Genomic DNA, 141109 nt, shown 5'->3' on the forward strand with positions numbered 1-141109 from the left:
AAAGACAGGCTTCAGTCAGAGACAGCAAGTACAGGCAGCACTAGAGTTAACCAGATGGCAAAAGGCAAGAGCAAGAACTTGAGCAACAGAAACCAAAGTTACATGGCATCATCAGAACCCAGCTCCCCCATCAGAGCAAGCCCTGAACACCCCATCACACCAGAAAAGCAGGAATCAGAATTAAAATCACTTCTCATGATGATGATAGAGGGCTTTTAAAAAGACATAAATAACACTCTCAAAGAACTTAAGGAGAGCACTGGTAGACAGATAGAAACCCTTAAAGAGGAAACACAAAAATCCCTTAAGGAATTTCAAGAAAATGCAACCAAACGGGAAAAGGAATTAAACAGAACCATGCAGGATCTAAAAATGGAAGTAGAAACAATAAAGAAATCACAAAGGGACAATACCCTGGAGATAGAAAACCTAAAAAAAAGATCAGGAGTCATAGACACAAGTATCACCAACAGAATACAAGAGATGGAAGAGAGAATCTCATGTGCAGAAGATACCATGGAAAACATTGACACAACTGTCAAAGAAAATGCAAAATACAAAAAGCTACTAACCCAAAATATACAAGAAATCCAAGACACAATGAGAAGGCCAAACCTAAGGATAATAGGTATAGATGAGGGGGAAGACTCCCAACTAAAAGGACCAGTAAATATCCTCAACAAAATTATAGAGGAAAACTTCCCTAACCTAAAGAAAGAGATGTCCATAAATATACAAGAAGCTTACAGAACTCCAAATAGTTTAGACCAGAAAAGAAATACTTCCCGCCATATAATAGTCAAAACATCAAATGTACAAAACAAAGAAAAAATACTAAAAGCAGTAAGGGAAAAAGGCAAAGTAACATATAAAGGCAGACCTATAAGAATTACACCAGACTTCTCACCAGAGACCATAAAAGCCAGAAGATCCTGGACTGATATCATACAGACCCTAAGAGAACACAAATGCCAGCCCAGACTACTATACCCAGCAAAACTGTCAATCATTATTGATGGAGAAACCAAAATATTCCATGACAAATCCAAATTTACACAGTATCTCAACACAAATCCAGCACTTCAAATAATGTGTGGAAAACTCCAACACAAGGAGGGAAACTACAACCTAGAAAAAGCAAGAAAGTAATCTCCCAAAAACCCCAAAAGAAGATAGTTACACAAACATATCTCCACGGATGTTAGCCCAAAAGCTTGGATTAGCAAAGACTCAACCCACAGACCACATGAAGCTCATGAAGAAGGAAGACCAAGAGGGGATGCCTCAGTTCTACTTAGAACGAGAAATAAAAATGCTCAAGGGAGCAAATAGGGAAACAAAACATGGAACAGAAACTGAAGGAGGGGCCATCAGGAGACCTTTTCACCTGGGTATTCACCCCATGTACAGCCACCTAATCTAAACACTGTTGTGGATGGCTGGAAGTGCATAATGTGAGGAACATGATATAGCTGTCTCCTTAGAGGTCAGCCAAAGACTAAAACACTCTGAGGACAATGTTCACAATTAACAACTGATATGATCAGGGGTTTCCCAATGGAGAACTTAGTGAGAGGACTGAAGGAGCAGAAAGGGTTATTGACCCCAGGTGGAAAGCAACAATACCAAACAACCAGAGCCCCCCAGGGTCTAAACCACCAGCCTGGGAACACATAGGGAGGGACCCAAGACTCCAGAGGTATATGTAGGGGAGGATGGCCCTGTCAGACATAGGTGGGAGAGGAGTTTCTTGGTCCCATAAAAAAAATGAATGAAAAATGAATGAATGAACACACAGTGGGGGGGGATGTGAGGGCGGGGAGGGGATAGTGAGGGGGGTAGGTGTGGTCACTGCCTCATAGAAGCATGAGGAGGGGGATGGGATAGGTTTCTGGGTGGTTGGAGGAAGTAGGCTAAGGGGATAAAATCTGAAACGTAAATACTACAACCAATTTTAAGAAGCGGGGAAGGGGGGGAAGTCTTCAGAACCAACATCTTTAAAAAAAAATGTCAGCCCCATGGGGGTGGGAATTTTTTTTTTCTCTTGATACTAAAACTTGTTCTGAGAATTGTATATTGCAGAATACACAGCCTTGGTGTATCTACTCATCAAGCATACTGAGCAGACCTGCTCAAACCTCTGATGTCCTGGAATTCCATCTGGATTCAGTGAAGACACAGCATCAGAGGCTTATCAACTTACTCTTCCCCCCACCCCCACCCCTCTTCTAAAATCTCAACGCCCTTAATCAGCTTGAAGAAGTTAAAGAAGAGTCAGTGCCCCTATTCCCTGAGCTTGGGGACTAATGTGGTTAATAATGGTCTGTCTTTCTAGGGACAAGTAGTGGTTTTGTTGGAACAGGGGGGATTAGCTAGGACTTACTGCATAGCCATAACCTACTGGTAGAAATCTGTATAATTATTTTCAAGATGAAGTTATAAATTCTTAAATGGTACAAAATTTACTTTGATCTCAAATTTAAGGTTTTCATTGGTACGAGCCTCTTATTAATATAAAAATGAGATGAATATTGATACACTCATGGGCATTGTGCCTGCATAACACATTTAGGAATACAATGCCTAGACCCAGCCCTTTTTTAACTTTTTTAACTGATTTGGGACGGTTAACCTATGAGTTAAGGGACTATAGCAAATTCATATTTTTGAGTTTATTGTTAGGGTGCTTTCCATATTTTACTTAGAAATAGCTGAGAGGAGTTAACAGAAAACAGTCCAGGTTACCTTACATGGATAGTTGGTTTTCAAAACATCAGAAGTCCATAGAACTGATGCTACAAATATTTATATATTAATGTTCATATTGATTAGAGACCTGTCTGCTCCTGACAGCTTCCTGTCGTGGATTCTAAGAAGAAATTGAGCATCCTTGGAGTTACTCCAGTTGTGTGGTAACAGCCACTAGGCAAGAATTGCCTCTCTCCATCTACAGACAAATTACTGTCCAGAAAAGGACACACATGCAGAATAGTCGACTGATTATATCTGCCTAGACAGAGTAATCAGTCCTTAATAATCCTGCATCACCAAGGTCTGTCAGATGATTCTGGGCCAGAAGGCTGAAGATTTGATGCTCCAACGTTCGGTAGTATAGGGGCTTTTCAGGTGTTCAGAGGTCTCTATAAATTGGCTAAGTTTTAGAAGCTATGCTTTGTGCTTCCCACAATTATAGTTAACTCAGTCATTCTAGATTTCTGACGGGGTTGAAAACTTATAGCTATTTACCGTAAGAGAAAAGATTTGAGTGGATGGTCGTCAGCTGACATTCATCCTAAAGCCTGGCTCAGAAGTAAATGTTTTAGTTAGGATAGATGACAGAGGTGCTGGTTAGTCAACAAAATGATGGACTGGGTATTAGCACTATCTTGTACCTCACTGGTACAAATTGGCATAATTATGCTCTAATTGTATTTTGAGAGAAAAGTTTCATTTTAACAGGAAGGGTGATGTGTAGGAGGAGTATTGAGAGGAAGAAAAGGAGTAAGAAGAGGAGGAGAAGAAGGATAGGAGAAGCTAGGTGATGAAAGAGAGAAAGAGGGGGGAGACAGGGAGGCAGATATTCATGTATCTCCACCAGTCAAAGATAGTTGTTATATCTAGGTCGGTCAGTGGGTTACACCTCTGATTGAACAATTCCAAACTTATAACGCTTATGATTAACATTATTTAAAAAAAATGTATAAATGCAAAAAGGAAAAGGGGGCATGGGATAGCGGTTTTCTAAGGGAGGGAAATGGGGAAAGGGGATGGCATCTGAAGTGTAAATAAAATATCTAATAAAAAAAGAAAAAAAAAAGTTCCTTAAGGAGCAAATACATTTAAATCTTGGTCTTGAGAAGACCCCTTCTTCTGATGAAGCCTGTTCTTTGACTCTTCTCTTTGCCCCCATCCATTAATCCCAGTAAATATAAACAGTTCATCTCTTCCAGGATTCAACAAACCCAGTTCCAACACTCTTATAACATGTGGACAATATCCTTCTGACACATAAACCCAGTTACCAACCCTGGACCCAGAGGCCAGTACCTGGCTATGGGGGAGCTGACCCAGTGACACCCCAGTTCAACAGGAGCAGACTGGTGTTTATGTCCATCAATGATGGAAGCATGGGCCCCCATCTCACTTCTATTAAAGCCATCCCTCTGTTACTTTTCTTATAATGGGAAGAGCTGGGACTGTTAGGACACAGAGTCCATGGTCAACCCAACAGCTCCAACCACAAACCCCTGTTGTCTGTGTCCATCCCCTGACCCCCCACCCCCACCCCCTGGTATTGCTACAAAAGCTGACAGAGTCTTCTCCACCTCTGCTGCCCAGAACCCAGATGCAGACTGACTGCATGAGCGTACTTAGGTCACTTATTAACTAAGCCTGCTGCCTCATGATATAGGAGCTCCTCTTTCCACTGAAAGCCTTTGAGGTATGTACCCCAACTTTGTCTAACTAAACTTAACCTCTCTCTTGCTTTGGACCTCCATTGTACTGTCTGCGACATTAATAACCCTCTTAATAAAGCTCCCAGTGAAGGGCTATCTTGTCTCCACACCTCTCTCAAACCTCTTTTCCTCTCCCTTCTCTGACATCCAACTAGAGTCAGGGTGGGGAGATGTCACCACTCTGTTAGTCCTTTCTGGAGGTATCCTCACAGACCTGCCTCAAGGAGTCTCTTTCTTAGTTGATTCTAGATCCTATCAAGATGGAATTTAGGCCATGACATTAGCAACCAAAGAAATTCAAGCCAAAACAATACAGAGAGTCCATTTCAGTCAGGTCAGAATGGTTATCACTAAGGAAATGGCAAGTGCTGTTGAGAATGGGGGGGAGATGGGGAGGGGGTGGGGGGCACTTACACAGTGCACAGTGGGTGGGAACATAAACTAGCCCTCCCACAGTGGAAATCAGGAGGTGGAGTTTCCTTAAACTAAAGAGAGGACACTCCTGTGCAGATGGCAGCTAGACTGACCATAGCTGAGTGTTCAGCCTGGGGACTCAGCATCAGTAAATCACAGAGATGGTACACCTCTGTCTGCTACATCACTATAGCCAAAGTTAAGGACAATCAGCCAAGGTGGGGGGGGGGGGAATAAAGAAAATGCAGTGCGTGCACACAATGGAATTATACTTGGTTGCAAAGGATGAAATGATAGTATTTGCAGGATAGGGGGTGTGGCTGGATCACTGTTTAAGTGAATTAAGCCAGCCTCAGAAAAACAAACATCGTGTTTTCATTTTTTTCCCTTTCTTTTTTTCTTTTTCTTTTTTCAGTTTCTCAAGACAGATCTCTGTGTAGTGCTGACTGTCCTGGAACTGGATTTTGAGTTGAGGCTGGCCTTAAATTCAGATTTCCCTCTGCCTCTGTGTCCCAAGTGCTGGCATTGCTGGGAGCCACTACACCCAGCTCTGTTATACTCTTTTTCATTTGTAGAGCCTAGAGTCTATACAGATGCATAAAATCACATGTGTATACATAAAAATGAAAGAGAACAGAAGAGCCCAAGAGAAAATGGAGCAGCAGAATGTGGAGAGGGGAGGAAAGATAGGAGGCAACAGATGGGTGAGTGTGGTCAGAGTACAGTATATAGAATACTTGTGAGAAAATACCTCTGCAAAAGACAGTACTGTGAACGATGATACACACCAATAAACAGTCTGTGACTCAATGGGTCAGGTGGTGCAGACCTGTAGCTGCAGCTACTGGTGAGGCCAAGGTAGGAGGACCATGAGTTCACGGCTGGCATGGGTAATTTAGTAAGGCACTGTCTCAAAATGAAGTTGGGGTGGGAGGTGGGTTCTAAAGGCAGGAAATCTGGGCTACAACTCAGTGGTAGAACATCTATAAGAACCATGCCAAACAAAAAGGAAATGGTCTGAGGCTGTGTCCAGCCTGCTGGACAACACCAGGAATGTACTCAAGAGACAACTGCTCTCTCCCCTCACCAATAAGACTGTTGAGACAATAGACTCCACAAAATTGGAATCTCCCAGCAGCCCAGGCTGGGGAGGAGGGCAAGGCCTGAGGGCAATTGGAAAAAGAGATCGTCTCCCAGGAAAGATTTGTCCGACAACCTTTCAGGAGAGGCTGGACTGAGACAAGAATAGTGGGTGGGCTGTACCAGGATTTCCCCCTAGGATGCTGCCTGGACCTTAGCCTACTGTAGGAGGCTGAAGATGGACTGGTGAGGGCTTGCTAACTAGGTCTCCTTGTTCTTCTCCCTAGTGTAGCCTCACTGAAAAAAGCTATTTTTCTGCCTTTCACTATCAATCTGGTTCGTCTAATTGGCTTACTGAAGGTGGGTGGGCCAGCTTGGCTTCTTAGAGCCCCCAGGCTCGTTACAGCTCCTACTCCAGTAATAAGACCTGACACTCAGCAGACCAAGGAAAATCTTCCCATCAGCAATCACTGAGCTCTTAGATGGTACCAGACACAGAGAAGTACATATTTATTTTTATGTGTGTGGGTGCTTTGCCTGCATGTATGTTTGTGTACCACTTGTAAGTCTGGTGCCTGTGGAGACCAGAAAAGGATACCATATCCCATAGATACAGATGGTTGTGAGCTGCCACATGGGTGCTGGAACTTAAGCCAGGATCCTCTAGCAGAGTGTCATGGGGTCTTTCTGAAGTAAGCATTTGACACCCATGAAGGTAGAAGAAAAGAAAGGTCATGGGTGGGCTGAAGACAGGACAGTTCCTGGAATGCCTGGCTCACAGGTCCATTTGCATTCTCTTGTTTTATAGCTGTAAAACTACAAGGTGAGGTCAGGCAAGCCACGTAAAGTGACTTTACAGACACTTACGTGGCAGTCAGCAGGTTGCTAAGGGCAATGACCCATGATTTCGGCCATTTCTCCAGGTCATTCTGTTCCAGGTAGCGGGTGAAGTCATCTTGGCAATAGAAAGTGCAAACAGTGCTTTAAGTAAGTTACTAAATAAATCAATGAGTCAGCGTCTAATGATTGGTCTTTTCCACCTCATTCCACTTTAAGAGCAGCCATTTGGCTAAGCCATCTCGCCAACTTTAATGATTTTTGTGACAGGATCTCTGTAGCTCTGGCTACCCTAGAACTCACAGGAATCAGTCTGCCTCTGCCTCCCAGACTGGGGAGTAGATTTTTCAAGACATTTACTTCACTGGGTACCAGGTATACTCTGACCCTCCTACCTCAGCCCCAATTGGAGCATCATAAAGCAAGTGAGGGTTCTGAACAGCAACAACAACAACAAAAAATGCACTAGTGTTTTCTTGCTTTCCACTTGACAAGTTGTGCAAAAGGGAGCGTGGGCTCCCAGGGGCGTGGGCTCGAGGGATGGGGCTGTGTAACCATGTCTAATAAGGAACTTAGCATGAAATCCCACCTCAAACTTATGGTTGAGAGAAATGTCATTGGGTATTTTGTTTTGTTTTCTACCAAAGGTACTGAACATAACAAAGGCCCTTATTTCCTGAACTTCCCTTCCCCTTTCTGATGATTAACCAATAACTCAGATTGTAAAATCAAGGTCCCACCAATGAGATGAGAATGAGTCACACAGGGGCCATCTTGGCAAAGTGCCACTACTTGCTGGCTGGGTTTGGGAACATGGCGCACCCTTTTCTTTTGATTTGCTCCTGGGTTTCTTTGTGCAACACTGAGATTCCCCACTTCCAACGTGCTTCCTCTAAGGGCTAGGATTAGAGGTATGTGCCACCACACCTTACTAATTAATTATCATAACCTAACTGTGTCTAGTCGAAAAGTAAAAACAGAATCCCTCTTTCAGTTCTAGACAGAGGGTAAATATACAGTCATTCTGGAAAATGGCTTGACATTGTATGGAGACGGTAAAAATAGATCTCTGACTGCAGAGGGATTTCATGCCCAGCAAAATGGAGCAGTGCTTGTGTGACAAACCCTTGTGTCTTTACAGCCACACTCTTTGTCAGAGCCCTGAAGTGAAGACAAGTATATGTGCTCATTAGTGGTAAAAGAAATAAGTCAGTTTTGTTACATTTGTACAGGAAAATATTACACAGCAGTAAAAATTTAACGTTCAGAAAATATACTGCACAACAAAAACACCTCTTGAAAGACATCCAGTGAAGAACATCTAATTCAAAGTGCAAATGTAATTGTATACGTTTGCCAAAGTAATTCTGTCCTGTAATAATGCAAACACATGTTAGAACTCAGGAAACACGTGACCATGAATACTCCAAAGGTCAGGGGGCTCTTCTGGGGTAAATGAGAGGCAGGGTTAGGATGAAACCTGCAGGAACAGAGTTTTCAAAGCCCATACCTTAAAACTCAAGCAGGTCAAGACAAGTTCAAAAACTAAACTTCTCACATCCCTTCCCAGAGTCAAATCTGTAACCAAGCATGTCGGCTCATGTCATCCCTGCACTGGAGATCCCTGCACCGAGGCAGGCAAATCATCTCAAGTCATCTTCAAGACCAGCATGACTTTGTCTCAATTAAAAGATAAAACCACTTGCCACTGTTTCAAGGACTTTCACAGAAATAGAAAAGGCTTTTTGTTTGGTTAGTCAGTTTTTGTTTTTAAAACAAGGTCTTACTATGTGGCCCTGGCTGGCCTGCAGCTCATAACGTAGACCAGGTTGGTCTTGAACTCACAGTGATCCACCTGACTTGGATTAAAGTCATGCCCAGCCACACCCAGCAGGGCTTCTTTTCATATATGATGCACTTTGGTAGTTTGCAATCTTTCTCATGGTTATTGATTGACTGGATTCGTCCTTTGATGTTTTCTTACCAGTATGTTCTCTTTACTCTCAGTCCACTTATATTTCTCCCACCTTTTTTCCTCCCACCACACTCCCCTGTCCCACATTCATGATCCTTTGTTTGTTTGCTTTGTCACCTGCTAGTTTTAACCAGAACCCTCTGTGTGGCCACAGGCTTGGAATTGTCCACTGTAGCCTGCCAGGTCTACTGTTTGGTTCACTACTGTTCGGTTCACAATAATCTTCTCTCTGCTAGAATCCTAGTTACTGATAAGTCATCAGGGGACGGCATCCTAGCAGCCCCTATGTGACCTGTGACTGGCTGTCAACAAGCCCCAGCTTGTACAGATACAGCGCAGGCCACCATAGCTGCTGTGAAATCCTGTTCACAATGGCTGTGTCATGTCCTAAAGACACCATTTTATATCTCTTCTCCCTATATCCCTGGCTCTTAAATTCCTTGTATTCTCTCTCCTACAATATTCCCTGAGCCTTAGACAGGGTGGTACCCACTTGGGGCAAAGCACTCAGTCATCATAGAACAGCAATGGTCCTCTGCATTCACCACCCTCTACAGGAAAAAAAAGAGAGGGAAAAAAAGGAAAAAAGTCTAATAAAACTGGCATTGTCTATATGTATAAACATGAATCTTTAGTCTGCAGTTTGGTGTTGTATGTCAGTTTAAATAAAAGTACTAATGAGCTCCCAGAAGTGGTTTGAATACACTTAGTCCATAAAAAGTGGCAGTATTAGGAGGTGTGGCCTTGCTGGAGTGGGTGTGGCCATGTTGGAGGAAGTTCATCACTGTGGGGGTAGCTTTGAGGTCCTATGCTCAAGATTTGCCCAGTACAAAAGAGAGTCTCCTTCTGACTGCCTCTGGATCCAGATATAGAACTCTCATCTCCTTTTCCTGAATCATGTCTGCCTGCAGGCTGCCATGCTTCCTGCCATGATGATAATGGACTGAACCTCTGAAACTGTAAGCCAGCTCCAATTAAATGTTGTCCTTTATAAGAGTTGCCTTAGTCATGGTGTCTCTTCACAGCAATAAAACCCTAACTCAGATAATCCCCAAAGGTCTATAGCCTCATTTTGTTTAGGCTTTTTTAGTTGTTTCTTTTTTCTTTTTTTAATTAGGATTGTGTCTCAGTGCCAGGGATATCTCCTTATGTTATTAGTCGGAGAGACCCCAGAGGCTCCCCAAAATACTACAGACTATTGTCAATACTCTCGGTTGTCATTAGGAACTAGATGGTATGACCTTATTGTTGCTTGAGCATGGTGACACACACCTTTAAACCCAGTGCTTGAGAGGCAGAAGCAGGCAGATTTCTGTGAGTCTGAGGCTGGTCTGGTTTACTGAGTAAATTCTATGCCAGCTGGTCAGAGCTTGCCTCCTCATAAGACCCCCGTCTTTAATTTAAAACACCAGTACTGCGGAAGACACTTTCACATCTTCGCTGCAAGATATAAAGAAGTGGAACTGAACTGGAAGTTTCCTCCACACGTGTTGGCTTTCATGGTGTCCAAAGACTATGTAGGCTGCTGGGAGAGATGGGCACCAGTGCTCTTAGCCAGCAGCGAGTCTTAGAAACAACAATGCCAACCTGCTGAGCAAGATGTTCCCACTGGAAAGAGAAGCACATGCTTGTTACAGGAGTAACCAACCACTCTTGGGTTGCGTTTGAAAGCAGCTCCACTGGAGGGAATAGATAAATATCCAGTATTGCAAAGTCAATCAAAACCCCAGGGCTTTGTTTTGAACAACTTTTGCAGTTATAAATAGCCAGTCTGAAAAAGGTTTCCTGAAAGGAACCTAACTAGGAAACAGACCTAACAGGAGGCCCCCAACTCTCCCTCTGGGCCTGAGCCCTGGCAAGGGTCTGAGTCACAAAGAGGTTCAGCACTCCTGGTTCAGGCTCATGCTGAGGAGAAAGTCAAACTTAGGAAGCTGCAGGTAAACAACTTGAAAAATCAAAGGGAAACCAGGACAGATGTCTGAGGAGAGAGATAGTGAAAGGGATTGGGTAGTGTGAGTATCCAGAAAAGTCAAGAAACAGTAAAGACACCTGTGTGTCTAGAGGGCAGAGACAGGGCCTGTGACTTTAAAATCAGGCTGTGAAGCTGTCTGAAGCATGTCCATCACATGGAGCCAGGCCAGGTAATGCAATATAAGGACCCATGGCCCCAGGAGGTCTCTCAAGAGGAAAGAGGTATGCCCCCCACAGATCTGTGCAGATACAGAGGCACAGTGAGGATCTGGCCTTGGAGTCTCAGGCACAATGATTTGGAGTCTCGGTGTCCATGAGTTGAGAAACTATGAGCAGTTTGTCTACAAGATCTTCATCCAAATCCAACTATGCCAGCTCCACATCAGCCCAGTAGTTCCTGTGTCTCTCAGTGAGGGTCCCCTGTGCTTGTATCTACCCCATCTAGGCCTAGCTTCCTGCTGAGACAGGGAGAGAGTGCTAGGGAACAGAATCCTAGAGACAGAAGCCAGGGCCCCTGGGGACTAGCAACCAGAAGAGAAGTTAACTCCAGCAGTGCCAGACCAAGAGACTGAAGGAGCTTGCAGGAGACTGCAATGTGAATGATTCTTGTCAGTTCCAAACCTACTCTGGCCACTCCATCACCCAGGGACTCCTGGTTACTAAGCAACCCCTGCCTTACCTACTATGTCTGCTCTTGTTCCTTAGCAACCCTTGCATAACCCAATTCCCTTGAGTTCAGAGTTAATATCTATAAATTATAAGTAAATGGGTGCTGCTCTGGCAATGGAGAGAAATTTTATATTAAATTCGGGTCTGTACCTCATGCAAGCAGCCTCCATGTTGGCAGGCTAGGCCTTGGCTTCCAAATTATGCTCCGTTTTTGTTTTTTTGTTTTTTTTGTTTTGTTTTGTTTTGTTTTTTTGATATTTTATTTTCAAAACTGGTCTTTATAGGTACTAGACCTACCATGTTCTCCACCCCCCTCCTCAGTTTTCCTCTCTCTCTCTCCTCTGCACTTTCCCTTCCTACTTCCTACGAAATACAATTAAAGTCTTATATTTCCAGGGGCTGAGGGGGTTTCAGATGTTGCTTGATCTACCTTTTCTAAACACAGGGCTTTAAATATTCTAATACCCCTCTGGAGGATTCTTCTCCCCAAGCCACAAACACAGATTAACCCCACACAGTGAGGGTAAGGGAACAGAGGATCCAGTAGTCTTCTCCAAAAGAGGATTCACACTTTATGTGTTAGAGCACCCCCTGCTGGAATGCCTGAGTTATAACACGTCTGAGAAGCCACCCTGTTTCAGCACATTTCTGGCCTGCTGGTCTGAGTTTGCCTGGTGGTATTACAGAGAAGCTAGCTCATAAGTAACTCTTACCTGTTACAAGCAAACAGCTTGCAGAAATGAGGTGAGCCTTGTCTGTTCTCCTTACATGCCGTGTGCCTTTCATCCAGAGAGAGAGAGAGAGAGAGAGAGAGAGAGAGAGAGAGAGAGAGAGAGAGAGAGACCGGCACTCACTCACTGGCCCTCAGAGTTACACTTTATTCCGAAGCAGTCTGGAGAAGCAGAGCTGACAGCAGATCCATACACCTTCCACTGGTCTCTAAGCCCATCCAGATGCATAGATTGGAGAGTGCAGAAGCCAAATAGACATACTTTCAAACCAGCCCCAAGTCAGAGGCGAATGACCTTCAGTGCTAGGTCCAAAGAAAAAAGAGAGGGCAAAGAAAAAGAAAAGAAAGATTAGGGGAGAAAGCCAGTCCTTATGGTGCAGGCCTATAATCTTAGCTACTCAGGAGGCTGAGGCAAGAGGATTGTAAACCCAAGGACAGCCCGAGCAACTTACTGAGACCATGTCACAAAATAAAAATTAAAAAAGAGCTTGGGGTAATAGATTAGTGGTAGAACACTTGCCTAGCATATGTGAGGCCCTGGGCTCAATATTTAGTTCTGAAGAGATGAGGAAGAAGTAAAGAGGGGAAAGTAGGCCGGAAATAAGAAAGGAAGGCAGGAAGGAAGAAAAAGAAAAATATTCAAGGAGAAAATGAGAAGCACACAGTACTTAAAACACTGAAAATCAATAGAGGGCCTACGGATACTGTTGGGCTCCCCTCTCAGCCCATCTCTTCGGAAAGCTGAGGTGACTTGGGTGATCCTGAGGGCTTATGTGACCAACCAACAGAAACAGACAGCTGCAGACAAATCCAGAGAGAAAGCGGTGAGACACAAAACTGGAAAGGCATGAAGACCCAGTTCCAAGAGTCATTTGCCCCGTTGTCGCCATGTGGCCTTGGCCCAGGACACATCATTCCAACCTTGGGCTGTGAAAATGTTGGTTTGGATTCATGAGCTGTCATAAGGCTAATTTTCTGGAACTGCTGATTATACCGGAATAAACTCCAATAATGGTGGAATTTATAGTCCCATCATGCAGGAATGTGGGGAAGGGCAGATCTGTCAACAAGTAGATAGAGCTCCCTCACCTCTTTCCCAGGACTCTCCCCACTGATAAGTTGTCATACCAGAAACAAACTCAGAACTCAGGCAGGCTCCAGACCCCAAACAGGGGAAGCCAAGATGGGCAGGAAAACAACTACAGGCTCAGCTGGCTGGAGAGGCAGAGCTGGCTACAAGGCCACAGTCATTTCTACCAGCACCAGAAAGAGGCCACAGGCCGCAGCTGCAAAGCCACTGAATTGGCTCCTCTTCCCCAGGTCAGACCTCTGGAACTAACTAAATCAATAGCTGGAGTTCCTGGTGCCTATGAATCACTTGAGCTGTCCTGGGGAGAACATACGTCAAGCTCGGAACTATGCTGAGTACCAAAAACACCCAAATAAGGAAGGCAGAACCTGGGTGAGCTTTCCTCACTAAGCTTCAAAATCAGTACAATTAGGTTTGCCATCTAATGGAGGATTCCGATAAATGACATGCAATGGGAAAAGCCATGGCAAAGTCAACGAAGAAGGCACTGTGCCTTGAAGTGTACTCAGAAGGACCACCTAGTGATGAGGACAGCAATTTAGATATCGATGGCTTTCAAGATATGAGACCCCAGGACTGTTAATTGAGTGAAAAAAAGAAACAAGTCAGAGCCGGAACTTAGATGGCTCCATGACTGCAGCTGCCCAGCAGCTCACCCTGTGTGTCCTCCACTGATTTCAGACCAACTGGCAATAGAATGGTCTTGCCCTCCCTGCCCGCCCCTCTCCATATGGGCTCACTCCTAGCTAGCATGTTGAGAGTCACCCACGACAAGGTCTAAGAAGCAAAGAACTGAGTTTTGCAGCCATCTACCCAGTGAGCCAGCTCAGCAGCTAATCTCCCAGCCCCGGTCTAGTGAAGACAACTGCAGCGCAGATGGTAGCTTGAACACAACCTCATGAGAGCGCTGAGCCAGAACCATCAGGTCAGAGCCAATGTGTTCTCTAGCTTGAGGGTTGCAGGCTCTTTTGTTGTGGAGCAATGGACAACTAAAACAGGAGCCTTGAGAATAATAAAGCCATTGAAGAGATAACAGGAAAACCCTACAGTATAAAGTGCTTTGAATAAAGCAGCCATAATTAAAACATTGTTGCACTGATGCGTGAACAACTGAAGTCATAAAAGCAAAATTTCAGAAATAGACCCAAACACCTTTGGAGGTAAACTCAGTCTACATAGTAAGATCGACCCTCCCTCCTCCATCACTTAGTAGGTCTATGTGTCCACTAAGCCATCTTGCCAGCCTCCATTCTGTATTTCACATAGCAACCATCACCTTTTACACTGCTAATGATGGTTTTCTAGTAAACAGTGGAGAAGCTTGACAACTGATCTGAAAAAAAAATCCAGCTTATAAACTGTGTACTCTATTCAGAAGAAAAGTTTTTTAAAAATGAGGTAGGGTTTTATTATGTAGCCCAAGCTGGTCTTGAACTCATAATCGTCCTGTCTCAACCTCCAGAGTGCTAGGATTACAGGCATGGCCCTCATGCCTACCTAGCATGTGTGTGTGTTCCATACACAGCCTCTCTGGGGCCATGGATCTGACTGGGGCAGTGAGACAATAAAGAAAAGACAGACATACAAACTTACAGAAAGACTGGGCTTCAGTGGACTGGGATCTCAGAGAAAATTCAGCACTTTAGGTCAGGCATAATGTATGCCTGCACTCCTAGCTATCTGGGAGGCTGAGTTAGGGTCATTCTAAGTTCAACATCTGCCTGGTCTACGTAGTGAGTTCAAGACCAGCCTGGGAAAAATAGAGAGACTTAGTGTCCCAGTGAAACTTAAAGGAGGAGGGTGGAAGTAGCTCAGCTCTTGCCTAAGCATGCAGGAATCTGTGTTCAACCCTAGTACTGGGGAAAGAAAACACACACTGTATCTTGTGCAATTTTTTAAAAGTTCTTCGTTGGGCGCCAAACTGTTGCGAACCCCCCACGCTTGGGCACCAAACTGTTGCGCTAACTGGAGCCCGATGTTGGACGCCAAACTGTTGCAGCCTGTACTGCCCGTTCCGGTCCGAGGGTCAGGGTCTAGCGAGAGAGAGAGTGGGGATAAAGGGGAAGAGACTCGAAGAATGGAGACAAGACAGAGATTCTGATCAAGTCTCGTTTATTGAAGGGAATTCTGAGCTATTTATAGGCTTTTGCCACGTGCCTTGTAGGCGCGTGGATACCACGTGCCTTGCAGGTGTTGATATGACGTAAGCCTTACAGGCGTCTATAGCGTGGACAGCACGTGCACCGCAATGCCTTGCAGACGTGGATAGCACGTGTGCCTTACAGGCATGTATGGCGTAGATAGCACGTGGACAGCACGTGAACTGCAATACCTTGCAGGCGTGGCCACCACATGCACCTTGCAGCTGGGGGCAGTAAGCAGCAACACAAAATATGTGGGATATCAGAGTGTGCTTCAGCTGTTGTAGGCTATTGAAAACCAAATCTTTCGTCAGGGTATATGGTTCCAGATGGCTGCAAAGTTGATCTAGCCGCTTTCTGCTAAAGTCGGCTCCCAACAGTTCTTTTTCATTATCTGAGAACTTCAGAGATGCATATCCTCTGTTTTAATCCAATCTACCCTCATTTCCTCCCCTCCACCATTTTTCTCTCCCAACTTTTACATGCTCTTTTTTTTTTTTTTTTTTTTTTTTTTTTTTTTTTTTTTTAAATCACTGTGGCTACCTAGGGCTTCCTATACATGTGTGTATCTGAGCATCTACTGGAACACAGCAGCCCCTTAAGGGCCACATGCCCAAAGAAACTGACTCTCCTTCCTGAAAAGTCATCAGTTGCCAATAACTTCTCAGATAAAGGTGGGACTTCATGAGCCCCTTCCCTCCCCATGCTGGGATTTGGACTGACTTGATCCTAACCAAACAGGTCTTGGGCACAAGTCTCGGTTGCTATAATTGGTGCATGCAAACACAATGCATGTCCAGCAAATGTTGTTTCACCATGAATATCCACTCCCTCTGGCTCTTAGAAGATCTTTCCAACCTCTGTTCTGGGATAAGTCTTGGGGGTGAGGGTAATACAGACATTCCATTTAGACTAGGCATGCACAGTCTTGTAGCCTCTGAAAAATAAATCCTTAGAAACTTTATTGTTTCATCCAAGATTGTTTTTAAAATGTGATATTTTACTCTAACCTGTAAAACCATTTTATTATTATTATTAATTCTTCAATGTAAGGACCTACAAGTGGCTTAAGAAAGGTGTTCAGCTGTTGCTTCTAGTCCACAACTGAATCACCTATGTCTGAGCAAACTGAGAAAAGATGAAACTGGCATTCCAGAGTTCTCTGACTAGAAGAATGGGGGATATCCTCCAAAGAAACTGCAAAACTAAATAAATAAAAGCAAAAGTATGAGCTCTGCTTGCCTCAATTATGTGACTATTAGCAGTGCATGCTATCGTGCCTTACGCAGCAGAGCATTACTGAATAGGTCTGGGCAAGCGACAGCATCATATTGAGACAGTCATTGAGATTTTAGAGAAAACTGAATCGGCTATCGCAAATGTAGATATGATATACTCTTTGAGAGCTAAAAAATCGTCAGCTTTTCAAGCTAAGAGTGAAATAGTTACTGGAACAGCTCTCTGGATAAGTTATCTCTCTGCCTCAGCTGGAGAAGCCCACGGCAACTTAAGGATGACAAAGCTTGTTCTCCCTCATCCCTGATGGTGCTGAATGCAGTCAGTGAATGAAATCTGGAGCAGCGTGACGCCACTTTGCAATGATGCAGTCACTTGTCAAATTAAGGGCACAGCTGCAAGCATGAACCCTACATTGCTCTCTCTTCTCTTCTGCTTCTTGCATAGGGACTGCGTGTTTTCTCGTAGCCTCTCAATATCAGCACGGACTACTCATAATGTCTTCTTTCATTTGAATACTTTTTATTTAAGTATTTTGATATTTTCAAAATATTTATATCTTTCCACCCCTCCATATATATATATATATATATGAAAGAGAGTCCATTTAGTGTTCCTTGTGTGTGTGTGTGTGTGTGCGCGCACGCGCTTAGGGCTGACTTCTTGGAATTGGATAACCTATTAGGGTGTCCATCCCTGAACTGATTCTCTCTGTGTAGTGGATCCTTGCCTGTAGCTCTTCACAGGGGTGAAGCCTTGTGAGATTTCCCTTTCCACATATTGGTGGCACCTTGTCATCATGCAGGTCTTGTTTAGGTAGCTTGGTAACAAACACAAGTGGTGGTGAAGTTGTTTTGGGATCTCTCTCTCTCTCTCTCTCTCTCTCTCTCTCTCTCTCTCTTCTCTCTCTCTCTCTCATTTTGACCAGTGTTTTTTGGTTTGCATCCTAGAACAATAGTTTTGATATTCCCAATGGTGACACAAAAGCCATCACAGGTAAAACTGCCAGTACTTAGAACACAAAGCAAGGACAACACACTGTCCCCATAGTTATTCCTTTTTTCCTGTCATGTGCTTGCAATCAAGAGAAAGCCTTGTAGGTTATTTCTGTACCTGCGATTCTTGAGAGCACATCTTAACAATCTTTGTGAAGAACAAGAATTACACATGAGTCCACTGCATACTGAAGAGCAGTGGTTATCCCAAGAAATTATTTGCAATTACTTAATGTGGCCTAAGCTACCATGTTTGTTCACATAATACTAAGTTCACTGGAAAGAGTGGCAAACTGTGATTATTCAGATTTGGGTATTTGGCAGACATTCCCTCAGAAATACAGAAAATGTTACTTCAAGAAAAATAGTTGCAACAGTGCCTGTCAGTGGTAGTATCTGAACTTTTCAGCAAAATTATAAGATGTGAAAAATGTGACAACTTTATGACACTGAGTTTGCTAATGAGATCAGTATGAAGTGAATATGATTTTTTAATTTGGACATTGCACAATGAAATGTATCAACATATAGACTTATATACCTCAGTGAAACAGACTTCCAGATGACCAATGTGTGATGCTACAGAATCATGTGCATATGAAATACAAACACACTCAAAATATATGACAGACCAATAGCTTTTTAAGATAATGAGACTGAAATATATTCATTAATATTTTTTTCAGATTCCACATTGCAACAACCTTTTTAAAACTATCAATGGCCATGTTTTGGCATGACATCAAACAATATTCATTTGCCACCCATCAGACCTAGATGGTGAGATTCTATTACTAAGGACATCATCACATCCTCAGGACATAGGAAAGATAAAGGTAGACATGAATTGAGAAGTCTTTACCTGATGGCTTGCCCTTATGAGGCTGGACAGTTTATTTAGCTATAGACCTTATATTCAACAATACTGACCTACAAGGCAAGATGTGCCCCCTGGTGCTGTCATGGCAAATCTGTTATGGGGGTAACAACCAATCACTTTCTGCTTTAAATTTAGCCTCACTTTACAAGAGAAATTCAGGTCTGATACTCTAACCTTATTAATCCCATGGTTGAGGAGGTCATAGGCCCCATGGGGAAGCTATGGCCATTGTTTTGGATATGATGTGCCCATCAAATTCCCTGTAAATAATTTTGATAGTGAAGCTTCTTTTTTGCAGTGGGCAGAAGTAACTGCAGAGACTCATAACTGCTTCAACTACTAAGAACAAGTACTGCTGAGTTCTCAGCTGTAAGTGGGACATCTATGTCATCTCCTCCAAGGCTCAGGAAATATCACTGGAGAGAGGGTAGAGACTGTAAGAGCCAGAGGGTGAAGCGGTATGCTGTTCAGCTCATAGCAGCTGTGAGCCCATCAACACCTTGTCATGGAAAGGGGAGGGGTTCATCAGGACTTTCCTCTCTCCGAGGATTTATGGGCAGTTAGCAGCAGCTAAGGGGAGGGGCTCACAAGGTCCAAGATCTCTCTGAGGATCTAAAGACAGTTTAACAGTTGCTGGGGTGTAGCAACTCCAGTGGTGTAGCCACTGGTAAGGTGTCCCTGTAAATAACTGTCATAAGCAGCTCAGATAAAACTCACTAGGTCTTCATAACAGAAAATAAGACACACGGTTAGAGGGTGAGTAATGATAAAGAGGAAGGGAATCAGCTGAGAGGGGACAAGGAGTAATGGAAGATGACTATGATCAAAAAGCATTATATACACGCATGAAAACATCATAATGAAACTCACTGCTGTGTATAATTAATATATGCATTTTAAAATGTATAACTGGGGCTGGAGAGATGGCTCGGAGGTTAAGAGCACTGACTGCTCTTCCAGAGGTCCTGAGTTCAATTCCCAGCAACCACATGGTGGCTCGCAACCTTCTGCAATGGGATCCAATGCCCTCTTCTGGTGTGCATGAAGACAGCTACACTGTACTCAGATACATAAAATGAATAAATATTAAATTGTATAACTGAAAAAGTTAACACTCCTCTCTTTGTATGAGACCATACAGTCTCCTATCTGGTTCTCCCATTAGAACAATACACTGTGGGGCTCAGTGGTTAAGGACACTGGCAGCTTTCACAGAAGCCCTTGAGAGTCTAAGAGTGAAAAGTGGAGAGAAGGCTGCAGCCTGAGCTCACGGGCAGAGGGCTGACCTAGCACACTGGGCTGGATCCCACCCAGTACTCTTCTAACTTTTCTATTTAGAATACATAAGTATGTTTCATTTAAAATCTTATTTATGTGAGCATGCAATAAGTGTGTTGTTTTATTGAACAACTTTTTAAATTCCTCAGCTTTTAAGTCCTATGACAGGAAATGCCAATAGATAGAACGGAAATGAACAAAAGCGCCCTGGAAGGGCTGATGATGTTTAAAGACACACACAGGGCTGGACTGAGGTTGAAAGCACTTGCTGTTTGTCCAGAATACCTGTTTGGTTTCCAGCACCCAGGGGAGGTGGCTCACAAGCACTTAGAACTCTAGCTCCAGGGGACTCAATGCCTCTGACCTCCATAGGCACCTGTGCACAAGTGCACATGTACACATTCAAACACACACATCCCTACACATAATTAAAAACAATAAAAATCAACTTTAAAAGAATATATACAGGTCCCTGAGATCAAAAAGGTTAAGAATCCTGCCCTGGCTTATTGGACTATGTCTCCCCTAATGCACGCTTGGATGGTTTCTTTTTTTTTTTTAAGACTTATTTTATTTATGTATACATATGTGTCTCTCTGTTTGTATACCATATGTGAACATTCCTACAGATGACAGGAGATAAACATGTGATCCCCTGGAAGTGTTCTTATCTTCTGAGCCATCTCTTTAGTCTTTAGTCCCTAAATTGTCTCTTTTTAATATTTTAGACAGAGTCAGGTGATGATAGATAGATAGATAGATAGATAGATAGATAGATAGATAGATAGAAAAATGGCTCAGTCAGTTCCTTCTGGTCTGGGCCTGAGCACTGAGCAGATCTCGAGCGGCAGCTCTGCCCCCAACCTCACAGAACCCAGAGAAAGTGGGCCTTGCAGGAACTCTAAACCAGGCAGTATCTCAGGTAAGGAGACAGCAATACCTGCCCCAAACAGGGAGTAACTGGGACCTACCAGGACCCAGGAATTCACTTCTGGCCTGGAGCACTGGTTCCTTCTGTCTCCACCTGAGCACTGAACAGGTCTTGGGCCCCAGCTCTAACCCCAGTAGTAACACGCACCCTACACAGTTTTGATACAACCAAGATAATAGGAAAGACAGGCTCCAGTCAGACACAGGGCAGGTAGCACTAAGGAGATCCACATGGCGAAAGGCAAGCGCAAGAACATAAGCATCAGCAACCCAGGGTACTTGGCATCATTAGAACCTAGTTCTCCCACACAAGAAAGTCCTGAATCCCCCATATCACTAGGAAAGCAAGATTCAGATTTAAAATCACTTCTAATGATGATGATAGAGGACTTTAAGAACGACATAAATAACACTCTCAAAGAATTTGAGGAGAACACAGGTAAACAGGTAGCAACCCTTAAAGAGGAAACACAGAAATCCATTAAAGAATTACAAGAGAACACAACCAAACAGGTGAAGGAATTGAACAAAACCATCTAGGACATAAAAATGGAAGTTGAAACAATCAAGAAATCACAAAGGAAGACTACCCTGGAGATAGAAAACCTAGGAAACAAATCAGGAGTCATAGACACCAGCATCGCTAACATAATACAAGAGATAGAAGAGAGACTCTCAGGTGCAGAAGATACCATAGATGAGAGTGAAGATTCCCAACTTAAAGGGCCAATAAATATCTTCAACAAAATTATAGATGAAAACTTCCCTAATCTAAAGAACAAGATGTCCATAAACATACAAGAAGCCTATAAAATGCCAAATAGACTAGACCAGAAAAAAAAAAATACCTCCCGTCCCATAATAATCAAGACATCAAATGCACAAAACAAAAAAATATATATATATTAAATGCAGTAAGGGAAAAAGGCCAAGTAACATATAAAGGCAGACCTACCAGAATTACACCAGACTTCTCACTAGATACTATAAAAGCTAGAAGATGCTGGGCATATGTCATACATACCCTAAGAGAACACAAATGCCAGCCCAGGCTACTATACCCAGCAAAACTCTCAATTACCATAGATGGAGAAACCAAGATATTCCATGACAAAACCAAATTTTTACATTATCTTTCCACAAACCCAGCATTACAAAGGATAATAGCAGGAAAGATCCAATACAAGGAGAGAAATTATACCCCAGAAAGAGCAAGAAAGTAATCCTCTTCCAACAAATCCAAAAGAAGATAGCCACACAAAGATAATTCCACCTCTAATAACAAAAATAACAGGAAGCAACAATCACTCTTCCTTAATATCTCTTAACATCAATGGACTCAATTCCCCAATTAAAAGACATAGGCTAATGGACTGGATACATAAACAGGACCCAACATTTTGCTGCATACAGGAAACCCACCTCAGTGACAAAGACAGACTCTACCTTAGAGTAAAAGGCTGGAAAACAATTTTTCAAGCAAATGGTCCTAAGAAACAAGCTGGAGTAACCATTCTAATTTGAGAATTATATATTGCAGAATATACAGCCTTGGTGTATCTACTCATCAAGCAAGCTGAGCAGACCTGCTCAAACCTCTGATGTCCTGGAATTTCAGCTGGATGCAGTGAAGACACAGCATCAGAGGCTTATCAATTTACTCTTCCCCCTGCCCCTCTTCTAACATCTCAATGCCCATAATCAGCTTGAAGAAGTTAATGAAGAGTCGGCACCCCTATTCCCTGGGCTTGGGGGTTGAGGTGGTTAATATTGGGCTGTCTTTTTAGGGAAAAGTAGTGGTTTTGTTGGAACAGGGAGTATTAGCTAGGATTTATTGCATAGCCATAACCTATTGGTAGAAATATGTATAATTGTTATTAAGATGAAGTTATAATTTCTTAAATGGTACAAACTTTACTTTGATTTCAAATTTAAGGTTTTCATTGGTATGAACTTCTTATTGATATAAAAGTGAAATTAATATTGTTACTCTCATAGGCATTGTGCCTATATAACACATTTAGGAATACAAGGCTTAGACCCAGTCCTTCTTTAACTTTTCTAACTGATTTGAGATGGTTTACCTGTGAGTTAAGGGCCTATAGCAAATTCATGGCTCTGAGTTTATTGTTAGGGTATTTTCTATATTTTATTTAGAAATAGCTGAGAGGAGTTAACAGACAACAGTCCAGATTGCCTTACATGGATAGCTGGTTTTCAAAACATCAGAAGTCCACAGAATTGATGTTACAAACATTTCTGTATTAATGTTCATTTTGATTAGAGACCTGTCTGCTCCTGACAGCTTCCTGTCTTAGATTCTAAGAAGAAACTGAGCATCTTTGGAGTTATTCCAGTTGTGGTGAGACAGCCACTAGGCAAGAATTGCCTCTTTTCATCTACAGACAAATCACTGTCCAGAAAAGGACACACTTGCAGAATAGTCGACTGATTATATCTGCCAAGACAGAGTAATCAGCCCTTAATAATTCTGCATCACTAGGTCTGTCAGATAATCCTGGGCCAGAAGGCTGAAGATCAGATGCTCCAATGTTTTATAGTATAGGGACTGTCCAAGTGTTCAGCAGTCTCTATAAATTGGCTAAGTTTTAGAAACTATGTTTTGTGCTTCCCATAATTTCAGTTAACTCAGTCATTCTGGATTTCTGACTGGGTTGAAGACTTATAGTCTCATAGCCAATCCAAGCTATTTACTTTGAGAGAAAAGATTTGAGAGGATGGTTTTCAGCTGACATTTATTCTAAAGCCAAGAAAAAAAGCCAGGTTCAGAACTAAGTCTTTTTGTTAGGAGAGATGACAGAGGTTCTGGTTAGTCAACAAAATGATGGACTGGGTATTAGGTCTATCTTGTACCTTACTGACACAAATTGGTATAATTATGCTCTAATTGTACTTTGAGAGAAAAGTTTTATTTTAACAGGAAGGGTGATATGTAGGAGGAGCAAAGGTGGGAGGAGTAATGAGAGGAAGAGGAGGAGTGAGGAGAGGAGAAGGAGAGGAGGAGCTAGGTGATGGGGGGGACATGGAAGCGGATGTTCGAATGTCTCCACCAGTCATAGATAATTGATTTATCTAGGTTGGGTATTGGGTTACACTTCAGATTGTATGGGCATCTTGTTATTGAGCATTACCAAACTTATAAAGCTTTTGATTAACATTTTAAAAATTGTATAAAAGCAAAAAGGAGAAGCGGGGAATGGAATAGGGGTTTTCTAGGGAAGGGAAATGGGGAAATGTAAATAAAATATCCAATAAAAATAAATTTAAAAAAAGAAAAAAGAAAAGATGGCTCAGTAGGTAAAATGCTTGCCACATAAGCATGAGGAGAAGTTTCAGGTCCCCAGCACCTATATAAATGCCAGACTGCTGTAGTGGCCCACCTGTACTCAAGAGAGATCCCTGGAGCAGTCTAGCCACCTGAGCTAACCAAATTGGCAAGCTCTGAGTTCAGGTGAGAGAGACCTTATCTTAGTATATAAGGTGGAGAGCCATTGAGGAATACACTACCAATGATCGACACATGAGTTCCACACCCATGCATACGCAGGAAATGCTCTTATATTATGTATCTTTGACTAAAATATAAGGGGAAAAAACTTGCTCAGTGCAAGAGATCAAACCCAGGACCTCAGCTATGCTAAGCAAGCACTCTGCCTCTGATCCATAGCCCAGCCTCGAAAATAATCTTTTAATTAAGGGAGATCTTTCTACGTGGAGCATGATAAGTAGTTATCATACAGCTGTGATTTGTGGGTATGAAGGGGGAGCAGAGGAATAGCTGACTTTGGCTGGGGGATACATCAGGAAGCAGCTGGGTTAGCTGTCAAAGCCTGGTCAGAAAGGCTGAGCCAGGCCGGGCAGTGGCGCAGGCCTTTAATCCCAGCACTTGGGAGGCAGAGGCAGGCAGATTTCTGAGTTTGAGGCCAGCCTGGTCTACAGAGTGAGTTCCAGGACATCGAAAGCTATACAGAGAAACCCTGTCTCGAAAAAACTAAAACAACAACAACAAAAAAAAAAAAAAAAGAAAAAAAAGAAAAGAAAAGAAAGGCTGAGCCAGACCTACGGTGACAAGGCCCACAGAACTAGACTTCACACTGTTGGCACACAGTGAGAATGCTGGGACTCTCAGGACACGGTGTTTGCTCTGCTGTCAGATGGAGGTGACAATGCCACCCACACTGCAATATGCCTGGAGCATGCCAGACATTGATCCCCCGGGAAATCCATTTCTCCCTTCTCCTCCCTGACGGGACACAGTCCACCCCAACACTTCTTCTCATATGCCAGATCCTGGAGAGACCTAGTTCTACATTCTCTTGTGTGGCCCATCCTGGTCATCATCCTCTAGGCCACAGCGATGATGCTGGGATAGGATGATGCATTCTATCCCCCACAAAAGATCAAAGAAGAAAACATGATCTTGATCACGAGGCCTCTGAAAGTCTTTGTCGCACATCAATAATGCCAATTTCTGTCCCTGGGAAAATCACTGAGATCAGGCTCCCAGGCAGCCACCACTTCCCACAGGCCATGAAGAAACACTTCCAAGGTCCCCCTCTAGGTCTCTTAGCCTTAACTGAGGAGCTGCCAGTCCCTCTCTGCCCTCCCCAGGCCATACCAGGTGAGCACAGCCCAGGATCTAGAAAATGACATGTTAATTAAAGTGAAGATTGATAACACGTGGCTTCCCAGGCCACAACCAAAGACTTTAGGAGTCGGGCCGCTCCCCTGCCTTCCCAGAACATGGTTCTCTATTGATCCTACCTAGTGACTCAATAACTGTTTGCCTAGTCATTAATTATTTTTCTAAGAATCAGCAGCAGGTGTCCGTTTCACAATTCAGTACACAAACTATCCACAGAATTCTCCTCCAGCCCCTGAACCTCTCCCACCCTCCTACTTCCTCCTGCACCCTTCTGTGAGCCCAACCCTAGGAAGGTTGACCAAGTCAACCTCCCCACACAACACACAACGCACAGCACAACGCACAGATACCGACATAAAACAGTGCAAACTAAAAATGTGAGACTCTAGGACATTTAAAAGAAAGCACGGCAGGACTGACGGCTGAGCCCCAGAGAGCCCTTGTCGCACATCAACAGTGCCAGTTCCAGCCCCTGGGAAAATTACTCCTTGAGCAGACTCCCCATTCAGCCGTTCCCCACCACCTACCTTCTACTTGAAAAGAAATTCATTGAGTTGTATAGTTTTTTAGGGTCTGGCAATTTTCAGTGTGTGGTTTCTTTTTATTTGCAATGTTTTATAGTAAGGTTATAATTTCTTAATTAAAATAAAGATTTCAGAATCAAGGGTAAGAGAATGGTAACCTACATGGACAGACATTTGACTACTGAATAAGCGTTGTGTCCTCGGTGGTAATGCCGCCTGATGGCTCTTATAGGATTTGACTACTGAATAAGCGTTGTGTCCTCGGTGGTAATGCCGCCTGATGGCTCTTACAGGTTGCTGAATCGTATTTGTCGACACCTTAAGGGATTTTCTGGTTGTAACCATGTGAAATCTTGGACTGTAGCTGTATTTTTTCCTGGATTATGTTCTGACTCTATGTTTGATTTTAATATCAGAGGAAAACTAGACTTACAAGATTAATTAGGAAAGAGCTGAGCCATGTTCCGTCTTCTTCCATTTCCTGCCAAAGACGCGGTAAAATGAAGCAAACCTACCGAGCATCCCAGAGGGGACAGGATCCCTTCCTTGCTTGCTTGCTTCCTTCTTTCCTCTTTTCCCATCTCTTTCCTCCCCCTTTTTTCCCTTCCTTTCCCTTCTCTCCCCATTTCCTTCCTAGTTCACAATAATCACTGACTGAGGTAAACCACTTTGCTTACATAAGGTTCACTACAATTCTACCTTAATGATGTACAAATGTCTGAAACAATCCTATAGCTCTCTGTGTGCTAGAGATTATTTTAAGCACTTTGTAAACATCAGTTCCTGTGGCCTTCATATACTGGTAAAGACAAGGTACTGTGAGGGCTGGCAAGATGACCCAAGTGGGTAAAAGCAAAAGTCACACAGACAACCTGAGTTCAATCCCTAGTACCACAGAAGAAAGAAAAAAGCTAACTCCAAAAATTGTCTTCCATCCTCTGCAGACAACACACACACACAAAACAACAACAGTAATAAGGAAATGCAAAGTGTTCTTAAAAACAGGTTCTGTGATCATTCTTGTTTTACAAATAAGAACAGTGGGCTGGGTGGTGGTGGCTCAGGCTTTTAATCCCAGCACTTGGGAGGCAGAAAGCAGGTAGATCTCTCTGAGTTTGAGGTCAGCCTGGTCTACAGAGTGAATTCCAGGATAGCCAGGGTTCCACAGAGAAACCCTGTCTCAAAAAACTTCCCCCTGTCTCTTCCCCTCCCAAAAAAGAAAAGAAAGTGAGGCCACAGAGAAAGAAATAAAATAGCTGCCGTGTGGACCACACAGTTAGCGAGTGGCAGAGCTGACGAACCCGGGCATCTGATTTCTTCCCCACAATGTTCTTCTGTTTATGATCACATTATATTCATATGTTAGATGAGGAAACCACATATTGGAGAGTTTATGTGATTTGCTCAAATGAGCAGAAGCAGTGGAGTTCCCAGTTCACACTCACCCCCTAATCCTTCTCTCTGCCCCTATCTCAGGGGACATGAGTTTTCTCTTCCCTTCACCTTCTGCATCCTAATACATCCACAGGCCCACTGAGTTTTACCTCCTGAACACACACTGGATTTTCTGCCTCTTAGGACTGGGAAGTGGCTCAGCTGGTAGAGCACTTGTTTGGCATGCAGGAAGCCTAGGGGTTCAGTCCCCAGAACCACATTAAACTGCATGTGGTGATAGATCCCTTTACTCCAACACTCCCCGGAGGTGAAAGCAGGAGATCCAGAAGCTCAGCATGGGTTCACAACCAACATGTGACTTTGTCTCAAAAAATTAAATGAACAAGAACTGCTGGGAAATCTGCCTCCCCATCTTTACTGCCACGGTTCATCCACTGCTGCAATGGCATTCTAATCCCCCTCAGTCCACCTTCCTCTGCCAATTTCTGTTTAAACATACATCTTTACCCTCCCGTGACTTGCCACTACACTAGAATCAAATGTAAATGTTATATACAAAACCTGGCAAGATCTGGCCCTGGAGCTTCCCAGGCCATCTCCTCAGCTCTCCGTGTGCCACCGCTCACCTCCCACCATCCCTGCCTGCCATCTCAGGCCTGCCTTCTATGCCTCTGTGTGCACCCTTTCCTGAACCACAGGGTCCGTGGCAGCGCTTCAGCTGTACCCTCTCCTGCCTTGCTCTCTGCTTTTCTTCATAGCACATATTATCTGTTTCCCCTCCACTTACTTGCTAGTCCCTCTCCTACAAGAATAAAAACTCTGTAGGTTAATAATAATAACCAACGCTGATTTAGCTCCTATTTTGAGACTGTCACTGTTCTAAGTACTGTGCACGTGTAAATACATTCAGCTGTCACCACGGTCCTGAAAAGCTGCATTCAAGGCCAGAGGAGCAGACTGGAAAGGTAGCTCAGCAGTTAAGCGCACTCTTGCCCTGAAGGAGGACCTAGGCTTGGTTCCAAGCATCCACATGGTAGCTCACAACTAATTGTAACTCTAGTTTGAATGGGTCCGACACCCTCTCTAGCCTCCATGCACACAGCACACAGACATCCATGCAGGCAAAAGCACTCACACACATCGATTCTTTTTAAAGAGTAACTTAATCTGACACTGAGCTACACTCCTAGCTTAGAGTCCATGCTTTCAGTCAGTCAGTCTTACAATCATTATGAAAGTGACCCTGGTTGTATTGTCCTCTGTCATGTTTTCCGGCATTTGTGACAATGCCTGGATAACAGCACACTGATAAGTGTTTGTAAAATGCCATATAACTGGCTTAAAGAGAAAGCCTATCTTTGAGCCAGGCTGATCAGACTCTGACCCAACACTCCCAGATAATGGAGGCTGGCAGAGTTCAAGTTTCAAATCAGAAATTCTTCAGGGCTCACCCTCTATTCTGAAAAGGCTCACAACTCTAGGGAAAATACACATGAAGATGTGTAGCTGGCGTTCGATACTTAATGGTCTCTTCTCTCTTTCCTCCTTCCTCACCTTGTCAAGCCTCTAATGGCAGATAGGAAAGAAAACAATGATAGAAAGAAAAGTGGTCGGTCTTATCATTAGACTACTTCCTGCTGATTAGAGGTGTTCAGTTCCTTGGGGCAAGTTTGACCTTTGCCATCAGGATATCTCATTTCTTCTTGTTTCTTCCTTGTACACAACTATTTAACAACCAACACCAACTAACACCAGCCAACCACTAACCAACAACCCACCCCATCTCTCCAAGCCCTAGCATTTATAAGTCCCCAGAATTACAAATGTCACACAATCGCAGAAACTATCTGCCACTGGCAAAATCATGCCCCTGCTAGGGCATGAGGCAAATCATAGTCAGCTGCTGTGAACAATCTGAAGCAGCTCCATATTTCTGACCTGAGATTAAAATGAAAATATAATTTTATAATATTGCTGTGTTTTTAAAGAAGCTATAATGCCAAAATTGTTACTACAAAGATGATTAAGACAAAACAAAAAGCCTTCATTGTCCTGGATAGCCAGGGGCATCATGGAGTTAGTTAGAAGTTCTCTCCCAGGACCAGGACCTGGTAACTTTTAAGCTTTGAGGTCTAGGAAGGGTCTGAGCAGAAAGTACCATTTGTGCTGAGTTTAAAGATCTGGGCAAAGCTTCAAAGGGGAGGATGTAGCCAAGACTTATAGGTGTCCCCTAATACCTGCTCTATCTTCTTCTCTTGTATTTTTAGCTTTGCAACTCACCAACCAAAATAAAACCCATATTTCCCAGCCTCCCTTGCAACTAGAAATGGCCATATAGCCAATTTCTAGATAAACTATGGAGAAGCAGAGTGTGTAAATTCCTGAGGTGTTCCTAAATGGAAAAGCATGCCCTTTGTTTTTATTTTATTTTATTCTATTTTGTTTTGTTCTGAAACAGGCTTTCAATATATAATTCTGGCTGTCCTAGAACTGGATCTGTAGACCAGGCTGACCTCAAACTCACAGAGATCCACCTGTTTCTCTTCTCCAATGCTGGGATTAAAGGCATGGAGCAGAGACTGAAGGAAAGGCCATCCAGTGACCGGCCCAACCTGGGATCCCATTGGCAAGCACTAAACCCTGACACTATTACAGCTGTTATGTTATGCTTGCAGACAGGAGCCTAGTACAGCTGTCCTCTGAGAGGCTCTACCAGCAGCTAACTGAAACAGATGCAGATACTTACAGCCAACCATTGGACTGAGGTCGGGGACCCCTATGGGAGAGTAAGGGGAAGGACTGAAGGAGCAGAAGGGGATGGCAACCCTATAGGAAGACCAACAGTGTCAACTAATCTGGACCCCTGTGAGCTTCCAGAGACTAAGCCACCAATCAAAGAGCATACAGGAGTTGGTCAAGGCTCCCAGCACACATGTAGCAGAGGACTGCCATGTATAGCCTCAGTAGGAAAGGATGCACCTACTCCTGTAAAGACTTGATGCTCCAGAGAAGGGGGATGCCCGGGGTGGAGTGGAGTAGGGATCACCCTCTCAGAGGCAAAGTGGGGATGGAATGAATAACTCTGAGAGGGTGAGCAGGAGGGGGGGGGACTGGGAGGAGGAAAACATTTGGAATGTAAATAAATAAAACAATTAATTTTTTAAAGGCATGCAAACCATACCAGACTGGCCTTTCCTTCCTTTATCTTCCTTCCGCTGGCTGCAATGTGTGGTGCATCCTCTCTGACCTGAAGAGGAAGGCACATGTTGAGCATGAAGGACTATAATATGACATTTTGTCTTTAGAATAATGAAGACATCACAGGAGGCCTTCCATTGTTTTATTCAAGTTTCTGTTCCATCAGTGTCTTGGGTTGGGTTATCAGAAGCTTAGACAAAATTTCATGTACAAGTGATTGTTTTAGGGTTTCTACTGCTGTGATGAAACTCTGACCAAAGCCAATCTGGAGAGGAAAGGCTCTATTTGGCTTACACTTCCACAGTGTAGTCCATCCTTGAAGGAAGCCAGAACAGGAAATCAAAAAGGGCAGGAATCTGGATGCAGGAGCTGATGCTGAGGCCATGGAGGGGTGCTGCCTACTGACTTGTTCCTCATGGTTTGCTCAGCCTGCTTTCTTATAGAACCCAGGATCACCCACAATGGACTGGGCCTTCCCCCATCAATCTCTAATTAAGAAAGTGCCCTCCCAGCTTTCCTATAGCCCAATCTTATGGAGGCATTTTCTCAATTGAGACTCCTTCCTTTCAGATAACTCTAGCTTGTGTCAAGTTGGCATATAACTAGCTGGCAGAGTGATTAATTGGACAGGTGCCCCCAGGAAAAATCAATAAGGAAACAGGAAGAACCAACCCAAATCTTACCCTGAAAGTACCAGAGGCACTCCTAACAGAGGGAGCACAAATAATATACACAAAACCTGCAAGAACAAGAAAGTGGGAGGAAACAGGAAGATTACAGAAAAGAATGGGGAATGGTTAGAAAGGCAAATTGTAGTTCCTGGGACTACAAGGATATCATTGAATACCTATCTAATCCATGAGCAATAGGAACCCAGAGGAGCACTGAGCAGTGGTTTAGAAGATGAATCTGGCAGCCTCACGTGGAATGAAGTGGAATGAAACATGTATGTGCTAGCACCCATGATCAGGTGGACCTACATTGTAGATAAGTGGTAGTTGCTTTGATATCGAAGAAAGAGATGAAACGAATCAGGCGCTAACCCAGAGCTGATTTCTGGCCTGTGTCATGGGGAGAATGGTGGCTATAATGGTTAATCTTCATTGTGAGCATGCATGGTTCTGGAAGAAATGTGTCTGAGAGGGTCTGGGAGGACATTTCCAAGAAGCATTAGCTGAGGGCAGCCCATCCGTCAGGATAGGCAGCATCTTCTAGCATCTCAGATATAAAGAGGCCCAAGGCAGAGGCAGTGCTGCCTGCTGAGGGATGTGCTAGTTGTCAGGAGGCTGACATCACTGACATCAGAACTCAACTTCTCCAGCCTTCAGGGTGGCTCTTCTGGAATCTCTCGGGCTTTCAGACTGAATCTCTCAGGTGTCATATCGAAACTTCTAAGGCATTCAACCTCATAGACTGGGGTTCTCAGCCTCCCCAGCGTGAAGATGAACATTTTGGGGTTACTTTTCCAAATATATGCATGTCTAACCCATTGATACTATTGTATAAAACCATCATATACAAAATTCACATTCAAAAATGCACTATTGAGGGTTTTTTTTTTTTTTAAATAAATCGCAGAAAAAAAAAAAGCAGGGCAGTGGTGGCACATGCCTTTAACACCAGCACTGGAGAGGCAGAGGCAGGGGGATCTCTGAATTTGAGGCCTGCCTGTACAGAGTGAGTTTCAGGACATCAGGGCAGCCAGGGCTACAGAGTGAAACACTGTCTCTCAAAAAAAAAAAAAAAAACAGAAGGAGGAGGAAAAGGAGAGAAAGAGGAAGGGGAAAGGGAAGTGGGAGAAGAAGACTCTCACGATGTTTTAAGTAAGTTTACAATATTGTCTTGGTCTGCATTCATAGCTGTATAGCTATCCTGGGGCCCATGTCATCTAGGATCACAGGCTAGACATGTCTATAAGCCAAAATTTTAAAAATCATCTTTTACAATATATATTCATTATATTGGCTAATTCCTTCTAGATATCCTTGCCTAATTTAGATAATAGTACCAATTTGATTAAGCTAAAGACTCCTCTAATAGATACTGTGACCTCTTTACCACGCAAAATGGATTGGAGAGATGGTTCAGTGGTTAAGAGTGATTGCTGCTCTTACAGAGGACCCAGGTTCAATTCCCAGCAGCAACATGGCAGTTCATAATTTCCTGTAACTCAAGATCCAAAGAATCTATTGCCCTCTTCTGATCAACTCAGGCACCAGACATATAAGTGGTGCATATACATGCATAAAGACACTCACATATGTACATAAAATAAATTTTATATACATATATTCACATATACATAAATTACACACACACACACACACACACACACACACACACAGGATGAGTAGATCTGATACTCCTGATTCATTTCTCATTAGATTCAAGGAATCTAGTGACTATCTATAGAAAACTTTTCAACATCTCTAGAAAAGTAAGTAGATAATGATACTTGCTAGTTAATTCTAGCATCTTTAAAGTAGCAAAGGAAAAGAAAGGTCTCAAAGATGAGATTCCCCAACTCCAGATATACACAAACTATGCGAAGACTTCTAAGTGTATCCTGAGAGAAACTCTTCTCTCCAGGGGCTGTAGGGCTCAAGTTGCCAAAACAAGCATGAGTTCTCGTTATGTGATTGGTTGGTCTACACCATAAACTTAAATCCCTGCCTCAGAGGGACAGGAAACTAAAAAGAGAAAGATGGCTGGAAAAGAGTTCTGATCTTGTGCCTTGAGATGGCGATGTATGGGAGGCCTTGATAAGGCTGAGGGTTGATTTTGCCTGAGAAGTCCTCTTCCTTCCTAGAGGCAGGAACAGCTCCACTCCCCACAGAATTGTCCTCTCCATCCTTGCCCTGCATTGTCTATGGAATCTGCAATGAACAATCTTCCCTGAAAGAGATACTGAGCAAGCAAAACTGATGGCCCTCAGAGCCCACCCACCATCAACACCCATCCCTATAAGTGAATAGAGTGTGGCCCAGGAGGAGGTACACTCTGCCCCTACTGAACTTTAGTTTCCTGGCTCTTACAACCTGAAGTCTGGAAAACATAGGAAGGGATGGATTTAAGGGTTCCAGGAATAAGAGTGAACAGAACATAAAACTAGAACAGAGTGAAGCTGGGTGTGGTGGTACGTGCCTGTGTTTCTACAATTTGGGAAGCAGAGACAGGTGAATCTCTGAGTTCAAGGTCACCCTGATCTACATAGTGAGTTCAGGCCAACCAGGGTTACTTAGTGAGATCCTATCTCAGAATAAACAAACAAAAACTAGACCAGGCTGGGTGTACTGATATATATAAGCAGGGGTTCCAGGTTTAATATTGAGGCTCTCAAAGTTGAAAAGACTGCTAACCAAGCAGAAGTCAGAAAATCAGAAAGGGCCTTTGTGTGAGGAGGGGCACATTGAGAGAGGATTCATAGTAGAATGTAGAAAAACATTGAAGTAGAGAACTAGAATGCTGGGGATGGAAAGACTTAGATAACACTGGCGGGAGGCGGGGCAGGGAGGGGCTAACTCGAACACAGGAGTGTGGGTGAGTTATGGCAGAGCTAACCTGAACACAGGAGTGTGGGGGAGATGGGGAGGGGCTAACCTGAACACAGGAGTGTGGGGGAGATGGGGAGGGGCTGACCTGAACACAGGAGTGTGGGGGAGATGGGGAGGGGCTGACCTGAACACAGGAGTGTGGGGGAGATGGGGAGGGGCTGACCTGAACACAGGAGTGTGGGGGAGATGGGGAGGGGCTGACCTGAACACAGGAGTGTGGGGGAGATGGGGAGGGACTGACCTGAACACAGGAGTGTGGGGGAGATGGGGAGGGGCTAACCTGAACACAGGAGTGTGGGGGAGATGGGGAGGGGCTAACCCGAACACAGGAGTGTGGGGGAGATGGGGAGGGGTTAACCTGAACACAGGAGTGTGGGAGAGTTGGGGAGGGGCTAACCCGAAGGAGGGATTATGAAAAAGCCATACGGAAGCATACGCTCTCACAACTCAATTAAAAACTATAATTGTAGGGAGAGTAGACTGTTGAGGACTGCGCTGCCCCACGCTTTGGGGCTACTATGTTGTTGTCCACACTGTCCCACGCTTTGGGGCTAAGTGCTCTGGCCAAGAGAGAGAGTGGGGATAAAGGGAGAGAGACGCAAAGAATGGAGACAAGACAGGGTGTGTGGTCAAGTCTCATTTACTGTCTCCCATAGACTATATTCTCCTCCTGTTGACCTCTCATATTGACTTCTCCTCTTGACTCAGAGCAGCCTGCAATTTACTCCTTTCGTCTTTAAAGCCTTTTTCATCTGTTTCTGCTCACTTATTTCTTGCCCCATTTTCATTACTATAACTTACTTTCATTACTATAACTTACTGGTCTCGCTGTTATCACCTTTGCTTCACTTCAAAATTCAGCCAGCTCCATCAGTCGACTAGTTCTCCAGCGCAGGAACAAGGATGGCCACTTCCAATTCCTGCGGTGTCCTTCACTGTATCCCGCTTACTGAAGCCTCACACTGGGCGCCACTAATGTTGTGGCCTGCCCTCTCCACGCTTGGCGGCCCCACACTTTGGGAGCCACTAATGTTGGGGACCGCACTGCCCCACGCTTTAGGGCTACTATGTTGCTGTCCACACTGCCCCACACTTTGGGGCTAAGTGCTCTGGTCAAGAGAGAGAGTGGGGGTGGAGGGGCAAGAGACTCGAAGAATGGAGACAAGACAGGGTGTGTGGTCAAGTCTCCTTTACTGTCTCTTATTCACTCATATTACAAGGAAATCCTGGGTATTTATAAGCACAAGCAGGAGAACACAGGTGAAGACATTTTACCACGTGCACCATGCAGCTGGGGTCACTAAACAGCAAAACAAGCTATGTGGGATAAACAAGATGTCTGTCAGAGTGTGCTCAGCTGTTGTAGGCTGTTGAAAAACAAGTCTCTATCAGGGTATATGGCTCGAGATGGCTGCAAAGTTGATAGCTGCTTTCTAGCCGCTTTCTGCTTAAAGTCGGCTCCCAACAATAGACTACATGATGTATGAAAGAAGAGGGAGGGATGCCGGGAACTAAAGGATTAAGTGGGATGGGAGTACAGAAGGCAGGGAGTAGTGGGAGAGCACTTCTGGGAAGCCCCCTGGAAACCACTACTACTAAGCTCTTTTCCAAAGGCAGCTTAAGGGATAGCGTTCAAACTGAAGTAGCCTGTGTGGACACTGCAACTTCCAGAAGACAGGCGTTATTAAACAAAAATCACAGCGCAGGGCATGGGATGCCTCCTAGGGAGTGCCCATGTTGTCCAAAGCAATGCGAGCTATTGTCATTACTCTCGCTTCCACACGGCAACTACATGCTAAGCACCCATTGATGAAGACACCACATACTGGCTACAGGAAATAGAGAAATCAGTCAGACCAGGAAACTTCTTCCTGCTGGCTAACTTTTATAGTGCTGGAAAATGCTATGTAGGCTGCTGGTTAAAATAAAATAAAATAAAATAATTTTCAATAAAAAGGCCATCAGTGATCTTACCCAGTGCTGGTTCCTGCATGCTATAATATTGACCTTGCACACAAGGTGTCCTCACTGGTTACGGTTGTGGCACAACTGTTATGGGGTGACTACCTGGTTTCTGATTGGATTTGCGGTTTGATTCATAGGTGGGAATTTCGTGATCATATTGTTAAATATGTATATATGTATTGCTTCTACCCATAGACCTGGACTGCTGCTGTCAACCTTGATCGGAGAAGCTTCCCCCCCCTCCCAGTGGACAGCAATGCAGGTCTGAAAACTGTTCAAAGTGCTAAGAATAAGAGTCTGTAAGGACTTTATCCTAAATGGGACATCTTTCTCAATCACCCCCTCCCCGAGACTCAGGAAGCATTAAGGGGGAAGAAACAGAAAGAATACGGAGGAGACAAAAATTATAAGGTCTTGAGGCTGGGTAGGAGAGCCACCAGATGCTGTCTTCTGAACTCAACGTGGTTCTTGCCTGATGAGCACACAGAAGCTCTGGTTACTTGCACCAAGATCAATCCAGCCAAACTTCTGGGCTCCGTTCCTTACTGGGGGATGACTGGCAGTGGGTAACTGCTGGGGGTGGTAAAGAGTAGGAGGGTTGCTATTCCTTGAGCTTTGAGGATTTTCCATGGGTTGGTCTCCTATGCTCCTTGGATGGCCCCACATCTGTGCACATATGTGCAACCCTAATAGAGTTAGTGGGTTTTAGAAGAAGCTGATGAGGAAGAGAAGTGAAGGAGGAGGAAGGGAAAAGGGGGCATCAAGTTTGAAGGGGGATGTGTTGGTGGTTATGATGGTGGTTATGAGGGGATTTGACGGGAGAAAACAGTGGGTGTGATCATATGTCATTGTTTACATGTTTGAAATTCTCAAAGAATAAAAAATAATTAATAGCAGAGTTGCTAACAGTTTATTTGATTGGTTGGCTGAGATGTGAGTCAAAAGATGGCCTCAGCAGTGAAGAGGATCCATTACTCTTCCAGAAGATGTGAGTTCTATTACCAGCACCAGCATCAGGTCAAGAGGCTCACAACCTGTAGCTCCAGCTCCTGGGCGTCCACTGCCTCCAGCTTCCTCGGGCGCTTACATATGTATGCTATATACACACGTATACACATCATTTAAAATAAAGTAAATTAAGGGGCTGGATAAATGGCTCAACATTTAAGAGCACTGGCTGCTCTTGCAGAGGACATAAATTTGATTCTTGGTACCTGCATGGGGCTTGTGGCCACATGTAACTCCAGTTTCAGGGGATCCATAGCCTTCGTCTGGCCTCCACAGGCACTGTGTCTTAGGTTATACAGCTTCCTCAAAGACATGCTACAGTCTGGCTGACGCAAGCCTTCTCCCATGTACTGGGAGGAATGCCCTATAACTTGTGAGGGGACCTAGCGGCCTGTGAGGAACCTGTAGTTAAACTCAGGCCTAATACCAAAGTTGTGTCTATAGAGAAGGACACTAGAACATAAAGGTGATTGCTGACTAACAACCTACAAGGTCTTTCCTGCTTCCTGTGTGTGCTTTAGGTGCCCCAGGTCTCCTGTGTTGGTACCCACTTCCTTACAACCACATGATATTAGTATTTAGTTAGCATGAGTGCTGTCCCAAGAGAGGCTCAATCTGACCCAGATAGGCTTCCAGGGCCTAAGTTTTCTACTGTCAGAGGCATGTCCCTGACATCTGAGCCTCTTTGTCCAGCTCCTGCAAATATTTCTCTCCCTTCACATTCCTTGTATTGGAGCCCAGTTTAAGGAATGATTCTTCAGCTCCCCTCTCCCTACCTATGTAGGCAGCTAGCACCTAGATTCTGGTGGTCCAGAGGGGCCTGGGAAGGAGGCTGCCGCCTGTGGGCTCATGTGACAGCCTTTAAGTTTTTATCCATCACGATAGCATTTGCTTGGGTCATACCTTTCTGTGGTGAAGGACGGGATAGAAGCACATAGCCACAGGCAACATTGTATCCAGGCAACTCCGCAGCAGCAGCAGCAGCAGCAGCAGCAGCGGGACCATAGGCATCCACCAGGGAGAGTGCTAACTCTGCTTGGAAAGTGATCCAGAAACTGAGAAGATGTAACAAAACTGGAGTGCTCAAATGTAAGCTCATAGTGACAAAAGCCCAGGAGTCAAAATGCACTGAGGGCAAGGACCAGAGGGTTCCTGTGTCATCATCAAGGTGAACCCTGCCAGAAGTTCTTCTAAAGTAGTCTGCCAGAAGTTCTTCTAAAGTGGGGTCGGGGGGGGGGGGGAGAAATGGGGGTAGGGACTGGGCATGTGGCTCCATCCTCAGAATACTTAGGTACAACACATAAAACCATAGGTTCAATCACTCGCATCAAATATGATGGTAACAACTGAACTCCCAGCACTTGAGAGGTGAGGGCAGGAAGCTCAAAAGTTCTAAGTCACCCTTAGCTATAGATTGAATGTGAGGCCTGCTTGGGCTTCATGAAACCCTATCTCAAAATTGCTAACAATACGGCTGGAAAGCTGGCTCGATGATGGTTAAGAACACTGGCTGCTTTTCCAGAGGACCAAGTTTTGGTTCCCAGCACCCATAAGACAGCTCACAACTGTGACTCCAGTATCAGGGAATCCAATACCTTCTTCTGGGTACCACAGACAGATGGTGTACAGATATACATGCAGCAAAATACCCATACACATAAAACAGAAATAAAGGAAAATTTTGAATTGTAAAAGTACCAATAATGATAATTAACAAAGTAACCCAGGAGTCTCCCAGGGAGATAAGGTTCGTTTCACTGTTGCCAACTCTCAAACAATCCTGCCTGTCCACAGTCTGAGGTCACCACTGTCATCGATGTCTGAAAGCCAGAAATAGAAATGAAGTCACTTGGCTTCGAATGTGCTTAATCTAATGCAGAATTTATTAAAGATGAAACAGTACCTTTCACAGTGAGAGCCTCACACAGCACCGCACCGCTGCATGTGGAGCAAGGCCATGGCCTTCACACACTCACTGTTTGCTGCCTACTAGAAAGCAAGGCCACACAATCTCCTCTGCCTGGTCCTGAGGTGTTGTCTGAGGGAAATGGAATCACAGAACATTAGTTACCACGTTCTCTTTTTTCTGAAGTTTGCCAGCAAGGGGCAGTTGAAGAGAAACTCTTCCCCAAGATTAGGATGGAGATTTTAGATACCCCAGAGGGATAATAAATGTCCAAGGTCGCTCTGAACATAATCAGAATAGCTCTTGCCCAGCATAGGCAGGATATGGCCCAGAGAGAGAGCTGGCAAAACACCAGAGTGTACAGAAGGTCAGTAAAACAGAAATCTGGCAATGAGATGAAGGACTGAGCATCTGCATCTCAGTCATTACGTGGGCTAGAGCAGTGGCTCTCAACCTGTGGGTCGCAACCCTTTTACAGGGTGGCCTAAAATCAGATTTTTATATTATGATTTATAACCATAGAAAAATTACAGTTATGACATAGCAACAAAAATAATTTTATTTATAGCTGGGGTCACCACAATATGAAGAACTGCATTAAAGGCCCCGCAGCATTAGGAAGGTTGGGAACCACTGGGCTAGAGCACGAAGGTTGGAGCTAGAGACGTATTAGAGTGTCACACACTCTATTAGATTGTATTAGATCACAGCAAGGCCAGCAGTCTCATGATCTGGAAGCCACACCCACAAAGCACCACTGTGGTTTCTTCAGAGCTCCTGCTTAGGACCAGGGTAGCTCCCAGAATCCAGAGCTGAGGAGAAAATACAATGATGTCATTAGGAAGACATCTCTGACTGGGTGAGAGAGCATCTTGCCTGTCCAGCTGCTACAGCAAAGTACCAAGATTGGGTGATTACAAATAACCCACGTCTGTGTTGGTGACAAGAAAGCTCAGGGTAGAATTACAGCCAATAGATGAGCTGCCACCAAAGGCAAGGGTGCTGGGAAATCTCCATAGGGAAGTCCACAATAAGGCTGTGTGTGGTGGTGGTTTAACCACAGGCTTTAGTGACAAAGAAACTCCTCTGTGGACATGACTCAGCCCTTGGTCACTGGTCTAGCAGCCCAGCCTCGTAGGAACTTGTCAGAGATCATGAATCTTTAGCACCCACAGTACTGACATGAAGACACCAGGTACACCTTCTCCTAGCAGTAGGCATCTATGCCCTCTTAGAGACCCCTTCTCCCCCACGGAGCTGCCAGCTGTGTGAAGCAAGAGCTGCCAAATGTGAAGTCTTCTTGGATCTGAAGTGGAACAGTAGGGGATTCTGGCTTCCCAGTCCTTATTGAAGAGTAAAACTGACCTCAGCCTTCTCGCTTCCCACTTGCATCCGGCACCAATGCCTATGGCAAGCAATGGATGATGGGAAATTGGGTGGAAGGTTTATGTGCTTATGCAAAGATTTCCTCTTATAAGTGGGAGGACAGAGCTGACCTCGTTATGTGAATATTCTTACTCTTGTCCAAAGACAAATCCAGGCCAAGGGCAGCCTTGCACAGGACTTGGTGTGTAAACAGTGGGAACAGAGTCTGTGATTGCTGTTTCTGGAAAAAGGAATCACACATGGCAAAGGGAGAATAGGTCTCTATTGTCCCCTGGGACAGAAGGAAAGGTTTCCTTATCTAGAAATAAATTCTCCTGGGTTAGGGTGGTTTGGTTGCTTGCTTGCTTGTTAGTTTCCTTGCTTGCTTGATTTGATACAGGGTCTCCTGTAGCTCCCTGGCCTTCAACTCTTGTGTAGTAGAGGCTGGCCTTGACCTCCTGAGCCTCCTCCTCCACCTCCTAAGTGCTGAGGTCACAGGCATGTATCACCATGCCCCATGCCCCGTATTGCATTTATTCTTGGCATACCACTTCAAACAGTTGTTCTCATTTTTCTTAGAAGATGCCACCCCCCCACACCGGGTTTTCTATTTTCATCTGCAAGTCAACAAGATGGTAATCAGTCTTAACACCTGCTTCTTTTTCATTTAACAAGGAAATTCTGCGAGGAGCAGCAGTTGCTGCTGCAAAAGGTGAAATTCCCCCCTGGGAAAGCAGATAGGTGAACTGCAGGGCCATAGGAAACACCGGAAACCAGAATCCGAAGTTTGAAGTTCACTTCCTATATTTATACCTGCATAATTGAAGTTTCTAGGCTTTTTTTTAAACTTGTATTTTATTATTATTACATGTACGTGATGGGGGTGGGGTGCATATGTGGTAACATATATGTGGAAATCACAGGACATGTTTCTAACAGCAATTCGATTCTTCAATCTTTATATTGGTTCTGGGAACTCAAGCTGGCCTGGCAGGCTTACATGGTAAGCACCTTTCCTGGCTTAGTCATCTCACTGGTCCTGTATAATTGCGTTTTTAATACCAGTCCTCTCTGGCTGCCTCCTCCTTTCCTTCCAGCTGCTAAGCGAACTTGAGTAATGATTAAAATTCACTGAATCTTTCTCTTACCTGTACATGTACAAATACAAACAACTATTATGAAATAAGATTAAACCCTCCTATTGGAGTTTGGAGTGTTTGGAAATTTTGTCTTCATTTCTGATATGTTGAGCCTTAGACTTACCCTTCAGGCTCTCAAGGTCCCCAGAGCCTCTTTCTTCTACAGAGCAAACTTATATTACACTAACTAAGGCCATCTCCCAGCCATACTTGCCCAGGGTGAAAGACTTAGATGGAGTTACAGTGGAGCAAGATTTAAAGCACTATCCTGGCAGTAAGCGGTTTCATTGGTTGCTACCTCTGGCATTTTGCCCAGCACTCAAGACTTGAAGGCACAGGCTCTGAGACTATTAGCCTGGGATCAGCCTTTCCCATCCTCCCCTACCCACACCAGCCACTTAATTTGCCCTGGTACCCATATGGGTAAGTATCCAAATCTATCCCAGCCCCCATTGAATGTCCCTTACTTTCTGCATCACATCCCAGGGAAAATCCAGGCTCTTTCTTAGTTCCGCTGGATGGTTAGAAAAGTCCAGCCCCTTAGCCTGGCCCCCAAGAACACCATGTCCCAAACCCTTCTTCTCTTTGCAATCACCAAAGGAAATGAAGAGGCTTGGGAAGGAAGAAAGATATGAGAAAATCCTGGGCTGCCTGAGGCATGGATCTCATAAAAGCTATTGTTTTTTTTTTTCCCCAAAGAGGAAGGTTCTATGTATGCACCATTCATAGAAATTGAAAAGGTTCACAGTTTGTAGAAACCATCCTTAGCTTCCTCAGCTCAAGACTGTCAAGTTAAAATTTCTGCCTTACAGTGAGCTCAGTCCCACAGAAACATATACAGAGACAAAGCAAATTCAGTTCTCTTGGCAGTGTGGTTTCTGGCGGCCAATTAAACAGAGCCAGGTTTTATTAAAGATATTTTAATACAGATTTTAAGCATGAGGGTTAGAAAAGGAAAGATGAACACCAGAGCATGCATTCGAGCTTCTCAGAGCCCAGGTTATCTACCTCCCTTTTCATCAAGCTGATAAACACTGGTGCAACCAAACGGGGAAGGATACCTTTGCCAAGCATTCTGGAATCGTGATCTGGCAAGTAGAGGTTTAGCTGTGCCACTAGCCAGCAGTGGCCAGACAGAGGAAATGCAGTGTCTGGCTGCCAGCCATTCTTACCCTCTCCCAGCCTCAGGATCTCTAGCCCCATCCTGACCCCTGGTGGCTGCCCTTTAGATGACACAGGAGACTTCCAAGCTCTTCCCTGAGCTAGAAGCCATAGATAGCTACCTGATTCTAGAATAGCTGGAAAAATGGCCCTAACCCCAGCTGGGATTCCTAAGAAGTCCATGTTTCCTGTGGCCTCTTCAGGAGAGTCTGTTCTGCCGTAGCCATCAGATACCTTCTCTGTAGAAGCCTGGCAAAAAAAAAAAAAGGAGTGGAGATTTGCAAGCATGTAAATGAATGTACATGTTCACATAGGTGTTACAAAGAACGGCCAATAAAAGCCAGGGTGCAGTCAGAACAGCCCAGCATTCTCTTGCACAATTGTTAAGAGCACAAATTCACATAACCTTTCTAGAAGTGTTCCTGGCAAAACTAAACCAAAATCTAAAAAAAAAAAAAAAAAAAAAAAAACCTCTTAAAAAGGCATTTCTAATCCGGAATCCAGTAATTATACAGTTAAGAATTTGTCTTCAAGCTGTATCTCAGTGGTAGAGTGCTTGCCGGGCTTGCACATACTTTGGGTTTGGGTCTCCAGTTAGGAAGGACAAAACATTCTATTTCAAAGTGGGGCCTGATGGTTTATATACACGTACCTCATCGTTCAGGAAGCTGAGGCAGGAGGAACACTGTGAAGGCCAGCAGGAGCTGCAAAGATAGAAAGCTTGCTTCAAAATAACAAAACAATAGATTAGTGTGATGTATTGCAAAACTTGAAGTCAGAGAAGAGAAAATGAAATTAGGCAATAGTAATTGCTTGCTAGAGTAACTGTTGGTCCGGTTGGGTAAGGGGATACATGGAAGTTCTTTCATTCATTTTTGTCCCTGGTGTGTGTTTGAAAATTTTTTGTGACAGAGCCTGTAAGAAGACTCAGCAGGTAAACTATTCACCTCGCAAGACTAATGATTTACATATGAGCCCTAAATCTGCTGTGAAAAAACAAAACCAACTTCATAAAGTTGCCCTTTTACCTTTACATGAGCCCATGAAAAATGCATTCACAATAATAAATGCATTTAATTTTTAAAATTTTAATCGAAACATGTTTTAAACATCAGAAATGGAAAGACTTCTCCACAAACATTAGCTTTGGTTTTTTTCATGTTTGTTTTGGTGGTGGTGGGTTTTAGGGGATTTTGTTGTTTCTAGTTTGTTTTTCTATGTAGTCCTGGCTGTTCTGGAACTTACCAGGCATGCGCCACCACCACCCGGCAAAGAGTTTCCATGTAGACCAGGCTGTGCTTGAACTCACAGAGATTCACCTGCCTCTGCCTCCAGAACAATGGGATTGAAGATGTGTGACCCCCCCCAGCTCATGTTTGTATATTTCTGCTATTAAAAATTAATATGGAGCCAGATATGGTGGTGCAGAACTTTGATCCCAGCACTCAGAAGGCAGAGACAGGCAGATCTCTATGAATTTGAGGCCAGCCTGGTCTATATAGTCAGTTCCAGGATAGCTGGGGCTACATAGTGAGTTCCAGGCCAGCCAGAGGTTACATAATGAACCTTGAAAGACCACAAAAAGAAAGAGAGAGAGAGAGAGAGAGAGAGAGAGAGAGAGAGAGAGAGAGAGAAAAGAAATGAGCAAATAGAATAAAATGCTGTGCTGGGCTAGCTCAGCAAGCTTTAGTGCACCCAGACAATTAAAGATTGTGCAGCCATTCAAGATTCAATAACATTTCAGTGATAGGAAAAAATGTTTATTCTATAAAGCCAAGAAAACAAATATGGTACAGGCTTAAGTACGAGTTAAGTATAACTTAGCATATTGTTAAATAAAAGCTATAAAGAAGATATTATATGAAAATTCACTAAAGGGGGCTGGAAAGACAGCTCAGCAGTTAAGGGCACTGGCTGCTCTTCCACAAGATCTGGGTTCAATTCCCAGCACCCAGCCATAACTCCGTTTTTTTTGTTTTGTTTTGTTTTTTGAGACAGGGTTTCTCTGTGTAGCCCTGGCTGTCATGGAACCCACTCTATAGACCAGGCTGGCCTCAAAGTCAGAAATCCACCTGCCTCTGCTTCCCAAGTGCTGGGATTAAAGGCATGCGTCACCACCGCCCGGAAAAGAGTTATTTATTTTTATATATGTGAGTATACTGTTGCTGTCTTCAGACACACCAGAAGAGAGCATCCAATCCCATTACAGATGGTTGTGAGCCACCATGTGGTTGCTAGGAATTGAACTCAGGACCTCTGGAAGAGCAGCCAGTGCTCCCAACCACTGAGTCATCTCTCCAGCCATAACTCCAGTTCCAAGGCATTCAGTGCTCTCTTCTGGCCTTCTTGGCCACTGCATGCACCTGGTGCATAGATTCTATTCAGCACTCACACATATAAAATAAAAATAAATGGAATTGCAAAAGAAAATGCAGTAAGGTGTTTGTTACACAGAGACTATAGGAATTCTTATTTTCTTCTTGATATTGTGCCTGACTTTCATAAGTCTACAACAGCTGTCTTACTTTCCCCAAATGCATTTGTTAAAGCATGGATAACTTTGTCGACTTGACAGGATTTAGAATCTCCATGGAAACACCCCTCTGGATGTGTCTATGAGGCTTTTTCCAGAAACATGGTGTAACTGAAGAGGGAAGACCCACTCTGAATGTGGGTGGTGACACCGCCACAGGCTTGCATCTTAGAGTGACTATACAGGAGAAAGTGACCTTAGCACTTCCATTTCCTCTGCTCCCACGCTAATCCCAGAGAGCGGTTATCATTCTCCTGGTGCTCCTGCTGTCATGCCTTCCCCACTGTGGTGGATTTGACCCTCAGGCTGTGAGGCAAAGGAGACCCTTCTTCCACTAAGTTCCTTGTGTCCGTTACTTTATCTTAGCAATGAGAAGCAGCACACACACTACCTTGGGAATCTGACATACATGAAGTTCTAAGGGCTGTTACATATCAGCCTGTTAAATAACTTCTAGATCCAGATTATAAAACTGAAATGATACCAAGTTAGTTTTCTAGCCACTATTTGCTGGGCATTTAAAATGCACTGGGAGAGCACTATACTAAATGGTTTTATCTCCACATATTATCATATGTACTGATCATATAGTCACTTCAGCCCTGGCTAAGCTGTAATATTCCCATTTTAGAGACAGCCCAGCTACAGCTCAGAAACATCAGGTAATGTGCTCAGCTTTGTCTGTTTAGAAAGGCCAGTTTTGGCTCCCAGCCTAGACTGCTCAGTTACAGTTGGTGTGGGGACTGGATGAGCTAATGCAGATGGAGTGCCAAACACAGAACCTGGCTCCAGCTAACACCAGCTCCTGTCTCCATGACACTTTTACATTTGTAAACTGTGACAAAACAAACCAGTCTCAAAAGAATAAATAAATAAATAAATAAATAAATAAAAAACAAGTGTCCCTATTCTGAAAGAGATGACTGTAGCAACCATTAGGGACAGGCCAAAAGGTTAGCTCCCTCAGAGAAATGGGGGGAGGAGCACAGCTGGGACTGTGTGTCCCATACATTACAAGATTTTCTCAGGACTTCACCAGTAAAGATGTAGGTGTTCAATGAGAAATGAATGAATGAATGAATGAATGAACCAACTATCATGTGTCAAGTGGACCCCAAATGGACTCTGGGATTTTTGGTGGTGGTGGTTGGTTTTGGAGCTGGGGATTGAACTCAGGGCCTTGCACATCCTAGGCACAGCTCTACCACTAAGCTACACCTTCCCAGTACCTGATGGCTACCCTGCTTTGTTCTCAAATGTGCTTTAAATATGTGGTTCCCTGCTGAAGCGGAGTGAGGTATGATGGTGGCCTATAATCCCAGCTCTCTGGAGGATGAAGGAGAAGCCTCAGGAACATAATGAGACCCTGTTTCAAAAAAAAAAAAAAAAAAAAAAAAAAAAAAAAAAAAAAAAGAGTTGTCTCTGCCCTGGAGAAACTTCTAGAAAAACATAATGTGAGTTAGAGATATAGCTCAGCAGCTTCCCTGCCACACAAGCTACAACCTGAGTTCAGTCCACAGATCCTAGGAAAAAAGCCAGATGCAGGGGCCCATATCTCAGCCTAGCACTCATAAGGGAAGATGGGAAGTAGAGGCAGGAGAGTGCAATAGAGGATCTGGTCAACTAGCCTGGAGTACATTACACAGCAGAGATAAGAGCTGTCTCAACTACACAGAAGACAATGACTTCTGAAGAAATTGTCCTCTGATCTCTCTCTATCACACACACACACACACACACACACACACACACACACACACACACACGCCACTATATATCTTCATACTCTTTATTTTACCAAAGTGCCCAACCCAACATAACCCTGACTTTAGGGGATGCTCCCAAGCACAGACATTTGGGAGGAATCGAAGGGCTCAAAAGACACCAAGCGACCAGCTATCGAAGGGCTCAAAAGACACCAAGCGACCAGCTAGAGACCAGTGATAGGGCACATGCTTTATCCAAGGCCCAGACTTCAATTCCCAACACCAAGAAAAATAAAAATCTGAAGTCCAGTGTTCCACTTCTAGCTCCGCCAACTCCGCTATGTGCCCCTGGTGAGTGACTTCCCCCTCCCGGCTTTGGTTCTCTTTAAATCTGGTATGGGGTTGAACAGTGGGCATTGGGGACTAGGTCCTACCAGAAGAGAAAGGTAATTGAGCACACTGTTGCCCCCTTCCCTTAAATGCTTAGGGGCAGGCCTGAGGACGCTGAGAAGGGAGGGAACGCAGTATGCTGATAACTGTGTGGTCTACTTGTGCTGTCCATCTAGTGAGTGGACCGGGAAAGCGGGTGATGGGTTTAAGGAGCCACAGCGAAAGCCTGCTCAAGCAAACTTGTGTATTTGCTTCTATGTTTCAAAGAAGACTCCAGAGCCCTAAGATACTGGTGGCCTCCTCAACTTGACCCCCCCCCCCTTATGAACAATCCCTTGGGAGGGCCCATCATAGACAGCAGAATAATGCATTAGCTTAGTGGGGCTGCCAGGCAGGGCCCCAGTTCAAGCTTCCTCTAAAACTGTGAGAGGGTGGGTGCTGTCTAGTGGAGGAGTTTGAGCTGAATGGGCAGAGGTATCCAAGCTCAAATGCTTCTTGGCTTTGGGCCAAGCAGCTGGCAGGTTCATCCCTCTCCCCAGGGTCCCCATAAACACCACTTCCGGACCTCATGTCTCAATGTGGGCTCTTCCTGCCTGGATTTCTATTCTCATGCCTGCCCTTTCTCTGCAGAGCCTTCTCCCTCTCGTTGCAACCCTTATTTCGCTCTCTTCAGCTCCCTATCTGTTTCTGTTCCCCTCCTTTCATCCTCCCTTGGCTTCTCTCCCTGGCCATCTCTCTTGAGCCCTGGAATGGGTATCCCTCGCCATCTCCCATGCCGGGAGTATCTCCCCTGGCTTAGCTCTCACCCCTGCACCTCATTCTTTGTATTCCTCTAGCACTCCCGGTCTCCCCAGCATCTCTCCTCCCCCGCCTGGCTCTGGCCTCCCCCTGCCTCCCCATCTTAAGACTCCTCCCCCTAGCTCCTCTCCCCTCCCCTCCCTCCGCCTCACTCCACTCCCTGCCTGCACGCCAGGGTTTCTTTCCACCGTGGGGGTCTCTGAGCCTCCCATTCTCCTCTCCGCCTGCCTTCTCCCTCACCTCAGGGGTAGCGAGCCCCCATTTTTTCTGCCTGAGCATCCTCTCACCACCCCCCACTGCCACTGACTCTCTCCCCACCCTCTCCTCTTTGCTCCTCTCTGCCCCTTTAAATCTGCCTGGCCCAGCCTCCCCCTTGATGCTGGGTTTGGAGCAAACATTGATTTGTGCTGGGATGGAATTGGAATTTTGATTTTTTTTCCCCTTTCCCAACCATAAGAAGAAAAAAAATAAAAAACACCCCCTCTTGATAGCCCCCTCCTCTTTCCCATCCAGCTCCCAGCTCCTCTTTGCTGTCTCCTTTCAAGGCAGATTTTTTCCCCCCTACACTTATTCTCATCCCCTCCACCCTGCCACTACCTCACCCCCCACACTAGCCTGCACCTTCAGCCGAGAAGAGGGGACTCTCCCATAGCTCCCCCACCTTCCTTCTCTGGGTTGTAGCCATCTCTCCGGAAAGGAAGGGGGCTTGGCTTGTCCGGGTGAGGTGTGAGTGGAGGGACCCTGCCATGGAAACTGCGCCCGGGAGGCAGCCTGAGCCCCAGCTCACATGGTGAGTAACCTGTCCCCTCCCTTTCGCCAGTCTGCCCATCCCTACCTTCATCCCCCACCCCACCCCCAACATCCCCATTCTACCATCGGCCCACCTGGGGCCGTTTTTCCAGCTACGTTTTTACCCCCTGCCTCCCCCGCACCCGGGTTTGCTAACGAAGCCAAAGAATCAAGGCAGAGGGGTCCAAATCGCCAGGAAAGCAGGTGTCGGAAGACCCTGCCCTGGCCCCTCCCAGGTCCCCCACCTCCAGCTGCCATCCACACTCCACACTCTGGGGTTCTAGGTTGGAGAAGTAGGACTCGGGATCAAGGCTGGGACCCCAAGTCCCGGGAGGCGCCCTCTACAAGTTGGGAGGGATGGGAAAGCCCCCTTGCCCTCACCGCTTGGGAGCTGCTGAAAGATGCTGCCTAGGGGGGATGGGAGGAGGGCTGGAGGGCGGTGCTGATGCCCTAAAGCTACCCGCAGGGGAGCGGCTGGCAAAGAAGGGGACCTCGCTTTCCACTTGCCTCGCTCTCCACTTGCACCCCTCTTTCTCCGCAGCCACTCAGGATGAGGGTCCGGCCCTGCCTGCCCGCTCTGGGGCCCCTCCGCCCAGCCCCGGTCTAACTGCCCCCGCCCCCAGGCCTCGCCCGGACCCCAGGCCCCCAGCCGGCTCTCCAGCCCCAGGATGCGCTGAGCTGCCGGGGGGCTGAGGCCGCGCCAACTACATGCATGTCCCCCGGGGGCAAGTTCGACTTTGACGACGGGGGCTGCTACGTGGGGGGCTGGGAGGCGGGGCGGGCACATGGCTACGGCGTGTGCACCGGGCCCGGCGCCCAGGGAGAGTACAGCGGCTGCTGGGCTCACGGCTTCGAGTCGCTGGGTGTCTTCACGGGGCCCGGCGGACACAATTACCAGGGCCACTGGCAGCAGGGCAAGCGCGAAGGGCTGGGCGTGGAGCGCAAGAGCCGCTGGACCTACCGCGGCGAGTGGCTGGGCGGGCTGAAGGGGCGCAGCGGCGTGTGGGAGAGCGTGTCCGGCCTGCGCTACGCCGGGCTCTGGAAGGACGGCTTCCAGGACGGCTACGGCACGGAGACCTACTCCGATGGAGGTGCGGGGCCCGGCCCACTACTGTCTGCCCGTCCGCGTGCGCCTCCCGCCGGCCTGGGGCGCGTGTGCTTCCCCAGCCTTCCACCTTCCACGCCCTGCTATTCCCATCCTCCATCCTCCTTCCCCAGCCATATGCGTGCGGTGCGCCAGCCTTCTGTTTCCAGTATTCCCGTCCGTCCCTCACACCATCCCCCAGCTCAGGACCCCAGCCTCCATCTCCCTGCCTCTCCCATCACCACCATACTCATAACAAACTCATATGGCAGTTTTCCTACCTGCTTCTCCCTCATTCCAACCTGCCTGCCCCTCCCACCTGCCTTTTCCACCTGCCTGACCCCTCTCAACTAAACCTATAATCTTCAAGTCAGCTTGTAGCCTGCAGTCCTGTTTGCCTGTCACGTGCCTTTTTTACACACTGCCACCTGTCAGCTTGCGCATCACAGCCTCTGAGCCACCTGTCCTTCATATACTCCAGCCTGCCCGTTTCTCTGCCTTTCCCCAGTCCACTGACATTGCCAAAACCCACGTATTTTTATGCTACTCCACCTGTCTTCAATCTGCAATTCCACACCTTCCAACCAAGCCTGGCCTGTTCCTTCCCAGACCTTCACACTCACTGCTTCTGTCACTTGAGCTTCCAAGGGCTTTGGGAATACGAATTAGTGGGTTCGGGCGCCCACTGAAACGTTCTGACTCTTTCACTCCTATACACCCACAGGCACTTACCAAGGCCAGTGGCAAGCCGGAAAACGCCACGGCTACGGGGTGCGCCAGAGTGTACCCTACCACCAGGCGGCGCTTCTGCGCTCACCCCGCCGCACCTCCCTGGACTCCGGCCACAGCGACCCCCCGACGCCGCCTCCACCCCTACCCCTACCAGGAGATGAAGGAGGCAGCCCAGCCTCCGGCTCCCGAGGCGGCTTCGTGCTGGCGGGGCCAGGGGACGCCGATGGGGCGTCTTCCCGTAAGCGCACCCTAGCAGCAGGTGGATTCTTCCGCCGTTCACTGCTGCTCAGTGGGCTCCGGGCTGGTGGGCGCCGCAGCTCCCTGGGCAGCAAGAGGGGATCTCTACGCAGCGAGGTGAGCAGCGAAGTGGGCAGTACAGGACCCCCGGGCTCCGAGGCCAGCGGGCCCCCTATCCCAGCGCCACCTGCCCTCATCGAGGGCTCAGCCACTGAGGTGTACGCTGGTGAGTGGCGTGCGGACCGGCGCAGTGGCTACGGAGTGAGCCAGAGATCCAACGGGCTGCGCTATGAAGGCGAGTGGCTGGGCAACCGACGACACGGATACGGGCGCACCACCCGGCCCGACGGCTCTCGTGAGGAGGGCAAGTACAAGCGCAACCGGCTGGTGCACGGGGGACGTGTCCGCAGCCTCCTGCCACTGGCCCTTAGACGGGGCAAAGTCAAGGAGAAAGTGGATAGGGCTGTCGAAGGTGCCCGTCGAGCTGTGAGTGCTGCCCGCCAGCGCCAGGAAATTGCTGCTGCCAGGTGGGCATCTGGTGCACAGATCCAACTTGGGTTGAGAGGAGAGGTTCCTCTGGGTCCTAGACTTAAGAGAGAACCAAGACCCAAGCTCCACAGCCTGTTGGAGAAACATGAGCAGGCCTATGTCCAGGCAGTTGTAGCCTTAGGATTTGGGGTGTGTAGAACCGAGGCTATAGGTGCATGTGGGTGTAACTGTGGGTTACTGAGTGTTGGGGTAGGGGGGAGTAAGACTATCCCGCAGTCTATCGTGTGGATATGTGCGTCTATAGAATTCATGGTTTGTGCCTGGTACAGTGAATGCTGAATCCATGGTGCGGGGCTGGTACAGTGAACGCTGCTTTATACAGGTCCTGAAACCTCAGGGTTGCCTGGTCTTCTCGTTCAGCTCATCCAGCCTTCAAGCTTCAGGCTGGGAGCATCCATCCTGGACAAAATGCTATAGACTTGTCCTCATTACTTTCCAGCTTGACTTTATTTCAGCCTTGGCTGAAATCTATTTCTAGTTTTTGAGGAGGTCTAGTTTTTACAGCTGAAAGCTATTCTCTACCAACTTTGCCTGTTCTGGCTCCGTTTACTCAGATGTAAAGGGAGGAGGCTTGCCTCTAAAGAAGATTTGTCTTTTAATAAATTACAGTTCCATGCATCAGAGTCTTGTTAGCTAAAGCAGGGAAGTCCAAAAGGAATATAACGTAAGCCAGGCGTGGTGGCCCATGCCTTTAATCCCAGCATTTAGGAAGCAAACAGATCTCTTGAGTTCTAGGCCAACCTTGTCTTTAGGTCTAGTTTCAGGACAGTCAGGGCTACACAAAGAAACCCCATATCAAGAAAAAAAGTTTTAAAGAAACAAGCAAAATGAATTTTAATAATACATTTTTATTTAAGCCGTATTTCCAAAATTTTATCCTTTTAACCAGCAATGTAATTTACATGCCTTCTGAATTCTTTAAGATGTTGCATGTAGTTTTTTCACTTACAATATATCATTTCTGGTTGAGAGTGCCCACATTTCAAGTGCCTAATAGTTCTATGAATGAGATAGCACAGATCTAAAAATAACCAAAATTCATTTGGAATGAGAGTCAAAGACCCTTGCTTTATGGCGTTCACACACATTTGACTTTTTATGTATTGTGTTCTTTAATGAGGTAATGAGGGTTGAGGGTACTTTAGAGGGCATCAGGATAGGCCCAGATATGAATCAAAGAACTCACATAATGGACAAGTTGTTGTATACGTGCACATGTGTGAATATGGTTAAGTATGACCATGTCAAATCCTGAGTAGATGACTAGGCCAGAGAACGTGCATCTGTACTTGTATCTGGCTGTATGGATCCTAGAATCTAGGCCTTAAGCCAGGGCATCATGGAATGTTTTGGGCTAGATAGGGTGGAGACATGTGCAAGAAAAAACTGATCTCACTAACTAGAAGATCAGGCAGTGGGAAGAGGAGGCTGGCTGGTCTCCCCAGCAACAGGCCTGGCAGCCCTGATTGGCTGCTGGCTGCCATGGAAACCACAGAGCCTCAGCAGCAGGTGCATTCACCAGGTAGCTTGAGTCAGCCTGATGCTTGAGCACAGATTAAGTCTACTGCTTAAACTTAATAAGCCACACCCTCCTTGGCCATCCACAGAACTCAGTGCAACCCAAGAGTGAAGCTCAGATCTGTTAAGAACTCAGCTCAGTTACAGGTCAGGGTTAGTCATAAACGTTATAAAAACCCTGAATACAACAGGGTTATCTGATGTCCCTCCAAGTAATCTCTAAAGCAGTTAACCAACCAGCTATGAAGGAAAGGCTGACCACACGCCCAAGGCACACAATAGGTAGTTCACCAAAAATTATAGTGGATCTCATCCACCACCACTGCTTTCTTAAATGGAGAAAAAATGGTCTATACCCAAAAGGAGTCATGAGTCTTAATCCAGACAGACCACAGCAAATGCATCTGATCATTTCTGCTCCTTTGTGCCTGACTTCAGTCTGGGTTATAAAAGCAGTTGGATGATTCTAAACCACCTAATAGCAGAGGGTGAAACGGAAGAGAGGACTGAGGAAGCACCTGAAAAAGGGAGCTGAGGAATGGCAATGGAGCAAGGATTGTGCATCCTTTAAAGTGAGCTGAGCATGAGGGGCAGGCTAGGGAAACAAGCACAGAAGGCAAGCTGAGGCTCTACACCAGGGTGACACGTGAGAAGTTACATGTATACTGGGTGTCAGGGCGTACACTAGTAGGGAAGAGATTCATATGGAGAAAGACAGAGAGAACGAGAGAGAGAGAGAGCCTCTCTTATTCCAGCTCTAAGCTGTGCATAGATAGGCTCCTGCCTTTAGTCCAAAGACTTGGGAAATAGAGGCAAAAAAGGAGCCATGGCTACATTGTGAGCTTGAAGCTGATCTGGTCTACGAGAGTTCGAGAAAGAGGGACTTATAGATCTCAGAGATGCACTGGAGTTGGGGGAGGCAGTGACAGGAACAGGGGAGAAGAATGTGATACCAGAAGCCAAACAAAAGCAAGATGAAAACTTTTCCTGCCAGGAAATCTAGACTGGTCTAAATGGAATGAAATAAAGAGGGCTTGCAGTGGAGAGTGGATGACACAGAGGAAGGTTGAAAAAGATGGGGGGGGGGGTGTTAGAGCATGATAAGGTACTGGACAGTGCCTTACATCCTCACCCCCCCAGAAAGGCATTTGACATTCCCCAGCGGGCAGGAGGGGTTGGTAGGAATCAGAGGTGCTAAGGCGGCAACAGGGCTGCCAGGGAGTTGCTGAGAAAGCAACAGCTCGGCTCAGAAAACAGAAGCAGGGCAGCAATGGAACACAGTGTTGGGAGGGGAGCTGGCCCTGCCACTGGAAGAAGTGTTACTACAGGACATAAGGGTAGAACAGTGTGAGAGCAAAGGGGGAGTGTGGTGACAGTATACAGCCCTGGACTAAGTGAAGAACCCAGCGCTGGCCCGCTGAAGGATAGCAGCTGGCTTTGTGCAGAGGGATGAGGACTCCAGAGGTAGCTCAAACTAGTCAAATGTGATGTAGTGGGGAATGGGGTAAGGGGCTGGCACATCAGAGCATGAATAAATTAACGTGGGGGAAGGTCAGCCAAGTCCCTGTTCCTGGGACCCAACAGGGCAGCAGACGCCCTCCTAAAAGCAGTGGCAGCCACCAGCGTCGCAGAGAAGGCTGTGGAGGCAGCGCGGATGGCCAAGCTGATAGCCCAGGATCTACAACCCATGTTAGAGGCCCCAGGTGAGCTGTGGGCATCCTGTGGGAGGGGAGAGTTCCCTAGGGAGCTGGAGAGGCTAATGGAGTGGGGTTGGGAGCATGGAGATCTGGAGGGTGGGAAAAAATAAGGGGGTAGAGGGTGTCTTGGAGGTTGAACCAAGGATGTGCGAGGCAGGGTAATGGAAGGTTTGAGGTCTGGTGATGGTCCAGGCTATGAGCCTGGAGGTAACCAGAACCCTGGACAGTGCTAATCATAGAGCTGCAGCCTCTCTGGCTCCTGGCCCCCACTGATTCCTAGCTGTTCCTGCCCAGGCCGCAGACCCAGACAGGATTCAGGAGGTTCTGACACAGAGCCTCTGGATGAGGACAGCCCTGGGGTATACGAGAATGGACTGACCCCCTCAGAGGGCTCTCCGGAACTGCCCAGCAGCCCTGCCTCCTCTCACCAACCTTGGCGAGCCCCTGCCTGCCGGAGCCCACTGCCTCCTGGAGGGAACTGGGGGCCCTTCTCCAGCCCTAAAGCTTGGCCCGAGGAATGGGGGGGTCCTGGTGAGCAGGCAGAGGAACTAGCTGGCTATGAGGCTGAGGATGAGGCTGGGATGCAGGGTCCAGGACCAAGAGATGGTTCCCCACTTCTTGGAGGCTGCAGTGACAGTTCAGGAAGTCTTCGAGAGGAGGAAGGGGAAGACGAAGAGTCCTTGCCCCAGCTGAGGGCTCCAGGAGGCTCAGAGTCTGAGCCTGTCACCACACCAGTTTTGAGGGGCCTGTCTTCAAGGGGTCCTGATGCTGGCTGCCTGACAGAAGAGTTTGAGGAGCCTGCTGCCACCGAGAGGCCTGCCCAGCCGGTGAGCCATCCACCCTACCCCCACTTTGTGCCCCCCTTCTTTTCAGTGCCCTACCTCCCATCCCTCCAGACTTCAGTATAATCCCCTGAGGGGCTTCAATTTCCACCCAGCTTCCTCTCTGCCTGGCCAGTCTTGGACCATATCCCACTTTATAAAAAAGATAACTTTCCAGCTCAGATGAACCTTGGGAGTCCAGCCCTCCCAGAGGACAGCTAGGAAATGGACCTCAAGCACTTAAGTAACCTGGCCCTAGTTACAAACTAATAATTAATGGTAGAATCAGAGCACGTTTTCCTGTTCTCCTTCCATATCATTTCCAGCCCCAGTTTCCTGCTCCACCCCCACCCCCACCTCCATACTTTCTCTCTTTGGTGCCCAGAAATAGGAAAAAATTGTTCCTCCCAACCCTCACCCTCCCTCCCTCTCCTGGGAAGCGGGGGGGGGGGGGGTGTGCAGACAGAAAATCAAGAGAGGTGGAGAGTTTTTCCAGAACCCTCTGCTCTGATTGGATTCCAGGCCTTCTCCCATCTCCTAGCAACCACATCCTCCCTCACCCCTTCCTCCCTCTGCCTTACTGCAGTACTGGCTGCTGCTGCCAATGTCTGCTAAGGCCAGGCACCTTCTGCCTTGCCCACATGATATGCTGAGGGATAGGGAGAGCGGCGGCGGTGGTGGTGGTGGTGGTGGTGGTGGTGGTGGTGGTGGGTGGAGGCGGTGCCTGCTATCTTCAGAGTGTGAGGGCAGGGCCCTGCATGGAAGTGAGGTCCTTCACAGTCTGAAATGAGGGTGTGTTCCTCTGCTTTTACCTGGGTGGGGAGATTCCTGGGACCCTTCAGCTTTGCTGATAAAGCCAGAGCAGGAAGGTGGGACCCACACTTGCCTGCCAGGACTGAATCTACTTTACCCTCTGCCTCTTTAGGGAGCTGCCAACCCCCTGGTGGTGGGAGCTGTGGCCTTGCTGGACCTCAGCCTGGCGTTCCTGTTCTCCCAGCTCCTCACCTGAGGCAACATCCTGGCTTCCTCCGGGCTGTGGTTGCCTGCCTCTGCACCCACTCTGACCTTTGACCTGCCTTCTCTTCTCTCCTCCACCCACTTGTGTTTTCCCTCTTTCCTTTCTCCTGGCCCCTTTCTTTTTGTCTCTTGCTTCTTCCTTCCCTCTATTCTTTGAGATGGTCTCATTTATTCTGGACCTGTCTCTGGTCTTCCTGGTTTTCTTTCCCACCCAGACCCTTTCTCTCTCTAGATTGTTTACATATGAAGGGCTGTTCTCTCTCAGAGTTGCTCTCTCCTCTGAGATACACAAATCTAAGTCAGACCATTGCCCCCCCCCCCACGTCCTCCCCAGCCTTTTCTTTGAATCAAAACTTCACCAAGGGTGGGGGTTTGGTGTCCTGAGGAATCTCCTGGAATCTGAGTGGAGGGGAGAAAGAGAATGCATAAGAAGTGACTGACTGGCCAGACAAGGCGCCGACTGAGCCACTTGGGGCTCACTGGCCCCAGTGGGAAGCTGCAGGAAGAGTACCCTCCACTCTTACCTCCCAGAACCTACCTAAGTTCTTGCCTAATTTGATCCTTCCCTGAGGGAGAAAGGTGGAGTGAACAACAGGAAACTCCCCGTGCTCCCTCTCCTGTCCTCCTCAGCCAGTCCCTGTCCCAACCTCCAAGGATGGCACGCCAAGCCAAGAGCAACGTGAAAAGCATTGAAAACCATCTGGTGCACCAAGCCCACCCCTCTTCAGACTCTGCCACTCACCTCTCTGTCCTTCTCCACCCCCTGAAAATTTCTTTGGTTGGTCTGGACTCACTTGTGGCCTTTGATTAAATTCCTAAGGGGCCTGAAGAAGACATTTCTGCAGAGGGTTAGAGGCACTGCAGCAAGCGAGGACCCCACTCCTCAGCTCTGGCAGTTGTGGGGAGCACACATAAGAAGAGAACCGAGGGGCAGAAGATGCCTCCACAAGTCTAGTTTGCAGCCCCTCACATAGAACCCTGTGAGATGGGAAACTAAAGGGAATCGCTGTCTCCCACACTTCCAGGCAGGGCAGAGATGGGTGTCAACCCCAGATGAGAGGTGGGTGAAGAGCTTGTTTGAGATATAGCTGATCCCCGTTACTAGCTTTTCCACTGGGGACAGAAAGCTCTACAAGAGGGAACGGGAGAACCCCAGGGGAACTTTCCTTCCCTGCATGAGGCAGAGGCAAGCTGCCTGCCAATCCCCTTCCTCAAGGAATGGCCTTGCCCAGGAATGCCCACCACACACTCTTCTTATTTTTCTAGTCAACCTCTGTTTACTCCCTGGCCTGCCTTCCTCCTTCCTTCCTTCCTTCCTTCTCAGTCTTTACTTCTGGTTTCTATTTCATGGAATTTGGGATTGAAGTTATACAACAGTGCCGCCAACATCAAGTCTTGCAGGAAAAAAAAAAATAACAAAGAAATTTAACAAAAAAAGTATATTAATAAAAAAGTTCCAAAAAGGGGGGGACTGTCATCTCCTTTGGGGTGCGATAGATTCTGACTCAAGCTCTCTGAGTGTCACCTGGTGGGGTGAATGAAAAATGAGGCCCCCTGGGGAAGCCACAATCCTGTAATAGTCTAGGCTTCTTTGCCAACGTGCCAAAGACAGGCCAGAGGTCAGAAATCTCAAGAAGGCTCAGCAAAGAGGCCCTAGAGGGGCGGGGTCCCGTGGTAGAGGCGGGGAAGAGGGAAGGGCCCAAACCGAGCACCAACCCCAGCTCTGTCCCATACCAGGAAGTGCTGGGTGGGGGTAGAGGAGCAAAATTGACACCGAAGCCAGGTGAGCTTGGGACTGGGAAACTAGTGCCTTCTGAAGTGGGAATGGGGGCAAGAAATCTCGTGAAGGCAACAGCGCAGAGAACCAGGAGGAAAACTAGAGAGAAAAACTGGTCCGGGAAGGAGAGCGAGAAATAGAATGGTCTGTAGCGCAGCCTCAGTAGAAACTTGCACAGGGTGGAACAAGGACGCATGCGTAATGGGGATGTCCTTGCGAGGCAGGAGGGTGGCTCTCGGGTCCAGGTGGCAAATAAAAGTGGGTACAGTTTTAGGGCTGCGGTGAGACGCAGTCCCTTAGAGATCTTGGCACAGGGCAATTCCGTCCAACAGGCTAGAACGTGTTAAATAAAGCCTTTCCAACTCCCGGGCTCTGTCCCCAGGATGGTGGTGACTTCGTTGAGACTTCAGGACCTAATCGAAGAGATTCGTGGGGCCAAGACCCAGGCCCAGGAACGGGAGGTGATCCAGAAGGAGTGCGCCCAAATTCGGGCCTCCTTCCGCGATGGGGATCCCCTACAGAGGCATCGCCAGCTGGCCAAACTGCTCTACGTCCACATGTTGGGCTACCCCGCCCACTTTGGACAGGTACTGGCCTGGGATGGCCCCAAAGTTTGAGGATGATGGCCAGTGCGCTCCTTTGTATTTGTACCCAAGCTGTGTTTTTTCCCCAGTTTTTTGTTTTGTTTGTTTCGAAACAGGTTCTCTATAGACCCAACTGACCTAGAACTCGAAAACCCTGTCTCTGTTTCAGTGCAGGGATTTTCAGGCATGCCCCACCCTGCCCAGCTAAATCCTTTAGTTTCTGAACCTTTTATCTATCACTCTACTAGTGATTCCTTAGCCAGCCCCGTTCAGCACCTCCCCATGCTCTTCCAGCCCCCACTCCTACACAGGTCCCTGAAACCTGCCTGCTGTCTTCTGGATCAACACCTAAGCCTCTGGTTACAGGGAAAGTGATGAAATATGATTCCTCACAAGTTAATCTGGCCTAAAGGAGATTGTAGCCTAAAAGTGATTGCCTGTGGTTTCACACTGAGCCTCCTGGTTTGCCTCCTTCCCTATAGATGGAGTGCCTGAAACTGATCGCCTCCCCCAGATTCACAGACAAGAGGGTGGGCTACCTTGGGGCCATGCTTCTATTGGATGAGAGGCACGATGCCCATCTGCTCATTACCAACAGCATCAAGAAGTGAGAGGGTTCTGGGACACTTGAAATCAGGGCGCTGGGAGAGTGGGAACTACAAAATCCCAGAGGGCTGCCTGCTATCAGTACTGCAACAAACTGGTTTTCTCAGACTTGACCATCCTTCCAACCTTACAGTGACCTGAGCCAAGGGAATCAGCCAGTTCAAGGCCTGGCCTTGTGTACTCTGAGTGCCATGGGCTCTGCTGAGATGTGCCGGGACCTAGCCACTGAGGTGGAAAGGCTGCTTCTGCAGCCCAGCCCCTATGTGCGTAAGAAGGTGAGATGTAGGCGTTTACCTCTCCAGAATTTGTTCCCAGTCTTCCCTATGGAAAAGGTGTGGACTCTTATCTTGGTGGCCCTTTCTGAGGCCCTTGACTTGTGCAGGCTATTTTGACTGCAGTGCACATGATCCGGAAGGAACCTGAACTCTCCAATATCTTTCTCCCACCTTGTACCAAACTGCTTCGTGAGCGTCATCATGGTAAGAGCCCAGGGATCTCCACTGTCCACTTCAGGTCTGGCTATGAATAGATGAAGTGAAAAAGCAAATCAGGAAAACCAGCTCATCGGATAAGGGCGGTGCACACATACAAACACACATGTAGTAGACTGTCCCATGGCCTGGCCCAGCATTCACTGCCCCACCCTGACCCCAGGCATCCTGTTGGGCACCATCACGCTGATCACGGAGCTCTGTGAAAGAAACCCTGCAGCCCTCAGGCACTTTCGCAAGGTGGGCTAGTGAAGGGGCAGGCCGTGGGGCAGGCAGAGGTGGATGGTGGGCTCAACATTGGGACTGATGGTTGAGAAGAGAGGGGGAGAGCCCAGACAAGGCTGGATGTGCCCTTCCTCCAGGTAGTACCCCAGCTGGTACAGATCCTCCGGACTCTGGTGACAACAGGATACTCCACAGAGCACAGCATCTCAGGAGTCAGTGACCCCTTCTTGCAGGTGGGCTGAGCTTTGCTTGCTGTATTCCCAGAACAGGGAAGGCTTCACAGGAAGACCATGGCTGGTGGTCACTTCCCATTTTGGCACAGTCCATGTCTTGAATAAGAAGGTAGCAAACTCAGGATTACTCTAGTCATCCTAAGACTAGGGAAATGAAAGGTGGCTACCAGAAAGACCAGTTTGGTAACCATATAGAAAGCCTGTTTCAATGGTGTGGCAGCAGAGGCAGGTGGATTATATGAGGCAGAGGTCTGGTCTACAGAGTGAGTTCCAGGACAGCCAGGGCTACAGAGGAAAGAACCCTCCTGTTCTAAACTCCCCTAACTCTGTGTGACTCTGATCTCCTCCCATCTGAGGAAGCTGTGGAGGCGAAGGGGAGTCAGACCCCTTGCAGTGTTGTCTACAGTGTTAGGTATTTTAGCCTCCAGCCCATGACCCTACCCTGTGAACCCCTCTGATCCAATCTCAGGTCCAGATACTCCGCCTACTTCGGATCCTGGGACGGAACCATGAAGAAAGTAGCGAGACCATGAACGACTTGCTGGCCCAGGTGGGAGGCATGCTTTAGGCCTGTGGCTTCTTGGGGTCCATCAACCCTGGACACACCTCACATGACCATTTAACATTCAGAGGCCATGTAATTGCCTTTCTGCCCCCAGCCCAACCAATAAATTAATTCCATGAAGGACGGCTATAGTCTGTCATTGTAGTGCACCCCAAACATCTAGTGAGGTTCAGGGAGCTTTGTGGGGGACTGCAGGATAACAGAGAGCACAGTGGTCATCTTTCAGCAATCACTAGAACAGAGCCCTGTACAGAGGAACCTCTTCCCCATCCGCACAGGTCGCCACCAACACAGACACCAGCCGAAATGCAGGCAATGCAGTCCTGTTGGAGACGGTGCTTACCATCATGGCCATCCACTCTGCAGCCGGCCTCCGGGTAGGTAGCATCACATGTGCATGTTTTCTGCTGTGGCCCCACCTACTCAGCTGGTCCTGGTCTTTGGCTTATCTTGGAGGAGATACCACTGAACAAGTGGCTTCTTCCCTGACTCTCTCTACCTTCTTCTTCCCATAGGTTCTAGCTGTTAACATTCTTGGTCGTTTCTTGCTCAACAATGACAAGAACATTAGGTAATAGCCAGTATCTGGCCCTCTGTATTCCTCCCTTGTCTGTCTCTCTGTCTCTCTCTCTCTCTCTCTCTCTCTCTCTCTCTCTTTGGTTTTTCGAGACAGGGTTTCTTTGTGTAGCCCTGGCTGTCCTGGAACTCACTCTGTAGATCAGGCTGGCCTTGAACTCAGAAATCTGCCTGCCTCTGCCTCCCAAGTGCTGGGATTAGTTGTGCACCACCACTGCCCAGCTGTATTCCTCCCTTCTGATCCACCTACTTTTTAGGTATACTGGGGGGCAACACAGGGTATCAAGGCAAATGACCCCATGTGATGTGGCCTCTCTTCCCCTGACCAGATATGTGGCTCTAACATCATTGCTGCAGCTGGTGCAGTCTGACCACAGTGCTGTGCAACGTCACCGGTCCACTGTGGTAGAGTGTCTACAGGAGACCGATGCCTCCCTTAGCAGGTAAGCAGAGAGATGGGAGAAGGGGACAGGGCAGAGGACACAGAGCCTGGTGGCCGAAACTCAAACCAGCTCAGAGCATCTGGAGTAAGAACTAAAGGGAAAGGTGTCTGGGAACAGGAAAGCCAGAACAGGGTAACTTGGACCATCTCCTCGGATGCCTGTCTCTCAATAGGCGGGCCCTGGAGCTGAGCCTGGCTCTGGTGAATAGCTCCAATGTGCGAGCCATGATGCAGGAGCTGCAGGCCTTTCTGGAGTCTTGCCCCCCTGATCTTCGGGCTGATTGTGCCTCAGGCATTCTGTTGGCTGCAGAGAGGTAAATGACAAATGGCTGGGAGTCAGAGGCTGTGGCCTGGGAAGGGACAGTGACAGCACTGATGAGCCATGTCCCCTAGGTTTGCTCCAAGCAAGCGGTGGCACATAGACACCATCCTGCATGTGCTGACCACAGTAAGACGGGGGTAGTCAGGGAGGTGGGCAGGAGTTGGCAGAGCTCTGACTTGGCTGCATCCACCGCTCTCTCCAGGCAGGTACCCATGTGAGGGATGACGCAGTGGCCAACTTGATCCAGCTGATTGGGGAGGCTGAGGAGCTGCATACCTACTCTGTGCGACGCCTCTACAGTGCTTTAGCAGAGGATATCTCCCAGGTATCACTCCTGTCTCCCCGGGTCCAGCTGAGCAGACTTCTCAACTCTAGAATTTGAATGCTTTTCCCCACACACATAGAAAATGGCCAAGGACCAAGCCTACCTTTGACTTAAGCTTATGTCCTGCCCCTGATGACTACTGGCTGCATCTCTAGATAATTTTATTTCCTTTAAGTTACATGTCCTCAACTTTCTAGAATGCCTACCTCCCAGGCTGTCTTCGAGATCAAATGAGATATATTAAGGTTTGGCACGTATAGTCATTTTCTATTATTACTTTCAGTGTCAAGTGGATTAATAGGTGCCACCCTAAGATATCTATAACTCCCTTTGTCAACTTAAGTAAGTAGAGTAGGTAGAAACCATCCCTGTTTTCTTATGAGAGCCTCTCAAGGCTCCATCATGTGATCAAGCCATGTAGTTTTGGTGCTTGCCCACCAGAGGGCAGTAGTAGCCAAAAATGCTAAGATGGAGCCTGTTACCAAATTTAAATTGCACTACAGAAAAGGGACGTAGGATCTAGACGAGAGGATTCCACCCCACCCCCAACCAGGCCCTCAGTGTCTCATCTCCCATACAGCAGCCACTGGTTCAGGTGGCAGCTTGGTGCATTGGCGAGTATGGAGACCTCCTGCTGGAAGGTAACTGTGAGGAGACAGAGCCTTTTCAGGTGAGACCTGAGAACTGATCGATACCCTGGGGAGGATTCATCAGGACAGACATGACCTGTTGTCCACACCTGAAGGTAGAAGAAAAGGACGTGCTAGCACTACTAGAGAAGGTGCTACAATCGCACATGTCCCTGCCAGCCACTCGAGGCTACGCCATCACAGCCCTCATGAAGCTCAGCACGCGGCTCCGGGGAGACAACAAGTAAGAAGGGCGCTCTTATCCCTTGAGAGATGTCCTTCTGCCATGCCTACCAAGTCCCCAGGCATGCATCCTTCTCCCCGCCTAGTCCTTAAGAATCTGCTTTTGAGCCATGTATGCCAGGTGTCTCCTTACTCTGTGAAGCCTCGCCCTTCCCTCTCATCCTGGGGTGGAAGAGCAGGCCCACCACCGTTGTCTCTCACATGCCACATGGTGTCCCAGCCGAATCCGCCAGGTGGTGTCCATCTACGGGAGCTGTGTGGACATAGAGCTTCAGCAGCGGGCTGTGGAGTATAACGCGCTCTTCCAGAAGTATGACCACATGAGGTGTGTCCAGAAACCTGCAGGCAGAACGTCAGCCCATCCTCTCCCGGTGCTCTCTTCGTGGCCTTTCTCTTTGTGGGGTTCACCTCCCATCCATAGTTGATACCAAGCTGGCTTCTCATCCTCATCTGTTGTCGGAAGACCAGCAATGGTGCCCTGTCTTAGGAAGCCAGGACAGCACTTGTGACCCCGCATGCAACAGCTATGTCCTTAGTCTTCTTCCCAAATGCTTCTGTGAAAGCATAGGCTTCACACAGGAACCATTGTATTCCATCCCTTCAGAGCTGCCATCCTCGAAAAGATGCCTCTTTTAGAGCGTGGCGACCCTCACGTTAATGAGGAAGGGAAGGAGAAGCAAACAGGGGCCCAGCTCTTGGAAACGACGGTCCCTGTCCCCACAGAACCCCAGGTGAGGAGGGGGAGGACCTGGGTAAAGAAGACTTTTGTGGGTATTCACGCCCTGCTGTGACCCTCCTGCCCTTGTTCCCAGGCCACCAAACTCTTAAATCTGCTCGATCTCCTGGATGACACTTCTGGGCATGCTCAGCATCTTCCTCCTCTGGATCCTTCCCCTGGGGAAACCTTAATTCATCTCCTCGACCTTCCGTGTGCACCTCCACCCCCAGGTAGGCCTCAGTAAAGGGAGAAACATTATAGAAGCGGGGTGGAAATGGGTCATTTTTCTTTCTGAGCCAAAGTTGGGGATACCCATCTCAGTAGATAAAGGTTTCAATCCCTGGCAGTCCCATCCTGGCACTCCTTAATGATCTCCCTTCTTGTATTTCTCACCCCAGTCTTCAGGCCTGTTTCCACTCCAGACTGTTCCATATCACTTCCTACTACCCACTCTATTGGCCCCTTCAACTCCCCAAATTCTTCCGCCTCAAACCCTTAACATTTCACATTCTTTACCCAACACCAAAAGGACTAGCAGATACTACTCTTCAGCTATATCATCTGTCCTACCCTCTCCTGTTTAACTCGGCTCATCGTGACGGCCATGACTATCTTGTAGTCTGATATTTCTCTTTCCCTAGCTAGGTGGTCAGTTCCAACCTTAGCTCGTCTAGTTTGTCATTAGATCTGGGACAGTTGCAGAGTCAAGACTGGCTCACTCCACTTTTACTGGGTGAGTGGATGGGTGTTCTATCTTAAGCCTGTGCACTGAGCTGCCTCTCCCTTCTCCAGCTCCTATCCCCAGCGTCCAAGTGTTTGAGCGCCAGGGCCTGCAGCTGGATCTTTCGTTCACTCGGCCCTTGGAAACCCCTGCTTTGCTCTTAGTCACTGCCACCACCACCAACTCCTCAAATGAGGATGTTACCCACTTCGTTTGCCAGGCAGCTGTGCCCAAGGTTTGAAAACAGTGGGGCTCAGCCAGGTGTGATAGTATACCAGCCTGTAATTCTAGAACTTAGAAAGCTGTGGCAGGGGGACTCAATCTGGGGTAACATAGTGACTTTTAAGCCAATTTGAGCTACATTGTTTCGATAAAAGAAAAAGAAAACAAACAAACAAACAAAATTAGCATTCAGAGGTGGCCTAGTCACTGCAGGAGAAAAGACCAGAAAGTAGTGGAGGAGGGTGGGAAGGTGTAATGGGAAAGGAGTGGTGGAGTTATTGGGGTGTTATCCAAAAACGTTTGGGAGCCACAGGATGTGGAGGACTGCCTGAGCCCAACCAGAGGCCTTACTGTGCTCTCCCAAAATCTCCCATGTTCAGAGCTTCCAGCTGCAGTTACAGGCCCCCAGTGGGAACACAATTCCAGCTCAGGGTGGTCTTCCCATCACCCAGATCTTAAGAATCCTCAATCCTAACAAGGTGAGTTGTCAGACCCTGTGGGTAAGAGAGACAGAGCAGTATGAGACCTGACCCTGGTCTCTGCTTTCCTGTTTTTAGGCACCTCTGCGATTAAAGCTGCGCCTCACCTACAACCATGCTGGCCAGCCGGTACAGGAGATCTTTGAGGTGGATAACTTGCCTGTGGAGACGTGGCAGTAACCTACTGTGGTTGGTGTCTGGCCTGGGTGTCTCCAGGCTCTTGGTGTTTTTATTCAAGGAATAGAAATAAAGGCACACATAAATTGCAAAGTAGCAAGGAAACTTTATTTAAAAGCAAAGTGATGGTACAAATTAGAAATGCACTGCAAACGGGGATGACCAGTATTCAAGGGCCCAGAGTAACTGCACAAGAAAGGAGGTGTTAGCTGCAAAGTGGCATGAATTTGAATGATTCTCTATCTTTTCATTAACAGGCGTGGATTCTGTAAGTCTTTCCTCACTATGCATGACCCTTCCCATGATGCAACTGATTTTAATCATATGCTAACTCATTCTGCATAGGCATAGGATGGTCAATAGGGAGTTGTCCTTAACCGTTCACCCAAAGAACAGTTTATCTTACTGTGTGTTTTGTGTACCCAAAACCAGTCTAGGCCTAATCAGCCCCCTATTTTAGGGTATGTTCTAAAGTGTTTGAGTAAAACGCTCCACAAAAGGGGAGTTTTTGATGGCTGCCGGGGGAGAGAGAGATTTACTTATTGTCTGAAGTGGGACATAAGTGCTACTCAATACAGGTGCAGTCCTGGGTACACTGTTAGAAGAATGTGTGTACAGGGTGCATGCAGCTGAGGATCCCAGGATGCCAAGTGGCACTTAGATGAGAGGCATGCAAAGCTCAAACCAAGTGGAGTTCCAGGCTGCTAAGCTTGCCTGCCTCATAACTGCCTCAGCTCATCTGAAATTTTTCTGCGCCCTCAGCTTAGGACACAGCCCTGAGGGCCACCAGCAGGTGGCACTCAGACCCTATATTTGTCACCGCAATATGGAGAGCCTGCCTCCTCCCCAACAAATAAAGTCTATGAAGCGTGAGGAGGGCAGAAAGACCTATTTTGACCTAGTTGAGAGAAAAATATGTGTAAGAGCAAGGGTGGAGCCTTCTCCACAGGAAGTATGACTTCCTGAAGTCCTAGGGACCTGTCTCAACAATGACCGTTTTCTTTCTACCCCTCTCAGGGTTGGACAGCAAAAGTATCTCTAAACTGCCACACAAGGCACTCTACCCTCCAGTGGCAGGCCCAGGATTTCTAGATCCCTTAAGGAGTTCCCAACCATTTCCCCACCTTCTTACTCTTCCCTAGGCCCCAAGGCAGGGAAATCCCTGCTGTTTCCCCTCATCTCTAACTCAGCTGTAAGGCGGCTTCAGAGCCTCTGGCAGAATCAATGGCATCGACCAAGGGAGGGGGGTGGCAAGGGATTTTCCTGTGCTTAACTACTGATCACGGCTAAGTGGAAATCCTATAAACACGAGCGGAAATCAATGGAGGCTGCTTAGCGGCCAGGGGAGAGGGGCGGCCCACAGATTGCATCTGACGGATGAGGGAAGCAGTGAGGGAGGGCTCCAGGAAGGATAGCTCAGAGTGGGCGAAAGACCAGGCAGAGCTGGCTCTGTTGTAAGGGCACAGTGGGTCCGGGTGTGGATGGCGGCTTCAGAGTTACCTTCCCTTTTAAGAAAGTGAGCACTGCTGTCAGGATGCCAAGACCCCTGTGGCCTCGCCGGAACTGTCTGCTTCTAGCAGGCGCTGATAGTCCAGAGGCCTGAAGCGCTGTAGGTAGACCAAGAGCTTGGCAGGTGCCTTCTCCTGTGCTGGCACTCCTGCGGGCAAGAGGACAATGAGGAAAGAAACAGATGGAGCCCTCATACATGCTTCCGTTCTGCTCCCTGCCTACCCAGACAGGGCTCCAAAGTTTGCAAAGCAGTACTAAGAATCCAGATGCCATGGAGCAGCCTCTCCAATCCACCCACTCACTTACTGGGCTGCAAAAGTGAGACCCTCCCTGCAAAGACCCACTTGATTGTGTGGCTGGAAACCCATGCAAGAGCCTCTGGCACCGAGAAATAGTGAAGCAGCATCCTGTGCCACGGAGACAGGATCGCCAACTCACTTCATTTATTACCGCTTTCTCCCAATCAAGATTCAAGCCCATCTAGGCAAGCCAAAGCTCATTAGCTTGGTAATGGAGCACATGCAGTGCCGTGGGAAACGGAGGAAAACAGAACTGTGGGGTGGTGGGTGGCGCGTTCACAGAACCTCATCTCTAACTGCCTAATGCCGTGTCCTAATGGACAGCAGCATGCTGACCCACAGCAGGAAACTCCATGGGTGGTCTCCAAGGAGGCTCAGCCCTCCAGAGCTGTCAGGCCCGGTGAGATGCACAATCTCCTAAGTGTGCAGATGAGCTATTTCAGAGATAGGCATTGAAACAGAAATATCTGCCAAAGAGTACACCACTGCCCCCCATACCAGTGTCATGCTCTCGTCTTTACTCCAAGCCAAAAGCATGGTCGACAGGGTGTGGCTACCTACGCCTATAATATGGGCACTGGGGTGGATCTCAAGCTTAAGGCCTTTCTTGGGCTACACAGAAGACTACAGAAAGAGCCAAGGGAATAATAGCCATGTAGGAAGTTGAAAGAGAAAATGGAAGTTTGTGGAAAGGATCAAAGCAGAGACCTGATAAATAGAACTGGGAGAATTAAGGATGAAGAACCAGGATGAAGATTGGGAACTGGGAAGAATGAAATCCAAACTAGCTACTAAAGAATAGGAAATGATTTTTATAGAAGTGTATACAAATTAGATTTTCAAGAAAGAAAAATTCCCCTTACAAAAGTGATTTTCACTCTCCACTCCACTATGCCTCAGTGAGTACCTCCAGTGAGTTTATGTGAGAAAGAAGGTCAGCCCAAAGGGCCTGTCTCCCGCACTAAGGATGCTGCTGTGCACACAAAGGCCTGTCTCCCTCACCAAGCATGCTACTGATGCTGACGATCTTCTCTAGGGCAGCTGGTACTTCAGCCTTCTCATGCACCATGGCCTCTACCTCACCCACAGCATAGCCGAAGTCCGTTGAATCCAAGTCCACTGTGAGCAGAGACTCCTGTTCATGGGCTCCAGATAAGGCCAGCTTCCAGGAGCTTCGTGTAGTTGTAAAACTAGCTACTTCCTGCAGCTTCAGTGGGCCCAGGACAGCAGCCACACCTGCAGTCTCCTGCTCCCCACACCCCAGCAGTTTAAAGAGCTGGGCCACAATTGCAGATTCCGATGTGACTTCCACATACTCATTGTGAGGTCCCGAGACACCTGTTACTCCAGGACATTTGAACTCCCATCCACTACCTTCTCGTTGTCGCAGCCAGTGGTCAGACCGCATAAGGCTTAACTCAGAAGTATCATAGTATGTGTCTCGGAAGGTGACCCGGTGCTCCAGGGTGGCCCCCAACTCCTGCAGCCTTTCCTCCGTGTCAGGCCCTGGAGCAAACTTTCGTTCCACTTCAATCAAGCCCTGGGCCATGTTAATAACCTGCAACACACGTTTGCGAAGAATTCACTGCGTGCTCAAGATGAGGACTAGTCAGCAAAGACCCACTAGTCCTGGATGAATTTAAGACGCATATACACTGTCTCAGAGCTCTGCTTCAGTGACACAAGGTTCTACTTCGAGGTCTCAGAGGGTTGAACAATAGTGACAAGTCTCCAGTTAAATCCTACTATTGATAACCCAAAAGGGTCCCTAGAAAACAGGCCGTGATGCTGATGACCTATCTTCTCTCTACACCTTGCAACCCAAGGCCAGTGATTCACTGCCCAGGATGGCCAGCTATTCTTCGCCTAGCACCAAACAGCGGAACCTCGGGACACTCTTCAAGACCCCAGGGTCTCCTTCTCCCGGGACCCGGAAGTGGGGGAAGGGTGCCCACGCTACATCCGCGAGGAATGCCGGGAGCGGTCTCCGGCTCCGGACCTAAGTCCAGGCTCTTTACGCGCGAGTCCGGTCCCAGCACCAGCGGCCATATTAGACCGGTATGGTGGTACCGATGGCAAGCTAGGCCTGAGAGGTCTGTTAGGTTACGTGCGACCCAACCCGGTGGGCAAGAGGAGCGAGACCACCCTCTTGCCCGCTGTTCATCCTGGATCTTTTCTGGAGCCCGGGTATCGGCCAAGATCTCGAGCCTTGGCGTGAGCCTGGCACTCTGGGCCTGAAGCATGATGGGAGATGTAGTTCCAAAGGGCCACCTCACCTTTCATGCCCACCCGTCACTATGGTGATCAGAAACACGCAATTAGTGTCAGCCAGCGGGACTCTACCTTAAGTTGTACGGGAAGGGTAGTTCCCAATCCCTCCCAGTGTAGACAGTGGATGGGCCTGTTGAAACATAAGCTATGGCTTCCCACTAAGTGCTGGCCGGTCGTAATGGTCTGGGACGTGATTGGAGTAATTCAGTTTAGCCACTTGGAATATTTTTATAGTTTTGTTTGTTTTGTTTTTTGCTGCTTGTTGTTGTTTTGGGTTTGTTGTTATTTTGACACAAGGATCTCATGTAACCCAATTTAGCCTGGAACTCCTGACTCCCCTTGGAGTGAGTGCTGGGTTTACATGTGTGAGCCACCATGTCCCTCTATCCTGGGATTTTAGAGCCGATGAGTGTGAAACTTTGTATCAGTGGAAGAAATGATGTTTTGAATGTCAATTAGAGATGTAATGGGACAGCTGAAGTAATGGATGCTCGGCACTTAAATACACTTGCTGTGATTACAGAGCTCTGGGATTACCTGCCCAGAATTTACGGGGCAAATCCCAACCTTTTTAACTCCATTAAAGAGGGTTCTTACGCCCTCTTCTGACATCCTCCTGTACCACACACAAAACACTGGTACATATTTTTTTAATGAGAGTATGAGAATGAATGAATGAATGAATGAATATGATGGGATTTCTGAAGATCTAGGTGGGAATAACTGCCTGGGTAAAAGTCCAGAATGTAGCTACAGCACCTAGCCAGTATCTAAGCTGACAATGGCTTGAAGTGCAATTGAGTGGCAGGAGGAAAAAGCCATGAGTGAGTGCCAGACTCAGACCAACAGTCCCTGAGGTGGCTCTGTCAGGAGTACAAGCAGTAGTCAGGCAGAGTGCCATGCACCTGGTTTCCCACCATCGGGGAAGCTGGGGCAAGAGATCACAGCTTGAGGAGAGCCTGAGCTACAGACTGATTTCCAGCCTCTCCTTAGCTAAGAGTGAGATAGGCAGGGAGCATTACAGGAACTTGGCATTTACAGACATGGCATTTTGAACTTTGGATGGCATTAAACATACTCCTGTTTCTGGTCTATGAGGTTGGACCTTATAGAACACAGAAAATACCAGTGCTTTTTAGGCCAACAAAACTGAAAAGTGAAGCCAAAGATCTGAGTGGGGAGGAAACCAGTCCCCGACCCCAGCTCTCCTCACTAGCCGGAACCTCATCCATTCTCTTTAGTAGACCCTTGCTCTTGGGCATGCTACTTCACCTGCCTCACAGTTAAATGAGGACTGAAGAGTCAGTAACAAACTTTACTGTTACATGGTAGAAACTCAAAATACTGGTTTCATAATCACCCTCAATTTTGGTAGTTTTTGTTGTTATTGTCCTGTAAGAAAACATGCCACATCAGCAAGCTTGGGCTCTAGAGTCAGACCGCTGAGGTTAGCATCATCGTACTATTATTTACTAGTCATGCAATCTTCAGCTGGGAAACCTTGTTTTCCTCTAGTATAAAATGAAGTCCTCTATACTCTGCTTTAGAATCTTTTTCCCCCCTGAGACTGGGTTGGTTTCTCTGTGTAGCTCTGGTTGTCCTAGAACTCGCTCTGTAGACCAGGTTGGCCTTAAACTCAGAGATCCACCTGCCTCTGCCTCCCAATTGCCGGATTAAAGGCATGCGTCACTACACAAGGCTCTGCCTTAGAATCTTAAAAATTAGAATATAAAACACTGATGAGCTGACAAGCTGATGAGGAGAAGGAACCAAAACCTCCCATCTCCCTAACGAACTCGGGAGGAGTGTAACTGAATTAAGAACACAGCAGCACTGGGAGACTTCAGAGTAATTGCTATGAAACAGAATGTTCTAGTAATCAAAAGCCGGGGGTGGGGGAAACGATAAGGCTAGAAGAAGGGAGTGAAATAGGGATGTACCTCCCGAAGGCTCTGGGAAGCAGGAGATTTAAAATAAAACAACACCCAGCACTTGGGAGGTAGAGGCAGAAGTCTAGTCTACAGAACGAGTTCTAGGACAGCCAAAGCTACCCATAGAAACCCTGTCTCGAAAAATAAATAAAAATAAAACACACTTCTGTTTGCAGGATAAAGAGGAGGGAACAAGACATTTAAGGGACCTGCCCTTTTTGCAGGTATAGGGTAGACCTACTGCCTGAGTCAAGGAAGAAGCCTAAGGACATGGTCGGTCTGCCCCGCCCTAAGATCCTGGCCCCAACCCAGGTTCCTGCGTCCTGGGACACTAGCTAGCCAGTTATAAGGGTGGAGACCTGCAGACTACAACTCCCAGCATGCACTGCGGCGGGCGGGTCGCTGCACCTGCTCAGTGGGGCTGCCCCGGGCGCCTGGGTATTGATTATTCCATTGTGTGGGACGCCTCGGCTCCAGCCAGTGAATGAGGCGGAGGAGTGAGGGCTTGAAGGAGGAGGGCGAGGAGGAGGAGGAGGAGGAGACAGGGAGCAAGCCAGTGCCCAGGGTGAATCAATGGAAACCCACTCACGAAGCCGGGAAAACACTTCAGCCGCAGCCAAATAGCATTGATTATTTTCTTTCACTTCCCTCACCGCCGTGAATTTATTTATTTTTCCATCTCCGTCCCCGACGCCCCGGAGCGAGCGCTGAAGGGAGGGAGGAGGAGGGGCAAAAAAGGAATCAACACATCGGAGAAGTCCCTTCCAAGAGCCGCCCCCTCCCCTCCCCGCCTCGCGCTGCTTGGCGGCCGCGGTTCGACTCCCGTCCCTGCTTCCAGCTGAGGTGTAAGTGCATCGATTTCCGATGCTGCTGGGTTGTTTTTTTTTTTTTTTTTCTTTTTGCCCCCCCCCCTCTTCTCTGCCTCTCACTCTCCTTCCCTTCCATGCTCTTCCGAATCTCGAGGAGAGAGGAGGCGCTGGTAGACTGCTACTGGAGGGGACGGAGAGGGACGGGAAGAGGCTGGGGGAGGGGACTCGGACGGACAGACAGCCGGGGAGAAGGGGACAGGAGTATTGGGGAGAAAGGGCGCGCGAGTGGGCATGGGGAAGAGAGGCAGAGGTGGAGAAACGGAGAAGGGAAAGATAGGGCCAGCTGGACAGAGGGCAGCGAGAGCCTAGACGTACCGCGCCGAGCTCTACCGGGAGCGGGGTTCCTGGAGGGAAAGGGAGGCCGGGTGAGTGCGAGGGCTCTGACTTATCTGCCTGGAGGGGCCTGCAGCGCAATCGGATCTCAGCTGGCTGCGAGATGGGGGAGAAACCCGGGCGGAAGGGCTGATAGATGGGCTAGCGCGCCGGGGTGCCGTGTGGGAGGGGAAGTGAATACCTTTAATGCTCATTTTTGCCTGAAGTAAGTGAGGGGAGCCCCACTGGCAGTGAAGCATGCCTGCCCTGCTTCTTCTGCAACCCCGACTTCCCATCCGCTCTCATATGCCCCTCATCATTTTTTGAGCTCTGGACCACGCTTCTCACTCTGCCTGCGCCCCCACTGATCTGTGGTTGTGCCATTTTTCACTTGGCTTCCCACCCCATCTATATCCAGTTCTGTGACAGTGACACTTCTCATCCGAGTGATCCTTTCTGCGTACCCCTGTCCCTGTGTGTCACACCTAGACTGCCTGACTGGCCATCCACTGCTCTCCTTCGGGGTCTGTCTGTACAACTGTGGCCTTTTCAGCTACTTTGGAGTTTGCTTATCAGCCATGATTGTGCTAGTCTGCTGTCAGGGGCCCGAGAAGTAGAGGGATGGAGCTGATGTGCCTACCCCTGAACACCCCAGTGCCCTTTCATCATGGGCACAACAGCCTGCTGTTCACCTTCGGCAGGGAAGCCTTGGAACTTCTGACATTGTTGATCACCTCATTTGCCATGTGCCTTTGGGTACCCAGTGTGTCCTCTGCTTTTCCAGGAGCTTTCCACCACAAACCTCATCCACGCTGACTTAATTTTTCTCCCTTCCCCCACTCTACCATTGTATATACATTTATTATCTCAGCAGTTTATTTCACCGTTTCCATATGCTTTTATCTGATGTGCTCCCTGCATATTCTCCATCTTTGTTCCCCTTTCTCCTTGTCAACCAAAGTTGGGGGGCTTGTTTGTTCGTTCGTTTGTTTATCCCTTATCCTGTCACCCAGCATTTTAACCCTAGGAGGAGATGTCACAAGCAAAGGGCTGGGTGAGAGGTAGGGGTTATTTTATGTTTTGTGCAGGCACAGAAACAGGCCAAGAATCAACTTAATGGTCTCCCCGGGCATACAACTCCTTCCCTGTCAGTGCCGTAGCTAACTGTCAACTTTAATTCTGTAAAGGGCTCTTCTCTAGGACTCAGCTCCACCCTACCCGGTTGCTCCGTGGCTTTTTCTTCACTTTTTAGCTCATTTTCCTCGTGGGATCCTGCTATTCATCTCTTTGGATTCAGCAACATTCTTTATGAGACAGGTTTTATTATTCTCAGAAAACCTATCTTGTGCAAAGGCTGCGCTCACTCCGTCTAAAGAATGGTAAAGGTGGATAATGGATTGGAGAGTTTATCGTGGGTTTAAATCCATTATTGTTTTTCCAGACCGCAGGAACTCAGAAGGATAAAAAGATGAGGCAGATGATGGAAGGAGAAACCAGGTTCAGTAAACACATGAGTTAAAGAATGTGTGGCCAAAGGAAATGGTGAAAATCTGTGCAGAATGAAGAGTAGGGAAGGGGAGGAACCAAGAAGCAATTAATGATAAATTGAGCAAATGAAATAATTAAATAAATATGAGTGAATAGCTGTACGGGAGGAGAGAGAAAGATGAGAGTATGCCTGAGGAGGGGTCAACAAAAGCAATGTTAAATTACTACAGTGGGGGAAGGGATGAAGTGAGGGATGAGGTGGGAGAGGGTATGGTACAAAGAAGGGAAATGGACGGCGAAGGCAGGAGTGCTGGAGCAGATCAGAGCCGCAGAGAGCCCTGGAAAGGAAAGAGGAAAGAGTGGGGCATCAAAGGAGACAGGCGCCTCTAGTGTGAGGGGACACAGCAAGACTGAGGCAGAGAGAGAGAGAGCTCTGCAGGGGGTGAGCAATTTGGAAAAAATGGCCTGGCAGACTACCACTGGGCCCTCAAAGAGCAGTGCTTATGAGGAGAGAAATTGCAGAAATGGAGAGAGAGGAAAGAGACTCTCAACAGCATTCATTCCATCTGCCTCTTCCTATTTTACTGTCAAGCCAGGAGAACACAGAAAAGAGATGAAAAAGTATAATTCCCATTTACTGCAACTGACAGGAACTTGAATCTTCCCAGCCCCGTGAGAGAGCCAAACACTTCCAGCCTCTGATGTCATAAATTGCTTCGTTGCCTTGGCAACCTGACAGGGTCCCTCCTCCATGATGTCAGAGGCAGCTGGCATTACCATATTGAGGCCCATAGAGGAACAACTTGCCCCTCTGCATCATCATGTGTGGGACAGGGTTCTGGATGGAGTCATATCTGTAGGACTCCTGTCTCTAGTAGTGACTTTGCTTCTCAGGAGCTATTCTTAGCTCCAGATAATTGTCACAGACTACTTTGTGAGTGCCTTAGGCTTGTCAAATCCTAACAAAAGCAAGAGGAAGTGACCTCAAGAGACAGTAGGCAGTGAGGTTGGGATGGTAGGACAGAAAGGCATGGGAAAAAAAGAAAGAAAGAAAAAGAAAGAGAGCTAAAAATGACAACATGGAACAGGGAAGGAGAAGGCTTTGTGAGCCAGGAAGAGAGCTGTCGAAAGCAGCACAGGAGGCTGGTTTTGGCTTTAGGAGTGAATGCCAAAGCTGGGAAATCCAGAAGAGAAGAGTTTTGAAATGCCTGAGGGCACAGTAATACTTGGCTGAAATGAAGTAGGGGAAAGGGTCCTTTTATTTTAAGAGATCAAGGCATATGTGGGAGCTACAGGGCTGGTCAGTTATCTCCTGAGCTAGGAATGCTTCTATCCAGGGTTTTTTTGTTTTGGTTTTTTTGTTTTGTTTTGTTTTTTGTTTGTTTTTTTGTTTGTTTGTTTGTTTTTGTACGGGGAGAGTGAGTTGGGGGGTTGAGCTAAAGTCTCTGTAGCCCAGGCTGGCCCGGACCTTGAGGAGATCCTCCTGCTTCAGTCTCTTGAGATCTAGAATGTTAGGTCTGAGCCACCATATCTACCTCTAGTTTCTAATTGTTTTGTAATACCTCAGAGTGTCTGTCACACAGAACAGGCTTTATACATACCTGTTGAGCAGATGCTGCGAGTCTGAGAGTTATCCCAACTCTCATCCTATCTCCCAGACCTGTCTGCATACATAGTCAATTGTGAAATCAGAAACAGGGCAGAAAGACCACTAGACCTGGGGGCAGAGAAGAGAGACAGTGCTGGGGGCTGAAGATAGTAAGGCTAACTCTGAGGGCAGACCTGGGATAATATGAGGATAACATAAATTAACCATCCTAAGAGCCTAGGGAAGATACAGAGGAAGATGAAGTGGCAGATTCCAGAAAAGGTCCAGGGTTTTCAAAGAGCAGGAAAACCCCATTCCCTATCATGAAGCTAAAGCTGAATCAGCCATACTCGTACACAGGTGTGCAGATGTGTGCATACATGCATCAACAGTGACCACAAAAGTTCATACATGAACATGAGACCCATCCTAAACACCTGTCTCAAAGTGATCACGATGACGTGAGCCTTGTCTAAGTTGGTCACAGGACAAGAGATAGGAGTTAACTGCTGCCTAAACCATGGTGTAAACAACCCTGTAAGAAATGACCTTCACATCTGACTGCCCACTGTTGGGAGAAAAAAAAAAAATCATGAGATCCGGAGCTCACTATGAGTCTCAGAGCAAATCTGCAGAAATAAACTTCAGAGCAGAAAGGTGTGCCAACCAGGGCTTATGGCCTAGCCTGATCTTGCAATTAAGAGCCAGAAGACTAATAAGTTAAGAAAGCTAGCAGAAAAGACAAGGAAGAGAGAGATTGCAAGGAGCTCTGGGGCGAGTCTGGCCTATAATAAAGTCCTGGCAGCAGAAGGGGGTGAGGGGAGAGGACAGTGGCAGCTATGTGTACTGTCAGCAGCCTCCACTGACTTGGGCAGCTCATATTTTGCAGCAGGTGACAAGCTGTCGACACAGCGGTCCTTTACCTCACTGTTAGAAACTCATTTCATTGATTTTTCCATCTTTCTTCTCAGGCTCCTCACACTAAGCTGCAGGCATCCCACCACTGGCTTTCCAGGCCCCTTTGCTCCCTGGGAAAGCATAGTGAACTAATTGCCCTGCCTGTCCCTGTCCCACCCACCCCTGGCTGGGGAGGCAGGGGTAAAAGATTTGGAGACATCGCCCAGATGGTGGACCTACTCCTGTGTTAAGTTTTAGTGGTGGTTAGGGAATAGTGGCATAGGAAAGTTTTGTGGGTTTCTGTTTTGTTTTTGAGACAAGATTCTACTATAGAGAGGCTAGCCTGGAACTTGCTAAAGACCAGGCTTTACTGACAGTGATACTCCTCTTCTGCCTCTGCCTCCTGAATGTTGAAAAGACATTCTTTTTAGTTTTTATCTTTTTTTGGGGGGTGGAGGGGGCAGGAGAGGGTCTCATGTAGCCCAGGCCTCAAACTCACTATACATCAAAGGCTGGTCTTGAACTCCTGATCCTTTCTTGCCTCTCCCTCTCAAATCTGGGATCACAGGCATGTAGCATTATATCTGGTTTCTTTTCTGTTTCCTACCAAGGTGGCTCAGCACTCAACATTTTCTTTTCTCCTCCAAAAGTCCAGTGAGAGAACTGGAGATTCCCCCTGTGTCTGGCTAAGAATACAGGATTATTTCAGAGCTATGGTTCAGGCCTTGGAATTTGCAGTGGAGCCATCCACCAGAATTATGTATGCAGTACACAATTAGGAGACCATAATTGCCCAAGGTGTGAAGTCCCAGTATAGGACAGGGTATATGCATACAGGGTTTGTGGCATGCTGAGGTGCCAGGCGGTTGGGGCAGGATGGGTGTGGGCCATACATTTTTACTTTAAGTGTAGACATTCCCCTATGCAGCCTTCAGTCACAGCTAACTACCCTTATCCTCTCCCTTTGGGATTTGGTTTAAGCGAAAGGTCAAGACTCAGTTGTTAGTCATTTGGCTTCTTAACGAAGGAAGACAGATGATTGGACTGTTTCCTTGTAGGAAAAAAATAGAGTAAATTCATTTCCATACTCAAAATTTTTATTCCTTGCTTTGTTGGCTAGCCAAGCCAAAGGCCCTTCTGCCCCTCACTTGCAACCCTCTAGCTCCAGTCTCCTCTCTCCACACACAGGCCTCTTCCCTCTCTTGATGCTTCCATCCTATGATTAGAAAACTGGCCTGAGCAGGCCACAGGAACCCCTCTTCCACCTCTGGCTTCTTCAATTCTGTCACTTCTGAAAGCCCAGAGATACATCCTGGTGCTTCAGGGACGTAAGGCACTGGAGAGTGGAGAGGAAAGAGCAGATAAGAGTGAGAAACAGGTGCTGGGCCATCAGGCATGGTGGCACATATGTGCGCCTGTCATCTCAGCACTCTCAGGGTGGAAGCAGAACTCACAGTTCAAGGTCATCCTCAGGAAGTTGAAGCCAGCCTGCGACTCTTCCTTTAAAAAGATCTAGATGGACTGGGCCAGAAGAGTTGTGATAGAGGTGGGGGAGTGGCTTTGAGATGACAGGGGTTCCACAGTTTACATGAAAAGGGAGGGAAGGTTGTGTGGACAGAGAAAAAGACCTCAGAGACCCCTCTGGTCCAGGAAAGACAGCCCAAGATGAGGGAGAGGGGGTGGCCCTGCATGGAAACAGCAAGGCCTTAACTCAGCACTAGGTCAGTCCTGAGTTCAAGCCTTGCTGGTTATGACCCTTATGGGAGGAACTGAAGTGGCAAATTAACCAATATAATGAAGTCACTGCATTTTGTTTGCCTTTGCTGGTTTCCCCAGGAGATCTGTCCTCTGGCCAGACAGGGCAGTGTGGGGGAGGGGAAGGACAGCAGAGGTGAAGGGCAGGGGAAGGGTGCCAAAGAAGACAGAAGGAAACGTGCGGAGGACAGACACCACGTGAAGGGTGATGAATGTAAGGCAGCCCAGAGATGAAGGCAAGGAGACAGAGGAGAGAGGAGAGGGGTGAGCATAGCAAAGAACAATAGGGACCCAGGAGAGAGGAGTCCAGAGGAAGGCAGGGGGAAAGTGGAAGCTGTAGAGGTAAACTGTAATGGCGAACAGTGGGGAGAGAGCATGGCCAAAGCTGTTGAGAGCTGCAGCTGGTGGGCGGGGCCTGTGGGCGGGGCCTCATCTCCATCGCTAATGGCTGTGAAATGAGGTTAGCTCCATTAGAAGCAGCAAGAGTGTAACGAGATCACACTCATTAGGGATGGGCCATCCTAGTAATTACCACCACCCCAAACACTCTGAGCCAGCCGCCAGCCGGCCACCAAGCACTTGCAGACACACCGCAGTGTGCCACATGATGCAGAATGAAAAGCTAGAGCCAACATAGGTGTAGGCTCAGGTCTCTAGAGCATGCTACAGCTACAGGCTGAGCATCTTGGGTCCCCAGTTCAAATGCACTAGCCCCCGAAGAGCAATACATTTCAAGTATCCCTCCACTTCAGGAAATAAGGTGTGCAAATAGAAAGTGGTCCTTATTTTATTGATTGGATCACATCCAGAGTGCCAGACTAAAAAGGGGAAAGGAACCAAACTCCACAGAGCTACTCCACATGCTACTTCCTGTTCTTGGCAACACACGAGAACACGGGAGAAGACCTGAGCAGAGGCTCTGAGCCACACGTCTTCTCTACATACTTACAGAATAGAACCAGAATCCGGCACTGCGCCTGTCTGACTACAGTAGCTGAGGTTTTGGTTTTCTTTTGGTGCTAAGGTATTGCTACTCCTATACTTCCAGCCCTAGGTCTATTTTCTGTTTCCTTTTGTTTTTTAAGTAACATCAGACTGCTTTGATGGAGTCCATCTGCTAATATAGATACACATGTACACTGTTAGCTTTTTAAAATTTTTATCTTTTATTATGTGTGTATGGAGGTCAGAGGTCAACTTTGTGGAGTTGGTTCCCTCTTTTTATCTTTCTGTAGGTTCTCAGGATCAAACTCAGACTGTCCAGCTTGTAGCACAAGTGTCTTTACCTGCTGAACCATCTCTCCAACTCTGAACATTAAGAGACATAGACATACACGTTATCATTCAAATAACTCTACCCAGCCTCTAACTCCTCTGCAACTTCAAGCTCAAAGAAGAGCACAGCAGCACACACCCAAGGGCAACAGAACCCTTCAGACTGCATGCTAGGCAAGAGCAGGGGCCCTATGGCAGGGCACCCAAGTTCCAAACTCATCCTACCACCTTACTACTTATTATTATTACTATCATTATTGTCATTGAAACAGGGTCTCACTATGTAACCCTGGCTGGCATCAAACTCACAGTGATACACCTGCCTCTGCCTCCCTAGTGCTAGGAGGATATATACATATGCATATACATATATATATGTGTGTGTATTGCATGTGGATATATATTACATGTATTTGTGTATATGAACATACAAGAGGGTGTGTGCACACATACATACAATCACACACAGAAATCATCTCTTCTGTCTTTTCACCATATGGGGATCAAACTCAAACATCAGGATTGGCAGCAAGTGCTATTACCTACTGAGCCATCTTGCTAGCCCTTGATTTAGCTTTCTAAAAGAGACTCTAAGAATCACTGAACTCATCTCTTTTGGTCTCCATGTGTATACGATGGGGTGAAGAGCTGTCTGTGTTGCTGTCAGATGTAGAGGAGGGTCGGTGTTGTACCACTTGCCAGGGGCTCCACAGAGCACCTGCCACACTGCAGACATTTAAAGACGTTGGCTGTGTGACTGTCTCAGTGGTTGTGTGCTTGTTTAGCATATTCCAGGCCCTGTGTTAAAGATACCAGCATTGTGATTGCTACAGCTACAGGCTGAGCATCTTCTGACCCCAGTACGAGAGACAGAGACAGACAAAGCACACAGGAGATATCTTAGAGACCCACAGTCTAAACATGAAAATCATGTTTCATATATATATCTTTTAAACATGTTACTGGGGAATTGAGTCTCTTTTTATGGGTTCTTCGTGTCATTGATAGAAGAATTTAAAAATAAAGCTGGGTGTGTTGGCACATGCCTTTAAATCCCAGTCCTCAGGAGGCAGAGGCAGACATGAGTTCAAGGCCAGCCTGATCTACATTTGGAGTTCTAAGTCAACCAAAGCTACATAGTGAGATTCTGTCTTTGGGGGAAAATTAAAAAAAAAAAAAAAAAAAAAAAAAAAAAAAAAAAAAAAAAAAAAAAGGCCTTAAAAGGAAGCTTGAGGTTCGTTTCATTAAAATATGAGAAAACAACAGGACAGGCAAATTGAAAATCCAAGTAGCTTTACGAGAAAGACGGAAAGAAAGAGAAAATTTAGCATTTTGAGTTACATAGATCAGCCATAGGTCTGCAAGAAGCTGCAGATGTTAGAGGACCTCAGAGAAGCCAGCGGGAGAGCCTTGGAGCTAGAGCAAGCATGCTTAGCATCCTGGCAGGTGTCCAAGAAAAGATCGGAAGGAGAAAAGAAGTTAGACTTTTGAGCCAGAACTCAGGAGCACAGTCCAGATTAGCCATGAACCTCTGCAAGCAGCTGCACTATAGAGAGGCTTCTGAGACCTAACAAGTGTGCTATCTCGTCGAAGGGATAGTTATTTCTCCCATTCCCTCACTTGTCTTCAGGTGAATTAGCTTTCCTAAGGGGGGATATCCTGCCCAAGCAAGTGTCAGGTTAATTTGGAATAATTGCAAAGGGAGAGGGCAGTTGTGTGCGATGTTCCAATATTTAAGGGAAACCAGAATGTTTCCTCTACCCAGGGCCAGAGAAGAACTCAGATTCCATTCCTCTGAGCAGGAAGAATTAGCTTTCCTCTGTGTGGCCCTAAACAAAGTGATACCTCCGCCCTTTCATAAGGTAGTGGGAGATGGAGTCCATCTTCAGACGCCTCCAAGCCTGCTCACCTGCTTATGCCTGTCTAGTTGCCCAACATTAGCCAGGGGATTTTTTTTTTTTTTTTTTTAAGTTTTGGAAGTTTGTTTTGTTTTTCAACATAGATCTCACTTATATAGCCCTGGCTTGACTAAAGCAGACTGTCCTTAAACTCATAGAGCTCCATATGCCTCTGTGTACAAGTGTGGGATGCTTGTGTTGGGTTCCCTGGAGCTAGTTACAGAGGAGTGTAGCAGAAATGTGGACACAGGGACCCTCTGGAAGGACAGCAAGTGTTCTTAACCAGCCCCTGAAGGAAAAGGGAAGTTTTCTGCAATATTTGAGTGCATCTGTGTCTATGACTCGTACACATAGTAAGGTATATAATGTACTAGGATCATATTGCAGCTCAAAATTGATTTTAAAACATTGTGGACTTTCTCTTTTATATTTTTTATTTCTTTGTTTGAGACAAGTCCTACCACTCTGTAGCCCAGGCTAGCTTAAAATCACTGTCTAACTTAGGCTGTCCTCAACTCATGGCAATCCTGCTACTCCTGAATGTTAGGGTTATAAGCATGGGCCAACAAGTCCTGCAGGGTTTAATTTGTTTATGTCTTTCAGTGCTGAATATTAACCCAAGGCCTCGTGCATGCGAGGCAAACACTCCACTACAGTGTACACCCAGCCCATACTTTGGATTTTTAGAATAGAGATATTCAAACTGTAGTAGTTGTTGTAATATGATTTATTTTTTCATCTGTTTGTTTGTTTGTTTATTTAGTAGTATTCGGGATTGAACCAGGGCTTCACACATGCTAGGCAAATGTTTTACTACTGATCTATATCCTCCTATAGCTGTTTTTCTTACAACTTTTTAATTTATGTATTTATTTTTGGTGTTTTAAGCCAGGCCACTGCGTAACTCTAGCCAAGGTTGACTTTGAACTCCTGGTCCTTTTGTTCCCAACTCCTGAGTGCTGGGATTACATACTTATACCACCAAGCTTGGCACTTGTTATTTTGAGACAGGGTCCCACAGTCTGTAGCCCAGACATTCTCAAGCTTATAATCCTCCTGCCTCAGTCTCCCAGTAGCTGGGATTATAGGCGAGGCTGCTACAGTAGTGCTAAAGTGACAGAAGCTCACATCAAATTGGAGAACCAGGAACACTTAGCAGACCTTACTGTGGTATTCTTCCAAACTCAGAGAATCTTCCAGAGATAGCCTATGTCTGGATCAAATAAGATGGGGAGTCCAGATTTTAGGGCACCAGCCTCTGCTCCTTTACTTCCAAGTGCTCCTCCAAAAGAAAGGTTCTGAGCTGGCTTCATGCAACCATCCAAGCCTGAGGCATGTGGAATGTATGCCACTCTGAGCCCTGAGTCTCTCCAGCAAACACAGGGATTCAAGAGATGGCTCAGCAATTAGTAGTGTTGCTGTTCTTCCAGAGTTCAGTTCCTAGCACCTGCATTGGGCAGCTAATAACAGCCTAGATCTCCAGCTCCTGGGGGGAGTCTGATATCCCCTCTCTGGCTCTCTCGAGCAACCTCACACAGATGTGTGCGCGCATGCACACACACACACACACCAAATAGTTTTTTAAAATGGTTAAACAGCCCTGTGCAAACAAAGCAGACTTATGCTACCATCCTAGGACATCTAATGTCTAGTCATCATGAAATGCCGGGGTAGGACGCTCTTCTGGACACCCACCTCTGCCAGCAGTGAGCATGCCTAGAAACCCATCTGTGCCCATGTGAGTGTGTGTGGTTTCAGCCCACAACTTCCCTTTCACCCAGCTCCGTACTACTCACCGCCATCTTCCTCTACATCTTCCTTTTTTCTCCTCACAGCCTACCAAGTCCCCTCAAGTCCACCTAATGTCTTGTAAGGTATAAAATAGCCTCCTGGTAACCTTCCTCTTCCGCTCTCTAGGGACAGCGCACCACCCAGTCTGGAGGACTGCAGTATTTACATATGCAAATCACGAGACAGGCCAGCTCCTCCTCACTCCTAGGGCTTTCTCAGCCTTAAGTGACTTCTCTTTGTCCTTTGTGGCATTTCTTCTGCTTGCTTACTTCACTTTCCTCTGTGCTCACTTTTTCCTCTCTTGTAGAACAAAATTAATCTTACACAAAGTAAGCACTTTCTAAATATTCATGAGGATGGAGAGATCAGTAGGAAAGGTAGAATCAAAACGGACTCTGGGATAGTGCATTGCAATTTTCCTTTTAAACTCAAGGTAAGAGAGAGAGAAGGGGGAGGGAGAGAGAGGGAAATTATTATTTTAAATGTAAGGGAATCTGGGCCTAATGACACCAGCCTGTCATCTTTACACTTGGGAGGTTAAAGTAGGAGCTGCACAGGTTTTGGCTTGCTTGGGCTCCAGAGTTCAAGGCCATCCTGTGCAGCTTAGTCAGATCCCATCTCAAAACACAAGAGGGGCTAGCAAGTAGCATAAAGACACCTGTCACCAGGCCTGTTGACCTACATTGTGTGCCTGTGTGCTGCACACTGTCATCAGGCCTGTTGACCTACATTGTGTGCCTGTGTGCTGCACACAGGCACAGAGTGAATACATATTTTTAGAAGGTTGATATTTTCTTTTAAAAAAAGTAATAAAATTAAAGGGCTGTTTGGATATGGTAGCATACACCTTTAAATCCAGTACTTGGGCTGCAGAGGCAGGAGGATCACTGTGAGTTCAAGGACAACTTGGTCTTCAGAGTTTTAGACTTACCAGGGCTACATGATGAGACCATGTTTCAGGGAAAAAGGGGGAGGGGGGATGGCTCAGCCATTGAGATCACTTACTGCTCTTAAAGAGGACCCAGTTCCCAGCACCCATGTCTAGTGATTAACAACTGCCTGTAACTCCAGATCCAAAGGGGATCAGATGCCTTTGACCTTCATCAGTACCTGTACTCACATACACAGGCACACAGACCACACACACACACACACAATTAAAATAATAAAAATGAATCTTTAAAATAAAAGGTCTGCCTGTGTTGCTCAGTGGGAGAGTAACTGTCTCTTGAGGCCATAGATTCAGTCCCTACAACTACAAAAATAAAGGAATCCATTAAAAAGTAAATGCAGGGAGAGGGAGAGGCCATAATAGTGTGGGCTCAGTATTAGCTGCTTCACCGAGCCTGAGTGTGAGCTAGGGAAGCATCCTCTTTTGGCTCTGAGATTATGAGTGTCTCCAGATCCAGCAGCCAAGAGCTAGGTGTGGCGCTCAGAGGTACAGCCCTCGCCTAGCAGATGTAAGGCCCCAAGTTTAATCCCCAGCACCATAAAAATAAACAAAGGCCAAGTAAGACTTGAGCTCTGCCAACCTCCTAGGGTAACCCATGCCTATCATCCCTCTTGGGAAGCTGAGGCAGGAGGATCATGGGTAATCTACTACCAACCTGGGTTTTAGAGCAAGATGCTATCTCTGAGGGGGGGGGGAAGGGGAGGGAAAAGGAGAGAGAGAGAGGCACAACAAGTGAACTGTGGGAAGACTGGGTGTGAATCCGACCCACTTATTCTGCCCCCTTTGAGAGTCAGAGCAGGAGGGATCCAGCCTCCTTTTAGATACTGTGCTCTGCCCCAAGGGAGGAGATGGCCAAGCAGAGGGTACAGCACAGCCTTCGATGACACCCAAGACTTGCACTCGGTGTATTGCCTTTATGGCCCTCACACCATTACTCCCAGGTTTCCATGTGAGGAAATAGTCTGGATAAGCACCTTGCCAAGGTTGACGGCTAGTGAGTGCAGAGCCAGCATGACCTTGGTCTGCATGGATCTTAGCCCATGCTCTTACACTTGACGATGTAATGTTCAGGGCTGGGAGTGTTTTGGTGCCAGAGCTGTTGCCACAAAACCTTTTGTCCTTCACTGGGCCTGAGGAAATGGAGAGGGGCAGGTTTTGTTTGTGGTTTTTAGAGGAGAGCTGGAGCTTGGTGATGTTCCTTCTGTGACCAGCAGGGAGCAGTGGTGTTTCTTTTCCTCCCAGTCTACCCAGGTGGGGCTTGGAGGGAAACACCCTGGGCCACTGGGGCCTCAAATTCTGTGGAGCCTCTAACTCCATCTCCATGCTCTGCCCTTGCCCCCTGGCTCGAGAACTTCTCTAGTTGTCTGTCAGTTTCCCATCCTGCAGGGTCTCAAAGCCTGCCTTAAAGATCTTCCACTTGTATGCGGAACCTCAAATCCAAGCCTTTCTGTTTCCACCTCCTGATATATATTATATATATGTATATGTGTGTGCATGTGTGTATATATACATATATGTATATGCCTTCCTCTTCAGGTCAGTAATTATGACCACCTTGTAATTGTGGGACAGCAATTCCTGTCATGCCTTGAAAGCACTCCCATGTTTCCCTTTCTGAGTAAGATGGAGACAGGAGAACCAGGTGGAAGGGGAAAGGAGACAGTTAGGAGACAGTTCCCGGAATGAACGGCCTGTTTCTCCACAGACTTGTCTTATCCCTTCCTCTCCACCTCACCCTGGTGAGGAGCTGGACCGGGAGGGGAAAATGGAAGGGCCACAAGGGAGCTCCCAAGACTGAGGGCCGCTTTAGAGCTGTCGATCCATCTTTCAGGGCGACTACACCCTCAGAACTCTCCACCCTCCCTAGGCTCCAGGGCTCCCTCCTTCCATCCCCCGTGGTGGCAGCCGCCTTGTAATTTAAAGCTCTCCCTGTCGCCTCTAATGCGATCCTCTCGTTTTATTGACTCTCTCTGCTGTCTGTGGCGCCCCTTCACATCAATCTCCGCTCTAATCACAAGGCTGCCACTGCCTGCTCAGTAGCCCCTCTACTCTGGAGGCCCAGCCCTTTCCTCTACTGTCCCCCACCTCCAGCACACCAGCCGCCTTCTCCTATTTCTTCTGAGCTGTAATGTCAGGCTCTGTGGCAGTTATCTTCTGCCTATACCCTCCTGTGAGAACAGGTCCATGGGAGAGCCGCTCTTAAGAAATGCTGGGAACCACAGGAAGAAATGGCTGTGGGGCAGGGTGACTGAGAATCTTGGCCCTGGGTAGCTGGGAGAGGGGCCCTGACTTTTAGAGGCTTCTGTTCCATCAACAGTTCAAAGCAAGAAGGGCAAAACAAAGAGAGATTCAAGAGAGTGAAGACAGAAGAGAGGGGGTGGAAGGATTAAAAGTGAGGAGCACCCTGACCATAAAACTCTCGTCAATAGTGCATGGCGGGAGAAACACTGCGAGATGGAGAAAGGGCCAAGGGAACTAGGTAGGGGATGCGTGAGGCGGAGAGAAATTTGCAATTGAAATTCTTTCCAGAAGAGGAGGGGTGTGACGCATGGTAGGGAAGTGATATACAAAGCCACCAGCTGACCTGCCCAGCCGGGGCTCTCACCCACAAGCTGGCCAAAAGCTGAGCCCCTTTGGTTTCTCCTCAGCAATCAGTGGTCCTTTTCTAGTTGGGAGAATTCAACTTTAGAGAGAGAGGGATCTGGGAGTTACTCCAGAGTTGGATCCTGTTCAGGCAGCCTCTGAGCTGTGATGTAGCGCTGTGAGTGGAGAGCCAAGAGGGAACTGAATACTTGTAAGCGGGGCTTGTCTGCTGCCACTGCAGGTGAGTTAAAGGGCCCACCATGTCAACCCTCAGCTTTTCCTATCAAGTGGGGCCAGCCTGTGGAAATGACTGGACCCTCACAAACCAACCAACTTACCATCCTCTGTCCCACCAAGGATCCTCAGAAGGAATGCCTTTTTCCAACAATGCCAGGACTTCTACCAGCTACTTAACTGGGAGTCTGCACTCCACCCCAGTGCAGTGCACTCTTCTCTTCCCTTTGATTTTTCTCTTCCAGTCTTTTACCAGGTACTTACTTGCATCTCATTACCATGCTAATCCTGCCCCTCAAGAGTCCCCTTGAAGGTCCTGACTCAGGCCTAGCTGGATTCTCAGGGGGAGGAGGGAAGTGTGAATAGTCTTGAAGGCAATGAGGCACCTGGACCAAGGACCTATATCAAATCTGGGAATCTGGAAATGAGGGTTAAAGATGGCCCAAGGAGAAAGAGGCCATCCCCTCGCCCTTTCTCTGAAGCAGTGTGGCCTGAACAGTAGACAGTTTATCATTAGAGATCTGTTGATTCAGAGAGAGAGAGGAGTTAGATGGATGCTTGGGGAACTGATAATTTTGAGGAAGGTTTGACAGTTCCTCCCACACACAAACCAACTTCCTCCCCATCTCTCCAGGGTCTTGCGTATCCTAGGCTAGTCTTGAACTTGCTATGTAGGCAGGACTTCTGAACCTCCTGCCTCTACTGCCAGAGTACTGGAATTAGAATCATGAACCTGCCCCCAAACCCCAATTGATGCTGACTTGGGAAATGAGCCCAGGACTTCATGCATGCTAAGCAATCGTACTGTGCACTAAGCTGTTTCCACATTTTGGAGCCCAGTTACTATCGGTAGCTCATTTAACCCTTGAGAATGCTGGGTGATGCAGTCAGGCCCTGATAAGTCTTTAGCTGGTGCCAAGACCATACTATAAATACTTGAACAGCTGGTAGGGCCGTTATTACTAGAACTTGCTACTAATATTTGCATCTTCAATTTGGAGAGTACAGAGGGTTACAAAGGAGCTACTATCTTCCAACTTGCCAAGGAAATTCCTCAACCTCAGCATGTCCCAACCGGTCTAGATCTGGAATATACTGGAGAAAGATTTGTGCCAAGAAAAGCAAAAAGACTTTGGCTAGGGGCTGGACCTGGGGCTCTTTCCCAGGATTCGTTCATTTGAAAGCTATGTATTAGCCTAACAGCATGTGCACTTGTACAGCAGAGGCAGGTATTAGGATGAGGTGAGGCCTGTGATGCAGTGCTTGAACAGTAAAGGCTAGAGGATTCAAGGTTATTCTCAACTAGTTGAAGTTAAGGCTAGTCTAGGTTTTATGAGAACTGGACTGGCTGGGTACTCAGAGAGATAGAAAGCAGTCAGGCTCTCATGGAATTAATCCTCTAGAAGGGAAAAGACTCAGTCAGAAAAGATCTTTCACTAGACGGTGAAAAGTCTGGGCAGGTGGTCTAGAGGACTCCCCAGCAGACTAAGCTCTTGGGCAAGGCCAAGGAATGAAGTTGGCTTGTTTGAGAGACAGGAAGGACCAAGAAAGAAAGGGAAAGAGTATTGTGGGAAGGCTGGATAGCTGGCCAGTGGGCTAAAACAAGACAGCTTGGAGAAAAAATGTGGATTTTCTGGCAGGTAGGCCTTTGCAGATCAGGGAAAGGAGTCTTGATTTTATTGCATGCAATGAGAAACCACTGATGGGCTTTTATTTAGAATGTAATATGGTTTACATGATTTAAAGACAATTATGAGGGTTGACAAGATGGCACAGTGGTAAAGGTGCTTGCTGCCAAGCAATGACAACCTAAGCTAAGCTCCATCCCCCGGACCCACAATAGTAAAAGGAGAGGACTGACACCCCCCCCCCCAAATAAGTTGTTCTCTGGTCTCCACATGTGTGTCATGGCATCCACATATATACACATAAGTAATTTTTTTTTTCTTTTTTGGTTTTTTGAGACAGGGTTTCTCTGTGTATCCCTGGCTATCCTGGAACTCACTCTGTAGACCAGGCTGGCCTCAAACTCAGCCTCTGCCTCCCAAGTGCTGGGATTAAAGGCGGGCTCCACCACTGCCCGCACACAAGTAATTTTTAAGACAACCATGAAGGAGAGGTAAAGACGTAGGTAGGAGGCACAAAGCCCTGGGTCCAATCCCCAGAACTTCATGAACTAGGTATGGTGCACACCTGTGATCCTAGCAGATGTGGAAGTAAGAGAATCAGAAGTTCAAAGTTAGGCCTGTCTTTAAAAAGAAAAGAAAAAAGAGGAAAAAAAAGAAAGTTATAACCTAAAATGTATATTTAATTCTAATCCAAAATTAAAACACTGAAAAGTAAAGCAGTTGGTGAGGACACAAATGAAGAGGAGACTGCTCATGCGCTAATTGCTGCTGACAGTGGGCGTCAGACAGAGAGTCTCCTTACAAGCATTTGGCATTTTCCGTAGTTAAAAGTGAAGTGGTCGTTCAGCTGTTAGACAGAGACACTGGACTGGAGAAGGCAGAGGTGGAAAGGAGCACTCCATCTGGAGCACTAGCTCGGAAAGATGCAGTGACGGGCCAAGGTGGGGCTGGTGAGGAAGAAGTGAGTGTAGCGTAGACATCATAGAGGGACGAGCGGTACCAAACTTGAGACTGTGAGATGGAGAAGAGCTGGTTTGGAAAGCAATAGTGAATTCTGATTTTAGACATGCTAAGTTTTAGGCCTATTAGACTAAGTAAAGCTTCAAGTTAGCATGAGGGCACCTGAGTCTGATGCTCAGAGAGTAAGGCTAGAATCCAGACATTCAGCCTTGCTGGAGACTGAGATGACACTGCTTTCTCCATGCCTCCCTGCAGGGTACTGGCTGTCACGCTGAAATGAACCCTCAGCAGTCCTCCGTCTACCATGGCTTCCCTTAACTCAGCCTCTCCCTCCGGTACTGTTCCTTCCCCTGGGCACAATGTTCCATCACCACTTCCAGAGACCTCCTCCTCCAGCACCTCGGATCCTGTCACCAAAGATCCCCCTGGTCCCCCCTCCACCTCTGAAAGCATAAGGTCCTCAGAGCCAGGGGGAGAGCATCTGGAGTCAGACAGTGACCTTGTTCCACCAAAGGAGATTGGAGAGCCCCAAGAAGAGCCTGGCTGTGGTCACATCCCACCGAAGGACCTTGGGGTGGCAAAGAAGGAGGAAGGAATCCTTCCTTTGGACCTAAGCAACCATTTATTCTTTGCAGCTGGAGGTCAGGCCTACCTACTGGCCAGCCTGCCCCTGCCAGGTGGCAGTGAACTCTTGTTACCAAAGGGCTTCCCCTGGGATGAGGCAAGCGTCAAGGAAGAGCCCAGCCTGCCCCTCCTTGCCCACTTCCCCTCCTCACACCTTACCACCCTTCATATCCAACATGGCTTTGACCCAATCCAAGGCTTTAGCTCTTCTGACCAAATTTTGTCCCATGATACCTCAGCGCCATCTCTGGCTGCCTGTGAGGGAAGGGATGGATCCTTCTGGAGCTACCAGCTGGTTCCAAACCCAACCGAAGATCCCAAAGATGGCCCCCTGGAGAGCCAACAGGGAGACCACAGGGCAGTGTTCTGGATCTGCCTTCTGTGCCGCCTGGGTTTTGGCAGGCTCCAGGCCTTTATAGGTCACACACTTTCTCATGGAGTGAAGCTGACCTCTGCCCACCACCAGGGCCTGCTGGGCAGCCCAGCCGTACTTCAGGATGGTCATGATGGCGGCATGGCCTTCGTAAGCTTTCTGGAACCAAAACTTCGTACTTGCCCTTCTCCTGAGGTACCTGACACCAGCACAGTGACCGTGAAGACAAATGGAACCCAGGCTGAGGACAGCCCCCCAGAGGCAGATGTTCAGGCCCTTGTTCTCCCCGCTGAAGAGGTTATGGCCCTCAGTCCACCATCCCCAGCCACAGCCCTAGCCACCTGGGACCCCAGCCCAACCCAAGCCAAAGAATCGCCAGTATCAAGAGGCGAGGCAGGGCCAGACTGGTTCCCTGAGGGGCAGGAAGAGGATGGAGGACTCTGCCTCCCGCTCAACCAAAGCTCACCCACCTCTAAGGAGGTGGCCGTGCTCCCAGCTCCAGCACGCTCTCCTCAAGACACCAGTGACCCACCTCAGTCCTGTCGCCTGGCTGATGACTACACCCCAGCCCCTGCAGCCTTCCAGGGCCTCAGCCTGTCCAGCCACATGTCCCTGCTACACTCACGCAATTCCTGCAAGACTCTCAAGTGTCCCAAGTGTAACTGGCACTACAAGTACCAGCAGACCCTGGATGTGCACATGCGGGAGAAGCACCCTGAGAGCAACAGCCACTGCAGCTACTGTAGCGCCGGGGGTGCCCACCCCCGCCTCGCTCGTGGAGAGAGCTACAACTGTGGCTACAAGCCCTACCGCTGCGATGTTTGCAACTACTCTACTACCACCAAAGGCAACCTTAGCATCCACATGCAGTCCGACAAGCACCTGGCCAACCTGCAGGGTTTCCAGGCAGGGCCTGGTGGGCAGGTGAGTCCCCCGGAGGCATCTCTCCCACCTGCCTCTGTAGGGGATAAAGAGCCCAAGACCAAATCATCCTGGCAGTGCAAGGTGTGCAGCTACGAAACCAACATCTCCCGAAACCTGCGCATCCACATGACTTCTGAGAAACACATGCAGAACGTCCTGATGTTGCACCAGGGGCTGCCACTTGGCCTGCCACCAGGGCTGGTGGGACCAGGACCTCCTCCCCCATCAGGCGCTGCCCCCACCAACCCTCCTGAACTTTTCCAGTACTTTGGGCCCCAGGCCCTAGGACAGCCTCAGACACCCATGCCGGGGCCTGGGCTGAGGCCAGACAAGCCCCTTGAGACCCAGCTACTTCTCAATGGTTTCCACCACCTTGGAGCACCTTCCCGCAAGTTCCCCACAGCTGGTAAGTCCCCTATCTGCTCCAGCCGCCCCGTACCCAAGTCAAATTGTATTCCCTGCCTTCTTCAGAAGGTCAGCTCCCCACGTAGGTAAACATAGCTTATTCTAATTAAGTGCCCCACTCATGTCTCCCTAATCTGTCTCTGTCCCCTAGCCCCTGGCAGCCTCTCCCCTGACACCCATCTGCCACCAAGTCAGCTCCTGGGCTCCTCATCTGATGGCCTGCCCACTTCACCATCCCCAGATGACAGCTCACCCCTGAAGGTGTTCCGCTGCCTGGTGTGCCAGGCGTTCAGCACAGACAGCCTGGAGCTGCTGCTGTACCACTGCAGCATTGGCCGGAGCCTGCCCGAAGCTGAGTGGAAGGAGGTAGCTGGTGATACCCACCGGTGTAAGCTCTGCTGCTATGGCACCCAGCTCAAGGCCAACTTCCAGCTCCATCTCAAGACTGACAAACATACTCAGAAATACCAGCTAGCAGCCCACCTCCGGGAGGGGGGCGGAGCCATGGGCACCCCTTCCCCGCTGACCCTGGGGGATGGGGCTGCTTATGGCTCTGTCTCCCCACTTCACCTGCGCTGCAACATCTGTGACTTTGAGTCCAACAGCAAAGAGAAGATGCAGCTGCACGCCCGGGGTTCAGCCCATGAAGAAAACAGCCAGATCTATAAGGTGAAGTTCAGGCAGGAGGGGGCAGGAGAGGGAGGAGGAACAGGGTAGGGTGGGAGGTACAGCGTAGAGAGGTGGAGGAACCTGTGCTGATGGACGTGAAGAGCAGGGCAGTGTGTTACCAGGGTAACAAAGTGCTGGGCAGATCTGGGGAAAGACCAAAGGACAGTGGGCTCTGAGGAGGAGAAACACTTTATTCAGCTGTCCTGGCACATAGGCTATATATAGGGATGAGTCCATCTCACTCCAGCCCATCATGGTATCCAGGACAGAAGCAGATTCCAGCCACACACTGGGGAACCCAGGATTGATGGGAGAAAGAGGAGGGAATCAAGAGATAGAAGATATTGAAGATAGGAGGCTGTAGAAGGGTTGGGGGAGCTCACCCAGGAGTGAAAGAGTTCAAGGGAGGAGGGACAGGCCCCAGCAATCTGGAGGTGTATCTTCTATGTCTAACCAGGCCTCTTCATGGTTCTAGTTTCTGCTGGAAATGGAGGGAGCAGAGGCAGGGCCAGAGCCGGGGCTTTACCACTGCCTGTTGTGTGCCTGGGACACGCCCTCCCGCCTAGCCATGCTACAACATCTACGTATGCCTGCCCACCGCGACGCCCAGGCCCAGAGGCGACTGCAGCTACTACAGAACGGCCCAGCAGCTGAAGAAGGACTCTCGGCTCTCCAGAGCATTCTGAGCTTCAGCCATGGGCGGCTTCAAACTCCTGGTGAGGAAGAGGAAAAGGAAATGGGAGAATAAGAGCTGGATGGGAGGCAACAGATGCAAGAAACCTAGGAAGTAGAAACCTGCACATGAACCATCAACAGCAAGTCGGAAGGCATGGAAGAATGAGGAGGCAGGATGAGTTTCAGGGACAGGGAGGCTGGCAGGAGACGACTGGAGGACAGGAGAGAATGAATAGCAGAAGTTTTTCTGAGTAAAGGACAGGAGGCATCACCTGGTGGCTCTGAATAGCAACTAGTGTCCCAGCTCTATTGCCTGTGCAAGGTGACAGGCAAAAAGAAAACATAACCCATGCTAGGCCAGACTTCTGGGAAGGCAATGGGAGCCATGGGCGTGGTCCACAGGCAACAGGGATGGGAAGAGGCCCCAACAAGTTTCCCATCCTTTGCCTGTCTCCTAGGGGAGTCCTAGGGGGTCCTCAGCCCCAAAGCTGGGCTTAGAGACCCCCTTAGGCAGCAGAAGTTGTGCCAGCAGAGGCTGGGAACAGCCAGCCAGGTGCTATTGATCCTGAGGGTACAGGAGAAGAGCCTGGAAGGGGCTGTCAGAAGTGGGCATGGGCATCTGGGCTTTGGAGAGGCCAGCAGTGGGCGAGGGCAAGGAAGGGCAGGGCAGCAGGAACCAGGAACAGGCAGCATTGACTGGTGCTAATTGAATTGCCAATACGCTGGCTGGAGTTAAGTGCTGGAGGGGCCCAGATCAATAGCTAACGATCCTGGCGCAAGGCTGAATGGAGTTAAGGAACTTTTAACACTTTAATTAGGCTGCCACCGAAAATAAATTCCTACACATCTGTCAATTCTTACTTGAGTGGTGATCTCCTTGCCCATCCCTCCGGTTCACCACAGCTGCCGCTTCCCTAAGCGTTTACAGTGCCCCTCCCACTACCCTTGTGGGGCCTCCCTTTCCCAGGGTCAGTCAGGCAGGCGGGAGGCCAAGCTTAGACCAGTCCTATTGTGGGGCTTGTTCCTAGGGATGGGGTGCTAGGCTTGTCCTATGCTTCCAGTACTGGGACTTCGCACTTTTACCCTGTTTCCTCTGGTGGCTTTCCATTCTTTCCCGCCTCCCGACTCACTCATCCATCCCGCCACCACCTGGCTGCTTATCCTGCTTCCTCTTCCCTCCCTCCTCTTCCCATGCTCCACCATGTTATGCTGACTCTCTCTCCATTCCACACAGGGAAGGCTTCTGACACCCCCTTAGCTCAGCCACCCACCTCTGAGAAAGATGCCCAGAACAAGATGGAACAACGGGGTGAGCGTTTGTTTCCTGTCTCCCCTGCCCCATTCACTGTACACTGGCATGTTGATGGGGCCTTCCAGAAACTCAAGCATCCCGAAAGGCCTCCTTCCCAGAAGGAGCAAAACTGACCAAGGGAAAGGGAAGGGAGAACAAGTTGCATCTGCCCAGACATCTCTGTCCTCTTTGAAAACCCAGCCCTGGCTAACCCAGCAGTGATCCCTGCCAGGCCTCACCTGACTGCTGAGTTTTTGCCCATTCTGCATCCTCAGAAGCCCACTTCGTACCCTGAAAGCTTTCTTTTAGTGGAGAGGCTATGCAGGAAGGGGAGAGGGTTAAGGAGTCCCTAACCTCCTCTTCTCTCACCCTCAGCTTCCGAAGTGACAGAGGACAGAACCGGCCCTCCCAGAGACAGTGCCAACCAGATCACGGTCAGAACTGGGGTGACTGGGATGATGAAGGTGGGGGACTGGCTTTACTGAAATCGTTTACTCTAGAACAGTAGTTCTCAACCTGTGGGTCACCAGCCCTTTGGAGGCTGGACAACCCTTTCACAGGGGTCGCCTAAGACCATCAGAAAACACAGGTATTTACGTCACAATGCATAACAGTGGCAACATCACAGTTATGAAGTAGCAACGAAAATAAATGTATGGTTGGGGGTCACTACAACATGAGGTGCTGTGTTAAAGGGTCACAGCCTTGGGAAGGTTGGGAAGCACTGCTGTAAAGGCTTTCGTCATGCTTGTGGTGGATTTAATTCAGAATATCACACGAGAAATGCCGTGCAAGGCCAGTTCTATATGTTCAGCATGTATGGGAGAGAGCTGCTTCAACACAGAAGTGACAGGAAGGGATGGCAGGGACTTGAGGGAAAATCAAGAGACTGGTTGTATATGCCAGGAGAGGAGGGAAGGAAGAGTGGAGGAAGGAGAAGAACAAGGTGAAGTCAAAGAGCAACCTCCTGGGCCGCTAGGAGGCTGCGCCTTTCTCAGAGGAGCCGTAAGTCTGGACAGCACTGTCCTGGCACCCCCTTCTTTAGAGTAGAGGCACCAAGCAAGTGACTCACTGACAAGTCCTACTGGCCTCTAAACCCGAGGACTTGAACCTGAGGAGACTCAGGAGCAGCTTAGCCTTATGGTCTCTAAAGTGTTGCTTCTGAGGAGATCCCACATCTCTGGTCTTGAGATGCCTGCCATCCAGGCTTCCCAGACTCCACTGCTGCATGCAGAAATACCTCTGTCCTCAGTTTCTCTTCCTCCCAACTCCTCTTCCCCACAGCCTATCTGTTACAGGTGTCTGTTCTGAGAGTTAGGTGCACTAACATGAATGCCTGGATCCCTTGCTCCGATATGCAGGCCTGGGAAAGTGCAGGGTAACAGGAGAGGAGGCAGGCCAGAGAGAGAAGCTTGGTCTGACGCATCAGGGAAAATGCCCACTAGTCAGTTCAGTTATGTGGTAGCAGGCCTCTTGCCTCCTGCCTATCTGGAAGTCTAGGCCATAATGTACTAAGGGACAGACCAGAGTTTACCTGGGCCACTTGAGGAGTGGCATTTGCTTACATTAAGAAGTGGTAAACAGGGTGATGCTTACTTTAATCCCGCAAGGCACACGCCTTTAATCCCAGCACTCAGGAGGCAGATGAAGGCAGATCTCTTGAGTTCAAAGTCAGCCTGGTCTACGGGATGAGACCAGGACAAGAAGTAGTGAGGGGAAAGAGAACGGTGAGCAGCTGAGCCTGAAACGGATGAGTCAGCTTCAGGGGCAGACAAGTAGGACCTCTTGTAGGAGATGCTGAGGGAGCTGAAGGAGCAACACAGTCAGGATAAGGGACCTTGGCCCAGAGAGTACACCGAAGAAGGAGGCATCTCACAGAAAAGGCAGGCAGTGGGCTGTGGGTAAGGAAGCTAGTTTTGAGGCTGGTGTAGGGCCAGCTGGGAAGCTGGAAAATTGACTAGGGTGTCAGACACAGGGAAAGACACACCAAACGGGAGGCAAAAACCAGGGTGAAGGGACGGGGTCGGGGACACTGATAAAGAAGGAAGTCAAAGTAGCAACTTAGGCTAGGACCGTTGCCAGCCTCAAGGGCTGGTTGGGGACTGAGTAGGTTAAGATGCCTTCCTGTCTGACTTCGTCTCCTTAATCTGGATATGGGATCAGTGTTGCATTGAATCCTACTAACGGTGATAGTGGGTCCCCCACCCACCTCTTTCCTGACTCCTCCTCCACCCATATGTATTCCCCAGGTATTCTGCTGTCCCTACTGCAGCTTCCTGAGCCCAGAGTGTGACCAGGTGAGGGTTCATACACTCTCCCAGCATGCCGTGCAGCCCAAGTACAGGTGCCCGCTCTGCCAGGAGCAGCTGGTGGGCCGGCCTGCCCTTCACTTCCATCTCAGCCACCTTCACAACGTGGTGCCCGAATGTGTTGAGAAGCTGCTGCTTGTGGTGAGTACAGGCTGAGGAAAAATGGTCTTAAAGTCTCGTCAGAGCAATGCGGGAGGAGAGGGAGAGGAAGCAATATCCAGGTGTGTGAAGGAAATAGCATTCTAGAGAGTTGAAGTTGACTTTAAAATCAGTGGGGTGGCTCTCAGAACCAAGCTTGCCGAATTAGTTCCCTTTACTCCCGCTTGAGGCAACTATACAGTTCTCTCATTTCCATTGCCCTGAAGAGTTGTTAATAGCAGAACCATGTAGCCTTGCGGTAAGATACTTTTAGCCTGAGGAAGGAGGGGCAGGGCAGTGGGTAGCTAGCTACCCAGTCCCTCAATCCAAAGAAAGGCATCAGTTCATTGGGAGATTTGAGTAGACAGAAAGCTAGACCCTAGTGAGGAGAGCTTGGCACAGATGTGGGTGCACAGTAAACAGGTGGGGCTAGCAATAGGAGGTAGCAAGTGTGACGAAGCCACTGGGATGTTTTCTGTATGATAGGCCACAACTGTAGAGATGACCTTTGCAACCAAAATGCTGCCTGGACCCACATTAGACCCTGTGGAGGATGGCCTAGAACGCCCAGCTCCTGAACCAGAGCCCACTCCCAACAGAGACCAGGCAGCAGGTAAGGAAGGGCACAGCATACCTCCCAAGTGGCTTTGCATATTGAATCGTTGGAGCTCAGCTTGAATACAGTTCTCTGTTCCTCTGTCTCCTGTAGAAAGCTCTAACCTGTGCCCAGAAGCCAGTCCAGATCCTCCTCCTGAGCCTCCCCTGGCACCGGCCGAGGGCCCTAGGGAGCCCTCAGAAAGCCCTGATCAGCCCCCTTCTCCAGCCCCATCTCCAGTCCCTCGGCTTGATGCCCAAGTTGAAGAATTGGCTCCTCTGCCCACCATGTCTGAAGAGGAAGACGGAGCCACAGGGGAGTCCCGCTCTGCAGAGCCAGCCCCAGCTGACTCTCGCCACCCTCTAACCTATCGGAAGACCACCAACTTTGCCCTGGACAAGTTTCTCGACCCTGCTCGGCCCTATAAGTGCACCGTGTGTAAGGAGTCCTTCACCCAGAAGAACATCCTCTTGGTTCATTATAATTCTGTCTCCCACCTTCATAAGATGAAGAAGGCCGCCATTGACCCATCGTGCCCTGCCCGAGGAGAGGCTGGCATCCCACCACCTGCCACCACTTCATCAGACAAGCCCTTTAAATGCACGGTCTGCCGAGTGTCCTACAACCAGAGCTCCACTTTGGAAATTCACATGCGATCAGTTCTGCACCAGACTCGCTCAAGAGGTGCGAAGGCTGATGCCAGGGCCGAGGGAGCAGAGCGAAGCCAAGAAGACCCCAAGGAAGGCGAGACTGAAGGCGAGGTGGGCACTGAGAAGAAAGGCCCTGACCCCAGTGGCTTCATGTCTGGGCTGCCTTTCCTGTCCCCACCACCCCCTCCCTTGGACCTCCACCGATTCCCAGCCCCTCTCTTCACCCCTCCAGTCCTGCCCCCCTTCCCTCTGGTTCCAGAGTCACTACTGAAGCTCCAGCAACAGCAGCTACTGCTGCCCTTCTACCTCCACGACCTCAAGGTGGGGCCCAAGCTGGCACTGGCTAGCCCTGCGCCCATGCTGCCCTTGCCGGCTGCCAACCCACCTCCTCTCCCTGCACCCCCCAAGGCTGAGCTGGCTGAGCAGGAATGGGAACGGCCCCTCCTAGCTGAAGAGGGGACTGAAGCAGGGCCTTCTTCACCACCCCACGCGTCACCCAACGAAGCTGCCCACACAGCAGCCAAAGCCCTTCTAGAAAATTTTGGCTTTGAGTTAGTAATTCAGTACAATGAAGGGAAGCAGGCAGTGCCCCCTCCCCCAACTCCACCTCCCCCAGAGTCTGTGGGAGGAGGAGACAAGCTGGCCTGTGGGGCCTGTGGGAAACTCTTCTCCAACATGCTTATCCTTAAGACTCATGAGGAACATGTTCACCGACGATTTCTGCCCTTTGAGGCTCTGAGCCGTTATGCTGCTCAGTTTCGAAAGAGCTATGATAGCCTATACCCACCCCCAGCAGAGCCCCCCAAACCTCCAGATGGGTCCCTGGAGTCACCTCCCCAGCTAGGCCCACCATTCGTGGTTCCAGAGCCTGAAGTAGGAGGGATACACACATCTGAGGAGCGAAGCCTGGCAGGAGGACCCTGGCCCTCAGAGGAAGAAGAGGGCTCTAGAGGCAGTCTTCCTCCTACAGTACCTGTAGGCCGCCGGTTCTCTAGAACCAAGTTTACAGAGTTCCAGACACAGGCTCTGCAGTCTTTCTTCGAGACCAGTGCCTACCCCAAGGATGGAGAGGTGGAGCGGCTCGCAAGTCTCTTGGGTCTGGCTAGCCGTGTGGTTGTAGTGTGGTTCCAGAATGCCCGCCAGAAAGCCCGTAAAAATGCCTGTGAGGGTGGGCCCATGACAGCCGGAGGAGCCGCTGGAGGAGCCTCTGGCTGCAGGCGCTGCCACGCCACCTTCACCTGTGTTTTTGAGTTAGTGCGGCACCTCAAGAAGTGCTATGATGACCAGCCTCCTGAAGAGGAGGAAGAGGCAGAGAGAGGAGAAGAGGAGGAAGAGGTGGAAGAAGAAGAGGCAGAGGAACGGAACCTGGAACCCACAGCAAGACATGGTGGCCCATCACCAGAACATGTGGACGCAGAAGACCTGAGCCAAGCAGAGCCAGCAAGGCCAGAAAGCAAAGAGTCTGAAGGGAAGGCACCTCCCTCACCTCCAGCCTACACCTGTGACCAGTGTCAGACCACCTTCCCCAGCCAGGACCTCCTGACCACTCACCACCGACTACATTTCCTCCCATCTGTGCAGCCCAGTGCTCCGTCACAGCTCCTAGATCTGCCTTTGCTGGTATTTGGGGAGCGAAACCCTGTAGTATCGGGCACCTCATCAGTGACAGGGACACCCCTCAAGCGGAAGCACGATGATGGCAGTCTGTCTCCCACAGGCAGTGAAGCAGGGGGTGGAGGAGAGGGTGAACCTCCTAAAGACAAACGCCTACGCACTACCATTCTACCTGAGCAGCTGGAGATCCTGTACCGCTGGTACATGCAGGACTCCAACCCCACCCGGAAGATGCTTGACTGCATCTCTGAGGAGGTGGGGCTCAAAAAACGAGTGGTACAGGTCTGGTTCCAGAATACCAGAGCCCGGGAGAGGAAAGGTCAATTTCGAAGCACCCCTGGGGGTATAGCCGGTCCAGCAGTCAAGCCGACTGTTCCGCCCTCCCCGGCGCCCTTTCCCAAATTCAACCTCCTATTGAGCAAGATTGAAGATGAAACTGGGAAGGAAGCCCCAAAGAGGGAAGCACCTGCTTTTCCCTACCCCACAGTTACCCCCACTGCCGGGCCTCTGCCATTCCTACCACCTGGGAAAGAGGCCACTGCACCAACACCAGAGCCCCCTCCACCCCTCCCACCTCCCGCACTCAGTGAGGATGAGGGTCCAGAGGAACCATCTAAAGTGTCTCCGGAAAGCGAGGCTTGCAGTCCATTGGCAGGAGACCTGAGTGATTCATCTGCTTCCAGCCTGGCTGAGCCAGAGTCCCCTGGGGCTGGGGGGACCAGTGGGGGACCAGGAGGTGGGATTGGAGTTCCAGATAGCATGGGCCAGCGGCGATATAGGACCCAAATGAGCAGCCTGCAGCTGAAGATCATGAAAGCCTGCTACGAAGCCTACCGCACCCCTACTATGCAGGAGTGTGAGGTGCTGGGGGAGGAAATTGGGCTGCCCAAGAGAGTCATTCAGGTCTGGTTCCAAAATGCTCGTGCCAAGGAAAAAAAAGCCAAACTGCAGGGGACAGCACCAACAGGGAGTGGGGGCAGCAGTGAGGGCACCTCGGCAGCCCAGCGTACTGACTGTCCCTACTGTGATGTCAAGTATGACTTCTATGTCTCCTGCCGAGGCCACCTCTTCTCTCGACAGCACCTTGCCAAGCTCAAGGAGGCAGTCCGAGCCCAGCTGAAGAGCGAAAGCAAATGCTATGACTTGGCTCCAGCACCTGAGACCCCACTGGCCCCCAAAGGGCCACCCACCACCACACCTGCCTCCGTGCCCTTGGGGGCTTCCCCGACCTTGCCTCGCCTGGCTCCAGTCCTCTTGCCTGGCCCAACTCTGGCTCAGCCACCACTTGGAAGCATAGCTTCTTTCAATTCAGGTGAGTTGGGAGGCTGGGAGGAGCTGGACTTGAGATAGCATCTCCTCTTAAGTGGAAGCCCTTCTTTACTTTCATGGCTCTCCCCAAGCTGTTATCCGTGTAGCAGGCTCTGGGAAAAAGGAGGTTTGAAGTAAGGCCACTGGGTGAGGGGAAGGCTGAGTGTATGGTAGGTGTAGTCTGGAGCAGAAGGATCTGTAAGGCTGGAGACCATTAACCCTTCATTACTGCTTTCGTCTTCCTAGGACCTGCAGCCTCCTCAGGCCTTCTTGGCCTTGCCACTTCGGTCCTGCCTGCTACCACAGTGGTCCAGGCTGCTGGTCCAGGCCGCCCCTTACCTCAGAGACCTGTGTCTAACCAAACCAACAGTTCTTCTGACCCTACCCCTGGCCCAGCTACTGAGCCCTCAGGAGACAAAGTCTCTGTTGAGCGAAAGCCAGTTGCAACCCTTACCAACTCCTCCTCCACTGATGCCCTCAAGAACCTGAAAGCATTGAAGGCCACTGTCCCAGCCCTGTTGGGGGGCCAATTCCTGCCCTTCCCATTGCCCCCTGCAGGTGGGGCAGCACCACCAGCTGTCTTTGGTCCTCAGTTACAGGGGGCGTACTTCCAACAGCTTTATGGCATGAAGAAGGGCCTATTTCCCATGAACCCGGTGATACCTCAGACCCTCATTGGGCTGCTCCCCAATGCCCTCCTCCAGCAACCACCCCAAGCCCCCGAGCCTACAGCCACAGCCCCTCAAAAGCCTCCTGAGCTGCCGGCTCCAGGGGAAGGGGAGAGCAGTGAGGCTGATGAGCTGCTGACAGGCAGCGCTGGCATCTCCACCGTGGATGTGACTCATCGCTACTTGTGCCGCCAGTGCAAGATGGCATTTGACGGCGAGGCCCCAGCTACTGCCCACCAGAGATCCTTCTGCTTCTTTGGGCGGGGTTCTGTGGGCTCCATGCCCACCCCATTGCGGGTGCCTATCTGCACCTACCACTGCCTGGCCTGTGAGGTGCTGCTGAGTGGGCGTGAAGCCCTAGCCTCCCATCTGCGCTCCTCAGCCCACAGGCGCAAGGCAGCCCCGGCCCCAGGAGGCCCTTCCATCACCGTTACCAACAGCGCCACTGCTGTCCCGGCTGCTGTGGCTTTTGCCAAAGAGGAAGCAAGATTACCTCACACGGACCCCAACCCAAAAACTACTACTACCTCTACACTTCTAGCTTTATAAACAGATAAACCAAGATGGGGACAAGAGAGGGCCTCAGGGTTCCCTCACCCCAACCTTCAGCTCTGCCCACCTCATGGGAGTCTGTCAATTCCCACCCTCAGTGGGCTTCACACACCCCACCTCCAGCAGAGTCCTGCCTCCTCCCTGTCCCACAAACACTCTGACCGTCATTCTCAGCCCCTTGCAGATGCACCCCGCCCCCATACATGTCTGCTTTGGTCCCTCTTTTTCCCCCATTGAATTCCCAGCCCTCTTCCCTTGTAAACACATACCTTTTTCATACTATTATACTGACTGAGAAAACGCCAAAAGAAAGAAAAGAAAAAGAAAAGAAAACCCAAGGCAAAAACGGGGGGTGGAAAATCAACTTTGCCACCCCCTTCTTCCTGTCCCTTGTCCAGAGCACAGACCGCTCACAAACTCCAAAAACCCAGTTGGTTCCTAAGGTTGGAGCCTGGGATGGGCAAGGAGCCCATAAAACTAACCAAAGGAGGCTGTCGGGGAGATCCGAGATCTGTCCCTGCTCACCCTCCCACTACCCTCCCTCCTGCCCCTCTCCTCACCTGGTGGGACCCTTGCAGCCTGGACTCCTGGGGAAGCCGCTGCGGGAAGCCCTCCCTCTACCAGCCCTCACCCCTACCCTGGAAACTGCAGTAACTTTTTCTCAAAGGCTTTAAACACAGAGGTCCTCTCAGCAGCCGTGGGCCTGCCCCTTGCCCTAGCCCTGCCAAGGGCACTCGGGCCTCGGGGATCAGCATTGCCCACCAATGGCAAATCCAAAGTTCTTAAAAAAAAAAAAGAAGAAGAAGAAGAAGAAAGAAACACACCAAATAAACAAGAGCGAGAGAGCGTGCGCAGACACGAAAGAGATGGAGAGACCAGAGGAATGAAGTGAAAAATAACACAAACTTTGAATATACATAGAGAGAAAAAAAGAAAACTCTCATCAAACAAGTGTTCTTTTTGTTTTTGCTTCGTTTTACTGTTTGTGGCCCCTCTCCCTCATTTGAGAATTTCTTGCCATCTGACTTCTGATGACTCTAAGTCCTTATTGGGTGCTGGTGAGCTGCAGGACTGGAGCCAATGCAGCCTTTCCCGTGCTGTGCCTGTCTCAGACAGGACTAGTAAGGTAGAGGTGACCCCCATCCCCTGAGGTAAACATGTATCAAGACAGGTGATTGTCCCCTCATTCTCAGCTGTCAGAAAGCCTAGTGTCCTGAAAGCCTCAGGTAAAAGGCATGCTTCACGCTTGGAGGCACTTCTAGTGTCTGAAATCCCTTTTGCCTGCCCGTTTTCTTCTCGCTGACTCTCTTCCCCCCCACCCCCAACACCCCAGGGCTCCTGTCACGTTTCTGATTGTCTGGAACCTCCTTTGCCTTTGTAGCGTCCCCTGTTCCCCATCTACTTTTCCTCCTTCTAGACTTCTATCCTTGCCCTTGTCTCCTCCAGCTCAACCCAGCCCCTCCATTAACCAGCATCTCCTGGAAGTGTTGCCCAAGGCCAGTCCTGGTCTGTTAGGGCATCAGGGTCTAGTGAGAGGTGTAGGTAGGAAATGCCTGAAGCACAGTATACTCTCCAGGGGACACCACAGGAGAACAGTGTCCTAGGGGAAGTCCCCATCTCAGTGCCAGTGGGTAATTTTGGCAATCCCCAAATCTAGCCAGAGGCACAGGATAGATGTAATAGATGTTTTATTTTAGCAAAGAAAAGTCCCCCAAGTTTCCTACACCTTCCAGATCGTCTCTCCCCTTAACCCCGAGGAGTCCCTCCAGGCTTCCTAAGTTAGTTACCCACTTAATACACAGCAGCCTGCCCTAGAGCTTAGCTTTTGCAGAGTCCCCAGGCCACTTGTCAACACTAGGGCAATGCTTACTTGCAGAAAGGGGGTGGGGGAGGGTCAGCTCTAATCCTTAGCTCCCACATATTCTGAATCTTACACTCCTGCGACATTCACTTTGAACCAGTCCTGTTGATACCAAAAATGCCAGTTACAGATGTCGACAGTGGAAGGAAAGCGAGCCGTGGTGCTCTCTGTCCCTGCCTCAGCGCCTTTCTCAGACGCCCACATCCTTTGTCTCACTTGTTGAAGTTCTATGTATAAAAGTATTTTCTTAGCAGCATGTGTATAAGGAAAAGGGTTGTTTTTTGTTTTTTGTTTTTTCAGTCTGCTTTTCTGGGAATGTGACTTATGTATAAAAGATAAAAAAAAATGAAAGAAAGAAAAGAAAAGGAACTTTAAAAGAAAGTCTTGGTAAACATCTGCCTTGGGATAACTAGAGGTGTTGTGTTATGAATCTTAGCCTAACTAAGTTGGATTAAGTTTCCACAAGACAGAAACTGAGCAACTGCACTTTCCCAGAAACTCCGGAGCTGCTGACAGGGCAGCACACACCAGTCCAACGTCTCTCAGGCCTTAGCAGTGCTAATCCCTCAGACAGCAGTGGGGACCTGGTGTCAGCAGGATCTTGGGGAACAACAGATGGAAAGCAAGCACCTACAAGTGCTTCTGCCTGTCTGTGAACTAGGGTCAGGCATAGGACGGGTCCATCGTGGCTTTGGATTTCTAACACACACAGTCCTGAAGAAGCTCCCACACAGGTCCCGTCTCACTCCAGGGCCGTTACCGGGAGACAGGAGACATGGATGGTATTGCCTGTCTTTAACCTTGTGAGTCCCCAACCAGGAAGAACGGATGCAACAGGATCAATGGACAAACTGGTTCTTACCCCCAAACTCTAGCCCTTGGCTGAACTCACAGAAACATGTAGAGCCAAAAAAGCAAAATGATTCTAGACACGATAGCCCCAGATGCCTCATTCTTAGTGTCAGAATAGGTCAAGTTCTCACCACTCTCCTATTCCAAGACATTTGCTCATTTAGTCATTCATCCCTATTTAAAAAAAAAAAAAGTCACAGCACTCAGGAAGCAGAGGTAGATAGATCTCTATGAGTCTATGAGTTCAAGGCCAGCCTGGTCTACAACTTCCAGGCCAACCAGTTCTATATAGTGAGACTGCTTTATAATAAGAAATAATAATAATTTGCATATGAACAGAAGCACAGTTCCCACTAACAAAATGAGTTCATCCTGAAAAGAAGCAGACTCCACCCAAGACGTCTGCAGGTCAGACTCACACACAGGCTTACACTTGCACAAGAACGAGTCCTGAGATAACAGCCTTCACACTCTTAAGAAGCAGTATCTTCTAGGAACTGAGGTTGTAGGTTAGCAGAAGGGCACTTGCCTGCAAACACCACATGCATGCTAATTTTCCTCATGTGAATGGAGACAGAGAAAGCTCAAATACAGCAGGTCTCAGAATAATGGGACCACTGTCAGTGTTGAACAGTATTAACTTGTGGGGAGAAAAGCCATAAATGATGTCATCTAAAGAAGAGAAGTCAAGGAAACTATTACCCTGAAACTGAGTAGACCATACTGGGACTCTACAGGAAGGCCTGGTATTGGAAAGGTAGGGGACACATCTCAGAAACCAATCAAAAATCTGTAGCTATAAGGTTACCAGTTCTAGGAGACTGAATTAGGAAGAAAAGCCAGAGTACTACAGCAGCAGTTATTACTGAATAAGGACAGTGGACCCAGGAACAGAACCAACAGGAACAACGTGTGGATACAATAGGAAAAGAGGAAATAAAGAAACACTGAGAGAGGACATTTAGGGAAAGCGGAACCCAGGTCTGTCAAGTCTGAAGGAGAGAAGAACATCAAAAGTATGATCCTCTTTGGAGAGTCTACAACTCTTATGGAACTAGGGATCAAATCCAGGCTCCCATAAACATTAAGTAAGATCTCTGTCACAGAGCCACAGCCCCAGTTCCATCCACCACTACCACCCCTGATATATAAAATCATGTAGACTAAGCTAGACTTGAACTGTCTGTATAACTCAGGATGACCTTGAACTCTAGGTCTTCTGGCCTCTAAGTTCTGATTGCTGGAATTACAGGCGTGATTTGTTTGTTTGTTTATTTGTTTTGTTCTGTTTTGTTTTTCAAGACAGGATTTCTCTGTGTAGCCTGTCTATCCTGGAAGTAGCTAATAGACCAGCTGACCTCAAACAGTAAACCGCCTGCCTCTGCCTCACCAAGTGCTAGGATTAAAGGCTTTTGTCACCACTGCCCAGCTCAGTCCATTCTTTGAGACAGGGTCTGAACTTTCTCTGTAGTGCAAACAGCTCTTAAAGATCTTCCTGCCTCAGCCTCTGAAGCAGCTGAGGCTATAGGCCCAAGTGAAGACACTACACTTCCCAAAAGCATAATATCAAGTGACAAAATTAGGACTCAATTGTGTGACCACTCTGTAACCCTCCTTGATATAGAAGAACCCAGCTAATCCTCTAACCAAAACACAAACAGAAATGGAATAGATTGCATTATCCCATGCCAGTGTGAGATGGGTTGCTTGCAATTCCCCAGAGACAGGTGTCTGACTAGAAGTTAGTAGACACGCAGGTTGGGGGATTATAAGTAGGACAGAAAGAAGATGAACCTGTCTAAGAGTGGGGAGAGTGGAGGCAGCAACACGGCTTTATCCAACCATACATACAGTCTTGTCAACACCATGGCTAACAAACAGAAGTGAGTAGTCAGCAGAGACTTCCAGAACTTGCCCTGCATCTATAACTCCATGGTTCTTTTCTCATAATAGCAAGCCCTGCACAACATCTTCTCCCCTGACCTTGAAGAATACTGGACATATCCCACCAAATGACTCAAGCCCCAGCAGCAAATCTATCTGCAGATTCTGGGGCTGTTTGTCAATCTTGCTGTGGGCCCCACCCTGCACACTGCTGACTCTTGCTTCACAACCCAGATCTCCAAAAAGACAGGATGAGTAGGCTCTATCTCTCCATCACCACAAAATCCATGCAGATCCCCCCGGGAGCACAGAAGAAATCAATCGAACAACACTTTTAATCTCATGGTTCTCCACCGGAAGGTTCCTGAAACACATGGCAGCCCATAATTGGAACTAAGGGAGAGAAGGAAGTGGGACTTTGAAGGTGTTATCAAGGAAGGTCCTCTGTGATAACTAACGTCCATTGCAGTCACTGTTCTGGCAAGTTACATGTGCCTAACTGGACCTCACGACTCACTGCCCCTTACCACCTGCCCTCACTCAATACATGCATGATATATCCCACAGCATCTATCTCATCACTGTGACATGAAGGTGGTCAAGAAACAACAGAGATACAAAGATTAGAAAAATTCCGGTGAGACTGCCTGCCCTACAAAGATAAATGTCATCCTGTAGAACAGTCTGTTCCAAAGTTTGCCCACCTGTATCATGGTTACTCAAGTGTTTAAAATGTATTCTAAGATATGTCTAGTGGTACAAACCCAATTTCTAGAGACAGGAGGTTCACACATTCAAGATAACCTGGGCTACAGAGTTAGTTCAAGACCAGCCTTGAACATAGCAAGACCCCATCTCAAAATAACAGCTAAAAGGGGACATAACTCAGAGTGTTTGCCTGTCATGCACAAGTCCTGGGATCTATTCCTTGTACCGCAAATAGTAATTAATTAAACATACATTTCTGAACCATACTATACACCAACTGAATCAGAAACTCCCGCTGAAATAATCTATGCTATTGACTGATAGCTATTGTCCTGAAGAGCCCAGCCCCCAATATCTCTCTGTGACCTGTCCCATCTCTTCAGTCCCAGGACTCTGCTGCAGCAGACACTCCCACACAACAACCAGCATCACTTCAGACTTTTGGGGATTGAACCCAAGACTTCACACATGCTAGGCAAGTGTTCTGCACCTAAGCTATACCCAAACCAAATGTTTTGTTTTGTTTTTTTCCTCCTCAGCTGTAGCATCTTCATTACACTGACACACTTTCAAGCTTCCAATCTACTAGGATCTGATGGTATTATGTGTTTACGGTGGCTTTTCTCTAGCAAAAGAAAACAATTCTTAAGTACTATCCACTTACCATGTTGACTGAAGACCTCCTGCTTTCTTTTCTTCTGTGGAAACTTTGCTGCTTCTGAAACTGCCATCCGCTTCCCGAGATATTGACATCAGAACTCCCCAGCCCAGGGCAGCTCTGCCCAGCACAGACAACAAACCCCTACTTACTTCCCACGAACAGGCTTTATCTCTGAGAGCCATCCCCTTTGACTTTACCCAAAGCCAAATTTTCCTTCAGATCTTCCAGATTGATGGCTAACAACCTCTGCCTACCAGGAGTGAGGGAAATCCAGTGCTAATGAAGAGTCTTGCAGAGGGCAGCTTAAGGTTAAATTTTTGAGGGGCTGGTGTATGTCATCACAGATAATGGAGACTGTCCTTCACAGCGTCATCTCCTCTCTCGCCGTCATTGTTGGGCCTTGGTCCTCCCTTCCAAGAGTAGATTTCAAAGACAGAAATCAATCCAGTCCTATGTAGTGTGCCATTGAGAGACCTCTAAACATAAACTCTTAGCGTCTTTGTAGAAGTCCCCCAGGTGCCTTTGTCTTCCCGCCACCGCACCTCTCTCCACGACTAGAGTGCCTCTTATCCTTCTAAGATCCTCTTAAACAAAAGGACAAGGAACCAGTCCATCTCAACCACAAGAGAGCAGGAAATACACATGTAAGACCCCACCCACTCCCTACCAGCAAAGCCTGAGGGTCTCCTTCACTCTCTTTGGTATTGCCTGAGAGGCTGCATAGCTGCCAGGCCTCTCTCCAGGCCTTTTCACGCTCCAATTTCTTTCTGTCCTAACTGCCCAGAGAAGTACACACCCACTGGCTCCAGCTGTGACTGTGAATGATGTCCTTGCTCCAGATTGCTTTGCATGGCTGTTCAAAAACTGTGTAGTGCCATCTAAACCCCCTTATTGGAATCAGTGAAGGGAGGAGTTGAGGGTCCAGTTTGGAGAAGAGCAGAGGTGAGATATTCTAGTGAATATTGGCTTCAGTCCATCTGTGAAGGGCAACCTCACATGCCACTTCCCAACATGGAGCTCCACCCAGTGCTTGGCACTTCTGTGCACATGACCCCTCTCCCTCATTGCCGCCAAGCGGTATCATGAACAAGTTTCAAGGCTGTGGGTTTGCCGCAGTGCCAGAATCTGAGTCACTGGTCACATGCTAGTGTAGCACTGCCAAGTGTGGCGGCATCTACTTGGTTGGGTGCCAAGCAGGAGGACCCAGATGGTGATGATGAAAAAGGGGGGAGGCAAAAGAAAGGTGGGGGAAGGGAGGAGGAGGCACCGGGGAGAAAAATCAGCCACACTTGTAAGAGTGGACAGTACAGACTAGATCCACAAAAGAGCATCCTTCCCGTTTCACAGCTCAGTTTCACATGCAGCCCCTTCCCGCCCCGCAACACCGGCAGTACTGGTAACATACAGACCAGGCTAGAGGATATGGCCATCTTCAGCGGGGAAATGACTGGAGGCCAGGAGGACTGTCAGGGTTTGCCACTCTTCATCCTTGAGGTCTTAGCAATGGCCTGCTCCCTCCATTGTGTCCTCATGTGGTTCTCCATCTGTCGTTAATCTCTCCATGCCTAAGAGGGGATAGGAAGGAGGGCCTGGCAGGAAAAAAACGTCTGTTCTCCCTAATGAAACATCCCTCACCTCGCCACCTAACTCCTGGCACAACAGCCTTCTCAACCACAATGAGAGGGACACGGACATCCTCCCCAATTCACACCACACCACAGCCATGCCAGGTTCAGTGGGCAGCACCAGTTTCCCTGTTGTCTTCTTCAATGTTCTCTCACAAAAGGCCTCACGGCCAGCCCAGATGAGTTCTCCCTGGGTAGTAGTGGCACAGTCCTTCTTCCTACCCCTTCCACTCTTTCTTGGCACTTCCCCATCTACTCTCTTCACTCTCAGACTGGAAGAGACATAACTCCTTAATCGTCCACACACTTCTCAGAGCTCATCCTAGAGGGGCAGCGATATCAGCAGCACATGCTTCCTTCCTCTCTACCCCCTCATCCCCTTAGCTCCCATAACCCCAGACCTGGCACAAGCCTACAGTTGTGATGTCAACAGCTCTCATGTGCCGCATTCTTCTCCCAGAACACAAGGACTCCAGTCGCTGCCCCCTCCATTTGTCCCCTCCCATCTCCATGGGCAAAAGGGTGGCAGCTGCAGTGCCAATGCCTGCAATCAGACAGCATGAAGCAACTCATGCACACCCTCCAAGGCCCCGCACCTCTCCCCTCTTTCTTCCACTCCATCCTTCTGTCCTTCTACTTGGATGCTACAGTGGCAACCACAATGCCAACCCCCACCCATGCCCAGGAGGCTCACATACAACACATGCGTATGCGTACATGTACATGCGCGCGCACACATACACACACACACACACACACACACACACACACACACACACGGCCCCATGAGTGCCAGGCAGCGGTGGCAGACACACAGCAATGCAGTGACTGGTACCCGAGGAGGCAGCCAGATTCGGCACCTGATCCAGCACCCATTTGGGATTGGGTGGTAGGCAGGCAAGCGAAGGGGTGATGAAGGCAGACGATGGCCTTAGGTTGGCAGCCGATGGAGCTAGGAGAATGGAGGGAACAGATGCTCTTTGCCCAGCCTCCCTCCCTCTCTCTCCCTGAGATCAGTGCCAAGCTGGGGGGATGGGGAGAGGGGAAGATGGGGGAAGGGTGGCATTTGGAGAGCTGGCAGGCGGGGGAAGCTGGGTCCGCCCAAGCTGGGCAGTGCCGGCACTGGCTGCCGCCTCTCCACTCTGCCATCTGTCTCGCTTCTCTCCCCACCCCCTTTCTCTCTTTCTCTTTCTTTTTCTCTCTTTCTCCTTCAACCGTAGGGAGATGAAAAGAGGAAGACAGAGCCCTCTTTCCACCCATCCCAACCTCTGTACCACCCCCGTCTTCCTCCCCACAACTCACCACACCATACCATCACCAAGCCATCTGTGCTCTCTCCTTCTGGCTCGGTCACCTTCTTTCACTCGCCTTCACCCTCATGCCAAAACAGGTGCAATTTAAATATATATAATATACATTGTATGTGTATATAGATATGTATATACCTATACACACACATACACATATACATACATTAAAAGGCAACTTAAAATGAAAACTATTTTCTTTGGAATGCCCTGTGCTTCAGAGTCTGGATCCTCGGTGCCAATATTTATGTGGCAGGCAGAGGGAGGGGACCCTGTCCTCAGCTGGTGCCCATGAATCCCATGCCAGGGAGGAGGGGTGGCAGGGGTGGGGCGGGGGTGGGGTGGGGTACCGGGAGAGCTCTCTTCTTTCTGCGCCTGTGGTTGTTTCTTTTTTTTCCGTACTCTTCCACTTCCGGAGTAGGTTCAAATAGATCTACAGTCCTCCCCACCCCCCAGGCCCCCAGCCTTGGTTCCCACCGCAGCCCCCCAGCCCTAGTTCCCAGGGCCCCTGCATCCTTCTCTCCCCGCTTTTGATTTTATTCCTCGATCACCCTTTCCGGTTTTGTGTGTGTACGTGTGCGTGCGTGCAAGTGTGCCTGCATCTATGGCAGTGGGCACCGTGCCAGCCACCACACTGCCATCTGCGATGCCTTCTGCAGCCTCGGCTACTTCTCTCTGCCACCTTCAGCTCGCAACCCCCCAGCATCCTAGCTCCCCACCTCCAGTCCCCAATCATTAATTAGCTACTGAATTAATTAAATCGTGAATGCTAATTAACATTCCTACAGGGCAGGCTGCCAGGCTGGGGGCAGAGGGAATGAGAAGGCAAGTGGAGATCTGGAGGCAGAGAGGGAGCCTGTCTGCTTAGAACACAGAAGAGATAGAAGGAACCCAAAGGAGGGAAGAAGGAGAATGAAGGCAGGGTGGTGAAGACAGGGCAGGGCTGCAGGTAGAGGGACCAGCATGGAGATGAGGTGTTAGACACTGAGCTGTGAGTGACACTCCTTCCCACTCAAGTGAGGTGACACTCCTTGTCAACATGCTAACCCTCTGTCCCAACCACAGGCCAGCTCAGAGCCTAGCATGGGGGACTCTGACAGTGGCATGGCTCAGTGGATAAAGGTGCTTGCTGCCAAACAGGACAGCCAGAGTTCAGTCCCTGAGAACCACATGATGGAAAGAGAGATCTGGTTCCAGCAAGTATCCTCCAACCTCCACATGTACACCATAGCATACATGCCCTCGTGCATGTGCACATGCACACACATGTGAGTTAATGTAATAAAACACATAAATAAAGGTTCCCTCTAAAAAAAGGAAAGAAAGGGTTGGGGGGGTGGCACATGCCACCCAGCACTTGGGAAACAGAGGCAGGTGGATCTCTGAGTTTGAGGCCAGCTTAGTCTACAGACCAAGTTCCAGGACAGCCAGGGATACATAGAAAAACCCTGTCTTGAAAAACCAAAAAATAACACAAAGAAAAAAAGGAAAGACAGACGACAGACAGGTCCAAAATAGTGTGAAGAGCTGTGATACATCTGCCTGACACTGACCCTCAGACCTGATCAGCAGAATATCCTGGGCTCCACAACATCCATTTCACCCTCTTCTGGCTGCCATAGGTACCAGGCACACGCGTGGTACACATACACACATGCAGACAAAGAACTCATAAACATAGAAATCAATAAGTCTATTCTATCTTATTATTAGTAGTAGTAGTGGTACACTGTCACTGTCCTCAGACACACCAGAAGAGGGCATTGGATCCCATTACAGATGATTGTGAACCACAATGTGGTTGCTGGGAATTGAACTCAGGACCCGTGGAAGAGCAGTCAGTGCTCTTAACCACCGAGCCATCTCTCTAGCCCCAAAGTCAATAAATCTTTAAAAAACAAACTACATTAAAAACAAAAAACAAAAACCCCACTGTTAACAGTGTTTTACCTACCTATTCTCAAGCTCATTAGATCATGGGACCCCTAACATGTGTGTGCGTGTGCGTGTGCATGTGTGTGTGTATGTGTTTAGCTTATTGGCAGAGTCACAGTATGTCATGTTTAGAGACCAGAGAACAACTTGAGGGAATCAGTTCTCTCCTTCCACCATGGATCCTTGGGATGGAACTCAGGTCAGTATGTTTGGCAGCGGCTCCTTTACTTGCTAAGCCAACTCACTGACCCTCTTCATTTGTTTTCTTGAGACAGGATCTTGTTATCTAATCCAGGCTAACCTCAAACTCAGTATGTAGTCCAGGCTGTCCATGAACTCATAGCAATTCTCCTAAGTGCTAGGATTGAAGATATGAACCACGAAGCCTGTTGTCTACTTTTCAGTTTAATTTCATCATGTTGTTGTTGTTGTTGTTGTTGTTGTTGTTGTTGTTCTTCTTCTTCTTCTTCTTCTTCTTCTTCTTCTTCTTCTTCTTCTTCTTCTTCTTCACTAGCTCTAAGAATTGAATCCATGATCTCTCATGTATGTTATATAAATGTTCTTCCATGAGCTATACCAGCCCTGAATTTTCCTTTCTTTCCACAAAGAAGTCTGCTTTGTGGAAAGTACCAGCCAATGATCAGGAGAAGCTTGCAGAAGGAGAAACTTGCAGGAGGAGAAGCTGGCAGAAGGAGAAACTTGCAGGAGGAGAAGCTGGCAGGAGAAGCTGGCAGACAGAACCACTGTCTCAAGGTGAAGAGGAGACTTTTGTTGTTGTTTGTTTTGTTTTGATTTTGAGACAAGGTCTGTCTATGTACCCCTGAATGTCCTGGAATAAACTATGTAGACCAGGCTGGCCTCAAACTGGAAGAGATCTACCAGCCTCAACCTCCTTAGTTCAGGGATTAAAGCATGTACCACTACCACCACTACCATCCCACCGCCCGCCCCCAGCCCGGTAAAGAGGACTCTAAGACTAAAGGAAGAGCGAAGGGCTCTGTTGTTCAGATGTAAAGCAGAATAACCAAGCCAGCTCCCAGTGGAGAAGCCTGCCACTGTTTAGAATCACAGTGACTTAGGGTTACTTCTGCTGTGACAAAACACTTTAGCCAAAGAAACTTGGGGAGAAAAGGATTTCTTTGGCTTATACGTCTACATCACAGTTCATCATCAAAGAACATAAGGGCAGGAACTCAAGCGGGGCAGAAATCTAGAGGCAGGAGCTGATGCAGAGGCCATGGAGGAGTGAGGTTCACTGACTTGCTCCCCATGGCTTGCACAACCTGTTTACTTATAGAACCCAGGACCACCAGCATCCCAGGGGTGGCACCACCCACAGTGGACTAGGCCTTCCCCCATCAATTACTAATTAAGAAAATGTCCTACAGGTCTCCCTTCAGCCAGATCTGTTAACTCTAGCTTGTGTCAAATCGACATAAGAATTATCCAGCACAGACAGACCAATACTTTCAGAGGACAGAGACCTTAGCAACCATCAGGTCTAACTGAGAGTCAGCTGGGAATCTGGGTGGGCATTGCTTGTCAGTGACCTCAGCCTCAGGAGACAAGGCCAGGAAGGAGTTTGTCAATTACACCCAGCTCTTGAGAGGCTTTACAGCCCCTTTCTTTCCCGGCCTGCCCTTGCCTTCACTTGCTTCACCTGCAGCATCTGGGGTCTTCAGGAGACTACCCCGCACCCCATGAGGGCAGTAAGGTGTGACCACAGCTTGTGCTTCACACAGTGCCCCCAGCTGTTCTGGACATCCTAGTCCAGAACTTTGTTCTAGTTCTCTTTGCCATCTCTTCTAGAACATCCCATACTATACAGCACTGCTATGCTATGAACCTAAAGATTCTACCTCTATCTCAACCCCACGACCACACAGTATCTGATACTCCAAACACTTCCAGACGGATTCATATCAAGTTTCCCTTTCTCTTTTCACTTTGTTGAATCCCTGAGGCCATTTAACTTCTATACCACTGACCTCAGGATTCAACAACCCAGCCCCTCCCCTGTCCCCCACCCCCACCCCATGTGTGTGTATGTGTGTGTGTACATGTGTGTGTGCATGTGTATCATGTGTGTGTCTGGTTCCCAAGGAGACCAGAAGATGGCATTGGATCCTCTAGGACTGGAGTTACTGACAATTACAAGCGGCCATGCTGGGAATCAAACCTGGGTCCTCTGCAAAAGCAGTAAGTGCTCTAACCCACAGAGCCATCACTCCAGCCAGAAGATAAGATGTCTTCTATCAGCTGGGACATGTGACCCACTGGCACGAAGAGACACTAAACCAGGCCTCTATTAGCTTCTGAACAACACTCTCGTGATGACCCACTTCCATACAGCTCATCTTTTCTATGGATAAAGGGGGACAAGGTGAAGTCCCTTTCTCAGTCAGAGGAAGTGAGAGAAAAGACATTAGAAATGCTCACAGAATACAGTTGTTTGTTCTACACACACACACACACACACACGGGGGGGGTGTAAGGGAGAGGGGAGGGAGAAGGAGGGAAGGAGAGGGAGAGGGAGGAAGGGAGAGAGGGGCAGGAGGAAGGAGAAGGAGGGGAGGGAGAAGAAGGGGAGGGGGAGAGGAAGAGGGAGAGGGAGAGAGGGAAAGAGAGAGAGAGAGAGAGAGAGGGAAGGAGAGAGAGAGAAGAGAGAGAGAGAGAGAGAGAGAGAGAGAGAGAGAGAGAGAGAGAATTTTTTCCTAGGGATCAGATGAAAAGCCCCAAGCATGCTAGCAAGAACCACAGTAAGAAACACAAGCCACTCTCTCGTGAGAACCTCACCCCAGACTCAGGTCCTTCCTTATGCAACACTTTTTTGAGGAGCCCATACGTGTACACCTCAAGTATATCTTACTTCCTTTTTTAAAAAATAATTTGTTTTTATTTTATGTGCATCAGTGTTTTGCCTGCATGTATGAGGGTGTCAGATCTCCTGGAATTGGAGTTACAGACAGTTGTAACCTGCCACATAGGTACTGGGGATTGAACTTAGGTCTTCTGCAAGAGCAGACAGTACTCTTACCCACTGAGCCATCTCTCCAGCCCACTTCCTGTCATACTTTAAAATATTAAAACTCTTATCAATCCCACTCCGCCCTCCCAACAAACAGGAGGGCTGGGAAGATGCTTGGCAGGTGACTATACTCGATGCACAAGCATAAGGATGGGCTTCAAATCTCTAGTACACGGGCTACATGTCGCTTTCAGCTGTGTTGAAGGTGGTCAGAGACTGGAGGATTCCTGGGTTTCCTAGTTGCTAGTTCAGTGAGCAACCCTATGTTGACAGAAAGGTAGAAAATTACATAGGCTACCCAGTGTCTTCCTCTGGTCTACACACACACACACACACACACACACACACACACACACGAAAAAAAATGGGGTGTCACACTTTGCTACTTAAGGTCACAGTCCACCAAGTCTGGATAGCTCCTCTGAGCTCAGGGCAAAATGGAAGAATCCTTTTCTTAGTGGGGCTTCCTCTTCTCTGCCTGATCTGGGGATCTTGACCTCTAGTCTTCTATCTGAGGAGGAATGTCACACAGCTCTTGGCAAACCTACAAGTTCAACTTCCTCTTTCCCAATAAGAACCTGCCCAGCAAGTACCTGGGATTCCTAGAACGCCTCCCCATACAAATAGACATTCACAGTACTTTAAGCTCTAGCCAATGATTTTACATTTACCCTGAAAATGCCTTCCTAGTCTCATATACAGCCCTTGCTTACCCCAATAAAGACACAAGTACAAGCTAAGAGAGCTGTTTTGTTAACACCCTTGAAGAGTACTCATGAGGAGCAAGAGAGTCCAGGGCTCTACCACTAACCACAACCCAAACCTCAAGACATAGTTTTAAAGAAAGCTGTCTGCTAAATTATCCCTTTTCCTGTGAATGAGAAGGCAAAATCCAGCTTGCCAGAATCATGGATTCCAACCTGGTTCACTTCCCCTTCCAGAGCCTATTTTCTCTCTCAGACACCTCAGCACGGAGCCATTATCAATAGCAGAGGCATTACAGAGCCACACTACACATGATGACTATGGAATTAAGGATGAAAAAAAATAACCTTGCCAAGCCTGACCAGCTCCTTACAACAGTGGCAGTCAGCTACAAAATTCAATATTGATAAACTGGATATTGTCTTCTGGAACCAACATTCTACCTAAAGAGTATTCTCTACGCCTCCTGTCAGCGTCAGTGGGGAACGAGGCTGGCTAGGGATGACCACCGGGGGAGACACACAGGGGCCAAGCAGAGGAATGGAAAGGACTCGGTGCCCATTACTTCTAGAGGTTCCCAACATGAACTACCTACTTTCGCCCTCCCAGCCAGGTATCCATCCCACGTTAGGAGCTTTGTACTAGCTGTGGCGTTCCCCATATAACTGCACAACCAGTCACCTGCCTCCCTCTTCTTTGTTGGCTGGACTAGCTAATTCTTGGTTATCAAATTGATTACATTTGGAAGGAACAACAATCCAGAAATGGAGGGCACATCTGTGAGATTTTTTTTTTCTGTTTTGTTTTGTTTTACATGACAAGAGGATTCCTGGGTTTGCTGGTTGCACTTCTAATCTGGTGAATCCACTTCTAGTCCAGACCTTTAAGGTGGAAGGTGGGAAGACACATCTTTAATCTGGGTCATGTATTCTGCTGGAAGCCAATGTGTGAGAACATGGGAGAAGAAAGCATTTGCTCTTTGCTTGCTTGCTCTTGATTTATTAGCAAGTCCATTCCTTCACTGGCCTTGAGCCTACTTCTTTGGGATTCCAGCATCTACTGAAGACCAACCGTAACATCCAGCCTCGTAGACTGAGAAACTTGTGGATTCTTGGACTTTCTGTTGGTAGACAGACATTGTTGGATTTATTGGAGAGAGAGAGAGAGAGAGAGAGAGAGAGAGAGAGAGAGAGAGAGAGAGAGAGAGATTCATCCTATAAGTTCTGCTACTGTCTGCCTTCTGTCTCCCTGGTGGTAGGTGTGCTACAAAGGTGAGGATCTGTGCTTTGTTTGCTGGTGTAACCCCAAGCACCAATAGTGCTTGTCACAAGAGGTGCCCAACAAGCATTTACTAAATGAACAAAGCCCAGACAGACAGACAGACAGACAGACATATGAAGGGGATTTGTTAGGATGACTTACAGGCTGTGGTTCAACAAATCCAACAATGTCTGTCTACCAACAGACAGTGTAACCATGGCTGCTTAGAAAACGTCCTATATCCTCCTCTGTCTTCACCAAAGCTTCAAAACTATGCCCATCAGGAGACCCTGGAAAATGAAGAGAGTGTTTCCTGATGAACCTTAACCTTGTTCTCAACTTACATTCTGTGAGGGTGCTTATTCGGTCACAGCCTTCAGCCTTCAACTCTGGGCCAGACTGAAAACACAGTGTCCAGAACCAAGGAGCTCTGATGTAAGCTTTAAGAAGAGTCTGATGCCTGGGGTCAGCGCACATCTTTAAATCCAGCAGTGGAGACAGAGATAGATCTCTCTCTCTCTCTCTCTCTCTCTCTCTCTCTCTCTCTCTCTCTCTCTCTCTCTCTCGAGTTCAAGGCCAGTCTGGTCTACAGATTGAGATCTAGGACAGCCAGGGCTACCCAGAGAATTGTCTTGAAAAACACCAGTCACCAAGCACACAGGTGGTATACATACATGATGCCCTCTTCTGTCATACAGATGAGCATGTAAGACACTGCACTCATACATAAACAAATCTTAAGAATTGATGAAGTGGAAGAAGCCACTGCCATGGAGCTAACTCAGCATGGATCAGGCTGCATCCCCAGATGACTCTGTGTCTTGTAATAGTCTGACAGCATCTTTCAGAAATGTAGTGCTGAGCTTAACACTCTTGTCTTAGAATTAAAAATGAGCACACCCTTCATCGCAGCCCTTAGGACGTAGAGGCAGAGGGATCTCTGAGTTCAAGACCAGCCTGGTCTACAGAGTGAGTTCCAGAACAGCCAGGGCTACACAGAGAAACCCTGTCTCAAAACAATAAAAGTGTATGCCTGAAATAATGGATGTTACCTCCCTCCGTTCATTTTATACAAAGAAAACTGGCTGGGCCTGGCCTCTGCTGGAAGCTCTCCAAGTGCCAGGCACAGCACAGACTTTCCCTCAGACAGTGTTAGTGGACAAAGTGGAAGGAATCCAATATGCCGACTATGGAGCTCACTGTCATACTAGGCAACTGTTCCTTTCCAGGAATTAAAGGGACAAAGCAACACACATCCATCATTCAGATCTCAGTCACTGGAGAGACTCCGGAACTTTCTAAGACACAAGCCTGGAAGAAGGAAAACAAGCCAGGGGGAAGAGGGTTATCAATATGTCTCAAGGCCTAAGCTACAGGCAGCCTATGGACTCTGAGCCTACAGGCTCAGCTACACCAGGACGACACAGGCAGGGACAGGGCACTGTTGGTCTTTCCTCTTGTCTGTTCTCTACGTCTTTGGCTCCTCTATTCCTATAGATCTTTTTTTTTTTTTTTTTTGTAAAGATTTTATTTATTTTATATATATGACAAATATACTGCAGCTGTCTTCAGACATGCCAGAAAAGGGCATCAGATCTCATTACAGATGGTTGTGAGCCAACATGTGGTTGCTGGGAATTGAACTCAAGACCTTTGAAAGAGTAGCCAGTGCTCTTAACTACTGAGCCATCTCTCCAGCCCTGTTCCTATAGATCTTATTACAAGAAAGTGTTGTTCCTGTTTGTTCCACAGAGAGAAGACTGGGACACAATGGTGTAAAACCAGCTAGGCTAGATCCCTGGACCAGAGGTTGAAATAGGGCCCAGGGTGTTTCATCCTCAACAAGGGTAAGCCCATAACTGCTTGCCACGTGAAGTCTCCAAAGACCAGCTCCATTTCCTTTAGCATTAGAGATCATAATAGTAAACACCTTTTATTTTGTGTTCCATCTACATCGGGAACACATTAACTAATCTAGTCAACAGTTCTGTGAAATGGGGGCTATTCTTCTACCTGTATTAAATAACGGAGAAATTGAGGCAGAGAGGTTCACCACTGAGAGAAACAGTTAAGACACTGACCACACCATTTGAGCTCTGGAGATACTTCTTTGTGTCTCCCAGGCTGGCCCGTGGAGTTAGATGCCCGTGCCTCAGCCTACCACGTGCTGGGATGAACATGTCTGTGGCACCATGCCAACTCATGCTTTTAACTACAATGCTTACTCGCTCTGGGTCTAGAGACAGAACTTTTGTTGCCTGAAGTAGCACACCCAAGCTAGCTCTAAATCTGCCCAGTTCCAGCACTGTATAGTGTAGTGAGAATTTGGGAATTTTTGGTTTCTTTAAAAACACAGAAATATTATAAAAATATGTTTTCGTTTTAATCCCAGGTGTGGGATATGGGGCTGTTTCAGATTGTCCACAGCAGCGGACTGTGATTTGACTTTTGCTCTAGCAGGGGCATGATTTTTGCCAGCTGTAGATAGTTTCTACAATTGTGTGACATTTGGAATTCTGGGGACTTTTTAGAGGATATATAAATGCTAGGGCCCTGAGTGCCAGAGTGGGTTTTTAGTTGTTGGTTGGTTGGTTTTTGTTTGTTGTTGATGGTCACTGTTGGTCTTGGTTTGTTAAATAGTTTTGTGCAAAGAGGAAACAACAAGAAGAAGAAATTAGATATCCTGACAATGAAGATCAAACTTGCCCCCAAGGAACTCGACACCTCTAATCAGCAGGAAGTATCTAACAATAATGCACCCCTTTCTGACCCCTGACTTTACTCAGGGATCTCTTTCCTTTGCTCTCTAACCCTTTTCTGTCTTACTAGTATTAGTGGGTTGAAAGGGTGGGAAAGGGGGGAAAGGAAGAAGAAGCCATAAAAATAACTCAATGCTGTTACGGTGCAGAGACTCAAGTTCCCATCACTGGACCAAGAACAGAAGAAATGTTCCGAAGTTAGCATAGTTTATATACCTACTCAGATAAATGAACCAGAAGCTCTGTAGGCCCCTAGGTAAAGTGGTATCTTAGTCCCTACACTAGATGCTCTAACCTAGAATACCACTCGTCTAGTTAGTCTTAAAATTGTACCACTCATCATAGTCATTCAACGCACAGTTAAGAAGTACCTGTATGGCACAAGGATTTGTGCTAAGCCTACAAAAGACCAATCTTCCACACAAAGAACCGAAAGCAAACTGCTGCTTACAGCAGAAAGCATAAGGAAAAGACATATGGGAGACAGGTCAGAAGAGATCATTGTGCATTCGGCACATTAAGAAAAGAGCTGAGGTCTGGAGAAGTGGCTCAGTGGTTAGCAACACTTCTGCTGTTGTACAAGACTCAGCTTCAGTTCTCAGCATCTAAAGGTAGCTCATAACTGTCTCTAACTCAAGTTCCATGGGACCTGTCACCCACCCCTGGGCCTCTGAGGGCACCAGGCACACACATGGTATACACACATACATGCAAACAAAACATACACATAAAAATAAAAGTAATGTAAATCTGAAAAATGAATGAATTTTTAAAATAGAATTGAGTTTTGCCTTGAGTGACACATGCCGGCAACATTAGCACTTCAGAGGCTACAGCAAGAAGATTGAGAGTTTACAGTGGCCTGAGCTATACAATGTTATTCATCTCAAAAAAAAAAAATTAAAATAGTGGATTTTGGGGCCCAAGCAGCCTGGTGTAGATGCCAGCTGTTTGTCTCACTATGAATCTCTCCTTGCCTCAACTTCCCTATATGTAAGATGGGTAGAGCAGCCTCTATTTCACAGAGTATAAAGGAAATGCCAAGTAAAAGGTGGTCACTATTCTGATTGCTACTGTGGAAGGAAACAAGCTAGTCTCTAGAGACCTGCAGCTGATGGTTGAGAAATTTAAATGTTACTCTGAGATCAGTGAGCACAGCCCAAACATTTTCAGCAGGAGTCTAATGGCAAGTGATTTAGTAACTTGCCATTAGAAGACAGATTGGGATAGGACAGAAGCAGAGACAAAATGATCAGCAGGGTCTAGCTATTGATGTTTCAGATGATTTAAAAAACAAAAAACAAAAACAGTGGTAAAAGCTTTCCTCAACCGTGGATGTTAAGAGGTAAAATCGGAATGATGTTCTCTGCTTGGAGGCATCAGGAAGACATGCAACCACCCAGCACGAGAGTGACTAAGAGGCGAGTTTGACACCAAGATGATGGAGTTGGCTTTAAAAACATTAAGGTAAAGTATGGGGCTGGAGAGATGGCTCAGCGGTTAAGAGCACTGACTTTTCTTCCAGAGGTCCTGAGTTCAATTCCCAGCAACCACATGGTGGCTCACAACCATCTGTAATGGGATCTGATGCCCTCTTCTGAAGACAGCGACAGCGACAGTGTACTCACATACATTAAAAATAAATACATTATTAAAAATAAAAAAAGATAAAGTGTATTTGAATTACCCAGGTAGAAGTAACTACTAAACAGATGGATATATTGGAAGCTCTTAAGGAAGAATTCTGGGCTGAGTCTTAAGGCTGGAGTGATGGCTGAATGGTTGAGAGTACATACTGTTCTTCCAAAGGACCAGAGTTTAATTCCCAGCACCACAACAGTGTTGGCTCATAACCATAACCTCTAGCCCCTGGGGATCCAGCACCATCTTCTGACCTCTGCTAGTACTCCCAACCACACACACACACACACACACACACACACACACACACACACACGGCATACACTCACAAGGACGTGCAAACACATATACATGACTAAAAATAAGTCTTAAAAAACCATGGAAGTAAATGATGTCAAGAGAACAAAAGATGGGCTCATAGCTCAGAGTGTTAGAGGACAGAGGATCACAAGTCTGAGGGCAACCTAGACTACACAACACAATGAGTTCTAGGATAGCCTGAGAAACTTTCACTGTGCATGAAAGTACATGCTTGCCGGGCAGTGGTGGCACAGGCCTTTAATCCCAGCACTTGGGAGGCAGAGGCAGGTGGATTTCTGAGTTCGAGGCCAGCCTGGTCTACAGAGTGAGGCCAGGACAGCCAGGACTACATAGAGAAACCCTGTCTCAAAAAAAAAAAAAAACCCCAAAAACAAACAAACAAACAAAAGAAAGTACATGCTTTTAATTCCCAGTACTGAGGAAGGCTCAGACTCGTATATCCAGCTACTGTGGAGGCTGAGGCAGGAGGATTCCATGCTCAAGGCATGTCTGAACTACAAAGTGAATTTAAGGCCATCTTGGTACCACATGTATGCAGTGTCCATAGAGGCCAGACAAGAGTGTTCTACGTCCTAGGACTGGAGTTACAGACCCGTGTAAACTGCCATATTGGTATTGGGAATTGAACACAGGTCCTCTGGAAGAACACAGTGTCCTTAACTGCTGAGCCATCTCTCCAAGCCCCATCCTAGGTAACTTTGTGAGAGACTGTCTCAAAATAAAAAGTAAAGAGGTCTGAGGTTTTTTTTTATCTGTTGAGCACTTGTGTACAATATACTAGGTTTAATCCAGTGTAATAATAATAATAATATAATAATAATAATAATAATACAGCAATAAAATATCTAAGAAACTTTGACCAAAAAAGAACCTAGGAAGAAAGAAAGGCACAAAGAAAAAAGTGTGTGTCACATGAGAAAATAATTTTAAGGAAGAGGAGGTCAGCAGGAGGTCCAAGGGTTTGGGGAAAGGACAGATTCTGTGACTATTCTCACTGTAATTACTAAGCTACATATCCTTTGTCCTTTAACTGCTACAAGCTTTGCTAAAACCCTGACTGTAGGCTTTTAGGATCAGGAAAGGAGTTTTGTTTTAAGATTTTTTTTAAAAAAATATTTATTGGGCTGGAGAGATGACTCTGCGGTTAAAAGCACTGCCTGCTCTTCCAGAGGTCCTGAATTCAATTCCTAGCAACCACATGGTGGCTCACAACCATCTGGAATGGGAACTGATGCCCTCTTCTGGTATGTGTAAAGACAGAATATTCATAATAAATAAATAAATAAATTTATTTTTACAGATTTATTTATTTCATTTATATGAGCACAGTATAGCTGTCTTCAAACACACCAGAAGAAGGCATCAGATCCCATTACAGATGGTTGTGAGCTACCGTATGGGTACTGGGAATTGAACTCTGAACCTCTGGAAGAGCATTCAGTGCTCTTAAGCACTAAGGCATCTCTTCAGCCCCCTAAAGTTTATTTTTATTTTGCCTGAATGTATGCATCTGCACCACATGTGTGGCTGATGTCCTGTGGAAATCAGAAGAAGCTGTCAGAGTCTCTAGAACCATAGGCACAGAAGGTTTCAAGCCTCTATGTAGGTGCCAGGAAGCAAACCTGGGTCCTCTGAAAGAGCAGCCAATATTCTTAACCACTGAGCCATCTCTCCAGCCCCAAGGAAAGGAGTTTACAATACATTACTTATCATTCAGAGCCAGAGCTGGAAGCAGATGGGTAAGTTGGTCAGTCAGGTCTCCTCTCCTGAAGGGTTCCTCCTGCCTGTGCAACAGCAGAGCTCCTATTCCAACTACTTCCCTAAAGAAAAAAAAGGTTAAAAAAAAAAAAAGCCGGGCAGTGGTGGCACACACCTTTAATCGCAGAGGCAGGTGGATTTCTGAGTTCGAGGCCAGCCTGGTCTACAGAGTGAGTTCCAGGACAGCCAGGGCTACACAGAGAAACCCTGTCTCAAAAAATGAAAAACCCTGTCTCGAAAAACCAAAAAAAAAAAAAAAAAAAAAAAAAAAAAAAAAGTGTGCAAGGATGATGGTGAAAAGGTGGGTGTGTGCAAGGACTGTGGTGAAAACAATGTGTGCAAAGATGATGGTGAAAAGGTGGGTGTGTACAAGGACTGTGGTGAAAACAATGTGTGCAAGGATGATGGTGAAAAGGTGTATGTATGCAAGGATGATGGTGAAAAAGGTGTATGTATGCAAGGATGATGGTGAAAAAGGTATATGTATGCAAGGATGATGGTGAAAGGTGAATGTGTGCAAAGATGATGGTGAAAGGTGGGTGTGTACAAGGATGATGGTGAAAAAGTGAATGTATGCAAGGATGATGGTGCTCTTGGCTTGGTTTTCCTTTCTTTTATTATCACTCTGAGAACAAGCAAGCAAACAAAGAAAAAACAAAGAAAAACAAAAAAAATCTTTTTTAAAAGGATTTATTGTTTTTACTTTATTGCATGAGTGTTTTGCCTGCAGTAAGGGTACCACATGCATGCCTAGTACCCAACAGAGGGCAGAAAAGGGCATCAGATGCAGGATGCCCTGGAACTGGAGTAACTCACTCAGTTGTGAGGCACCATGTGGGTGGTAGGAATTGAACTCAGGTCCTCTGGAAGAGTGGTACATGTCCGCAGCCACTGAACCATCACACTATCCCCTAGCGTTTGCTCTTTTTGAGACAGGGCTTCACTATGTAGCCCAGACTAGCCTGAGACTTATACAGGTAAGTTCTCCTGTGTAGAACGAACATTCCCAAGAATGAGTTGCACCTTCAGACCTAAGGCTGATTGACAGATTGGAGCTTCAGTGACCGTGGAGAGCTGAGAATGACGCAAGTCCAGAGAGAAAAGATCTTGAGCCACCTTTCACCCTCTTGATAGCCATTCACTGCCTTCCTCTGTCACTGTCTGACAGCTTTGTGTCCCCTGGGTAATTCACTTGGAATGCACAGACAAAGCCTGACTTCTCTTTGGAATGTCTTAACTTCACAGACCTGCGTCTTCCACCAACCCCAAAGCAAGATTGTCGTCAGATAGCATCTAAGGCTTTTTATCAGAGGTTTCCTTTCTCGGGTCTCCGCCACCATCTGAGAAAAGTGACTTGATTTATGACTTTGTTCTATTACTAGCTTCCAAAGCAGAACATGGGATTTGGGGTGACCTAAAATCTGTGCTCCCAGGCTATGATCACATATATTTAGCTTCAGAAAAACACTGTCTCTCAACCCCTTTGAGGTAAGGGTTGCATTTTTTCATCAACATGCCCTAGTCTGCCAAGTATTGAAATTGTAGGTATGTACCATCATGTCTAGTTTGGTTGTGTTGTTGTTTTAAGACAGGGTAGTTCCTCTGTGTAGCTTTGGCTGGCCTCAAACTCACAGAGATCCAGCTGCCTCTGGATCCTACTTAGTGCTGGGATTAAAGGCATGTGCCACCATCATTGGGCTGGTTTTTTGTTAAATAAATAATAAAAAATAAAATAAAGAATAAGAAGGGGCAGAGCCGCCGGGCAGTGGTGGTGCACGCCTTTAATCCCAGCACTTGGGAGGCAGAGGCAGGCGAGGCGGATTTCTGAGTTCGAGGCCAGCCTGGTCTACAGAGTGAGTTCCAGGACAGCCAGGGCTACACAGAGAAACCCTGTCTCGAAAAAACTAATAATAATAATAATAATAAATAAAAAAGAAAGGGCAGAGCCAACTGGGGCTGGAGAGATGGTTCAATATTTAGGGGCACTCACTGCTCTTCCAAAGAGCCAGAGTTTGACTCCCAGCACCCTTATCAGCTGGTTCACAACCACCAGAATTCCAGATCCTCTGTGACCCTCTGTGAACTTCCGGCTTCTGTGAGCACCTGACCCACAGGCACACACCCACACAGAATGTGTAGATGTAATTAAAAATAATTTTAAAAATTAAAGCCGATTGAATTGTAAAGTGACATAAAGGAAACTAGACTAAAAATCACCAAAAAGAAATCATACACTGTTCCGGCTGCTACTTGTACCACAAGCTCTGTGGCCTTAGGCTTGGCTGCTTTACTTTCTGCTCACGAAAATGGGGCTTCTTGCTATGATAACTGTACACACTGTATTCCACATGTTGTGCTCACTTTGAGGGACGCTTTGCACACATTTCTGTTCCTCATTTACATCCTAGGATGTAGTTGCCATCTTCAGCTGCAAGCGAAGGAACTAAGTTCTTTCAAGGACAGCCTGCCATTTGCCCCATGTGTCTAACTAGGTAGACACATACGGGGTAGAGTTTCTAGGTTACGCTTCTCAGCTCTGCAAACCTGATGCTGCTGCCTCTACAGAAGTCCTCCACACTCCCTTTCAGCTCCAATCTTCTGGGTCTCTTTTCTTTTACATTTCTGAGACAAGGCCTCTCATATAGCTCAATATTATACAGGATTCCCATGTCGCCTAAACTGGCCTCAGACTTGCAACAGTCTTCTTTTTCTGCCTCTTGGCACTGGGATTATAGATTTGAGCACACGCTGATAGAAGTGCACACACACAAAATTCCAAAAACTCAAATCTGTGATACCATGTTATTATATGTGATGGTAATTAAACCTCAGTATTCTTACTCATTCTGTTATGTTGTTTTTGTTTTTGAAGACAGAATTTCTCTGTGTAGCCCTGGCTGTCTTAGAACTTGCTCTGTAAATGAGGCTGGCCTCAAACTCAGAGATCCACCTGCCTCTGCCTCCCAAGTGCTGGGATTGAAAGGCATACACCGGTGGGCAGTGGTGGTGAACGCCTTTAATCCCAGCACTTGGGAGGCAGACGCAGGCAGGTTTCTGAGTTCGAGGCCAGCCTGGTCTACAGAGTGAGTTCCAGGACAGCCAGGACTACACAGAGAAACCCTGTCTCGAAAACAAACAAACAAAAAACAAAACAACAAAAACCGAAAGGCATGCACCACTCTGCCTGTCTATTCATTCTTTCTTACATTACCAATTCTGTAATTTTTAGTCAGTACGTGTTAGAGCTGGGAAGGATGCTAATAGCTCACCTAACCAAATGTTTCTCAAATCTGGGGAAAGATATCATGGCAGACGCCCAGACCTTAGCACAACTGACACCATGTAACAAGTACTTAGGCACTGTTCTGACCCAAAAGACCAGCATTTAGACCTTAACACCTGCCAAGTAAGAACAAAGACTAATCTATCAAGGCCCACAGTTCTGGGAAAGTTTATAAATGTACTAACTTTGCTTTGTGGCTTCTGTAGTTCTGCTTCTGGCCAGCTGCTCTTGTTAACTAAGGTATGTCAACCCAGGATATGGTTTTGTACTTAAAAGCTCACCCCGAGAAAGGCTCAGGACTGCACTGGATCCTGACCATCCTGTGTTGTTGTAGGCTGGCCATTAAAGGCTTTCAGCTGGCTTGAGTCTGAGTGTCTGAGTGATGGTCTGGTGGATCCCTCATAACAATATTGCCCAACTCCACTTTAGATTGGATTATAATTTTAGGAACATGGGATTGACCCCTCTTTTTGTATAAAACACATGTATATGCATATATGGAATTTTCTACAGAGAACAATGAGGGACAAACATGGAAAAAAGTTTCAGTGCACTCCCTTTGTAGTGTCTGAGATTTTCACCTATTCAAAATTAAAGGCTAGAAAGGGCCCCCAGGCTAGTCTACTGTAGTCAAGCCACGTGTCAGAAACTCCATTTTAGGAAACTGCAAATATTTATACATAAAGCTGCACATGTCTCTCACAGAAGAAAAGAAATCCTAACAAAACTAGAAATAAGCCAGACACAGACTATAACCTAGCTACCTAGGAGACTAAGGCAGGATTTCGAGTTCAAGTCCAGCCTAGCCTACATAGTAAAACCCTATCTCAAAACATCCAACCAACAACAAAAACCAAACCAAACATTCTAAAGTCTAATAAATAAATAGTTTTTTTTTTTTTTTTTTTTTTTTTTTTTTTTTTTTTTGGTTTTGGTTTTGGTTTTTCGAGACAGGGTTTCTCTGTGTGGTCCTGGCTGTCCTGGAACTCACTCTGTAGACCAGGCTGGCCTCGAACTCAGAAATCCACCTGTCTCTGCCTCCCAAGTGCTGGGATTAAAGACGTGCACCACCACGCCCAGCTTAAATAAATAGTTTTTATAAATCATTATTTATCCCTAATAAAGTATTACATATTCATTCAAAATAGTTTATTTTTGTTTTGTTTTGTTTTGTTTTGCTTTAGACAAGGTCTCACACTGAGACCCCAGCTGGTCTCAAACTTCTAGCAATCCTCTTATCTCAGCCTATGAACTATGTCTTTCTGTTGTTGTTGTTGTTTTGTTGAGACAGGATTTCTCTGTGTAACAACTCTGGCCTTCCTGGAACTCGCTCTGTAGACCAGGTTGAACTCACAGAGATCTGACTTCCTCTGCCTCATAAGTGCTAAGACTAAAAACATGCACCACTGTGCACAGCTTATTACCATATATTTTTGTTTTATTCTCACTATTTTTTTTAATAGCATAGGAAAGTGCAACATGATGAATGAGTTAAAGGCCCATTTGTATCCATGTGCTAATTATAAATCCAGAATGCAAGATGGCAGAAAGAGAAAGGGAAGTAGGGTGTGGCGCACAGCCCTAAAGAGACAGCAGATGGGGGTAGGTAAAAGCAGAGAAGCCTGGATCTGATCTGTCCAGAAATAAATCAGAGGAGCCCAGACCCGGGTGGTGCTCCTTCCTCCATGCTCTCCCATCCCCTCGGGCCTGCCCCTCTTTAGAGTCTTCCTACTTAACTGCCTAATCTACTCAATACATAATTACACCTTATAAGTCATCATACTTTTCTGTAATTTTAAAAGAGACAAAAGGACAGAGACAGAACAAGAGCGAGCTGGACAGTGATGGCACACTCCTTTAGTCCCAGCACTTGAGAGGCAGAAACAGTTAGATCTCTGTGAATTTGAGGTCAGCCTGATCTGCAAAGCTAGTTCCAGGACAGTTAAGGCTACACAGTGAAAACTTGTCTTGAAAAATAGAGAGAGAGAGAGAGAGAGAGAGAGAGAGAGAGAGAGAGAGAGAGAATCCAAGGTGGGGGGTTGAGGAGTCAGCTCAGGGGTAGCATCTGCTTATAGTGTGTGTAAGGTCGTGGGTTTTATCCCTAGTACAAGACAAACATACAAACAACTCTTGTTAGAGGATATTTACCACAACTTTAAAATATCACAGATTCTAGAGCAACGATCCCAGCTTCATAAATGGTGGCATACTAATCAATAAATTTACTAAATAGCAGCTAATATAGAATCTTTAGAATTGGGGTGTTTATATTTTGTTTGCTTGCTCACTTCCTTGCTTGCTTGGGTTTTGTTTGTTTGTTTGTTTGTTTTATTTTGTTTTGTTTTTGGAGGTCTCACTGTGTAGCTGTGACTGGCCTGGAACTCTCTGTAGACCAAACTGGCCTTGAATTTACAGAGATCCAGCTGAGATAAAAGGCAACGTGCCACCACACCTAGCCAAGTTGTCTCTTCCTGAGGAAGCAGGCTTCTGTCTTCAAGGAGCCAAGCATCCAGCGCTGACAGAAAGATGATAAAAAGACACATCAGAAACACATGATATAGAAAGAATGAAGCAGAGTAGATCCCGGATCGCCGAAGTAAGTTATTCCTTTGCCTCTAGGGGACCAGTGTTTGTTTCCCATCTTGTTCTCATTGGTCCTTGGGAGCCAGAGCCCCTGCTCCCAAGATGCTGTTCGTCTTTTGGGATGAATAGGCTTTGCTCTCGATTACTTCCAGTATAGTATTTCACTACCTTGCAAAAAAGGGATGGCACCTTTATTTTCTGGCCTAAAGCAGGCCTCTGAAAACTAAACTCACTTCTTTAGAAGACAGTCAAAGCGGCAAGCTAACATCCTCGGTATGGTTGCCCCAGGCTGAGGGTTAGTGCGCAGTCGCAGCTCTCCCTCCTGTCCTTGCGAGGCTCCAGAGACTCTCACTTCTCTGGTGTTAACAATGCTTATTATTTTCCTTTCTAACTCGACCCATGAATTCTTCTGGCTTTTCATACATCCCAGGTTTCATCCAGTCTTAAATTGGTTTCCTGGACTGTCCTTTATCCCCATTCCAGTCTTCTCATCCTTGAATTGCTTTGCCTGAATGGACAGGAAGTCTTGCTTTAGTATTCCCATTGTATTCTTTCCCGTAGCAATGTTAATCAGCACACGGAATTTAATTAATTCAGCAGCTAATTAAAAATGGGAGAGGAAGAGTGGAAGAGGAGGAAGGTAGAGAGAGATGGATTCTACTTCGAAGCAGAAGGCACTGCACGTGGCTCTGGGTTGGCTGGCACCATGCCGTCGCCCTTCTTCACCACCCCTACCTACATATATAGCCAGCAGGGAAGAGCAAAAGGGGGGGCATGGCTGGCAGAGTCTCATTAGGTCCTGCTGCTACTTTAGGCTAGAAGAGACTGACTGAAGGAGAAAGCCAGAGAACGGGAGGGGTGCAGGCAGCCCGACATGGCGGGAAGAACGGGAGGGGCATCTAAATCAAGCAGGTCCCTCCTTCAGCACTGGAAGTAGTCAACAGCAAGGCCTATTCATCCCGAAAGATGAGCAGCATCTTGGGGGAAACTGGATCCCAAGGGTCAATGTGGACAAGATGGGAAACATGGACATGGAGGAGAAGGGATCACTCACCTTGGCAATCGGGGAGCTATTCCACTGTCCTTCTCTCTCTACCATGCTGTTTTCCCAGCATGCTCAGAGAATGGAGAGGGCAACTGTGGAAAGATGGATGGGCATGAGAGGGAGTGGGCCCGATAAGCAATGGTACATAAATGAAAAAGAAAAAGATTTAAAAGAACGAAGGGTACAGGGAAGGCAGACACGGGAGAAGGCAAAGAAAAAATAATGGAGAAGGAAGAGGTGACTGGGGCATAGCCATGCTTTCCTTGCCAAGATGTAGAGCAGAATGGGATGTCTGTGGTCTGTGCAGATGACTTAAATGTGCTGGTCCTCCTCAGCTTAGGCCCGCCAGAGGGGAGGGCAGAACTGCAGTGACAGGGTGGAGGCAGATCCTATAGAAAGCAGTCAAGCTTCGGAAGACTGGACACTTAACCCACAGGGTCTTGTTAGATACTGGACATTTCTACCAAACCAGGAATTTGTCAACTGTGATGGAGGAATGCTTCCAAGTGACAAGGCTAAAAAGACTTCAGAGTCTGATTCCAGGAGCTTTATCCTGGAGGTGAGTGAGGAATGGAACTCTTAGCAGCAACCATAGCTAGGAGTGTCAGGTGACCATCTGAAGGGAAATAAATCCTTTAGGGAATTGATCCGCAAGTTTGATAGATAAGAAAGTGAAAGTGTTAGCTGAGATCTAGGAAATGGACCTGAAAACCTTGGGAGTAGCTAGGGAGAAGACCTACCTACCATCTGTGACAGATTACTCTTGAGGCTCTACTGAAGGAGACCAAGAAGGCTTTCCTCTTGTTAACTGTCACAGCTAAAGGCAGCAGCAAAGGAAGGGTACCTAAGGGACAGGGTCTTCCTAGAAGGAATTCTGATTTGATCTCTTTACCACCCAGGGCCTATGAGAGCCAGCCTTGAGTGAATCAAAATTGGAAGCAATCGAGGAAGGACTGCAGAGCTGCTTTCTGTTCTCTGGAGCCCACCTGGGGGGGCTAACCTGAGGCTGCCAGTTAGACAAAGTGGTCCCCAGCAAGCTGCCACAGGCTTGTTCAAAGTAGAAACATGGGAATGTTTTCTAAGCCTATACTCTATGCTAGATTTTAAATAGTAATAAAAAGCTTAAGAGTGTTTACTAACATGGCCACAGTGGTGCTTTCTATAAAAGTTAGGTTAGCACACGGACAAACATACATACATACACACACACACACACACACACACACACACACACACACACACACTGACTATGCTTCTAGCTTCAAGGCTTTCAATGACCCAGGGGATGAAATGACCATATTTGTTTTAAGGAGTAAAGGGAAATGCAGGTATCAGAGGACTAGGCACAAACACCACCTCAGCTATATAGCCTATGCATGAATGGAGGAAAACAAATTTCATTCAGTTTAAGCTACCATACCTAAAGCACTTAGAGAAGTAATTTAAACTGAAATGACTCTTCCAAAATGTTTTAAAGTTGCAAAGTCTCTATCATTCACTGCAACAAAAGTGTTATTGATCCTTGCTTTAAGAGAAAGCCCTTGCCTGGTGTGGTGTTGCACACCTTTAGTTCCAGCACTCAGGAGGCAGAGGCAGGTGGATCTCTGTGACTTCAAAGCCAGCTTGGTCTACTTAGCAAGGTAGGCCTGCAGGGGTGACAAAGTGAGGCCTTGTCTCAAAACAACAGAGAAGACAGATCTTACCAGGGATCTCTGTTACATGAGACCACAATGCTAACTAGAGTGCCCCAAATCGAACAGAACTCCAGGCAGATGAGGAAGGCCTCAACCAGTACACTCAGGGAAGGCAGGCTTGGCAGGAAGGAAAAGCCCAGAACCTCCAAGGCTCAAATAGGAAAACAAAGCACATGGTGCTCCAGCCCCTGCTTCGCCTACAGAGGTTTCTGATTCTCTCGCCAGGGCTTTGGCCAACTGCCTTTCTTCCTTCAGTGGTTAGCTTTGGCTCACACATCTGAGAATGAAAGCTAGTCACTCCAGAACTGCCTCCCAACTAAGAAAGATCTCCTGTCACCATCACAGAAAAAGGCCACACGGTCCATCTGTATTGTAGACAATCCCCGAGGCTTACATAAAGACATTACTGCCCAGGGAGTACACAGAATGCTAGTGACTCACAATAGTGATCTGATAAGAAGAAAATTGGCCATCTTAGAAACTGGATAACTTTATAGTCAAAACTAGCTCTGCATGAACTGAGGGGTCTAGGGTACTGGCCACACAATGAGGGTTCTCCAGAAAGGAAGGTGAGGTAGAACTGAATTAATGGTCTGATGAGTTTAGGGTGTGTTATGGAAAGGCAGAACAAAAGAGAGCCATGGGCTGAAGGGGGAGGCACAGACATTCTGCAGAGACAAAGGAGAGACTTGGGATAGAAAATATCGTGCAGGACTGGGCCAAGGTCATTCAGCCGGAATTGTACTGGGCAGAGATCAAACAGCCAGGCACTCACCACTCAGGTTGTCATAGCTTTTCTACCTCTGAGGACTCCAGAGCTCAGTAACAGGATGTTCCTGAGGCTACAAAGGTTTTAGAGTCTAGTATTTCTCCAGTCTTATAGAACGGATAATAAAAAAAATAAAATCATACCCACCCTAAACAATCCAAACTCAAACTTTCTGAATAAACAGGACCCTTTAATATCTGAATACTTTTAAAAATATTATTTGTTATTTATTTATTTATTTATTTATTGGTTTTTCAAGATAAGGTTTCTATGTGTAGCCTTGGCTATCCTAGAACTCTGTAGACCAGGCTGGCCTTGAACTCCCAGATCCACCTGCCTCTGCCTCTCAAGTGCTTGGACTAAAGGCATGTGTCACCACTGCCCAGCATGGTTTATTATTAATATGTGTATGATGTGTGTGGGGAGATGTGCACATGCCACAGCACACATGTGCATGTCAGAGGACCACTCTGTATGGTCAGGCCTGTCCTTCCACCTGAAAGTGGGTTCCAGTGATCAATCTCAGGCTATCAGGGTTGCATGGTGAGAGTGCTTTTCAGCTGAGCCATCTCGCTGGCCTGCATCTGAATCCTTTCGATTTCTATTTCCCCAGCATTTAGAATCTAATTCTGTATACTAAGGACTTTTTGCCAGCTGAAGTTTTATTACCCAAATCCAGGAACTGAATATGTACGGAAGGGTACCTGTCTTCCCTCGTCTCCATCCACTTTTCACGCAGAGTAATGATTTCCCAAGCCTAGTCTTCAGCGCTGACCCCTTAGCTCTCCTCACCCTGTTCGCTTTGAAACTGCTCTCATCTACAGCCCCCTTACAATAGGAGAGCCATCTGTAGGATGCCATGGGTAGAGGAGATAAGGAAAAGAAGAGAGGTGAGGTGGAGTGTAGATTGTAGATTAGGCCAGTGAGATGGGATGCTGCAGTCAAATGGAAAGAGGACAGAGCGTTGGAGTGGGGGGAGGGGAGGAAGATGGCACTGCAGGGGGGCCACAAAATTAATTTAAGGAAGAGAACAGTAAAGGAGACGTTGGTAGAATAACAATCAGGCTGTAGAGGGCTGGGAGGGGGCGGCTGGTGGAGGGGAGGATGCCGGAGAGGGCCTCGCCTGCGGAGCAACAGCAGCGCCACCTATAGGTATGGTGAAGGGTTACAGACAGCAACAAAGAGGCCCCTTACCTGGACATAAGAGTCTGGGTGCAGGTAGGGAGAGAGAAGATATGGCCTCTGTCCTCCAAACCTCTGCCCAGCATGTAGGCCAGAACAAATTGTGTATGCCTCTTCTGGGAAGAGAGAGGCTTAGTGAGGTGACCAAGGGAGAGGGGAGAACTGATTTCTCCCCTCCACCCCCAACATACACACACATTCTGATATTTCCTTCTCAGAATCTAGGTAGTAGAAAAGAGAAAGGTCTAAAGGGGCAGGATGTCAGGTACGAAGACCAAGTATCTGATTCTCCTTTTACTAGCTGGCCAAAATATTTCATATGTATTTTCAGTAATTCCCTTTCCTCACTGGACAGTAAAGAACACAGCTCCCTCCCTGGGGCAATGGAGGCCCCTCACTCAGCTGCCCCCTCCCCTTACAGCCTTGCCTTGAAACTCAACCACCATTAGAAAGCCCCAGGGAGCCACCAAGCTGAGAAGAGGGAAGGAAGAGTTCCCCCCATCCACCACCCCCAGTCAGAAAGACCAAGGTGGAAGACAGGGAGGAAAGAGAGGGGGAGGTAAAAGCTTGGCAGAGGGAGGGGGTGGGAGCAGCAGTATTTGTTGTGCTTCTAGCGAGGAAGGATCCGTCACATTTTTAATAATAATAAATACATGAAGACAGATTTGCCAGCCCTGCTCAGGCTCCTTGGGAAGGGTGGGGGAGGGGGGCTAATGCAGCCGCAGCGGAGACCAATATCTTCCCCTCCCCTCCCCCATTAGACAGATTCCATACTGCAGCAGCCTACCCCTCCCCCTCCAGCTGCAGTCCTCCACAGCCCACCCTTTCCATCGTCCCTTCACATAGCTCTCCCCCCTCACCCTCCTCTCTCTCTCTCCCTCTCATTCCCTATACTGCTCTATTCTTTCTGCTCTCGTCTTCATTTAACACAGCCTTATCCCAGCAGGAAGAAACCCAAATACCCACATCTTAAATCTCCTGGTCCCAAAGCCCAGGCCTTTCCTACCAGTGCCCTTCACTGGTCGGACTCAATCTGTCCGAATACAATACCCCACCGAAGTCATCTACTACACCTCAGCATTTCCTGGGTCCAATTGAAAGGGACCGATCTTCTCTCCATTTTTATTTTAATGTGACTTCCTTTATCACATCCTTAAATATAATGGCTATCAAATTTGCTTGTGTTTAGGGGGTGTCGGGCCTCAGGACTCGGTGACTACTGCCACCTATTGACCCAAATTTGTTCAAGATGGACCTTTAATACACTTCTTACAGGGCATCAATAGCTTAAACATGCAAAGGCATGGCTCTTGGGGCTTCTCTGAGACCCTCTGAACAATGAGATCAAAGAAACACAAAAGCAAGACTGGGCAGAGAGCCAGCACGATGCCTTTCTGCATGCACAGGCTGTTAAGATGGCCAAGGAGCGAAACAACTAAGTCTCCTGGAGGACCTGTGAGAAAAGCAGGGGACAGAATTTTTCCCAAGTGATGGTAAAAACCTTGTGCATCAGTATAAATGAGATTAGCATTGGACAAAGAGTAGTTAGTATCTCACTAATACCTCATCACAGTGGCCAAATCCTTGGCATGAATCTGGCATTTACGGAGCAAACAGACCCCAGGGACATTCCAGACTGTCACCTCCTGCTCAGTCTGTACCAGTCAGAAGTGGAGACGACAGAGAAAGTGCATGCAAAACTGCAAAAAAAAAACAAAAAAACAAAAAAAAAACATGCAAAACGACAGAGAAACTGCAAAGAGGGACAGGTCTACCCCACACCATTCTAAGGGCTCGGTTCGTTTTTTGTTTTGTTTTTGTTTTTGTTTTGTTTTGTTTTGTTTGTTTTTTGTTTTTTTGTGCCGGAGGCTGAGGAATGAGGGCTCTTGAGCTCTCCACGGTGCTGAAACCCAGCCAGCGGCAACCAGGTCACTGCTCCTTACCTTCATCAAACCTTCATCAAACCTAACAACACAAAGACTTGGAGGGGAAAACAGGATTTTGTCAAAGTTTCTTCCTGACTCCCTAAAATGAAAAAACTGAGGGATAAGTTAAAACTTGTCAGGTTTTTAAAAAAAAAAAAAAAGAAAGAAAGAAAGAAAGAAAGAAAGAGAAAAGAATTGAGCCTGAACAGAAACGCAGAACAAAAGTAAACCACAGAACAGGCCTAAACTTTGCAACCCTGATCCTTAACTCTGTTGCTCTGCAATGCTAACTGTGGCTCTCGAACTGTTCTGTGGAGGACTAAAGGCTCCTGGGGGCCTCAAAGATTTAGGAAGAGTTTAACAGTAAGGAACTCTAAGGTGCCACATCTCTACCTTGATAAAAGTAACCCCACTTCCACTTGTTTGACATCAACAACCTCCATAAACTTCTGCCAAACTTTATAATTTATTAATGATGCTGGTATAAATATCCTCAGAAAAATGCTAATAGTTGTTAGAAGTCTTTTTCCAGAACTGCCAAACGGCCAGAAAAAAAAAAAAAAAAAAAACAAAAAAAAAAACCACATCCTGGAACTGAAGACTCAGATTAATTATAAGGCCCACAAAGATAGAAATTTGTTTTGGTTACTGATATACCAAGACCCAGAGCGTGGATGGTAGTCTCTGAAGGCAAGGCCTCTAGCAAAGATGAGGCAGTAAGTAACCTCACATCTTAATAAATTAGGAACAGCAGCCAAGCATGATGGTAATTGCCTGTAATCCTGGCATTTAGGAGGTGGAGGCGGGAGATCAAGCATTCAGGGTCATCCTCAATACCTAACAAAGACCACTCGAGACTATCTTGAGATCCTGTTTCAAAGGAGCAAAATTATAAACAAATACAATAGTCTTAACTGTAACATGAGTGTTATGGTTCTAACCATCTTTATTCAATTATCCTCCTACCCTAGGGCACTAGGAATTAAACCAGGGATATATGTGTGTGTGTGTGTGTGTGTGTGTGTGTGTGTGTGTGTGTGTACACATGTACATACACTAAGCAAGTGCTCTACTACAGAGCTAATCCTTGGCACTGAGATGAAGCCAGGCTCTAGCTGTTTCCCAGGCTGGCTTTGAACTCACTACACAGTGCAGACAGGCCTCACGCTTGCATTCCTCCTACCTCAGCCTCCTTCCTGAGAGGCTAGACTGAGGCATGTGTCACCTCATCTAGCTTTCAAAGCATGCCTTAGCTAACTTGTCTAGGTTGTTCAGCTGGAAAGGCACTTGCTTGGACTCACTAGAGTAAATATGAGTATGAGGTATTGGAGCACGCAGGATTCCTCAGATTCACCAGGAACTAAGATGCCTCAGAAGCAAGCCCCTCCTGGGGTAATCCACAAAAATCGAAGACTCCTTGATACAGAAGTAACCTTAAGAGATTCGGATATATATATATTGTTTGCTTTTTAATTGTGTTTGCAAAGGGTAATGTATACATGTGCAGGTGTGCATACCAGAGGCCAACCAATGGGTGTTCTTTTCTACACTGTCCCTCTCACTGTACCTGCGCTGGCAGCCACAAGCCTCGCCCATCCTTGTCTCTGCCAGCCAGTGCTGGGAGGTAACTTTTATTACTCTTTTCAAATTTTGTGGGGAGGAAACACAGGCATGTGGCATTCAAAGGACATTTTCGAGAGTCAGTTCCCTCCTGGGTCCCAAAGATGAAACTCAGGTTGTCAAGCACCTTTACCTCCTGAGCCTTCTTGCCAGACCTGACTTCCCAACTTCCCATGTGGGTATTGGGGACCAAACTCCAGTTCATGCTCACACATGGTACTCTTACCCAGTGAGCATCTCTCCAGTTCCCCTTTTCCCCTAGTCCTGGGGGTTGAGGCTAGCAGCTCTTCAGCTAAGTGCTCTAACACTGAGGTGTAGCACCTGGATTCAAGCATACTTGTATTTCTAGCTGAGGAAAATTAAAGGACAAAGATATTAAATGATTTGACCTTGATCAGAGTTAGTAGAGCAACCATAAATCCAGTGTTTCAACGTCTACCAGGTTGTAGTTGACTGATTCTTGCACCAATCAGAATGACCAGTAGAACTCTGAATTCAGTCCATGTGGGAGGGGGGGAAGTAAAAAAAATGAAAAAGAAAAAAGAAATCCAGACCCAGTCTTTTTAAAATTCCAGTGAATTACATCTATAGACTTACTTTCTTTAATCCCTCCATCCAGTCTTTTTAAAAACTCCAATGAGTTAAACCCACAGACCTAGCTGGCTAGCTTCTTACTTTACCTGTTTGCTTGTATTACAGAAGGTTTATGGAGGCCCTCGCCAGCAGAGGTTATTCTCCGCAGAGAGAGAGAACTTGGATGTAGATCCCAGCTTGGGTCTGCCAGGTCCTGCAGGGTGCCCACTCCCCTGGATGTCACACTAGAGATTCTGTGCCCTACTTGCTGACATTCTTTTACAGCTGGACTCACTGACCCAGGCAAACTGAGGTCTCAGATGGAGGGAGTAGCAGAGAAGCCACACCCCATGCCAACACCAACTCTCTGCCTGTCACTTCAGCTGCTCTTCACAAATCCTGCCAGGACTGACCACAGATCAGCTCTTACGAGCAGTACATTACAAGAGATGAGTCCAGAAAAGTGGGACAGAACCAACCTACCTGGCTTTTTTTAATCAAGCGACCACAGGTTTCCTAAGCCACTAATGCCACCTGGTGGCCAAGATGGATAGATCAACAAAAGCTAAAACCAATGTGACTTTAGAATTCTAAACTCCCACAGAGAGGTGGGACTAGGGCCAGGGAGGCTGATTACTGTACCCTGACTCTGTTTTTGTAAAATAATCAATTCCCAATTTCTAGAAAAAAATATATTACTAAAGAAAACAACAACCAAACTTCTCATACATCTCCCAAAATATCGCCTTGCCTTTTCCACTATCCTTTTACTGAATACAGCCCACACGCCCAGCAATTCCAATCATACAATGCATGGCAAAAATGTCTCGTTCATAAACAAAATCAGTTTTATTTAGTAAAGCTCTTTCCACATTTCCAAGGCAAATGCCTACACACAGTGAAGTTAGAAGCATCCCAGAATGACCAAAAGTGCGCGCGCAAGCATGTCACCGGCGCCTCCGAAAACCTGAAATGGAAGGAAACCAAGAGTGAGGCAAAGAAGGGCTGGAAAAGCTGAAGGCCATCCACAGAAGGGCTTGCAGAGGCGTGCTGAGGCAGTGCTCTCCATCCGCCTAGGACTCACAGAAGCATGAGCACAGCTAGAGAGCCATCTCCTCAGGTGATGTTTTTATAGTTCTAGTTACAGACACCTGAGACCTGAGATGTGGGGTTACAGGAGTATAATGCAGAGACCCCTGCAAGAAACACTGACTCAAGCTTGGGAAAGAAAAAGAAAAAAAAAAAAAGCTAACCTAAAGAGACAACTATCAAGGAAGAGACAGGCAAGATCTGAGACAGAAGTTCCTGAGACGTAGCATGGCAAC

The 141109-nt window shown here is 47.5% G+C and overlaps 5 protein-coding genes and 2 long non-coding RNA genes across 13 annotated transcripts in view; 3 read left to right on the plus strand and 4 right to left on the minus strand.

Moving 5' to 3' along the window:
- Window positions 1–36807: 36807 nt before the first annotated feature.
- LOC143441590 (uncharacterized) lies at window positions 36808–40409 on the minus strand. Its single transcript, XR_013109152.1, has 4 exons — window positions 40265–40409; window positions 38897–39031; window positions 37897–38025; window positions 36808–37081 (listed from the first exon to the last, which is right to left on the minus strand). It is a non-coding gene; the product is annotated as an uncharacterized LOC143441590 (long non-coding RNA).
- A 1864-nt stretch (window positions 40410–42273) lies between these two features.
- LOC143441720 (uncharacterized) lies at window positions 42274–49880 on the minus strand. The gene is made up of 2 exons (XR_013109359.1): window positions 49742–49880; window positions 42274–42813 (listed from the first exon to the last, which is right to left on the minus strand). It is a non-coding gene; the product is annotated as an uncharacterized LOC143441720 (long non-coding RNA).
- Jph4 (junctophilin 4) lies at window positions 48121–57898 on the plus strand. Its single transcript, XM_034499042.2, has 6 exons — window positions 48121–48781; window positions 49322–49871; window positions 50589–51360; window positions 54485–54603; window positions 54892–55424; window positions 56344–57898. Exons 2-6 carry the CDS (start codon window positions 49493–49495, stop codon window positions 56425–56427), a joined length of 1887 nt encoding a protein of 628 aa, XP_034354933.1. The 5' UTR covers window positions 48121–48781; window positions 49322–49492; the 3' UTR covers window positions 56428–57898.
- Window positions 57899–58050: 152 nt separating this feature from the next.
- Ap1g2 (adaptor related protein complex 1 subunit gamma 2) lies at window positions 58051–65863 on the plus strand. Of its 3 annotated transcripts, none has more exons than XM_034498669.2 (22): window positions 58051–58218; window positions 58595–58799; window positions 59279–59403; window positions 59536–59677; window positions 59785–59881; window positions 60057–60133; window positions 60256–60351; window positions 60821–60901; window positions 61195–61293; window positions 61432–61487; window positions 61822–61935; window positions 62108–62248; window positions 62328–62382; window positions 62459–62581; window positions 63162–63251; window positions 63327–63454; window positions 63674–63778; window positions 64058–64184; window positions 64266–64401; window positions 64964–65127; window positions 65495–65593; window positions 65672–65863. In XM_034498669.2, the coding sequence occupies exons 2-22, from the start codon at window positions 58596–58598 to the stop codon at window positions 65771–65773; spliced, it is 2361 nt and encodes a 786-aa protein (XP_034354560.1). In that variant the 5' UTR covers window positions 58051–58218; window position 58595; the 3' UTR covers window positions 65774–65863. The 3 variants fall into 3 exon arrangements, with proteins under 3 accessions (XP_034354560.1, XP_034354561.1, XP_076787110.1); XM_034498670.2 differs by having other exon boundaries at window positions 63165–63251; XM_076930995.1 differs by lacking the exons at window positions 58051–58218; window positions 58595–58799; window positions 59279–59403; window positions 60057–60133 and having other exon boundaries at window positions 59657–59677.
- On the minus strand, window positions 65857–111393 carry Thtpa (thiamine triphosphatase). 3 transcript variants are annotated; one of them, XM_076930997.1, is made up of 3 exons: window positions 108775–110147; window positions 68581–69136; window positions 65857–67427 (listed from the first exon to the last, which is right to left on the minus strand). In XM_076930997.1, the coding sequence occupies exons 1-3, from the start codon at window positions 108775–108777 to the stop codon at window positions 67300–67302; spliced, it is 687 nt and encodes a 228-aa protein (XP_076787112.1). In that variant the 5' UTR covers window positions 108778–110147; the 3' UTR covers window positions 65857–67299. The 3 variants fall into 3 exon arrangements, 2 of the variants coding, with proteins under 2 accessions (XP_076787112.1, XP_076787113.1); XM_076930998.1 differs by lacking the exon at window positions 108775–110147 and adding an exon at window positions 72965–73077; XR_013109358.1 differs by lacking the exon at window positions 108775–110147 and adding an exon at window positions 110181–111393 and having other exon boundaries at window positions 67293–67427; window positions 68486–69136.
- Window positions 71197–105075, plus strand: Zfhx2 (zinc finger homeobox 2). Of its 3 annotated transcripts, none has more exons than XM_034498668.2 (10): window positions 71197–72625; window positions 90266–92337; window positions 92488–93005; window positions 93481–93721; window positions 94915–94989; window positions 95347–95405; window positions 97221–97421; window positions 97905–98031; window positions 98128–101589; window positions 101832–105075. In XM_034498668.2, the coding sequence occupies exons 2-10, from the start codon at window positions 90315–90317 to the stop codon at window positions 102800–102802; spliced, it is 7677 nt and encodes a 2558-aa protein (XP_034354559.1). In that variant the 5' UTR covers window positions 71197–72625; window positions 90266–90314; the 3' UTR covers window positions 102803–105075. The 3 variants fall into 3 exon arrangements, with proteins under 3 accessions (XP_034354559.1, XP_076787109.1, XP_076787108.1); XM_076930993.1 differs by lacking the exon at window positions 71197–72625 and adding an exon at window positions 72694–73014; XM_076930994.1 differs by lacking the exon at window positions 94915–94989.
- A 29216-nt stretch (window positions 111394–140609) lies between the features above and the next one.
- Window positions 140610–141109, minus strand: part of Ngdn (neuroguidin) — an 8324-nt gene continuing 7824 nt past the window's right edge. Inside the window, exon 11 of the mRNA XM_034499045.2 lies at window positions 140610–140751. Coding sequence (XP_034354936.1) covers window positions 140732–140751 — 20 coding nt within the window. The 3' untranslated portion in view covers window positions 140610–140731. The remainder of the gene's footprint in view (window positions 140752–141109) is intronic.

This window comes from Arvicanthis niloticus, chromosome 3 (assembly GCF_011762505.2).
Source record: "Arvicanthis niloticus isolate mArvNil1 chromosome 3, mArvNil1.pat.X, whole genome shotgun sequence".
Classification (NCBI taxonomy): Eukaryota; Metazoa; Chordata; class Mammalia; order Rodentia; family Muridae; genus Arvicanthis; species Arvicanthis niloticus.

Bases quoted from the DNA above. Each gene is read 5' to 3' on its own strand.
- Jph4 (XM_034499042.2), top strand. From the start codon at position 49,493: ATGTCCCCCGGGGGCAAGTTCGACTTTGACGACGGGGGCTGCTACGTG. The intron at 51,361-54,484 runs GTGGGCATCTGG...GGGACCCAACAG, and splicing joins CAGGAAATTGCTGCTGCCAG to GGCAGCAGACGCCCTCCTAA. The intron at 55,425-56,343 runs GTGAGCCATCCA...CTGCCTCTTTAG, and splicing joins CCGAGAGGCCTGCCCAGCCG to GGAGCTGCCAACCCCCTGGT.
- Ap1g2 (XM_034498669.2), top strand. From the start codon at position 58,596: ATGGTGGTGACTTCGTTGAGACTTCAGGACCTAATCGAAGAGATTCGT. The intron at 59,882-60,056 runs GTAAGAGCCCAG...CCCTGACCCCAG, and splicing joins GCTTCGTGAGCGTCATCATG to GCATCCTGTTGGGCACCATC. The intron at 61,488-61,821 runs GTAATAGCCAGT...TCCCCTGACCAG, and splicing joins AACAATGACAAGAACATTAG to ATATGTGGCTCTAACATCAT.
- Zfhx2 (XM_034498668.2), top strand. From the start codon at position 90,315: ATGGCTTCCCTTAACTCAGCCTCTCCCTCCGGTACTGTTCCTTCCCCT. The intron at 93,722-94,914 runs GTGAGGAAGAGG...CATTCCACACAG, and splicing joins TGGGCGGCTTCAAACTCCTG to GGAAGGCTTCTGACACCCCC. The intron at 101,590-101,831 runs GTGAGTTGGGAG...TCGTCTTCCTAG, and splicing joins CATAGCTTCTTTCAATTCAG to GACCTGCAGCCTCCTCAGGC.
- Thtpa (XM_076930997.1), bottom strand. The intron at 67,428-68,580 runs GTGAGGGAGACA...TCTTGCCCGCAG, and splicing joins CAGCATCAGTAGCATGCTTG to GAGTGCCAGCACAGGAGAAG.